Source organism: Coturnix japonica, chromosome 30 (assembly GCF_054131305.1).
Source record: "Coturnix japonica strain WE chromosome 30, WE-NBRP24, whole genome shotgun sequence".
Lineage (NCBI taxonomy): Eukaryota > Metazoa > Chordata > Aves > Galliformes > Phasianidae > Coturnix > Coturnix japonica.
Genome location: NC_140692.1, coordinates 672,751 through 814,483, shown reverse-complemented (window position 1 = coordinate 814,483; position 141,733 = coordinate 672,751). Strand labels below are relative to the sequence as shown.

General features: G+C 43.6%; 7 protein-coding genes and 1 pseudogene across 8 annotated transcripts; 6 read left to right on the top strand and 2 right to left on the bottom strand.

The window, feature by feature from the left end:
• The first annotated feature begins 56,465 nt into the window (after nt 1-56,465).
• Nucleotides 56,466-68,671, top strand: LOC146755747 (nuclear pore complex protein Nup153-like). Its single transcript, XM_085525231.1, has 7 exons — nt 56,466-56,556; nt 57,214-57,265; nt 62,886-63,346; nt 64,873-65,241; nt 66,556-66,819; nt 67,372-67,531; nt 68,075-68,671. Exons 1-7 carry the CDS (start codon nt 56,466-56,468, stop codon nt 68,157-68,159), a joined length of 1,482 nt encoding a protein of 493 aa, XP_085381357.1. The 3' UTR covers nt 68,160-68,671.
• LOC146755746 (uncharacterized) lies at nt 68,298-72,044 on the bottom strand. Its single transcript, XM_085525294.1, has 2 exons — nt 71,907-72,044; nt 68,298-70,547 (listed from the first exon to the last, which is right to left on the bottom strand). Exon 2 carries the CDS (start codon nt 70,528-70,530, stop codon nt 68,836-68,838), a length of 1,695 nt encoding a protein of 564 aa, XP_085381420.1. The 5' UTR covers nt 70,531-70,547; nt 71,907-72,044; the 3' UTR covers nt 68,298-68,835.
• A 1,790-nt stretch (nt 72,045-73,834) lies between these two features.
• LOC146755745 (uncharacterized) lies at nt 73,835-76,219 on the bottom strand (annotated as a pseudogene). Its single transcript, XR_014937924.1, has one exon. The product of XR_014937924.1 is annotated as an uncharacterized LOC146755745 (transcript).
• A 16,425-nt stretch (nt 76,220-92,644) lies between these two features.
• Nucleotides 92,645-93,977, top strand: LOC146755744 (fibrous sheath-interacting protein 2-like). The gene is made up of 3 exons (XM_085525230.1): nt 92,645-92,982; nt 93,241-93,366; nt 93,693-93,977. Exons 1-3 carry the CDS (start codon nt 92,911-92,913, stop codon nt 93,975-93,977), a joined length of 483 nt encoding a protein of 160 aa, XP_085381356.1. The 5' UTR covers nt 92,645-92,910.
• Nucleotides 93,978-108,066: 14,089 nt separating this feature from the next.
• Nucleotides 108,067-113,459, top strand: LOC146755743 (obscurin-like). The gene is made up of 4 exons (XM_085525229.1): nt 108,067-108,085; nt 111,278-111,547; nt 112,185-112,451; nt 113,079-113,459. Exons 1-4 carry the CDS (start codon nt 108,067-108,069, stop codon nt 113,456-113,458), a joined length of 936 nt encoding a protein of 311 aa, XP_085381355.1. The 3' UTR covers nt 113,459.
• Nucleotides 113,460-116,083: 2,624 nt separating this feature from the next.
• On the top strand, nt 116,084-124,319 carry LOC146755742 (kinesin-like protein KIF20B). Its single transcript, XM_085525267.1, has 7 exons — nt 116,084-116,225; nt 117,445-117,640; nt 120,092-121,295; nt 121,736-121,874; nt 122,604-122,726; nt 123,119-123,280; nt 124,231-124,319. Exons 1-6 carry the CDS (start codon nt 116,109-116,111, stop codon nt 123,266-123,268), a joined length of 1,929 nt encoding a protein of 642 aa, XP_085381393.1. The 5' UTR covers nt 116,084-116,108; the 3' UTR covers nt 123,269-123,280; nt 124,231-124,319.
• Nucleotides 124,231-130,192, top strand: LOC146755741 (kinesin-like protein KIF20B). The gene is made up of 7 exons (XM_085525268.1): nt 124,231-124,395; nt 125,030-125,149; nt 126,664-126,864; nt 127,303-127,383; nt 128,112-128,238; nt 128,776-128,918; nt 129,933-130,192. Exons 3-7 carry the CDS (start codon nt 126,778-126,780, stop codon nt 130,011-130,013), a joined length of 519 nt encoding a protein of 172 aa, XP_085381394.1. The 5' UTR covers nt 124,231-124,395; nt 125,030-125,149; nt 126,664-126,777; the 3' UTR covers nt 130,014-130,192.
• Nucleotides 130,193-137,462: 7,270 nt separating this feature from the next.
• On the top strand, nt 137,463-141,384 carry LOC146755740 (uncharacterized). Its single transcript, XM_085525288.1, has 5 exons — nt 137,463-138,593; nt 138,685-138,786; nt 139,495-139,638; nt 140,355-140,496; nt 140,682-141,384. Exons 2-5 carry the CDS (start codon nt 138,768-138,770, stop codon nt 140,776-140,778), a joined length of 402 nt encoding a protein of 133 aa, XP_085381414.1. The 5' UTR covers nt 137,463-138,593; nt 138,685-138,767; the 3' UTR covers nt 140,779-141,384.
• Nucleotides 141,385-141,733: the final 349 nt, after the last annotated feature.

Below are 141,733 nucleotides of genomic sequence, written 5' to 3'. Positions count from 1 at the left end.
ATTTCTGCTTATATGAGCTTAATCCAATACCCAGTTGAGGAGATAAGTCTTCCTGTTGACGCATGCAGCAATTGAAGGAAAAGATACAACAAAGCTGTTTGAAAGTTTCTGGTAGTTTATTTTTGTCAAAACAGAAGTGATTTGGTGGTTTCTTTACAGCTCTTCTCTCTGGCTGTAAATATGCCTGGAGAGGGAGCCTCAGTTCTAAACCAGGAAGAGCAGCCCCGAACCACTTACCCCATGCTGCTGATGAGTGTCTGAAGTGTACAGGACCCTTTTGTATTCTCTTTTTGCTACCACGTATAAGAAAGACCTTTTATTTTCATTCTTATACAAAGTGACATTAAGTTAGGTCTGCTTTCCCAACAATCCCACTGATGCATATCTTGGACTTTCTCCTTTGGGCTGCTTCTACAGCATGGTGTGATTGCAGTGGTACAGGGGTCATCCTAGGTGGCTGAACTTCCCTTCGTGCAGAGGGCCATCACTGAGCCCAGAGGAAACGTAACTTCCACAGGAGTCCTAGTCTGAAAGTGAGCAAGGACTTTAAAGTGGCCTTTAGGGGCGAATTTATGTCAGCCTCTGCACTCTAACTTGTGTTAAGCATGCCTTCTGTCATGGAAAAATCCAGGCTTGATTATTTTCATGGATGTATTTCTCAAGCGTATTTAACTCTATTCCTTTCCTCCTTCAGGACTCCAAATAATGTCTTGTGTAATTGCCATTGCGAGCAAATTTTTGGAAAGAATATTGCATTTGAGCTGTCAGCAATGCAATAATATAATAAGCAAATACAAGGTATGGAATAGGGTTGCATTCACAATATCTAAGTGCGTGTATACATAAATGTGAAAACTTGTATGCGTCATATATGTGGAGTGTACATAGGTATAAGTATCTATGTATGTACATGTAAGGAGATTCTTTTACTGCAAGTGGTATTGGTCAGCTGAAATCTGTGAAATAATAAAGTAATCCACATATTGCATGTTGAGAATGAAAGGGAGAAATGTGCATGAGAATACATTGAAAGATCATGTAGCTGTACAGTTAAAGTAAATGTCTCAAAGTTTCAAGAGAAAGTAGGAAAAATACTCTTTACAGCTGTGCACTTTGCAGTTGCTGATCTATGCAAACTGATAAGACTGATAAGCATTTTGGAAAACAGACCGATAGGAAGGGGAAGCTTGTAAAGTCACCTCCCCACACAAAGCAAACAAACAAAAGAAGATAATTCTAGGATGCAGAAATGGGAAGTAATTGCTTTGCTGAGTACCTGAGATACTGCCAAACTCTTCACCTGGTGTGGTTTACTCAGTTTTGGATATCACGCTAAAGAAAGATGTGAACAAACTATAGAGAGCTCACAGAAGAGAATAATCAAAGTGGGAAAGACACACCTGAATGAAGCAATTTCTCAGCATAGAGGGAAGGTGACAGGGTGGGATGTGGTAATGTTTTTCAAATATCCAAGGTGGCTATGTGAGGAAGGAAATAATCTATTTTCGGTATCCAGAGAGTTGTTTGCTAATATGAGTACCGTCATCAGATGCAGAATTGAACTAGGATTTCTTATTTATTTTGTGAATCAACATATGCATGGTCATGTATGCAGCCATTGCTGAATTTGATGGATTTTGTTGGCTCTGCACTACATGCATATGTTGCAGATATCAAAAAGAAAAGTGTATTTTACCAGAATCTATTTCCTTACATTTTCTTGGTGGCTTTTTCTTGTCTTGCTCCCACTCTTGATGCAAGTTCATAATAAAATTAGGCCAACTTGATTCGTTTTTACGCTTGTGGCCTTTTCTTTCTGTAAAGCTGAACTAGATCCACAAAGAGACATCACAGAATTTGGCATCTTTATCCCATCATGTGCTAGGCTGCCTAACTCTAGGTGCAGCATTTGGGAGCTGAGCAGAGGGGCAGGATCACCACCTTTCACTTGCTGGCAGCACTTGCCCTCATGTAGCCCAGGACACCATTCACCTTAGTGGCCAGGGCTCCCTGCTGGTTCTGCCTAGTGTCCAGCAGAACTCTGACTTACTGTCCAGATGGTTGGCACCATCTATGAAAGAGCCTGGTGATTTTTCTCCTCAGTTGCAGAAATTTGCTCTTCCCTTCACTGAGACCCACGGGGATCCTGCCTGAAATGTAACAGTGGCACAGCAGCAGGAAAAAGGGGAGAAAGCATTTGGGGTAGGGAGGCAATGACCACTATGCTGTTGGCAGCACCAACACGATTCTGCATCTCTGTTTCTGCTTGATTTCCATGGTGGAAGTGGACAGCAATGACAGGAGTCCATGGGAGCTGATTTGTGTCCCAGCTGCCACACAGCCCCAGTCTTGCCAGCTCCACCACTGTTGTATTGCTGCTGCTGGTGGGGTGGAGTCTTCCTTGGTGATGGCAGATCCTAGTAGTTACTGGCCTTCCTGTGGGAGGCTCACTGGGTCCCCCCCAGATGGGCTGATGCCACAGGGCCCTGCCGTAGGCTCTGCCAGTTCCTCACCAGATGATGCATGATCCACAATGAAGGTGGAATAGATGCAGCTCTTCTGCCATGGTTGGCACCTCATCCCTGTTGAAGCTGGTTGGGCTGCTGAACTGGGCAGAAAGTATATTACAGGTGTGCTTGCTACGGTGTTTCACTTCATTGAATAATACGAGATTAATTCTCATTTTTCCTGTGTTCCCTTGAACAGCCACAGGAGCCTCGTGCTATTTGGAGTTTTTTTAAAAGCAAATTGAGGTATCACATATGAAGCTGTTCTCCATTTTAAAAAAATCGGGGGATTCAAGTAAAAAAAGATCATGATGTAACTTAAATGTTTCAAAAATCAAGGGTATCACTCAAGGCTATGTGCTGCTATTGGATTGGAGTTTGATTCTTTAGTGTTCCATGTGTTTTCCTTCCTCTGATGAGTTCCTGCATTACTCACAGTGGGATGGTTTGGGACGGGGTCTGATTTTGTGATGTCATCACACAGTGTCATCACATGCAATCATAATCGGTCCATCTTCTGCTTATTAGGGTCTTTGTCTCTTTTATTAGTAATATCAGGAGTGCTGATTTACGGTCATAAATTTCAAAGATGAAATTTAACACCCTCTATCTATAAGGACAGAAATATGGAGAAAGCAGCATGGGCAGCATGGGTAGGAACAGCAACGCCAGCAGTCTTGTCAAAAACACAGAGACTTTTTGTTCTAAGTTTTAAGGGATGTTTATTAGGTATTATAAGCAGCAGGCCGAGAGGCAGATGTTGGGCTCCCGGCCCGCCGGAGCCGTGCTGTGACGGCATTGCGGTGCCGGCCTAGTGCCGCCGCCGGGGCCGCCTCTTGCAGGGCGGCGCAGAGTCCTGGGGGCTGCTGCGGGCCTTCCTCTTCGGGGGGCGCCGGGGCCCCCCAGACGAGCGGTCGCTGCCCTGGGAAGAGGGACCCGCTGTGGCCGCCTGCCCTGGCTCCGTGCTGGGCCCTGCGGTGCTGGTGGAGCGGCCTGGGCCCGAGGCAGGAGGCTCCTGATGGGAGGTGCTGGTGATGGTGCTGGCTGCAGGACTGTCCTCCCTCCCTCCAGCAGCACGGGTGTCCTGGTGGTCCAGCTGGTGGCGGATGGTGGGGCCGTACAGGGCTGCAGCGATGCCGATGAGCCTTCTGACGAAGGGCACCACGTCACCACTGGTGGTCATCTGCAGCGCCTGCACCAAGGCCTCCTGGTCCAGCCCGTGCTGGCACAGGAAGTTCACGGTGGTGCACTGTGCCACGTAGACTTCCCACCAGTCGTCGCTGGACACCTCATGGATCTCTCCCTGCAGCCATCGGAGCAGGGGTCCGAGGTCTTCCGGATGTTGCTGGAAGAAGGCAGCCCAGACCTCGGCTGGGAAGTTGTGCTCAGCTGGGATGAGCACCGGCTCTGCAGGCCCCTGCTCGTCCTGCAGGCCGTCACCTGAGTGCGCTGCGGGCTGCGGGACAGCACACTCCAGGTAATCCTCGTCCGACCTCACCGAGTATCGGATGGTGGCGACTTTGTGCCCGCATACGGCACAACTCGGTTTCTTCTGTGCCCACCAGACGGCACAGCCGTAGCACAGCTGGTGCTGGCAGGGGGTCACGTAAGCCACATCCTCCCGTACTTGCCCACAGATGGGGCAGGTCCAGTCGGATGTTGCATCCATGGCCCGGGCTGTTCGGTGGGCTGGGGAGAGCTGAGGTCGGGAAGCTGCTCCCCTCACAGGTGCTGCAGCAGGCAGAAAGACGGTGTCACCAACTGCAAAAGACAGAGAGAGGCCACGGTCACTCACTGTCCCAGTCTCTCATCAGCAAACCCTCCCGGTCCCTGTTCCCCTCCTGCCACTGCGGGGGCCATGTCCCCACGGGCATAGGCCGGCCTGGGGAGGGGCCCTCAAGAAGCACCCCCAGCTTCTGGCGTCAGGCATTGCCACGCTGCCCACCTGCGCTGCTGCACGCTCCTCTCCTAGATGTCCCAGACGCCTGCAACCAGCAGGGTCGGGGTACAGCTCAAGAGGCTCTGGGACGGCGGCTGAGTGCTGCGCAAGCAACACCCAGATCACGTTCCAGCTCCAAAACTCGCCCTGTCCACACTCCAGTCCTCGCACACTCGCTCGGTTGGAGGCCAGGCACGAACTGCTGGGCTGGGCTGCTGCGCCCGCATTGGAGCAGTGTGGGCCAAGCAGTCACAATCCATCGCACGGAGATGTCACAGACCAGGGCTTGGCCGTGTTGCTGGGCCTCGCCTTCACTGGGGGACATCACCACCCGTCCCACAGCGACGCCGTCATCCACTGCTTGCTCATCACTATGCGCCAGCCTCACGTGCTGCACGTTTTATTATTCAATAAAATTTCCTGCTTCCCTCTGTCTCTTGAAGTTGGTGATCTTGGAGATCTTTTTCGGCCTTCATGAATCTATGATTTTGTGTTACCCAAGATCACTCTGATTTAGATGCTGAGGGAAACCTTTGTTAATGAATTTTCACTGCCAGTGTATGGAATCTGTTTTAAGATTTTTATATCAAGTAGTTTGAAGAAGGTAAAATAAGAAACAATTTTCTATCCAAGTATTTAGTTGGACATATGCTGCTGGTGTAAAGGAAAGTTACATGGTTTTTTATTATGGAAGATTAAAAATATTTTTTTTTTCTGTTTTTTAGTAAAGTGATGTTTTTATTAGTAAGTATATAAATTTTATTCCTGTACATAACACTGTGCTTTAGCCATTTTCATAAGCCATCTTGGAGTAGATTTATCTTAGAGTAAAAAAGTTACTTCTTACATCCAGTGTCTTGTTTTTCTGTTTTGGAAGAGATACAAAACAGAAGTCAAATGCACATACATCAAGTTATTAGCACTCAGTGGAGAAAATGTAGTGCATTACCAACAACAGTTCAGCTCTAGCTGATCTCCAGACAAAGGTACTTTATGATTCTTACACCTTCACTTGTATGGAGAGCATATCTACTGTCACAGAATATCGCCCAATTGAATGCTGTACTGGCACTATGTAGAAAATGGCACCCACATAAGTGAATGGATGTTTTGTTACTGCTTTCAAAGTGCTACTGAGTATCAGACTTGCCTTGTGACTTGCATAAGGACTGTCCTATTTGAGTTGTGGCTGAATTGATGCTGTCTCCCAGCAAGTGGTTTTGAGGCTTCTCTCTTTCAGCTAGCTTTGAAGGCTCAGGGGCAGCAATTCCTGGCTGAAGGTGAAAATTCTACTGCAAAAAGATGAACTGTCCCCTCGCTAGTGCTTGCTTGTATTTCTGTTCTATTTGGAGTATAATTTCATTTTGGGCCTTCTTCCTCCCGTGTCATATGAAAGTTCTATGCTTCTTTTTGGGTATTTTTTATTTAATTCCTGTCCAGAGGGGTATAAAATGCAAGATGAATTAAGCTCCTTGAAGATAGGAACATCTACCTCTTTTCATGTACCATTTTGGGTGAATGTATATAAAATGTCTAAGAAGATGTTTCATTGAGAAGTAATCTGAAACCTATGGACTGAGTGACAACAAGTTTGTTTTCTTTTGACATGAAGGACCACGTCAATTAATGTTTGAAATTTAAATGACCTTGTGAAGGAGAAAAATAAGTACTAGCTCTGTCGAAGGACCTCATGGGACTGGTATCTAAACCTTTTTCTACTAAGCACGGTCCTTTTCAGTGGGGAAAAAAATATTAAGAATATTAAGGAGAATTAGAACTGGATTTTCTTTAAGGTCCTTTCCAACCTGAGCCATTCTATGACGCACTGCTTGCTCTCTTCTGAACTAGAAGAACTTTGCCCTTAAACTGATGCAAATGCAGTAGCTGACATAGAAGAACAAGAATGCTCTCTGAGAGTTTTTGTTATGAAATACGTCAAATTTGGGTACCTTACTAAAAATACATTGTGTTTTGATCTTATTGGCTGTTGGAGCGCTTGAATAGTTAAAGAAACATTGAAAACCAGGATATTTCTGTTGTGAGGTGACTGTCGTTTGAGTTTTCTTTCGTGATGAGCCTTCTTATTTTAAAGGAGCATGATCTTTGTACTTCTTGTTTATCACCTTAATTTTTTATGAATTCAGAATGCTTTAAGAGAACTTGCTATGTCTCTTTGTTTACCTTTTTGCTTTTGTCACTATTAGTTTTGAACACATGAATGTGTGATCAGCTTTAAGAAACTGTCCGGACACAGACCAGAAGAGGAAAAGCTGCCGCAAAGACATGCCATGGTTTTTAACCTCCCAGCAGTTAGCTTGCTCATTCTGACTATGCAATTTTTTAAAAGCCTGCATGAATCCTGGTGTAATCTGAGTCTGCCACACTGTGATTTATGACACCTTAATGCAGGAATTTAGATTTTTGCTTGTCTGCCATGAGGCACCAATTGTAGTAAAGAGTTAACGAGGGGACATGAGTAACTTGAGCACAGAATAATTTTGCTGCCATAGGTAGGATTTAAGCCTTACAAACCTGAACATTGTGTTATAAATATGGTAAACACTGCCTCTTGTGTATGCCATTTGACAAGGAAAAAGTAGGTAGTGTGTTTGGAACTTGCTCCCTATAAATGATAGGACACAGAGCATTCATGCATAATTTTCTGGGGTCTGCATGTGCAGGCTGGTACCAAGTTAATATGCCACATAGGTGCAAATACAAAACATGAAAAAACCACTCACAAGTTGTTCTTGAAGTTTCCATCAAATGCCCTTTGAGTTTATACTTTATTTCTAGGAGTCCCTTATATTTCTTTTTATTCAAGATGTTTGTCATGATGCATCGGATGCAGCACAGATGGGAAATGAGATTTTTATCTGGAAATGTGTATTATCTTTTACAGAAGCATAGAGTCCAGAACAACTCTGAAAAATGAGTTTATCTGTGCAGCTGCCTGGGAGAAGTCTTTCTTAGTTTCTATAGGTACCTTGTATGCTTAGTGGGAATGCATGACCAGCCACTCTTTCTCTGATCATGCAACCTAATATATTTAATTTCGTGGGTAAGGTTCAGAAAAAAGGTGGAAGGGATTTGTCAGGGAATACAGCCAGTACGTGTTTGAAATGTTTCTTTAAACTTGGCTCCTTTAACTATAAAGCTAGAAATTTAACTTGGCTTCCTGGGCAAACTTCAGTCGTCCTGATAAACATACACAAGGATGTTTGGATAACAAAAGAGAGAGCATTACCAAGGTGATGCTTAATTGAGCTAAATCCACATATGATCATTCCTATTATAGTGAAGTGCTGTTCCTCTTAGATGAAGTAAGCCACTTAGAAAATTCTGCAAATGTTTCATTGTGTTGCTGCTGCTTCTCTGACTTACACTAATGAGGATGAGGAAATGCTCTACTGAAATCCGTGGTGCTAAGCAACTGTTAAACATCATTTGACATGCCAATATTAAGACAGACTTATGTTTTCTTTGATTTTCTTTTAGTAAATTATTCATTATTATTATAAGTGATTGGGCAAAACTTCAAAAGGAAGAAAAAAGCAGCTAAGGATTGAAACAGGAGGAACTCACGTTGAACTGTTAATACGAAACGATCCCAGGAGGGCCAGACTCACCTCACTGCTGCTGATCTGCCTGGGACCTCACATGTTTGAATGGGGCTGTTAAGTTCATTTTCTGCAGTGTGTTTCTGAAACCTGACAGAAAGACCACAAGACCCTTTCAGGCCTGAGTTACAGGGACAGTGCTCTCATCTGCCACTGAATTAGGCACAAGGGAGGATCCCAATATGTTCTGACCCAAGCTACACCTGGTTGAAGTACTCTTAATGAAGTTCGTGTAGGGTGGGAATTTCAAGAGAGTACTGAGCAAGCAAGCAGAGAAGTGATGGTTATGTAGGGGCGTCTGCTGGCAGGGCTAAATTCCTGCCCATTTCCAGAGATGCATTGATAGGCAACTCTACCTCTTTGAGTCTTGTGAGATATTCTGGGAAATGTCTTTTTAATGGTAATAGCCACAAGTTATAAGGTGTGCCTTGAGACAGGATGGCTTTTATATATTCTTACCCACATTACAAATTGTGGTACGTACTTGTGGTATGAGCTGGTGTGTGTGTTAGTCTTGATAGAGTTTAGTCATTATTTCAGCGTCAGTGCTTTTTAATCATGCTTCCCCTGTCAAACATAGCAAATATTTCCATTCTTCACTCGGGTAGTTTTTTCTTTTTCCCTGTAGCCCTTCCAAACGAGACAAAGCAATAGCATTATTTTAGTTCATCTGTATGTTTGTGCATCTCTGCTCTTAGCAAAGAGCATGCTAAAATCGATGTCCATTGAGGAACTGTTGCTATTGCCCTTGCTGCCTGATACTCCACAGTAACTGTAAACTGAAGTCCACTGGAGAGTTTGGGGTTAGAAGAACGCTTAATATCAGAAGGGAACCCATATGGTAAATTGTCTTAAGACTAGTTGCTGGAGGATTTGTAGTTTCTAGCCAAAGCAAAGCAATAGTGGATATTTTGAAGAGAAAGAGCCCAAATTTCACTAAGATCAACAATGCTCAGGCTGGGATCTAGAGAGAGTAACTGTGGAGTTCTTCTGATTTGTTCCCTGACGTGTGTTCTAATCTGGGACAACTCATTTACTGAACCTCTAGCTTTGGGTTTTCCTGGCTGTAAAATGAAGATGTGAAGGTTCACAATGATTAAGATGAGAAATGTTATGCAAGTGCTGGAGGAGAAGGGAATGAGATGCTCCTTCTCAACACCAGTCCTTAGAGGAATGTCATTGTGGCATTGTCTGAAATATCTTCGTCTTCACTGTTTTACTCTTCTTGCACTTTCTCCTTTGGGTTAACCTTTTTATTAAGTCTCCAAACTGGCTCAAATTCTCTGTAGACTTAAAGTGAAATGCTAGTAGAGGGGTTTGGTTCTTTAATTCCATGGGGACTGAAACAGAGAGGAAGAGGCCTTAGGAGAGGGCCTAATCTGCAGTGTCAGAAAGGGCTAGAGAAGAAAGAGGAGTTCCAGAGAAAGCTGATGAATTGTGTATATGTGAGAACAGAATGTAAGATATATTTCATGGAACAGTTCTTGACAGAGGCGAGGTGGAAAAGCAGTCCATTGTGCACCTGATTACCTTGATGTATTCTGTGGCAGGCTGTTGTTGGATGGCTTTCTGGCTGGATGGCTTTCTGGATACTTGTCCTGGGGTGCTGCAATATAGCCATTCCTCTTCAGCCCCCAATCTCTTACTGTTATTTTAATATTTCTTTTAGATGTCTCTCATCTCCCATGAGTAACTAACCACAGGCTATCCTGAGCTCTTCTCTATCTGAGGCAGAGATTTAATATCTTTGATATTGGAGATTCTTTCCATTACAACTCTGTAGTGTTTTTTCTTTCTGTTTATTGACATACGTGCACTAAATAAAACAATGTTAAGCCCTGTTTTGTAAAAGTTCTTTGGAGCATTATTCCATATATTGGAATTTATAGTTCCCTATATAGATTGCCTTGAAACCTCAACAATAGATTTGAAGAACTTTCTGCACACAGTTTTACTATTAGTCTGGAAGCCATTTTATGTATATATTCTTTGTGCATGGGCTCCCTCTGGAGCTTTCTCTTATTAAAAAAAGAAAGAAAACCCTTTAAAACATATTTAGAGGGAGATTTTAATAAAAAGCATCAGAAGTGCTGCTATGTCATTGCAGGGTTCAGTAGAGCACTGTTTGATATCAGTGTTAGGTACATGAACAGAGTCTTACTGTATTATGCCATCTGAGGAGAGGGGCCCTTATAATTAACATCTAGTTGGTCTTGGAGAGAGCCTTGTGTGAAAACAATGCCTCACAGTGTAAGAGTAATTAATTACAGTACTCTGAAGATGCAAAGTGCCATGTAAATCCCAGACATTCATCATAGCGTTTAGACTCTAATGGCTAATAACAGATTTGATTTCGCTTTCAATGAATCATCATAATCAAAGAAAATTTTGCTTCTCTGAATATTTTCACTATTTTCCAGATGTGTTTTATTAGAGTGTGAGCACAGAGGGAGGAGAAACATTTTAATTTACTGAAATCAAACTCTGCCAGTATTGGTGCAGACACTTCCAGTGCTTTCCCCTTGGAAATTCTGGGAAATTTTTGGAAAGAATTTTATGTGTGAAACCTATTCGGTGATGCTGAAGCGTTTACCAGCATCTAGTGGCTGGCAACCCTGCCTGCAGTGGGGCGTTGGAAGTTGGTGATCCTTGATGTCCCTTCTAACACAAGGCATTTAATGATTCTGTGCTTTCATAGTTTTCCTTATCGAGGACAAAGTAAGCAGTAACATCTACATTGGTTTTCTCTGAAGGGAAGATAGTAAAAGTCGTATTTCCTTGAATTATGTTACTACTTTTTGAAGAGCTTATAGATAGTGTTATTCTGAGGAGCATTTTCTCTTTATTTTAATAAAATTGGATATAATTGTTCTGTGACCAGCTACATGTACTTTTTAAAAGATGCAGTCTGATTGACAACAGTAACAAAAAGACGTTATGTACTTGGATTTTTATCCTGTGATCTGCTTCCCAAGAGTCTTAAACTGAGCAGGGTTGTAGTTTGCTCATGTCTCAGTGCACTGTGACAGGTGTATCAGAAATTCTGTCACCCTTCTGGCCATTACTGTTTTTATCAGAGATTTTAGTACCTTATCAGATTTGAAGGAATTTCTACCGCATAGCGGCGCGACTGGGTTTCTGTTTCTTTTTTGAAGCTATTTCAGTGTTTTCTTGGTTTGTCTTCCTTGTGTTTAACATGAATGGAGTCTTGTACAATTAGCTTACAGACAGTGATGTGATAGAGATATTTCTTGCATGGTTGTAATGAATTTATGACTCTTCTTATAAAGGCATTCTGATAACAAACAATCTTTTTCCTGTGGAACACAGGGAAGGAGGCCAGGATGTTCAGCTTCAACAAAGATTCCCCAGTCATTGTTATATATATATTTTTTTACTCTATGGTGAACCAACTTTTATTTGCTAGTATTAGAAGCTCTTTTGCACTCCAACTTTTGGCAAGAATGACCCAGTGAGCACAAACACTGTTGCCGGGTACGTAGAATCTCTCAGTTTTGGCTGGTGCTCCAGACCCCTTCACATCTGGTCAATTTTTCTCTTGAAGTACATTGGTCTGATTAATTGTCTGGGGTGAGAATATCACAGGTGTCCATACTGTTCAGAGTTTCTTCTAAACGTGGAGGTCTACACAAAGTGCATGCTCCCTTACGCTGGTATTAATCATCCTTGCCTATGCATCTTATTTTTGCAGCATTCCTTCCTGTAATGGGAGGTTGTTAGTGGTTTTGCTGGTCTTGCTGCTTATTTTTATTTATTAGCCGATGCAGGACTAATAGTATATCGGTTTTAAAAAATAATAGAGCCATTATCTTTGAGACCACTATAAGTTGAGTTACTTCTTCCATTAATAATTCACATTTTTAGTCCATTTGCAAATTAAACATCACATTTTCATTTTTAACATCTACTGCTCTTTGGAAAAATTTAATTTCCTATCATTGTCTCATAATTAAGCTCACTGTGCATACTGTGTAACTTAAAGGACTCTAATAAGTAGGACATAGAACCAACTGTTTCAAATCTCTGCCCTTTAGAGTAGACACATTGAACATAAAAGTGGTTAAAAAAATGAAAAAGCAAGGGAAGCAGCAAAATCCAATGGGATTTTGTTGTTTCACTGAGCCATGTGCCTGGTACTGTGACTGTGGTCCTACTGAAAAAATGTTTCTTGACACTGTGGTAAAATGGGAGTTACCTTTCAGGCTGAAAACTTTTAATGAAGTTCTGTTGCAGTTTGGTTTGGCACACAGCACACGCAGGTGTTTTTGCTCCATTTTCTGTCTTCTGGATCCAGCCACTCTTTTCATGTAGCGAGAAACAACAGCAAGGGCTTCAGCCTGGCAGGGACTGCATGGGACTGATGCTTTGCAGATGGAAAGCAAAGTGCCTTACCCAGGCAAACACAGAGGCACGGCAAAAGTAGGACTGCAGGGAGGTGAAAGAACCAGCTATGGGTCCAACAACATTAGTAAGTTAATTTTCTGGACATCTGTTCAGATCCCATGAATTGTAAAAGGATACATTTTCCCCTGGTGATAGGACCCCACAGTTTGCTCCCTGAGATTTCCGCCTCTCTTTGCAGAGTGAATCTCAGGTGTTTTATGAGCAAATGAAAACCAAGATTTGCCTTGGTCCTGTGCTGTTAACAAGGCTGATTTTCCTCTGTCTGCTTGAGCTGCTGCTGATGCTGCACAAAGCCCAGCTGGTTTTGCAGGAATGGAAATGATATTCCATGAATGATATGAAAGGCATAGAAAGGCAAGAAAGAGGGAAAGTAATCGTGTGGGCTCAGCTGTTTACTATTTTCAGCGTACAGGAGACTTTTTCTGGTCTTCCTAAGTGAACCTGGTGAACTGAATGTATAATGTTAGCTCAGACCATGGTTCCTCAGTTTTCTGTGGTTTGCTAAGTAAGGACAGTGATTACAATTCTTCTTTTTCCTGTAGAAGATCACTGAAAACTAAATGAAAACCGTGCGCTTGTGCTGCACTTGCTGCTATGTCTTTTTCTTCCTCTCTCCCTCCTAACTACCTCCTGACCCAATTAACTGATGGAGAGGTAGAATAATAAAAAAGAATGAGTTCACATTAGTTTCTTGAGCAGAGGTGTCTCATTGAAGAAGATGGGTCTTGTGCGTGCTCCCACAAAGCGAAAATCCTTGGAAAATGCACACAGAGTGCAGAGCTGTGCTTTGGATCAAAACTTTGTAGAAACTAAGCTTCTTAGTTTTGGCTGCTGATGGCTCTGTTAGCTTGTCATTTTAAATGCATCAAGTTCCTCTTTGTGATGGCTGAATGAGTGTTATTCCATTCATTTGCTTTATGTGAGGACATTTTCCATACAGTTGATGCATGAATGGGTTTATGGTCCAATTTAAGATGAGTCTGGGGTTCTTCTGGAATGCTCTGCTCTACCTGTAAGGCTGGTGATTCATAAGGCAGGAGGGGTTTAACATCACAGACAAACACTGATTTATAAGAATATAAAGTGTTAAAACATTCTTTTTCCTCTTATAATTGTCAGTCCTAAGTCTCTTGTGGGGAAGACATATTTCACATTAAAAAAAAAGTAAATGCCACAGTTATACTGAAGACAAGAAGGATTCTTCCCCTCCCCACCCCAGTTTGATTAACCACAGCATTGTTTTTACTCTTGAACATTACTTGTTTCCTCTTCTATCTTGTACCAATAATATCCAGAGAGTGCTTGTACAAGCTTAGAGATTTTATTCCTTAATTTATACTCCAGGGGGTACATCTCCCAGAATCTTTCTAAGGAAAGGCCAGGGAAATGAAAATTGTTGGAGTTCTTATAGCCGCACCACTGAAGTATTTTAACCTTTTTATTGCTGTGTGGGTACATGCCTACAAATATTACCACTGACCTAAGTTTGTTCCGGGTTATAAAACTGCCTCCTGTTGATAAATGGGACTTGTCTTTCCAGAGACCAGGAGGCCAAGTATTTTAGGCCTCACATGATTATGATTTCCTCTTTTATTTCTGCTTATATGAGCTTAATCCAATACCCAGTTGAGGAGATAAGTCTTCCTGTTGACGCATGCAGCAATTGAAGGAAAAGATACAACAAAGCTGTTTGAAAGTTTCTGGTAGTTTATTTTTGTCAAAACAGAAGTGATTTGGTGGTTTCTTTACAGCTCTTCTCTCTGGCTGTAAATATGCCTGGAGAGGGAGCCTCAGTTCTAAACCAGGAAGAGCAGCCCTGAACCACTTACCCCATGCTGCTGATGAGTGTCTGAAGTGTACAGGACCCTTTTGTATTCTCTTTTTGCTACCACGTATAAGAAAGACCTTTTATTTTCATTCTTATACAAAGTGACATTAAGTTAGGTCTGCTTTCCCAACAATCCCACTGATGCATATCTTGGACTTTCTCCTTTGGGCTGCTTCTACAGCATGGTGTGATTGCAGTGGTACAGGGGTCATCCTAGGTGGCTGAACTTCCCTTCGTGCAGAGGGCCATCACTGAGCCCAGAGGAAACGTAACTTCCACAGGAGTCCTAGTCTGAAAGTGAGCAAGGACTTTAAAGTGGCCTTTAGGGGCGAATTTATGTCAGCCTCTGCACTCTTCCTTGTGTTAAGCATGCCTTCTGTCATGGAAAAATCCAGGCTTGATTATTTTCATGGATGTATTTCTCAAGCGTATTTAACTCTATTCCTTTCCTCCTTCAGGACTCCAAATAATGTCTTGTGTAATTGCCATTGCGAGCAAATTTTTGGAAAGAATATTGCATTTGAGCTGTCAGCAATGCAATAATATAATAAGCAAATACAAGGTATGGAATAGGGTTGCATTCACAATATCTAAGTGCGTGTATACATAAATGTGAAAACTTGTATGCGTCATATATGTGGAGTGTACATAGGTATAAGTATCTATGTATGTACATGTAAGGAGATTCTTTTACTGCAAGTGGTATTGGTCAGCTGAAATCTGTGAAATAATAAAGTAATCCACATATTGCATGTTGAGAATGAAAGGGAGAAATGTGCATGAGAATACATTGAAAGATCATGTAGCTGTACAGTTAAAGTAAATGTCTCAAAGTTTCAAGAGAAAGTAGGAAAAATACTCTTTACAGCTGTGCACTTTGCAGTTGCTGATCTATGCAAACTGATAAGACTGATAAGCATTTTGGAAAACAGACCGATAGGAAGGGGAAGCTTGTAAAGTCACCTCCCCACACAAAGCAAACAAACAAAAGAAGATAATTCTAGGATGCAGAAATGGGAAGTAATTGCTTTGCTGAGTACCTGAGATACTGCCAAACTCTTCACCTGGTGTGGTTTACTCAGTTTTGGATATCACGCTAAAGAAAGATGTGAACAAACTATAGAGAGCTCACAGAAGAGAATAATCAAAGTGGGAAAGACACACCTGAATGAAGCAATTTCTCAGCATAGAGGGAAGGTGACAGGGTGGGATGTGGTAATGTTTTTCAAATATCCAAGGTGGCTATGTGAGGAAGGAAATAATCTATTTTCGGTATCCAGAGAGTTGTTTGCTAATATGAGTACCGTCATCAGATGCAGAATTGAACTAGGATTTCTTATTTATTTTGTGAATCAACATATGCATGGTCATGTATGCAGCCATTGCTGAATTTGATGGATTTTGTTGGCTCTGCACTACATGCATATGTTGCAGATATCAAAAAGAAAAGTGTATTTTACCAGAATCTATTTCCTTACATTTTCTTGGTGGCTTTTTCTTGTCTTGCTCCCACTCTTGATGCAAGTTCATAATAAAATTAGGCCAACTTGATTCGTTTTTACGCTTGTGGCCTTTTCTTTCTGTAAAGCTGAACTAGATCCACAAAGAGACATCACAGAATTTGGCATCTTTATCCCATCATGTGCTAGGCTGCCTAACTCTAGGTGCAGCATTTGGGAGCTGAGCAGAGGGGCAGGATCACCACCTTTCACTTGCTGGCAGCACTTGCCCTCATGTAGCCCAGGACACCATTCACCTTAGTGGCCAGGGCTCCCTGCTGGTTCTGCCTAGTGTCCAGCAGAACTCTGACTTACTGTCCAGATGGTTGGCACCATCTATGAAAGAGCCTGGTGATTTTTCTCCTCAGTTGCAGAAATTTGCTCTTCCCTTCACAGAGACCCACGGGGATCCTGCCTGAAATGTAACAGTGGCACAGCAGCAGGAAAAAGGGGAGAAAGCATTTGGGGTAGGGAGGCAATGACCACTATGCTGTTGGCAGCACCAACACGATTCTGCATCTCTGTTTCTGCTTGATTTCCATGGTGGAAGTGGACAGCAATGACAGGAGTCCATGGGAGCTGATTTGTGTCCCAGCTGCCACACAGCCCCAGTCTTGCCAGCTCCACCACTGTTGTATTGCTGCTGCTGGTGGGGTGGAGTCTTCCTTGGTGATGGCAGATCCTAGTAGTTACTGGCCTTCCTGTGGGAGGCTCACTGGGTCCCCCCCAGATGGGCTGATGCCACAGGGCCCTGCCGTAGGCTCTGCCAGTTCCTCACCAGATGATGCATGATCCACAATGAAGGTGGAATAGATGCAGCTCTTCTGCCATGGTTGGCACCTCATCCCTGTTGAAGCTGGTTGGGCTGCTGAACTGGGCAGAAAGTATATTACAGGTGTGCTTGCTACGGTGTTTCACTTCATTGAATAATACGAGATTAATTCTCATTTTTCCTGTGTTCCCTTGAACAGCCACAGGAGCCTCGTGCTATTTGGAGTTTTTTTAAAAGCAAATTGAGGTATCACATATGAAGCTGTTCTCCATTTTAAAAAAATCGGGGGATTCAAGTAAAAAAAGATCATGATGTAACTTAAATGTTTCAAAAATCAAGGGTATCACTCAAGGCTATGTGCTGCTATTGGATTGGAGTTTGATTCTTTAGTGTTCCATGTGTTTTCCTTCCTCTGATGAGTTCCTGCATTACTCACAGTGGGATGGTTTGGGACGGGGTCTGATTTTGTGATGTCATCACGCAGTGTCATCACATGCAATCATAATCGGTCCATCTTCTGCTTATTAGGGTCTTTGTCTCTTTTATTAGTAATATCAGGAGTGCTGATTTACGGTCATAAATTTCAAAGATGAAATTTAACACCCTCTATCTATAAGGACAGAAATATGGAGAAAGCAGCATGGGCAGCATGGGTAGGAACAGCAACGCCAGCAGTCTTGTCAAAAACACAGAGACTTTTTGTTCTAAGTTTTAAGGGATGTTTATTAGGTATTATAAGCAGCAGGCCGAGAGGCAGATGTTGGGCTCCCGGCCCGCCGGAGCCGTGCTGTGACGGCATTGCGGTGCCGGCCTAGTGCCGCCGCCGGGGCCGCCTCTTGCAGGGCGGCGCAGAGTCCTGGGGGCTGCTGCGGGCCTTCCTCTTCGGGGGGCGCCGGGGCCCCCCAGACGAGCGGTCGCTGCCCTGGGAAGAGGGACCCGCTGTGGCCGCCTGCCCTGGCTCCGTGCTGGGCCCTGCGGTGCTGGTGGAGCGGCCTGGGCCCGAGGCAGGAGGCTCCTGATGGGAGGTGCTGGTGATGGTGCTGGCTGCAGGACTGTCCTCCCTCCCTCCAGCAGCACGGGTGTCCTGGTGGTCCAGCTGGTGGCGGATGGTGGGGCCGTACAGGGCTGCAGCGATGCCGATGAGCCTTCTGACGAAGGGCACCACGTCACCACTGGTGGTCATCTGCAGCGCCTGCACCAAGGCCTCCTGGTCCAGCCCGTGCTGGCACAGGAAGTTCACGGTGGTGCACTGTGCCACGTAGACTTCCCACCAGTCGTCGCTGGACACCTCATGGATCTCTCCCTGCAGCCATCGGAGCAGGGGTCCGAGGTCTTCCGGATGTTGCTGGAAGAAGGCAGCCCAGACCTCGGCTGGGAAGTTGTGCTCAGCTGGGATGAGCACCGGCTCTGCAGGCCCCTGCTCGTCCTGCAGGCCGTCACCTGAGTGCGCTGCGGGCTGCGGGACAGCACACTCCAGGTAATCCTCGTCCGACCTCACCGAGTATCGGATGGTGGCGACTTTGTGCCCGCATACGGCACAACTCGGTTTCTTCTGTGCCCACCAGACGGCACAGCCGTAGCACAGCTGGTGCTGGCAGGGGGTCACGTAAGCCACATCCTCCCGTACTTGCCCACAGATGGGGCAGGTCCAGTCGGATGTTGCATCCATGGCCCGGGCTGTTCGGTGGGCTGGGGAGAGCTGAGGTCGGGAAGCTGCTCCCCTCACAGGTGCTGCAGCAGGCAGAAAGACGGTGTCACCAACTGCAAAAGACAGAGAGAGGCCACGGTCACTCACTGTCCCAGTCTCTCATCAGCAAACCCTCCCGGTCCCTGTTCCCCTCCTGCCACTGCGGAGGCCATGTCCCCACGGGCATAGGCCGGCCTGGGGAGGGGCCCTCAAGAAGCACCCCCAGCTTCTGGCGTCAGGCATTGCCACGCTGCCCACCTGCGCTGCTGCACGCTCCTCTCCTAGATGTCCCAGACGCCTGCAACCAGCAGGGTCGGGGTACAGCTCAAGAGGCTCTGGGACGGCGGCTGAGTGCTGCGCAAGCAACACCCAGATCACGTTCCAGCTCCAAAACTCGCCCTGTCCACACTCCAGTCCTCGCACACTCGCTCGGTTGGAGGCCAGGCACGAACTGCTGGGCTGGGCTGCTGCGCCCGCATTGGAGCAGTGTGGGCCAAGCAGTCACAATCCATCGCACGGAGATGTCACAGACCAGGGCTTGGCCGTGTTGCTGGGCCTCGCCTTCACTGGGGGACATCACCACCCGTCCCACAGCGACGCCGTCATCCACTGCTTGCTCATCACTATGCGCCAGCCTCACGTGCTGCACGTTTTATTATTCAATAAAATTTCCTGCTTCCCTCTGTCTCTTGAAGTTGGTGATCTTGGAGATCTTTTTCGGCCTTCATGAATCTATGATTTTGTGTTACCCAAGATCACTCTGATTTAGATGCTGAGGGAAACCTTTGTTAATGAATTTTCACTGCCAGTGTATGGAATCTGTTTTAAGATTTTTATATCAAGTAGTTTGAAGAAGGTAAAATAAGAAACAATTTTCTATCCAAGTATTTAGTTGGACATATGCTGCTGGTGTAAAGGAAAGTTACATGGTTTTTTATTATGGAAGATTAAAAATATTTTTTTTTTCTGTTTTTTAGTAAAGTGATGTTTTTATTAGTAAGTATATAAATTTTATTCCTGTACATAACACTGTGCTTTAGCCATTTTCATAAGCCATCTTGGAGTAGATTTATCTTAGAGTAAAAAAGTTACTTCTTACATCCAGTGTCTTGTTTTTCTGTTTTGGAAGAGATACAAAACAGAAGTCAAATGCACATACATCAAGTTATTAGCACTCAGTGGAGAAAATGTAGTGCATTACCAACAACAGTTCAGCTCTAGCTGATCTCCAGACAAAGGTACTTTATGATTCTTACACCTTCACTTGTATGGAGAGCATATCTACTGTCACAGAATATCGCCCAATTGAATGCTGTACTGGCACTATGTAGAAAATGGCACCCACATAAGTGAATGGATGTTTTGTTACTGCTTTCAAAGTGCTACTGAGTATCAGACTTGCCTTGTGACTTGCATAAGGACTGTCCTATTTGAGTTGTGGCTGAATTGATGCTGTCTCCCAGCAAGTGGTTTTGAGGCTTCTCTCTTTCAGCTAGCTTTGAAGGCTCAGGGGCAGCAATTCCTGGCTGAAGGTGAAAATTCTACTGCAAAAAGATGAACTGTCCCCTCGCTAGTGCTTGCTTGTATTTCTGTTCTATTTGGAGTATAATTTCATTTTGGGCCTTCTTCCTCCCGTGTCATATGAAAGTTCTATGCTTCTTTTTGGGTATTTTTTATTTAATTCCTGTCCAGAGGGGTATAAAATGCAAGATGAATTAAGCTCCTTGAAGATAGGAACATCTACCTCTTTTCATGTACCATTTTGGGTGAATGTATATAAAATGTCTAAGAAGATGTTTCATTGAGAAGTAATCTGAAACCTATGGACTGAGTGACAACAAGTTTGTTTTCTTTTGACATGAAGGACCACGTCAATTAATGTTTGAAATTTAAATGACCTTGTGAAGGAGAAAAATAAGTACTAGCTCTGTCGAAGGACCTCATGGGACTGGTATCTAAACCTTTTTCTACTAAGCACGGTCCTTTTCAGTGGGGAAAAAAATATTAAGAATATTAAGGAGAATTAGAACTGGATTTTCTTTAAGGTCCTTTCCAACCTGAGCCATTCTATGACGCACTGCTTGCTCTCTTCTGAACTAGAAGAACTTTGCCCTTAAACTGATGCAAATGCAGTAGCTGACATAGAAGAACAAGAATGCTCTCTGAGAGTTTTTGTTATGAAATACGTCAAATTTGGGTACCTTACTAAAAATACATTGTGTTTTGATCTTATTGGCTGTTGGAGCGCTTGAATAGTTAAAGAAACATTGAAAACCAGGATATTTCTGTTGTGAGGTGACTGTCGTTTGAGTTTTCTTTCGTGATGAGCCTTCTTATTTTAAAGGAGCATGATCTTTGTACTTCTTGTTTATCACCTTAATTTTTTATGAATTCAGAATGCTTTAAGAGAACTTGCTATGTCTCTTTGTTTACCTTTTTGCTTTTGTCACTATTAGTTTTGAACACATGAATGTGTGATCAGCTTTAAGAAACTGTCCGGACACAGACCAGAAGAGGAAAAGCTGCCGCAAAGACATGCCATGGTTTTTAACCTCCCAGCAGTTAGCTTGCTCATTCTGACTATGCAATTTTTTAAAAGCCTGCATGAATCCTGGTGTAATCTGAGTCTGCCACACTGTGATTTATGACACCTTAATGCAGGAATTTAGATTTTTGCTTGTCTGCCATGAGGCACCAATTGTAGTAAAGAGTTAACGAGGGGACATGAGTAACTTGAGCACAGAATAATTTTGCTGCCATAGGTAGGATTTAAGCCTTACAAACCTGAACATTGTGTTATAAATATGGTAAACACTGCCTCTTGTGTATGCCATTTGACAAGGAAAAAGTAGGCAGTGTGTTTGGAACTTGCTCCCTATAAATGATAGGACACAGAGCATTCATGCATAATTTTCTGGGGTCTGCATGTGCAGGCTGGTACCAAGTTAATATGCCACATAGGTGCAAATACAAAACATGAAAAAACCACTCACAAGTTGTTCTTGAAGTTTCCATCAAATGCCCTTTGAGTTTATACTTTATTTCTAGGAGTCCCTTATATTTCTTTTTATTCAAGATGTTTGTCATGATGCATCGGATGCAGCACAGATGGGAAATGAGATTTTTATCTGGAAATGTGTATTATCTTTTACAGAAGCATAGAGTCCAGAACAACTCTGAAAAATGAGTTTATCTGTGCAGCTGCCTGGGAGAAGTCTTTCTTAGTTTCTATAGGTACCTTGTATGCTTAGTGGGAATGCATGACCAGCCACTCTTTCTCTGATCATGCAACCTAATATATTTAATTTCGTGGGTAAGGTTCAGAAAAAAGGTGGAAGGGATTTGTCAGGGAATACAGCCAGTACGTGTTTGAAATGTTTCTTTAAACTTGGCTCCTTTAACTATAAAGCTAGAAATTTAACTTGGCTTCCTGGGCAAACTTCAGTCGTCCTGATAAACATACACAAGGATGTTTGGATAACAAAAGAGAGAGCATTACCAAGGTGATGCTTAATTGAGCTAAATCCACATATGATCATTCCTATTATAGTGAAGTGCTGTTCCTCTTAGATGAAGTAAGCCACTTAGAAAATTCTGCAAATGTTTCATTGTGTTGCTGCTGCTTCTCTGACTTACACTAATGAGGATGAGGAAATGCTCTACTGAAATCCGTGGTGCTAAGCAACTGTTAAACATCATTTGACATGCCAATATTAAGACAGACTTATGTTTTCTTTGATTTTCTTTTAGTAAATTATTCATTATTATTATAAGTGATTGGGCAAAACTTCAAAAGGAAGAAAAAAGCAGCTAAGGATTGAAACAGGAGGAACTCACGTTGAACTGTTAATACGAAACGATCCCAGGAGGGCCAGACTCACCTCACTGCTGCTGATCTGCCTGGGACCTCACATGTTTGAATGGGGCTGTTAAGTTCATTTTCTGCAGTGTGTTTCTGAAACCTGACAGAAAGACCACAAGACCCTTTCAGGCCTGAGTTACAGGGACAGTGCTCTCATCTGCCACTGAATTAGGCACAAGGGAGGATCCCAATATGTTCTGACCCAAGCTACACCTGGTTGAAGTACTCTTAATGAAGTTCGTGTAGGGTGGGAATTTCAAGAGAGTACTGAGCAAGCAAGCAGAGAAGTGATGGTTATGTAGGGGCGTCTGCTGGCAGGGCTAAATTCCTGCCCATTTCCAGAGATGCATTGATAGGCAACTCTACCTCTTTGAGTCTTGTGAGATATTCTGGGAAATGTCTTTTTAATGGTAATAGCCACAAGTTATAAGGTGTGCCTTGAGACAGGATGGCTTTTATATATTCTTACCCACATTACAAATTGTGGTACGTACTTGTGGTATGAGCTGGTGTGTGTGTTAGTCTTGATAGAGTTTAGTCATTATTTCAGCGTCAGTGCTTTTTAATCATGCTTCCCCTGTCAAACATAGCAAATATTTCCATTCTTCACTCGGGTAGTTTTTTCTTTTTCCCTGTAGCCCTTCCAAACGAGACAAAGCAATAGCATTATTTTAGTTCATCTGTATGTTTGTGCATCTCTGCTCTTAGCAAAGAGCATGCTAAAATCGATGTCCATTGAGGAACTGTTGCTATTGCCCTTGCTGCCTGATACTCCACAGTAACTGTAAACTGAAGTCCACTGGAGAGTTTGGGGTTAGAAGAACGCTTAATATCAGAAGGGAACCCATATGGTAAATTGTCTTAAGACTAGTTGCTGGAGGATTTGTAGTTTCTAGCCAAAGCAAAGCAATAGTGGATATTTTGAAGAGAAAGAGCCCAAATTTCACTAAGATCAACAATGCTCAGGCTGGGATCTAGAGAGAGTAACTGTGGAGTTCTTCTGATTTGTTCCCTGACGTGTGTTCTAATCTGGGACAACTCATTTACTGAACCTCTAGCTTTGGGTTTTCCTGGCTGTAAAATGAAGATGTGAAGGTTCACAATGATTAAGATGAGAAATGTTATGCAAGTGCTGGAGGAGAAGGGAATGAGATGCTCCTTCTCAACACCAGTCCTTAGAGGAATGTCATTGTGGCATTGTCTGAAATATCTTCGTCTTCACTGTTTTACTCTTCTTGCACTTTCTCCTTTGGGTTAACCTTTTTATTAAGTCTCCAAACTGGCTCAAATTCTCTGTAGACTTAAAGTGAAATGCTAGTAGAGGGGTTTGGTTCTTTAATTCCATGGGGACTGAAACAGAGAGGAAGAGGCCTTAGGAGAGGGCCTAATCTGCAGTGTCAGAAAGGGCTAGAGAAGAAAGAGGAGTTCCAGAGAAAGCTGATGAATTGTGTATATGTGAGAACAGAATGTAAGATATATTTCATGGAACAGTTCTTGACAGAGGCGAGGTGGAAAAGCAGTCCATTGTGCACCTGATTACCTTGATGTATTCTGTGGCAGGCTGTTGTTGGATGGCTTTCTGGCTGGATGGCTTTCTGGATACTTGTCCTGGGGTGCTGCAATATAGCCATTCCTCTTCAGCCCCCAATCTCTTACTGTTATTTTAATATTTCTTTTAGATGTCTCTCATCTCCCATGAGTAACTAACCACAGGCTATCCTGAGCTCTTCTCTATCTGAGATTTAATATCTTTGATATTAGAGATTCTTTCCATTACAACTCTGTAGTGTTTTTTCTTTCTGTTTATTGACATACGTGCACTAAATAAAACAATGTTAAGCCCTGTTTTGTAAAAGTTCTTTGGAGCATTATTCCATATATTGGAATTTATAGTTCCCTATATAGATTGCCTTGAAACCTCAACAATAGATTTGAAGAACTTTCTGCACACAGTTTTACTATTAGTCTGGAAGCCATTTTATGTATATATTCTTTGTGCATGGGCTCCCTCTGGAGCTTTCTCTTATTAAAAAAAGAAAGAAAACCCTTTAAAACATATTTAGAGGGAGATTTTAATAAAAAGCATCAGAAGTGCTGCTATGTCATTGCAGGGTTCAGTAGAGCACTGTTTGATATCAGTGTTAGGTACATGAACAGAGTCTTACTGTATTATGCCATCTGAGGAGAGGGGCCCTTATAATTAACATCTAGTTGGTCTTGGAGAGAGCCTTGTGTGAAAACAATGCCGCACAGTGTAAGAGTAATTAATTACAGTACTCTGAAGATGCAAAGTGCCATGTAAATCCCAGACATTCATCATAGCGTTTAGACTCTAATGGCTAATAACAGATTTGATTTCGCTTTCAATGAATCATCATAATCAAAGAAAATTTTGCTTCTCTGAATATTTTCACTATTTTCCAGATGTGTTTTATTAGAGTGTGAGCACAGAGGGAGGAGAAACATTTTAATTTACTGAAATCAAACTCTGCCAGTATTGGTGCAGACACTTCCAGTGCTTTCCCCTTGGAAATTCTGGGAAATTTTTGGAAAGAATTTTATGTGTGAAACCTATTCGGTGATGCTGAAGCGTTTACCAGCATCTAGTGGCTGGCAACCCTGCCTGCAGTGGGGCGTTGGAAGTTGGTGATCCTTGATGTCCCTTCTAACACAAGGCATTTAATGATTCTGTGCTTTCATAGTTTTCCTTATCGAGGACAAAGTAAGCAGTAACATCTACATTGGTTTTCTCTGAAGGGAAGATAGTAAAAGTCGTATTTCCTTGAATTATGTTACTACTTTTTGAAGAGCTTATAGATAGTGTTATTCTGAGGAGCATTTTCTCTTTATTTTAATAAAATTGGATATAATTGTTCTGTGACCAGCTACATGTACTTTTTAAAAGATGCAGTCTGATTGACAACAGTAACAAAAAGACGTTATGTACTTGGATTTTTATCCTGTGATCTGCTTCCCAAGAGTCTTAAACTGAGCAGGGTTGTAGTTTGCTCATGTCTCAGTGCACTGTGACAGGTGTATCAGAAATTCTGTCACCCTTCTGGCCATTACTGTTTTTATCAGAGATTTTAGTACCTTATCAGATTTGAAGGAATTTCTACCGCATAGCGGCGCGACTGGGTTTCTGTTTCTTTTTTGAAGCTATTTCAGTGTTTTCTTGGTTTGTCTTCCTTGTGTTTAACATGAATGGAGTCTTGTACAATTAGCTTACAGACAGTGATGTGATAGAGATATTTCTTGCATGGTTGTAATGAATTTATGACTCTTCTTATAAAGGCATTCTGATAACAAACAATCTTTTTCCTGTGGAACACAGGGAAGGAGGCCAGGATGTTCAGCTTCAACAAAGATTCCCCAGTCATTGTTATATATATATTTTTTTACTCTATGGTGAACCAACTTTTATTTGCTAGTATTAGAAGCTCTTTTGCACTCCAACTTTTGGCAAGAATGACCCAGTGAGCACAAACACTGTTGCCGGGTACGTAGAATCTCTCAGTTTTGGCTGGTGCTCCAGACCCCTTCACATCTGGTCAATTTTTCTCTTGAAGTACATTGGTCTGATTAATTGTCTGGGGTGAGAATATCACAGGTGTCCATACTGTTCAGAGTTTCTTCTAAACGTGGAGGTCTACACAAAGTGCATGCTCCCTTACGCTGGTATTAATCATCCTTGCCTATGCATCTTATTTTTGCAGCATTCCTTCCTGTAATGGGAGGTTGTTAGTGGTTTTGCTGGTCTTGCTGCTTATTTTTATTTATTAGCCAATGCAGGACTAATAGTATATCGGTTTTAAAAAATAATAGAGCCATTATCTTTGAGACCACTATAAGTTGAGTTACTTCTTCCATTAATAATTCACATTTTTAGTCCATTTGCAAATTAAACATCACATTTTCATTTTTAACATCTACTGCTCTTTGGAAAAATTTAATTTCCTATCATTGTCTCATAATTAAGCTCACTGTGCATACTGTGTAACTTAAAGGACTCTAATAAGTAGGACATAGAACCAACTGTTTCAAATCTCTGCCCTTTAGAGTAGACACATTGAACATAAAAGTGGTTAAAAAAATGAAAAAGCAAGGGAAGCAGCAAAATCCAATGGGATTTTGTTGTTTCACTGAGCCATGTGCCTGGTACTGTGACTGTGGTCCTACTGAAAAAATGTTTCTTGACACTGTGGTAAAATGGGAGTTACCTTTCAGGCTGAAAACTTTTAATGAAGTTCTGTTGCAGTTTGGTTTGGCACACAGCACACGCAGGTGTTTTTGCTCCATTTTCTGTCTTCTGGATCCAGCCACTCTTTTCATGTAGCGAGAAACAACAGCAAGGGCTTCAGCCTGGCAGGGACTGCATGGGACTGATGCTTTGCAGATGGAAAGCAAAGTGCCTTACCCAGGCAAACACAGAGGCACGGCAAAAGTAGGACTGCAGGGAGGTGAAAGAACCAGCTATGGGTCCAACAACATTAGTAAGTTAATTTTCTGGACATCTGTTCAGATCCCATGAATTGTAAAAGGATACATTTTCCCCTGGTGATAGGACCCCACAGTTTGCTCCCTGAGATTTCCGCCTCTCTTTGCAGAGTGAATCTCAGGTGTTTTATGAGCAAATGAAAACCAAGATTTGCCTTGGTCCTGTGCTGTTAACAAGGCTGATTTTCCTCTGTCTGCTTGAGCTGCTGCTGATGCTGCACAAAGCCCAGCTGGTTTTGCAGGAATGGAAATGATATTCCATGAATGATATGAAAGGCATAGAAAGGCAAGAAAGAGGGAAAGTAATCGTGTGGGCTCAGCTGTTTACTATTTTCAGCGTACAGGAGACTTTTTCTGGTCTTCCTAAGTGAACCTGGTGAACTGAATGTATAATGTTAGCTCAGACCATGGTTCCTCAGTTTTCTGTGGTTTGCTAAGTAAGGACAGTGATTACAATTCTTCTTTTTCCTGTAGAAGATCACTGAAAACTAAATGAAAACCGTGCGCTTGTGCTGCACTTGCTGCTATGTCTTTTTCTTCCTCTCTCCCTCCTAACTACCTCCTGACCCAATTAACTGATGGAGAGGTAGAATAATAAAAAAGAATGAGTTCACATTAGTTTCTTGAGCAGAGGTGTCTCATTGAAGAAGATGGGTCTTGTGCGTGCTCCCACAAAGCGAAAATCCTTGGAAAATGCACACAGAGTGCAGAGCTGTGCTTTGGATCAAAACTTTGTAGAAACTAAGCTTCTTAGTTTTGGCTGCTGATGGCTCTGTTAGCTTGTCATTTTAAATGCATCAAGTTCCTCTTTGTGATGGCTGAATGAGTGTTATTCCATTCATTTGCTTTATGTGAGGACATTTTCCATACAGTTGATGCATGAATGGGTTTATGGTCCAATTTAAGATGAGTCTGGGGTTCTTCTGGAATGCTCTGCTCTACCTGTAAGGCTGGTGATTCATAAGGCAGGAGGGGTTTAACATCACAGACAAACACTGATTTATAAGAATATAAAGTGTTAAAACATTCTTTTTCCTCTTATAATTGTCAGTCCTAAGTCTCTTGTGGGGAAGACATATTTCACATTAAAAAAAAAGTAAATGCCACAGTTATACTGAAGACAAGAAGGATTCTTCCCCTCCCCACCCCAGTTTGATTAACCACAGCATTGTTTTTACTCTTGAACATTACTTGTTTCCTCTTCTATCTTGTACCAATAATATCCAGAGAGTGCTTGTACAAGCTTAGAGATTTTATTCCTTAATTTATACTCCAGGGGGTACATCTCCCAGAATCTTTCTAAGGAAAGGCCAGGGAAATGAAAATTGTTGGAGTTCTTATAGCCGCACCACTGAAGTATTTTAACCTTTTTATTGCTGTGTGGGTACATGCCTACAAATATTACCACTGACCTAAGTTTGTTCCGGGTTATAAAACTGCCTCCTGTTGATAAATGGGACTTGTCTTTCCAGAGACCAGGAGGCCAAGTATTTTAGGCCTCACATGATTATGATTTCCTCTTTTATTTCTGCTTATATGAGCTTAATCCAATACCCAGTTGAGGAGATAAGTCTTCCTGTTGACGCATGCAGCAATTGAAGGAAAAGATACAACAAAGCTGTTTGAAAGTTTCTGGTAGTTTATTTTTGTCAAAACAGAAGTGATTTGGTGGTTTCTTTACAGCTCTTCTCTCTGGCTGTAAATATGCCTGGAGAGGGAGCCTCAGTTCTAAACCAGGAAGAGCAGCCCTGAACCACTTACCCCATGCTGCTGATGAGTGTCTGAAGTGTACAGGACCCTTTTGTATTCTCTTTTTGCTACCACGTATAAGAAAGACCTTTTATTTTCATTCTTATACAAAGTGACATTAAGTTAGGTCTGCTTTCCCAACAATCCCACTGATGCATATCTTGGACTTTCTCCTTTGGGCTGCTTCTACAGCATGGTGTGATTGCAGTGGTACAGGGGTCATCCTAGGTGGCTGAACTTCCCTTCGTGCAGAGGGCCATCACTGAGCCCAGAGGAAACGTAACTTCCACAGGAGTCCTAGTCTGAAAGTGAGCAAGGACTTTAAAGTGGCCTTTAGGGGCGAATTTATGTCAGCCTCTGCACTCTTCCTTGTGTTAAGCATGCCTTCTGTCATGGAAAAATCCAGGCTTGATTATTTTCATGGATGTATTTCTCAAGCGTATTTAACTCTATTCCTTTCCTCCTTCAGGACTCCAAATAATGTCTTGTGTAATTGCCATTGCGAGCAAATTTTTGGAAAGAATATTGCATTTGAGCTGTCAGCAATGCAATAATATAATAAGCAAATACAAGGTATGGAATAGGGTTGCATTCACAATATCTAAGTGCGTGTATACATAAATGTGAAAACTTGTATGCGTCATATATGTGGAGTGTACATAGGTATAAGTATCTATGTATGTACATGTAAGGAGATTCTTTTACTGCAAGTGGTATTGGTCAGCTGAAATCTGTGAAATAATAAAGTAATCCACATATTGCATGTTGAGAATGAAAGGGAGAAATGTGCATGAGAATACATTGAAAGATCATGTAGCTGTACAGTTAAAGTAAATGTCTCAAAGTTTCAAGAGAAAGTAGGAAAAATACTCTTTACAGCTGTGCACTTTGCAGTTGCTGATCTATGCAAACTGATAAGACTGATAAGCATTTTGGAAAACAGACCGATAGGAAGGGGAAGCTTGTAAAGTCACCTCCCCACACAAAGCAAACAAACAAAAGAAGATAATTCTAGGATGCAGAAATGGGAAGTAATTGCTTTGCTGAGTACCTGAGATACTGCCAAACTCTTCACCTGGTGTGGTTTACTCAGTTTTGGATATCACGCTAAAGAAAGATGTGAACAAACTATAGAGAGCTCACAGAAGAGAATAATCAAAGTGGGAAAGACACACCTGAATGAAGCAATTTCTCAGCATAGAGGGAAGGTGACAGGGTGGGATGTGGTAATGTTTTTCAAATATCCAAGGTGGCTATGTGAGGAAGGAAATAATCTATTTTCGGTATCCAGAGAGTTGTTTGCTAATATGAGTACCGTCATCAGATGCAGAATTGAACTAGGATTTCTTATTTATTTTGTGAATCAACATATGCATGGTCATGTATGCAGCCATTGCTGAATTTGATGGATTTTGTTGGCTCTGCACTACATGCATATGTTGCAGATATCAAAAAGAAAAGTGTATTTTACCAGAATCTATTTCCTTACATTTTCTTGGTGGCTTTTTCTTGTCTTGCTCCCACTCTTGATGCAAGTTCATAATAAAATTAGGCCAACTTGATTCGTTTTTACGCTTGTGGCCTTTTCTTTCTGTAAAGCTGAACTAGATCCACAAAGAGACATCACAGAATTTGGCATCTTTATCCCATCATGTGCTAGGCTGCCTAACTCTAGGTGCAGCATTTGGGAGCTGAGCAGAGGGGCAGGATCACCACCTTTCACTTGCTGGCAGCACTTGCCCTCATGTAGCCCAGGACACCATTCACCTTAGTGGCCAGGGCTCCCTGCTGGTTCTGCCTAGTGTCCAGCAGAACTCTGACTTACTGTCCAGATGGTTGGCACCATCTATGAAAGAGCCTGGTGATTTTTCTCCTCAGTTGCAGAAATTTGCTCTTCCCTTCACAGAGACCCACGGGGATCCTGCCTGAAATGTAACAGTGGCACAGCAGCAGGAAAAAGGGGAGAAAGCATTTGGGGTAGGGAGGCAATGACCACTATGCTGTTGGCAGCACCAACACGATTCTGCATCTCTGTTTCTGCTTGATTTCCATGGTGGAAGTGGACAGCAATGACAGGAGTCCATGGGAGCTGATTTGTGTCCCAGCTGCCACACAGCCCCAGTCTTGCCAGCTCCACCACTGTTGTATTGCTGCTGCTGGTGGGGTGGAGTCTTCCTTGGTGATGGCAGATCCTAGTAGTTACTGGCCTTCCTGTGGGAGGCTCACTGGGTCCCCCCCAGATGGGCTGATGCCACAGGGCCCTGCCGTAGGCTCTGCCAGTTCCTCACCAGATGATGCATGATCCACAATGAAGGTGGAATAGATGCAGCTCTTCTGCCATGGTTGGCACCTCATCCCTGTTGAAGCTGGTTGGGCTGCTGAACTGGGCAGAAAGTATATTACAGGTGTGCTTGCTACGGTGTTTCACTTCATTGAATAATACGAGATTAATTCTCATTTTTCCTGTGTTCCCTTGAACAGCCACAGGAGCCTCGTGCTATTTGGAGTTTTTTTAAAAGCAAATTGAGGTATCACATATGAAGCTGTTCTCCATTTTAAAAAAATCGGGGGATTCAAGTAAAAAAAGATCATGATGTAACTTAAATGTTTCAAAAATCAAGGGTATCACTCAAGGCTATGTGCTGCTATTGGATTGGAGTTTGATTCTTTAGTGTTCCATGTGTTTTCCTTCCTCTGATGAGTTCCTGCATTACTCACAGTGGGATGGTTTGGGACGGGGTCTGATTTTGTGATGTCATCACGCAGTGTCATCACATGCAATCATAATCGGTCCATCTTCTGCTTATTAGGGTCTTTGTCTCTTTTATTAGTAATATCAGGAGTGCTGATTTACGGTCATAAATTTCAAAGATGAAATTTAACACCCTCTATCTATAAGGACAGAAATATGGAGAAAGCAGCATGGGCAGCATGGGTAGGAACAGCAACGCCAGCAGTCTTGTCAAAAACACAGAGACTTTTTGTTCTAAGTTTTAAGGGATGTTTATTAGGTATTATAAGCAGCAGGCCGAGAGGCAGATGTTGGGCTCCCGGCCCGCCGGAGCCGTGCTGTGACGGCATTGCGGTGCCGGCCTAGTGCCGCCGCCGGGGCCGCCTCTTGCAGGGCGGCGCAGAGTCCTGGGGGCTGCTGCGGGCCTTCCTCTTCGGGGGGCGCCGGGGCCCCCCAGACGAGCGGTCGCTGCCCTGGGAAGAGGGACCCGCTGTGGCCGCCTGCCCTGGCTCCGTGCTGGGCCCTGCGGTGCTGGTGGAGCGGCCTGGGCCCGAGGCAGGAGGCTCCTGATGGGAGGTGCTGGTGATGGTGCTGGCTGCAGGACTGTCCTCCCTCCCTCCAGCAGCACGGGTGTCCTGGTGGTCCAGCTGGTGGCGGATGGTGGGGCCGTACAGGGCTGCAGCGATGCCGATGAGCCTTCTGACGAAGGGCACCACGTCACCACTGGTGGTCATCTGCAGCGCCTGCACCAAGGCCTCCTGGTCCAGCCCGTGCTGGCACAGGAAGTTCACGGTGGTGCACTGTGCCACGTAGACTTCCCACCAGTCGTCGCTGGACACCTCATGGATCTCTCCCTGCAGCCATCGGAGCAGGGGTCCGAGGTCTTCCGGATGTTGCTGGAAGAAGGCAGCCCAGACCTCGGCTGGGAAGTTGTGCTCAGCTGGGATGAGCACCGGCTCTGCAGGCCCCTGCTCGTCCTGCAGGCCGTCACCTGAGTGCGCTGCGGGCTGCGGGACAGCACACTCCAGGTAATCCTCGTCCGACCTCACCGAGTATCGGATGGTGGCGACTTTGTGCCCGCATACGGCACAACTCGGTTTCTTCTGTGCCCACCAGACGGCACAGCCGTAGCACAGCTGGTGCTGGCAGGGGGTCACGTAAGCCACATCCTCCCGTACTTGCCCACAGATGGGGCAGGTCCAGTCGGATGTTGCATCCATGGCCCGGGCTGTTCGGTGGGCTGGGGAGAGCTGAGGTCGGGAAGCTGCTCCCCTCACAGGTGCTGCAGCAGGCAGAAAGACGGTGTCACCAACTGCAAAAGACAGAGAGAGGCCACGGTCACTCACTGTCCCAGTCTCTCATCAGCAAACCCTCCCGGTCCCTGTTCCCCTCCTGCCACTGCGGAGGCCATGTCCCCACGGGCATAGGCCGGCCTGGGGAGGGGCCCTCAAGAAGCACCCCCAGCTTCTGGCGTCAGGCATTGCCACGCTGCCCACCTGCGCTGCTGCACGCTCCTCTCCTAGATGTCCCAGACGCCTGCAACCAGCAGGGTCGGGGTACAGCTCAAGAGGCTCTGGGACGGCGGCTGAGTGCTGCGCAAGCAACACCCAGATCACGTTCCAGCTCCAAAACTCGCCCTGTCCACACTCCAGTCCTCGCACACTCGCTCGGTTGGAGGCCAGGCACGAACTGCTGGGCTGGGCTGCTGCGCCCGCATTGGAGCAGTGTGGGCCAAGCAGTCACAATCCATCGCACGGAGATGTCACAGACCAGGGCTTGGCCGTGTTGCTGGGCCTCGCCTTCACTGGGGGACATCACCACCCGTCCCACAGCGACGCCGTCATCCACTGCTTGCTCATCACTATGCGCCAGCCTCACGTGCTGCACGTTTTATTATTCAATAAAATTTCCTGCTTCCCTCTGTCTCTTGAAGTTGGTGATCTTGGAGATCTTTTTCGGCCTTCATGAATCTATGATTTTGTGTTACCCAAGATCACTCTGATTTAGATGCTGAGGGAAACCTTTGTTAATGAATTTTCACTGCCAGTGTATGGAATCTGTTTTAAGATTTTTATATCAAGTAGTTTGAAGAAGGTAAAATAAGAAACAATTTTCTATCCAAGTATTTAGTTGGACATATGCTGCTGGTGTAAAGGAAAGTTACATGGTTTTTTATTATGGAAGATTAAAAATATTTTTTTTTTCTGTTTTTTAGTAAAGTGATGTTTTTATTAGTAAGTATATAAATTTTATTCCTGTACATAACACTGTGCTTTAGCCATTTTCATAAGCCATCTTGGAGTAGATTTATCTTAGAGTAAAAAAGTTACTTCTTACATCCAGTGTCTTGTTTTTCTGTTTTGGAAGAGATACAAAACAGAAGTCAAATGCACATACATCAAGTTATTAGCACTCAGTGGAGAAAATGTAGTGCATTACCAACAACAGTTCAGCTCTAGCTGATCTCCAGACAAAGGTACTTTATGATTCTTACACCTTCACTTGTATGGAGAGCATATCTACTGTCACAGAATATCGCCCAATTGAATGCTGTACTGGCACTATGTAGAAAATGGCACCCACATAAGTGAATGGATGTTTTGTTACTGCTTTCAAAGTGCTACTGAGTATCAGACTTGCCTTGTGACTTGCATAAGGACTGTCCTATTTGAGTTGTGGCTGAATTGATGCTGTCTCCCAGCAAGTGGTTTTGAGGCTTCTCTCTTTCAGCTAGCTTTGAAGGCTCAGGGGCAGCAATTCCTGGCTGAAGGTGAAAATTCTACTGCAAAAAGATGAACTGTCCCCTCGCTAGTGCTTGCTTGTATTTCTGTTCTATTTGGAGTATAATTTCATTTTGGGCCTTCTTCCTCCCGTGTCATATGAAAGTTCTATGCTTCTTTTTGGGTATTTTTTATTTAATTCCTGTCCAGAGGGGTATAAAATGCAAGATGAATTAAGCTCCTTGAAGATAGGAACATCTACCTCTTTTCATGTACCATTTTGGGTGAATGTATATAAAATGTCTAAGAAGATGTTTCATTGAGAAGTAATCTGAAACCTATGGACTGAGTGACAACAAGTTTGTTTTCTTTTGACATGAAGGACCACGTCAATTAATGTTTGAAATTTAAATGACCTTGTGAAGGAGAAAAATAAGTACTAGCTCTGTCGAAGGACCTCATGGGACTGGTATCTAAACCTTTTTCTACTAAGCACGGTCCTTTTCAGTGGGGAAAAAAATATTAAGAATATTAAGGAGAATTAGAACTGGATTTTCTTTAAGGTCCTTTCCAACCTGAGCCATTCTATGACGCACTGCTTGCTCTCTTCTGAACTAGAAGAACTTTGCCCTTAAACTGATGCAAATGCAGTAGCTGACATAGAAGAACAAGAATGCTCTCTGAGAGTTTTTGTTATGAAATACGTCAAATTTGGGTACCTTACTAAAAATACATTGTGTTTTGATCTTATTGGCTGTTGGAGCGCTTGAATAGTTAAAGAAACATTGAAAACCAGGATATTTCTGTTGTGAGGTGACTGTCGTTTGAGTTTTCTTTCGTGATGAGCCTTCTTATTTTAAAGGAGCATGATCTTTGTACTTCTTGTTTATCACCTTAATTTTTTATGAATTCAGAATGCTTTAAGAGAACTTGCTATGTCTCTTTGTTTACCTTTTTGCTTTTGTCACTATTAGTTTTGAACACATGAATGTGTGATCAGCTTTAAGAAACTGTCCGGACACAGACCAGAAGAGGAAAAGCTGCCGCAAAGACATGCCATGGTTTTTAACCTCCCAGCAGTTAGCTTGCTCATTCTGACTATGCAATTTTTTAAAAGCCTGCATGAATCCTGGTGTAATCTGAGTCTGCCACACTGTGATTTATGACACCTTAATGCAGGAATTTAGATTTTTGCTTGTCTGCCATGAGGCACCAATTGTAGTAAAGAGTTAACGAGGGGACATGAGTAACTTGAGCACAGAATAATTTTGCTGCCATAGGTAGGATTTAAGCCTTACAAACCTGAACATTGTGTTATAAATATGGTAAACACTGCCTCTTGTGTATGCCATTTGACAAGGAAAAAGTAGGCAGTGTGTTTGGAACTTGCTCCCTATAAATGATAGGACACAGAGCATTCATGCATAATTTTCTGGGGTCTGCATGTGCAGGCTGGTACCAAGTTAATATGCCACATAGGTGCAAATACAAAACATGAAAAAACCACTCACAAGTTGTTCTTGAAGTTTCCATCAAATGCCCTTTGAGTTTATACTTTATTTCTAGGAGTCCCTTATATTTCTTTTTATTCAAGATGTTTGTCATGATGCATCGGATGCAGCACAGATGGGAAATGAGATTTTTATCTGGAAATGTGTATTATCTTTTACAGAAGCATAGAGTCCAGAACAACTCTGAAAAATGAGTTTATCTGTGCAGCTGCCTGGGAGAAGTCTTTCTTAGTTTCTATAGGTACCTTGTATGCTTAGTGGGAATGCATGACCAGCCACTCTTTCTCTGATCATGCAACCTAATATATTTAATTTCGTGGGTAAGGTTCAGAAAAAAGGTGGAAGGGATTTGTCAGGGAATACAGCCAGTACGTGTTTGAAATGTTTCTTTAAACTTGGCTCCTTTAACTATAAAGCTAGAAATTTAACTTGGCTTCCTGGGCAAACTTCAGTCGTCCTGATAAACATACACAAGGATGTTTGGATAACAAAAGAGAGAGCATTACCAAGGTGATGCTTAATTGAGCTAAATCCACATATGATCATTCCTATTATAGTGAAGTGCTGTTCCTCTTAGATGAAGTAAGCCACTTAGAAAATTCTGCAAATGTTTCATTGTGTTGCTGCTGCTTCTCTGACTTACACTAATGAGGATGAGGAAATGCTCTACTGAAATCCGTGGTGCTAAGCAACTGTTAAACATCATTTGACATGCCAATATTAAGACAGACTTATGTTTTCTTTGATTTTCTTTTAGTAAATTATTCATTATTATTATAAGTGATTGGGCAAAACTTCAAAAGGAAGAAAAAAGCAGCTAAGGATTGAAACAGGAGGAACTCACGTTGAACTGTTAATACGAAACGATCCCAGGAGGGCCAGACTCACCTCACTGCTGCTGATCTGCCTGGGACCTCACATGTTTGAATGGGGCTGTTAAGTTCATTTTCTGCAGTGTGTTTCTGAAACCTGACAGAAAGACCACAAGACCCTTTCAGGCCTGAGTTACAGGGACAGTGCTCTCATCTGCCACTGAATTAGGCACAAGGGAGGATCCCAATATGTTCTGACCCAAGCTACACCTGGTTGAAGTACTCTTAATGAAGTTCGTGTAGGGTGGGAATTTCAAGAGAGTACTGAGCAAGCAAGCAGAGAAGTGATGGTTATGTAGGGGCGTCTGCTGGCAGGGCTAAATTCCTGCCCATTTCCAGAGATGCATTGATAGGCAACTCTACCTCTTTGAGTCTTGTGAGATATTCTGGGAAATGTCTTTTTAATGGTAATAGCCACAAGTTATAAGGTGTGCCTTGAGACAGGATGGCTTTTATATATTCTTACCCACATTACAAATTGTGGTACGTACTTGTGGTATGAGCTGGTGTGTGTGTTAGTCTTGATAGAGTTTAGTCATTATTTCAGCGTCAGTGCTTTTTAATCATGCTTCCCCTGTCAAACATAGCAAATATTTCCATTCTTCACTCGGGTAGTTTTTTCTTTTTCCCTGTAGCCCTTCCAAACGAGACAAAGCAATAGCATTATTTTAGTTCATCTGTATGTTTGTGCATCTCTGCTCTTAGCAAAGAGCATGCTAAAATCGATGTCCATTGAGGAACTGTTGCTATTGCCCTTGCTGCCTGATACTCCACAGTAACTGTAAACTGAAGTCCACTGGAGAGTTTGGGGTTAGAAGAACGCTTAATATCAGAAGGGAACCCATATGGTAAATTGTCTTAAGACTAGTTGCTGGAGGATTTGTAGTTTCTAGCCAAAGCAAAGCAATAGTGGATATTTTGAAGAGAAAGAGCCCAAATTTCACTAAGATCAACAATGCTCAGGCTGGGATCTAGAGAGAGTAACTGTGGAGTTCTTCTGATTTGTTCCCTGACGTGTGTTCTAATCTGGGACAACTCATTTACTGAACCTCTAGCTTTGGGTTTTCCTGGCTGTAAAATGAAGATGTGAAGGTTCACAATGATTAAGATGAGAAATGTTATGCAAGTGCTGGAGGAGAAGGGAATGAGATGCTCCTTCTCAACACCAGTCCTTAGAGGAATGTCATTGTGGCATTGTCTGAAATATCTTCGTCTTCACTGTTTTACTCTTCTTGCACTTTCTCCTTTGGGTTAACCTTTTTATTAAGTCTCCAAACTGGCTCAAATTCTCTGTAGACTTAAAGTGAAATGCTAGTAGAGGGGTTTGGTTCTTTAATTCCATGGGGACTGAAACAGAGAGGAAGAGGCCTTAGGAGAGGGCCTAATCTGCAGTGTCAGAAAGGGCTAGAGAAGAAAGAGGAGTTCCAGAGAAAGCTGATGAATTGTGTATATGTGAGAACAGAATGTAAGATATATTTCATGGAACAGTTCTTGACAGAGGCGAGGTGGAAAAGCAGTCCATTGTGCACCTGATTACCTTGATGTATTCTGTGGCAGGCTGTTGTTGGATGGCTTTCTGGCTGGATGGCTTTCTGGATACTTGTCCTGGGGTGCTGCAATATAGCCATTCCTCTTCAGCCCCCAATCTCTTACTGTTATTTTAATATTTCTTTTAGATGTCTCTCATCTCCCATGAGTAACTAACCACAGGCTATCCTGAGCTCTTCTCTATCTGAGATTTAATATCTTTGATATTAGAGATTCTTTCCATTACAACTCTGTAGTGTTTTTTCTTTCTGTTTATTGACATACGTGCACTAAATAAAACAATGTTAAGCCCTGTTTTGTAAAAGTTCTTTGGAGCATTATTCCATATATTGGAATTTATAGTTCCCTATATAGATTGCCTTGAAACCTCAACAATAGATTTGAAGAACTTTCTGCACACAGTTTTACTATTAGTCTGGAAGCCATTTTATGTATATATTCTTTGTGCATGGGCTCCCTCTGGAGCTTTCTCTTATTAAAAAAAGAAAGAAAACCCTTTAAAACATATTTAGAGGGAGATTTTAATAAAAAGCATCAGAAGTGCTGCTATGTCATTGCAGGGTTCAGTAGAGCACTGTTTGATATCAGTGTTAGGTACATGAACAGAGTCTTACTGTATTATGCCATCTGAGGAGAGGGGCCCTTATAATTAACATCTAGTTGGTCTTGGAGAGAGCCTTGTGTGAAAACAATGCCTCACAGTGTAAGAGTAATTAATTACAGTACTCTGAAGATGCAAAGTGCCATGTAAATCCCAGACATTCATCATAGCGTTTAGACTCTAATGGCTAATAACAGATTTGATTTCGCTTTCAATGAATCATCATAATCAAAGAAAATTTTGCTTCTCTGAATATTTTCACTATTTTCCAGATGTGTTTTATTAGAGTGTGAGCACAGAGGGAGGAGAAACATTTTAATTTACTGAAATCAAACTCTGCCAGTATTGGTGCAGACACTTCCAGTGCTTTCCCCTTGGAAATTCTGGGAAATTTTTGGAAAGAATTTTATGTGTGAAACCTATTCGGTGATGCTGAAGCGTTTACCAGCATCTAGTGGCTGGCAACCCTGCCTGCAGTGGGGCGTTGGAAGTTGGTGATCCTTGATGTCCCTTCTAACACAAGGCATTTAATGATTCTGTGCTTTCATAGTTTTCCTTATCGAGGACAAAGTAAGCAGTAACATCTACATTGGTTTTCTCTGAAGGGAAGATAGTAAAAGTCGTATTTCCTTGAATTATGTTACTACTTTTTGAAGAGCTTATAGATAGTGTTATTCTGAGGAGCATTTTCTCTTTATTTTAATAAAATTGGATATAATTGTTCTGTGACCAGCTACATGTACTTTTTAAAAGATGCAGTCTGATTGACAACAGTAACAAAAAGACGTTATGTACTTGGATTTTTATCCTGTGATCTGCTTCCCAAGCGTCTTAAACTGAGCAGGGTTGTAGTTTGCTCATGTCTCAGTGCACTGTGACAGGTGCATCAGAAATTCTGTCACCCTTCTGGCCATTACTGTTTTTATCAGAGATTTTAGTACCTTATCAGATTTGAAGGAATTTCTACCGCATAGCGGCGCGACTGGGTTTCTGTTTCTTTTTTGAAGCTATTTCAGTGTTTTCTTGGTTTGTCTTCCTTGTGTTTAACATGAATGGAGTCTTGTACAATTAGCTTACAGACAGTGATGTGATAGAGATATTTCTTGCATGGTTGTAATGAATTTATGACTCTTCTTATAAAGGCATTCTGATAACAAACAATCTTTTTCCTGTGGAACACAGGGAAGGAGGCCAGGATGTTCAGCTTCAACAAAGATTCCCCAGTCATTGTTATATATATATTTTTTTACTCTATGGTGAACCAACTTTTATTTGCTAGTATTAGAAGCTCTTTTGCACTCCAACTTTTGGCAAGAATGACCCAGTGAGCACAAACACTGTTGCTGGGTACGTAGAATCTCTCAGTTTTGGCTGGTGCTCCAGACCCCTTCACATCTGGTCAATTTTTCTCTTGAAGTACATTGGTCTGATTAATTGTCTGGGGTGAGAATATCACAGGTGTCCATACTGTTCAGAGTTTCTTCTAAACGTGGAGGTCTACACAAAGTGCATGCTCCCTTACGCTGGTATTAATCATCCTTGCCTATGCATCTTATTTTTGCAGCATTCCTTCCTGTAATGGGAGGTTGTTAGTGGTTTTGCTGGTCTTGCTGCTTATTTTTATTTATTAGCCAATGCAGGACTAATAGTATATCGGTTTTAAAAAATAATAGAGCCATTATCTTTGAGACCACTATAAGTTGAGTTACTTCTTCCATTAATAATTCACATTTTTAGTCCACTTGCAAATTAAACATCACATTTTCATTTTTAACATCTACTGCTCTTTGGAAAAATTTAATTTCCTATCATTGTCTCATAATTAAGCTCACTGTGCATACTGTGTAACTTAAAGGACTCTAATAAGTAGGACATAGAACCAACTGTTTCAAATCTCTGCCCTTTAGAGTAGACACATTGAACATAAAAGTGGTTAAAAAAATGAAAAAGCAAGGGAAGCAGCAAAATCCAATGGGATTTTGTTGTTTCACTGAGCCATGTGCCTGGTACTGTGACTGTGGTCCTACTGAAAAAATGTTTCTTGACACTGTGGTAAAATGGGAGTTACCTTTCAGGCTGAAAACTTTTAATGAAGTTCTGTTGCAGTTTGGTTTGGCACACAGCACACGCAGGTGTTTTTGCTCCATTTTCTGTCTTCTGGATCCAGCCACTCTTTTCATGTAGCGAGAAACAACAGCAAGGGCTTCAGCCTGGCAGGGACTGCATGGGACTGATGCTTTGCAGATGGAAAGCAAAGTGCCTTACCCAGGCAAACACAGAGGCACGGCAAAAGTAGGACTGCAGGGAGGTGAAAGAACCAGCTATGGGTCCAACAACATTAGTAAGTTAATTTTCTGGACATCTGTTCAGATCCCATGAATTGTAAAAGGATACATTTTCCCCTGGTGATAGGACCCCACAGTTTGCTCCCTGAGATTTCCGCCTCTCTTTGCAGAGTGAATCTCAGGTGTTTTATGAGCAAATGAAAACCAAGATTTGCCTTGGTCCTGTGCTGTTAACAAGGCTGATTTTCCTCTGTCTGCTTGAGCTGCTGCTGATGCTGCACAAAGCCCAGCTGGTTTTGCAGGAATGGAAATGATATTCCATGAATGATATGAAAGGCATAGAAAGGCAAGAAAGAGGGAAAGTAATCGTGTGGGCTCAGCTGTTTACTATTTTCAGCATACAGGAGACTTTTTCTGGTCTTCCTAAGTGAACCTGGTGAACTGAATGTATAATGTTAGCTCAGACCATGGTTCCTCAGTTTTCTGTGGTTTGCTAAGTAAGGACAGTGATTACAATTCTTCTTTTTCCTGTAGAAGATCACTGAAAACTAAATGAAAACCGTGCGCTTGTGCTGCACTTGCTGCTATGTCTTTTTCTTCCTCTCTCCCTCCTAACTACCTCCTGACCCAATTAACTGATGGAGAGGTAGAATAATAAAAAAGAATGAGTTCACATTAGTTTCTTGAGCAGAGGTGTCTCATTGAAGAAGATGGGTCTTGTGCGTGCTCCCACAAAGCGAAAATCCTTGGAAAATGCACACAGAGTGCAGAGCTGTGCTTTGGATCAAAACTTTGTAGAAACTAAGCTTCTTAGTTTTGGCTGCTGATGGCTCTGTTAGCTTGTCATTTTAAATGCATCAAGTTCCTCTTTGTGATGGCTGAATGAGTGTTATTCCATTCATTTGCTTTATGTGAGGACATTTTCCATACAGTTGATGCATGAATGGGTTTATGGTCCAATTTAAGATGAGTCTGGGGTTCTTCTGGAATGCTCTGCTCTACCTGTAAGGCTGGTGATTCATAAGGCAGGAGGGGTTTAACATCACAGACAAACACTGATTTATAAGAATATAAAGTGTTAAAACATTCTTTTTCCTCTTATAATTGTCAGTCCTAAGTCTCTTGTGGGGAAGACATATTTCACATTAAAAAAAAAGTAAATGCCACAGTTATACTGAAGACAAGAAGGATTCTTCCCCTCCCCACCCCAGTTTGATTAACCACAGCATTGTTTTTACTCTTGAACATTACTTGTTTCCTCTTCTATCTTGTACCAATAATATCCAGAGAGTGCTTGTACAAGCTTAGAGATTTTATTCCTTAATTTATACTCCAGGGGGTACATCTCCCAGAATCTTTCTAAGGAAAGGCCAGGGAAATGAAAATTGTTGGAGTTCTTATAGCCGCACCACTGAAGTATTTTAACCTTTTTATTGCTGTGTGGGTACATGCCTACAAATATTACCACTGACCTAAGTTTGTTCCGGGTTATAAAACTGCCTCCTGTTGATAAATGGGACTTGTCTTTCCAGAGACCAGGAGGCCAAGTATTTTAGGCCTCACATGATTATGATTTCCTCTTTTATTTCTGCTTATATGAGCTTAATCCAATACCCAGTTGAGGAGATAAGTCTTCCTGTTGACGCATGCAGCAATTGAAGGAAAAGATACAACAAAGCTGTTTGAAAGTTTCTGGTAGTTTATTTTTGTCAAAACAGAAGTGATTTGGTGGTTTCTTTACAGCTCTTCTCTCTGGCTGTAAATATGCCTGGAGAGGGAGCCTCAGTTCTAAACCAGGAAGAGCAGCCCTGAACCACTTACCCCATGCTGCTGATGAGTGTCTGAAGTGTACAGGACCCTTTTGTATTCTCTTTTTGCTACCACGTATAAGAAAGACCTTTTATTTTCATTCTTATACAAAGTGACATTAAGTTAGGTCTGCTTTCCCAACAATCCCACTGATGCATATCTTGGACTTTCTCCTTTGGGCTGCTTCTACAGCATGGTGTGATTGCAGTGGTACAGGGGTCATCCTAGGTGGCTGAACTTCCCTTCGTGCAGAGGGCCATCACTGAGCCCAGAGGAAACGTAACTTCCACAGGAGTCCTAGTCTGAAAGTGAGCAAGGACTTTAAAGTGGCCTTTAGGGGCGAATTTATGTCAGCCTCTGCACTCTAACTTGTGTTAAGCATGCCTTCTGTCATGGAAAAATCCAGGCTTGATTATTTTCATGGATGTATTTCTCAAGCGTATTTAACTCTATTCCTTTCCTCCTTCAGGACTCCAAATAATGTCTTGTGTAATTGCCATTGCGAGCAAATTTTTGGAAAGAATATTGCATTTGAGCTGTCAGCAATGCAATAATATAATAAGCAAATACAAGGTATGGAATAGGGTTGCATTCACAATATCTAAGTGCGTGTATACATAAATGTGAAAACTTGTATGCGTCATATATGTGGAGTGTACATAGGTATAAGTATCTATGTATGTACATGTAAGGAGATTCTTTTACTGCAAGTGGTATTGGTCAGCTGAAATCTGTGAAATAATAAAGTAATCCACATATTGCATGTTGAGAATGAAAGGGAGAAATGTGCATGAGAATACATTGAAAGATCATGTAGCTGTACAGTTAAAGTAAATGTCTCAAAGTTTCAAGAGAAAGTAGGAAAAATACTCTTTACAGCTGTGCACTTTGCAGTTGCTGATCTATGCAAACTGATAAGACTGATAAGCATTTTGGAAAACAGACCCATAGGAAGGGGAAGCTTGTAAAGTCACCTCCCCACACAAAGCAAACAAACAAAAGAAGATAATTCTAGGATGCAGAAATGGGAAGTAATTGCTTTGCTGAGTACCTGAGATACTGCCAAACTCTTCACCTGGTGTGGTTTACTCAGTTTTGGATATCACGCTAAAGAAAGATGTGAACAAACTATAGAGAGCTCACAGAAGAGAATAATCAAAGTGGGAAAGACACACCTGAATGAAGCAATTTCTCAGCATAGAGGGAAGGTGACAGGGTGGGATGTGGTAATGTTTTTCAAATATCCAAGGTGGCTATGTGAGGAAGGAAATAATCTATTTTCGGTATCCAGAGAGTTGTTTGCTAATATGAGTACCGTCATCAGATGCAGAATTGAACTAGGATTTCTTATTTATTTTGTGAATCAACATATGCATGGTCATGTATGCAGCCATTGCTGAATTTGATGGATTTTGTTGGCTCTGCACTACATGCATATGTTGCAGATATCAAAAAGAAAAGTGTATTTTACCAGAATCTATTTCCTTACATTTTCTTGGTGGCTTTTTCTTGTCTTGCTCCCACTCTTGATGCAAGTTCATAATAAAATTAGGCCAACTTGATTCGTTTTTACGCTTGTGGCCTTTTCTTTCTGTAAAGCTGAACTAGATCCACAAAGAGACATCACAGAATTTGGCATCTTTATCCCATCATGTGCTAGGCTGCCTAACTCTAGGTGCAGCATTTGGGAGCTGAGCAGAGGGGCAGGATCACCACCTTTCACTTGCTGGCAGCACTTGCCCTCATGTAGCCCAGGACACCATTCACCTTAGTGGCCAGGGCTCCCTGCTGGTTCTGCCTAGTGTCCAGCAGAACTCTGACTTACTGTCCAGATGGTTGGCACCATCTATGAAAGAGCCTGGTGATTTTTCTCCTCAGTTGCAGAAATTTGCTCTTCCCTTCACTGAGACCCACGGGGATCCTGCCTGAAATGTAACAGTGGCACAGCAGCAGGAAAAAGGGGAGAAAGCATTTGGGGTAGGGAGGCAATGACCACTATGCTGTTGGCAGCACCAACACGATTCTGCATCTCTGTTTCTGCTTGATTTCCATGGTGGAAGTGGACAGCAATGACAGGAGTCCATGGGAGCTGATTTGTGTCCCAGCTGCCACACAGCCCCAGTCTTGCCAGCTCCACCACTGTTGTATTGCTGCTGCTGGTGGGGTGGAGTCTTCCTTGGTGATGGCAGATCCTAGTAGTTACTGGCCTTCCTGTGGGAGGCTCACTGGGTCCCCCCCAGATGGGCTGATGCCACAGGGCCCTGCCGTAGGCTCTGCCAGTTCCTCACCAGATGATGCATGATCCACAATGAAGGTGGAATAGATGCAGCTCTTCTGCCATGGTTGGCACCTCATCCCTGTTGAAGCTGGTTGGGCTGCTGAACTGGGCAGAAAGTATATTACAGGTGTGCTTGCTACGGTGTTTCACTTCATTGAATAATACGAGATTAATTCTCATTTTTCCTGTGTTCCCTTGAACAGCCACAGGAGCCTCGTGCTATTTGGAGTTTTTTTAAAAGCAAATTGAGGTATCACATATGAAGCTGTTCTCCATTTTAAAAAAATCGGGGGATTCAAGTAAAAAAAGATCATGATGTAACTTAAATGTTTCAAAAATCAAGGGTATCACTCAAGGCTATGTGCTGCTATTGGATTGGAGTTTGATTCTTTAGTGTTCCATGTGTTTTCCTTCCTCTGATGAGTTCCTGCATTACTCACAGTGGGATGGTTTGGGACGGGGTCTGATTTTGTGATGTCATCACGCAGTGTCATCACATGCAATCATAATCGGTCCATCTTCTGCTTATTAGGGTCTTTGTCTCTTTTATTAGTAATATCAGGAGTGCTGATTTACGGTCATAAATTTCAAAGATGAAATTTAACACCCTCTATCTATAAGGACAGAAATATGGAGAAAGCAGCATGGGCAGCATGGGTAGGAACAGCAACGCCAGCAGTCTTGTCAAAAACACAGAGACTTTTTGTTCTAAGTTTTAAGGGATGTTTATTAGGTATTATAAGCAGCAGGCCGAGAGGCAGATGTTGGGCTCCCGGCCCGCCGGAGCCGTGCTGTGACGGCATTGCGGTGCCGGCCTAGTGCCGCCGCCGGGGCCGCCTCTTGCAGGGCGGCGCAGAGTCCTGGGGGCTGCTGCGGGCCTTCCTCTTCGGGGGGCGCCGGGGCCCCCCAGACGAGCGGTCGCTGCCCTGGGAAGAGGGACCCGCTGTGGCCGCCTGCCCTGGCTCCGTGCTGGGCCCTGCGGTGCTGGTGGAGCGGCCTGGGCCCGAGGCAGGAGGCTCCTGATGGGAGGTGCTGGTGATGGTGCTGGCTGCAGGACTGTCCTCCCTCCCTCCAGCAGCACGGGTGTCCTGGTGGTCCAGCTGGTGGCGGATGGTGGGGCCGTGCAGGGCTGCAGCGATGCCGATGAGCCTTCTGACGAAGGGCACCACGTCACCACTGGTGGTCATCTGCAGCGCCTGCACCAAGGCCTCCTGGTCCAGCCCGTGCTGGCACAGGAAGTTCACGGTGGTGCACTGTGCCACGTAGACTTCCCACCAGTCGTCGCTGGACACCTCATGGATCTCTCCCTGCAGCCATCGGAGCAGGGGTCCGAGGTCTTCCGGATGTTGCTGGAAGAAGGCAGCCCAGACCTCGGCTGGGAAGTTGTGCTCAGCTGGGATGAGCACCGGCTCTGCAGGCCCCTGCTCGTCCTGCAGGCCGTCACCTGAGTGCGCTGCGGGCTGCGGGACAGCACACTCCAGGTAATCCTCGTCCGACCTCACCGAGTATCGGATGGTGGCGACTTTGTGCCCGCATACGGCACAACTCGGTTTCTTCTGTGCCCACCAGACGGCACAGCCGTAGCACAGCTGGTGCTGGCAGGGGGTCACGTAAGCCACATCCTCCCGTACTTGCCCACAGATGGGGCAGGTCCAGTCGGATGTTGCATCCATGGCCCGGGCTGTTCGGTGGGCTGGGGAGAGCTGAGGTCGGGAAGCTGCTCCCCTCACAGGTGCTGCAGCAGGCAGAAAGACGGTGTCACCAACTGCAAAAGACAGAGAGAGGCCACGGTCACTCACTGTCCCAGTCTCTCATCAGCAAACCCTCCCGGTCCCTGTTCCCCTCCTGCCACTGCGGAGGCCATGTCCCCACGGGCATAGGCCGGCCTGGGGAGGGGCCCTCAAGAAGCACCCCCAGCTTCTGGCGTCAGGCATTGCCACGCTGCCCACCTGCGCTGCTGCACGCTCCTCTCCTAGATGTCCCAGACGCCTGCAACCAGCAGGGTCGGGGTACAGCTCAAGAGGCTCTGGGACGGCGGCTGAGTGCTGCGCAAGCAACACCCAGATCACGTTCCAGCTCCAAAACTCGCCCTGTCCACACTCCAGTCCTCGCACACTCGCTCGGTTGGAGGCCAGGCACGAACTGCTGGGCTGGGCTGCTGCGCCCGCATTGGAGCAGCGTGGGCCAAGCAGTCACAATCCATCGCACGGAGATGTCACAGACCAGGGCTTGGCCGTGTTGCTGGGCCTCGCCTTCACTGGGGGACATCACCACCCGTCCCACAGCGACGCCGTCATCCACTGCTTGCTCATCACTATGCGCCAGCCTCACGTGCTGCACGTTTTATTATTCAATAAAATTTCCTGCTTCCCTCTGTCTCTTGAAGTTGGTGATCTTGGAGATCTTTTTCGGCCTTCATGAATCTATGATTTTGTGTTACCCACGATCACTCTGATTTAGATGCTGAGGGAAACCTTTGTTAATGAATTTTCACTGCCAGTGTATGGAATCTGTTTTAAGATTTGTTTATCAAGTAGTTTGAAGAAGGTAAAATAAGAAACAATTTTCTATCCAAGTATTTAGTTGGACATATGCTGCTGGTGTAAAGGAAAGTTACATGGTTTTTTATTATGGAAGATTAAAAATATTTTTTTTTTCTGTTTTTTAGTAAAGTGATGTTTTTATTAGTAAGTATATAAATTTTATTCCTGTACATAACACTGTGCTTTAGCCATTTTCATAAGCCATCTTGGAGTAGATTTATCTTAGAGTAAAAAAGTTACTTCTTACATCCAGTGTCTTGTTTTTCTGTTTTGGAAGAGATACAAAACAGAAGTCAAATGCACATACATCAAGTTATTAGCACTCAGTGGAGAAAATGTAGTGCATTACCAACAACAGTTCAGCTCTAGCTGATCTCCAGACAAAGGTACTTTATGATTCTTACACCTTCACTTGTATGGAGAGCATATCTACTGTCACAGAATATCGCCCAATTGAATGCTGTACTGGCACTATGTAGAAAATGGCACCCACATAAGTGAATGGATGTTTTGTTACTGCTTTCAAAGTGCTACTGAGTATCAGACTTGCCTTGTGACTTGCATAAGGACTGTCCTATTTGAGTTGTGGCTGAATTGATGCTGTCTCCCAGCAAGTGGTTTTGAGGCTTCTCTCTTTCAGCTAGCTTTGAAGGCTCAGGGGCAGCAATTCCTGGCTGAAGGTGAAAATTCTACTGCAAAAAGATGAACTGTCCCCTCGCTAGTGCTTGCTTGTATTTCTGTTCTATTTGGAGTATAATTTCATTTTGGGCCTTCTTCCTCCCGTGTCATATGAAAGTTCTATGCTTCTTTTTGGGTATTTTTTATTTAATTCCTGTCCAGAGGGGTATAAAATGCAAGATGAATTAAGCTCCTTGAAGATAGGAACATCTACCTCTTTTCATGTACCATTTTGGGTGAATGTATATAAAATGTCTAAGAAGATGTTTCATTGAGAAGTAATCTGAAACCTATGGACTGAGTGACAACAAGTTTGTTTTCTTTTGACATGAAGGACCACGTCAATTAATGTTTGAAATTTAAATGACCTTGTGAAGGAGAAAAATAAGTACTAGCACTGTCGAAGGACCTCATGGGACTGGTATCTAAACCTTTTTCTACTAAGCACGGTCCTTTTCAGTGGGGAAAAAAATATTAAGAATATTAAGGAGAATTAGAACTGGATTTTCTTTAAGGTCCTTTCCAACCTGAGCCATTCTATGACGCACTGCTTGCTCTCTTCTGAACTAGAAGAACTTTGCCCTTAAACTGATGCAAATGCAGTAGCTGACATAGAAGAACAAGAATGCTCTCTGAGAGTTTTTGTTATGAAATACGTCAAATTTGGGTACCTTACTAAAAATACATTGTGTTTTGATCTTATTGGCTGTTGGAGCGCTTGAATAGTTAAAGAAACATTGAAAACCAGGATATTTCTGTTGTGAGGTGACTGTCGTTTGAGTTTTCTTTCGTGATGAGCCTTCTTATTTTAAAGGAGCATGATCTTTGTACTTCTTGTTTATCACCTTAATTTTTTATGAATTCAGAATGCTTTAAGAGAACTTGCTATGTCTCTTTGTTTATCTTTTTGCTTTTGTCACTATTAGTTTTGAACACATGAATGTGTGATCAGCTTTAAGAAACTGTCCGGACACAGACCAGAAGAGGAAAAGCTGCCGCAAAGACATGCCATGGTTTTTAACCTCCCAGCAGTTAGCTTGCTCATTCTGACTATGCAATTTTTTAAAAGCCTGCATGAATCCTGGTGTAATCTGAGTCTGCCACACTGTGATTTATGACACCTTAATGCAGGAATTTAGATTTTTGCTTGTCTGCCATGAGGCACCAATTGTAGTAAAGAGTTAACGAGGGGACATGAGTAACTTGAGCACAGAATAATTTTGCTGCCATAGGTAGGATTTAAGCCTTACAAACCTGAACATTGTGTTATAAATATGGTAAACATTGCCTCTTGTGTATGCCATTTGACAAGGAAAAAGTAGGCAGTGTGTTTGGAACTTGCTCCCTATAAATGATAGGACACAGAGCATTCATGCATAATTTTCTGGGGTCTGCATGTGCAGGCTGGTACCAAGTTAATATGCCACATAGGTGCAAATACAAAACATGAAAAAACCACTCACAAGTTGTTCTTGAAGTTTCCATCAAATGCCCTTTGAGTTTATACTTTATTTCTAGGAGTCCCTTATATTTCTTTTTATTCAAGATGTTTGTCATGATGCATCGGATGCAGCACAGATGGGAAATGAGATTTTTATCTGGAAATGTGTATTATCTTTTACAGAAGCATAGAGTCCAGAACAACTCTGAAAAATGAGTTTATCTGTGCAGCTGCCTGGGAGAAGTCTTTCTTAGTTTCTATAGGTACCTTGTATGCTTAGTGGGAATGCATGACCAGCCACTCTTTCTCTGATCATGCAACCTAATATATTTAATTTCGTGGGTAAGGTTCAGAAAAAAGGTGGAAGGGATTTGTCAGGGAATACAGCCAGTACGTGTTTGAAATGTTTCTTTAAACTTGGCTCCTTTAACTATAAAGCTAGAAATTTAACTTGGCTTCCTGGGCAAACTTCAGTCGTCCTGATAAACATACACAAGGATGTTTGGATAACAAAAGAGAGAGCATTACCAAGGTGATGCTTAATTGAGCTAAATCCACATATAATCATTCCTATTATAGTGAGTGCTGTTCCTCTTAGATGAAGTAAGCCACTTAGAAAATTCTGCAAATGTTTCATTGTGTTGCTGCTGCTTCTCTGACTTACACTAATGAGGATGAGGAAATGCTCTACTGAAATCCGTGGTGCTAAGCAACTGTTAAACATCATTTGACATGCCAATATTAAGACAGACTTATGTTTTCTTTGATTTTCTTTTAGTAAATTATTCATTATTATTATAAGTGATTGGGCAAAACTTCAAAAGGAAGAAAAAAGCAGCTAAGGATTGAAACAGGAGGAACTCACGTTGAACTGTTAATACCCACAAGGAAAGTGTTTTGGAACAACAGTAACAAAAAAGGCATAGCCTTTGTCCCAAATCATTTTTCCTCTTGAGTCACTTATCTAAGGACTGTTTGACAGATTCTGGCTCCATTTAATAACAGTTTTATGCACTCTGCACTCTCATTTTCTGTGGCATAAGGAGAACCTGTTGCTATTCAGGTGCCTATTTGGCTAACATAGATAAGTTCACGGGAAATTGGTAGCAACCAGTACATCTGGGAAGAGAGAGATCAACTCAGTATGTTCATTCCGATGCTTTAACTTCTCTTGCTTTTTAAAATTAATTTAATTTATCAGAAGTTGGTAAAAGATTGAAGTAAGGGGAGGAAATGGCATAGGCTGTGGTTATTTCACGCTTGTATTTTGAGGTTGTTTTCTGGGCATGATCTGCATTCCTTGGTCTTGCTTCACTCTATGTAGTGGATGGAGATGGAGGGCTTAGCTCTGGTGTAAAGCCAGCTGTTTCTGCTAGGAATCATGATATTCATTCACAGGTTTTTCCTTCAGGTGATTTTTACTGAAATTAAATGGTCTGGGAGTTACTTGAGTAGCTTATGATGCTTTTCTACAAGCATAAGTGAAGTATTCCTGGTCTTTTAGAGCACAGCTTTTCTTTAAATTAAGCCATTTTCTGTGTGCTTTTATATAACCATTTCTTTATCCTTCTTAAAAAAAAATAAAAATAAAAAAAGCAAGTTTATATAGGAGGGAATACAGGAAAGTAGAGAACGATATTTGGCATGTTTTCTGAAAAGGGCAGATTGGGTTCTTGGCATCTGTTTGTTCCATATTTCTGAATATTGGGTTGGCCACAGTTTTTCGCAGTCTTCTTTCTGAAAGCTTTGGTCAGCTTGAATTCTAGAACAGCTGGATCTTCTGTGAAAAGTAGGCGTCAAGAAGACTCTGAGGGTCCTGGATTAGCAATTTCTTTCCCCCAGTCTTTCAGGCTTTCAGTCGATTGTGGCTGACAGTGCTGTACTTAATACATTTTCTTTCCAGTTGTTTCTGACAAATGTAAAGAAATCAATTCTGATATTGCTTTAGAGGAGCACCTTGTTCTCTGGTTTCTTGCTGAAAGCTCACTAAGATCTTATTATTCAGAACTCAGCAATTCCTTAGAGGAATAACTGCTGTAATTTGGACTGGGAATTTAGGTAATGGAACAGTATTTATGTGAGTCCACTTACAGTGGAAAAGAAGGAGAAGAAAAATGTGAATAAAGGAAGGAGAAATATGTCAAGTATTAGTTCAGAAAAAATTAGCATTCAGTAGTTTTGTTCATATTTTATATTAGAATGGCAGATTGTTTAAAATTTAGTCCTAAAGTCCCACAGTAGTGCTAGTAGTTAGATAGACCTCATTTTATCTTTAGGATAGCAAGAAGAATTCCCTTTTTTTTTTTTTTTCTTTCCTCCAAAATATGAATTTAATATTGTGACTTGTTAGATATGAATCCGTTTTGCTTTCCTAAGGGCTTGTGCATCGCTGGAGATATTAAAGATGGAATAGCCTTATTCAGTCATCAACAAGGCTGTTACAGGTTTTATTCTCTGTACTATGGTTTCTAGTATTGTGCTCTCCTGGTTTGATATGCTCTCAACAATAAGGCTGCCTTATCTTTTCTCAGGAGGATGTTCTACTGCCTAATACGAATCACTATCAAGAAATACTTAAGATATCAAGTGTACTGTTTCTAAGAGATCTGATGCAGCAGTGTATGAAATTGCTCTGTATGGAACTCGTGCTGATCCATCGACACAGGGAAGCTCAGTCTGAGCTTCATGCTTCTGGAGTTCACAGGAAGGTTCTCATCAGAGGAAAAGGTTTCTTATTTTGCTGCATATATTCCACCTAAAATTAATTTTGAACAAAACTAATGATAATTCATCCACATTGGTGAAATATGAGGTCTGCTTCAAAAATAATGCTTCCTACTTTGTTGGCCTACAACATTAGAGGCAGATGGTGGTGGTACGGCAGTAGAGAATGAAAATTCCCACCAATATTCCATTGCATTTTGTTGCTGTGTGACAGATAGAAGCAGAAGGGCAGACTAACAAAGTGGTTTCTGGCATGGAAGTGCAGATGAAGCAAAAGTGTGTCATCCAGTGGTTTGGACAGGTTATGGAGGCTCTTAATTCTCCCTTATAGATGAGTTCCTTTACTTCATGTGTCTTACTTGTCTTAAAACTCTGTCCATTTTATTAACATAAAGCAAAATTTGCTATCTACTAACTAGAACTGAAGGCAGTTCAGCATGCGAAGTCACTCTGAAGCCAAAGAAGCATGGATTTTTACCTCCCCGATTGCTAAGCAGCAGATGTAATAAAGCTGAAATATTTGTATCACTTATACTGGAAGTATGCTCAGTTATGTCACTATTTTCAGCTCATCTCTGAAGTCAGTTATGTCTATGCCTGCAGAATACCAGGAAAGCTTGTTATGAGTATTATCTACTTCATTACCTACTTCATCCAAACCAACTAAACTAGTGAAGAAATTTCTCCTCTGTAGCACCTCCCCATGACATGCCTGTAATCTTCATAGATGTTTGCAGAATTTTTGCCATCTCACGTGGTTGGACGTTTGCTGAGGTGCCTTACTGCTGGCTTAAAGAGGAAAGCAACTGAGAGAAGGACCTTTGTGACAGCAAGAGCAGAGTAACTGGTAAAGCCCATTTAGAAATCTGCAGCTTTTCTTGGCCAAGGGCTCCCCAGGGAGCTCTCTGGAAGTAGTTCTGTCCATCTGCTGAAAGTAAGGATACGTGCTGCTGCTTAGCTTTGCGCCCAAGCCTTCTTGGTAAGCTAGTGTCAAGGTTTTATCAGTGTTCAGTTGTTACTGCATCACCTGCTGAATAGACTGCAAAATGTGACTGCATGAGCAGTGGGAAGAGCAAGGGGCATTTTATGTATGTGCACTAATGTGAAGGCAATATTAACTGCAGAACCTCCAATTTGCTTTGGTCAGAAGCTGCTAAGTTTGCTTTTTGTTGTGAGGAGCAAGATTGAAAAATAAGTAAATCAAGAAGTTTTCTACTGCTTTCATAAGTATGAGTGTGAATTTAGGCCACAGAATAAAACAGAGATTCTGAATTAATACTAGGGAGTACAGCATCTGAACCTTTACCTGAACAGGCTTTTCTACTGTACCAGCTCTAAATTTCCGTTGTTCCTAACACCAACCATACATGTAAATCTTTTGAGATGTGTCTCTTTTGAGAAAATGTATCGAGAGGTGACCTTCAGTGTGCTGCTCATTGTCACCTTCTAACCAAAGCCACTATGCTCAACTTAGTAGGCAGCTCTGCTCAAAGTGCTTGACTTATGTTTGAGATGCTCTGCACTGCTCCTTCCAACGTGTGAGATATTCTCAATAGCATTTAGACTGTCAGGAATTGACAGATGCATCTGTTTTGGCTGTTCCATGTTCATAGTCTCAGTCTGCACCAGCTGTTTTCTCCCAGTCCCATTCAGGCAAGAGGGCAGACTGAGTGCCACGTATATCCTTTCTTTGTGTGTTTGTGAGAATAAGTTGTCTACTCCTTCATAAAATGCGTCTGTGATGACAATCTCATATAAATGAGGGCAACCTCTTGAGACACTATCTCTTTTTACAACCATTGTTTCTCTTTATTGAGATACACAGAACTATTTTCATGAAATAGGATAGTTTCTAAGGCTTCTAATTGTATTATTTTTTGTTTTTCTCTGTCTGTTGCTTTATAAATCAGCAAATCTCTAATGTGTTTGACACTGGGTTTCAACAGCGTAGGCAGGCATTCTGGTTTTCAATTTTCTGTTGAACACAGTGTCGGAGGGTGACAACCCACACTTAAATGGTATTGTTCCTTAATTAAATAGTACGGAATATGGATAGGAAACTGATTCCAAGGTCTTTCAAATAAGCAATTTATTTTGATACTGTTTTCCAATACCTATTTAAATGAAGGATAATGGTGACTAGTGGTTGCTTGTCTCCAGGTGCTCTTTAAATTCATCTCCATTAAACTCTGGTCCACTTTCAGACATACCTCTGGGCAGGTAGAACATGCAAGAAAAATGCATTTGATATAAGCAGTTGTTAATTCAATTGTGCTATCTTCTAGTGAGACTGTTTCAGAGAAATGCAAGTAGAAATCTAAGGGAAGTTTGTTTTAATACACGGAATGAAAATGGATTGGGAATATGCCACTCCAGCCGTGCTCTATCATCTAAATTACTTTTGGTGACCTAATCCTTGCCAATAGCTGTTGTTAGTAACCATAAATGCAAACTGACACGTGAAACCTGTTTTGTTCAACTTCAGGCAAAGACTGCTGAATTTGCCTGTTCATCAAATTGTTATGCGCCTCATATGTTTTAAAGTACTTCTATTTTCTCTCTTCGATGGTGTGTGATGCCACAGTAAGTAGTTACTAGTTAATGCTGTTTAATTTCCACCCCTATGAAGGGAGACAGGTCATTTTTACACTTTCTGTATATGAGCATGTGGACGTTCAACCTTTGAACTAAACCTTCAGTTTAGTGTTACAAAAGCAACACTAATCCCCATTGCTGGGACATCCATCAAGAAGTCCATTTGTTTAACTGTTCCACACCATAGACATGAATCCTTTGGTTTCTATGTCTATTTTTGCCACAGCATCCTCGTGTTGTCCTCTGTGCTGCCTTGACTTTTTTTCTTTGGTAGCAGACTGCTTGATAGACTTCATCACAGCATATTTGAACTGAAGAGGTCAATTGCGTAGCCTGAGCTGAACTCTGTTCCTAGCATCAGTTGTCTTGAGTGGTGTAGCTCTGCAATCCATCTTTAGTTTAAAGCATCTGTCGTGGTTTTCAACTCCTTCTCCATAACTGAAGAACCAAGTTATAACATTCAGAACAGGGCAATACAGTGAAGCACTGACATGTTTTGGTAGTTTAAAGAAGCTCCAAGTTTATTGTAGTAAAACAGGGACAGGCAGTTTGCATTTGCTTCTGCAACTCTAATCTCATCAGAGTTAAGACAGCCAAGATAAACCTAAGGCAACTTCACACTTAACATATCTTTTTAATGCAGTCATGCTTAACGGTGCTGCTGCTGTATATTCCTAGGGTAACTATGGCCTGTTTCTCAGTGTGTGCTGAAGTGTTTCTGTTTTTAATATAAGGATCTGACTTGAAGAGGAGAAAAACATCCCTTTTCCAAGTTTTTCATGCTGAGAACTACAATTAAAAGTAATTGCTTCTATTTCCAAAGTAAAACATGACTTTTAAAAGCTGTAATATTCAGCAGTACCAGGAGGACGCTTATGTCATGTTGAGACAGTTTCGATATTTCACTTTATAGGTGCTCCCATCTGCCTCTCTTAAAGCAGTTCTTCCTGAGAGATGAATGAAGCAGGTTTCTCAAAAAGGCAATATAAAGGGAAGAGGAACACAAAATACCAGAAGTAGAAAAATGAAATAAATATAAATGCCGCATCAATCTGAAGGCATTTGTGCAAATTGCCTCATAAATATAAACAGTGTAGACTGCTGTGATAAGTAGAGGCATTTTAGGGCTGAGATGTTTTGTATACAACTCCGATGCTAATTGTAAACGAAAAAGATTATATTGATAAATGAACCTTGTCTTACTTCTTTTCTTCTTCTTCTTCTTCTTCTTCTTCTTTTTTTTTTTTTTCCCCTCATAAAATAGAGGTACAAATTGCATGAGTTAAATTTGTTTTACCTATAAGCCATTATAAATAAGAGAATCAAGAGAATGTCTGAACTTTGAGAGGAAACAGAACAACGTAAAATGGGTTTAGAAACCTATCTTGATTGGGCAATGAATTGTGCTGAAACAGCTCAACATAGAAGGACATGATCAGAATATCCCAGATTGGGAAATTTAAGTTTTATGCCTGGGAAGGAGAATAGACTGAATTAAAACAAAATACAAGTTCAGATGACATTGGAAGGGGAGATATGGCTTTCTGCAGAGTTTGCGCCTGCCTGGGAAAATCTGCTGTGATCTGACACATCCAGAACAACTGGACAAGTATTGGTTTTGCTGGCTTCCTTAATGTGTTGTTCCCTGGAGTGCACACTGTGGACAGAGTAAAAGCCAGATGCTTGCCAAATACAACAGAAAGGAATTACAGAATTAGAACCCTTAGCAGCCTCTTAAAACGCTATGAAACTTGTGAGATTTACACATGGCATCACTGCTTTCCGGCTTAATGAATTGGCCAAGTCCATTTTCCACTGCCCTTTGGACCTCCTCTGTAGGTCATCTCCCTGCAGAGACAGGCCAGCCTTTTAGGAGACCCAAGCTTTCAAATAGAAAAGCCATTTTTTTAAAGGCCATGCTCCTGTATCCATAGATGTAGGAAGTACTTTTAGCAGTAAGGATGGGGTAGGTTGGAGCATGTGTAGGAAGGCTGGGAAACCTGATGCCCTGACATCCTGCTCTCCATACATTTCCTGCAGGATTTGGGGCAAATTACTTTGCCTCTTTGCCTGGCAGTTACACAGTTGTGAAATGGGGACAGCTGTCCTCCTCTATTTCTCAGAGGACTTGTGAAAATAAAGGCATTAAAGATTGTGAAGCCATCTGTTGCTATGGTGATGAGGCTCATTTAGGCACTGAAGCAGCAAGATTAGAAACTAATATGTTTCCTGCACAACTTATTTAGAAATATGGATAGGCGGCACTGACGTGTCGGGTCTGGCTCTGCCTCCAGTAACAGGGTTACTGATTTTCATTGGGAACAGAATCTGTAGATTGTAGCAGGCACTCTTTGCTAAGCCTTGGTATGTTAAATGCCTCAAATTGGGTCAGTTGCATAATGCCTCATGGTTGCTTGTTACACCAGGTAAAAACAACGTGCAGGATTTTAACACCTATTATGATTGCTAGATGCTTTTGCATTTCTTGTTAGGCATTCGGAGCTCAGGTGAACGCAGTGGGAATGTGAAAATTTTGCTGGGGAGGTACTGGAGGAAAGAGCAGAGAAAGGGTATAGGGAAATGGATTTTCTTACTTCAGCCCTGCCATAAAGAGCATGCTATGGATGAGTCAGAGGCTGGGGAGAAGGATCAGTGGGATACCTGTGATACTGCTGTTGGTGGGGAAGGATGATGAAACTTACTTCCATTGTTGCTTTGCCCTGCAAGTGTAAGTTTGATATCTTGAGGCTGACAGATTTTGCAAATCTTACCTGCCTGTCTTTTCCCAATGCTCTGCATCAGTACAGCTAGTGCCGTTTAGCTGTATTGAATAATTCAGGTTGGAAGGGACCTTTGGGTCCTCTGGTCCAATGCCTTGCTCAAAGGAGGGTACGCTTCAAAGCTAAACCAGGTTACTGGAATTCTTGTCTAATCAAGTTTTAAAAATCTCCAAGGATGAGTATTCCATACCCTTTATGGGCCCCAGTTTCAGTTCTGATCCACATTTTTCACTATTATTTAACTAGAATTTTCTTTGATGCTGCTTATCCCTGATGGGTCTTTATTGGACTCTGAGGAAAAACTGCAGTACCTTGAAGCCACGAGACTGTGCTTACAGGACATTTGCTTATTAGCAAATGCTGCATGACCAGAAATCTTCCTGCTTGCAAGGCCTGAGCTTCACCCCACGTGGGACAGCCCTCTGCCACACTGCTGCTCATTCTCAGCCTGAGTCCTTCCTGCATTATGCTGCTGTGCACCATCTGTGTTTGCCCTTGGAAATAAAAAGACTGGAAAACAAAAACCTACTTATGATGAGGAGCTTTAATAAGCACTTGATACAAATAGAGAAAGCATCTGGGGTCGGCTGTAAGATGTTTGCTTTTAAATGGCCTATCAAAGTATGAGATGCTTTCTCTAAATCTGATCTTGAGAGAAATCTGAGTTCTATATCCCATTTCCAGATGGCATAACTTAATATCATGGTGAATTATTTGGCACACTTTAAACAAATTCTTCTTCTCTCTGCACCTGAGACAGAAGCATCATCAAATTATGTCTGGAAGGTTTGGTGAATTATTGTTTCTTATACTTAAAAACATAATACAGCTTTTCAGACTTTTCTGGGACCTGGTTAGTATTCTCTCTTTTTAAACCTAACATGACTTTTCTCCTATGTGTTTGTGTTTGGGAGTTATTCTAGCACACCATTCTCAACCATCTGTTTTTGTTCAGTGTTTTGAATCTTCTTCCAGCTTCCCTATAGCTCAGAAGTCTCCAATGCAGAGGGAGAATAGGCTCCAGTAAAACACTAGAGTGGTTAAGTGGTTCCAGCATGACCAGCGTGAGTTTGCTCTGTTTTTAAACAATGTGAATATGAACTAAATGAAAATGCTCTGAAGGAGAAGGACAAGGCAGGAAAACTTCTTATTTTCTGTATCTTGCTGAGACATTGTATCAGAAGTAACAGGAAAATTGATCATTTTCTCACATCCAGGTGATGGCGCACATGGCCTCTATTAGCTGACAACAAATTTAGATTATGTTTATGTTGTAGCCAGCTTTGTCAGTATTTTTCTTTTGAAGTAGTAAATAATATTAATTGTGTAGAACAGAAGCATAAATACTCTTCTTTACCACTCTCTGCTGTTTAGAACATTATTTTGAGAAGGATTTGTATTTCCTACAGTTTTTAATATTAATTTGTTAAGTCATTCATGGCGTGTTCAAGTGATTAAGACTCAAGGTCTGCTTTCCTGTACCTCTAGGTCATTGCAATGAATTTCAGTTTTTATTTGCTTCTGTTGCCTGAAGTACAAGCCAACAATCACATGTAAATGCACTTCAGAAATTCCACAGGTGTTCCATGAACACTGGCTTATAAATTGAGTTGAGACAGAATAGGATGCAGCTGAAACATAAAAGTAAAAGGTTGCAGAACTGTATTCCTGCAGCTGGGACCATGCCTTGGGGGGCATTTATCAGTTCAGACAGCCTCCTGATTAGGACTCAAAGAAACACAGGAAAGCACAGTGAGGGTGGATGTAGGAATAGGGCATTGCAGAACATACAAGCCAAAATCAAACATCTGAGGAGTCAAAATGTCAGATATGGAGTGGCCGAAAAACAATTGGAAGTCAGTCAAAGGATCCCAAAGCCATCACAACCAAAGCAAAATGTGGTCAGAAACAGGGATAAGGCAGGAATGAGTGGTGCTGACCCTTAGAGCAATCTCAGGATGAGGTGTAAGAGCCCCACGTAGCACAGTGGTGCTGTCCCCATGTCCTCCATGCCTGCCTGGGTGCTGCCACCATGCCTTAGGCTGACTGTGAACACTCTCCAACACCTCTGCAAGCTGTCCTGCTCAGTTGCATTTGCAAATTCTTAAACACTTTCTCCTTGGCAATGCCTCTGCAAGGAAACGAGTGACACTTAGGTCTCTTTCCTTTCACTGTCGGCCTTGTTCTTTGGCTTGTCAGGGTTATTATCATTAAGGGGTTGCAAAGCTCTCTTCAGCCTGTTAGCAATTAGCAGACTGTGGCCTGGGATTTCTGAGACAGAAGATGTGGCCTTGCAAAAGCAGTTACAGCTGAGAGTGGTGTCTTTGCTGTGCTCTCTTAATGCGTAATTGACTGCTCCAGGGCAGAGAGGGAATGAGCAGACAAGAAGTATCGGGGAAAAGTGTATCGTTCTGCTTTTTCTTGATCTGATCCAAGCACTTGGTTGAATCTACAGTGAGCAAGGCGTGCTTGTAATTGGCCTGACTTTTCTTTGCTGGGTTTTGTTATTCCCCGAACTATTTGGAGCTCTCCAAAGTTTTGGTGTTAAGTCTAAAGGAAGGATTTCTGTATGTTATACTCAAAATGGAGTAAAAGGTCTTCAGGGCCAAAAGCCTTTGGACCTTTGTGGTGCTACCATACTGGAAACCCAAGTTAAACACTCTATCACCACTGCAAGCTTTGTCTCTGCCTTAGAAACTGGACTAGTATTTTGTGGACTAACCTTTGTGTCTGTGAAAGCAGACTTGCACTGTGGTTCAGACCTGGTAGAAGCGAAGTTCTGCTGATCTGGAAGAAATGGTTCTTTGTTCCTATTTTCTTCCACTGTTTGGATAGAGAATGTTTTATGAAAAATGACTGTGTTCCAGGTAGCTTTGTTGCAGCTGATAGCTATAGCACTGCCATGTAGCTGTATCATCTCAGTGACTGCAATAAAAGATTCAGTGGGCTTGATTCTGCTCTCCATCTGATGTGTTTATGCCAGCAGGCTTCTGTGGCTGTATTATTGTTTGTTTCTAACAGTGTCAGAACAAGAACAGAGCTTCTGGGGACAAATATAGGTAAATGGAATATTTCTTTGGAATTCAACTCATTCGTTGCTCTCCCTCACCTGTCTAAGAGCAGACTACCCTGGCAAGGCTCTGAACCAACTTCCCATATTGGTCCTGTTCCAAGAAGGTCATCTGAAAAGTTGTACCACTTGGCAGCGATTTAAAAACAAATAATCAAACCTACTTGTCTCATTTCTTCAGAAGAGAGAGAAAGGGCACCAGTCTTAAAGAGAAATTTTTGAGCTGTGAATTCCAAGGAGACAGTGGCATCAACTACGGCCATGACAAAGTTGGAGGAGAATGCAGATTTAAGAATTACTCTATCCTTACTGAATAGTTGTTAGATAAGGGTGGAGGAGAGTGGATTTTACATGGTCCCTTGGTTAGTGAGCTTGAGTGCATTATATACTGCTATTATGCATTAAATGCACCATGTACTAGACAAGATGTCTCAGTAGAGTTGAGGTCTCTAAAGTCAGATATAGTAGTGGCTGTCTTCAGCTCTGTCTTTAGTGTGAACATCTTTGCCAAAGGAGGGAACTTGTTTTAATTGACTTTTTTTTCTCTGCCAACATTTTGCTTTGGTAAAATAAGTGAAAAATCCTATTAGACAGGGGAAGGAAAAAAGAGAGGGACTTTTTGTCCCTCAGTGTGTTCTGAATATTTGAAGGATGTGATGTTTAGAAATCAGTGAAAGCTAGATGGGATTTAAATATTAAGGGGCAGGAATTTGCCTTCAGGTAAAGGATGATATTTGCATGACTCATGTTGTTAGGTGAACATTCCTGTGTATTGGTGACCTTTTACCTTGGTAGCAATGGGAAATATGTTAAGTAGGGGGCCCAGTTCTTCATCATGTTCCACCATAGGAAATGATTAGAGGGAACTCAAAAATAGTGTGTAGCATAACAAGATGCTGAACTAAATATTTTCACTGCTCAACTAAATCTCCCATTGCTTTTAATAACACACTATTTATTTTTTTTTCTTTCTTTCTTTTTCCCATGAATACCATACAAGAAGAGGAAATCTTGTAACAACTGCTATGGAAGCCATGAATTTCACTGCAATTTCATTTCTATAGTTTAAATTATATGAAAGAATATGCTGATTTATCTGCTTAACCACGTCTCTCCTCTGCCTGGTATTACAATTTTCAAGGTATCCAAAGAGTAGGAATGTTTTGGTGGAGGTTTGTATGGTTTCTATAATGCAGCGATACTTGAAACAAGTGTCAAGTATGTAAACAAAGTTTATTGAATTTATTCTTTCCTGTTTAAGTCTTGTACGGGCCAGGAGTCCAAAAGAGAATTAGAAAATGGTGTTCTGCATGTCTGCTAATGATGACTTAGGATTGCTGATACTTACTGAACTTGTAGTGAAAGTTTTTTTTTCCTGTTTTAAGGGGAAAAGATCTATTTTATCAAACTGTAGCCACAAATATTCAAGATTATTTTTCTGATTGGATGTTATCTGAGCTGCCTATGACTGTATCTTTAGTGTCAGTCTTTATGTTGGTCTTTTAGCTGATGCAATATAAAGAAATCATAAACAATGGAGTATGTTTATGTAATTCAAATAAAATAGTGATGCAGATAAAAATAGCTAAGTTCCATTAACTTTTCAGACCATAATAGTGAAACACTTGTAAGTCGTAGGATACGCTTGAATGTCTGTAGTACCAATTTATCCCTCTGCTTAGTCATTCATTTCTATTTAGATCTTGGTGCTTCTGTGCAGCCTGTGATTAGATTGGCAGTTCTCATTTAAACCCTAACTCATGCAGTCTTGGTTATCAAATAGCTTAAAAGGCAAGAACAAACGCTGTTGTTTTTAAGATGTACTGATATATGATTTGCATCCTTACATGTGGTATAGGCTGGATTTACCAGAGTAAATGTTCTTTCATCTGTAGTTTTCTTTGTAGGTATTTTGTGTTTTGTTGTGTGGGTTCAGTACACAATACTTTAAATGTTATATTTGTTCCAAATTCGCTGTTGTAGCGAATCAGAGCGGAGCAGGATGAGAAAGTAGCATGTTTTGTAAAAGAGAAAAATTTTACTTTACAACTCTAGGAAGTGGAGGAACCGGTACTCCCAAAAATATCCCTACCCATCAGTACTGCATCTCTGGCACCATTCAACTTTAGTTTTCTGACTAGCAGTACTGTGTCATCGTCACCAAGCACTGTTTCAACATCAGTGATGAACAAGGTGAATCTATGTTGTATGCTATAAATGCTTTCCTGTATGAGTCTGTATCTGCTCTTTTGCAAGTTAACTTCTGTGGTGCTCATGAAATTAACTGGTGTTAGTTCATACTGAGTTGAGTAAGTCAGAGTTGTATTGCAGTTTGGAGAGAAAAATGCAGTTTTTTGATTGTCAGTCTTAGACTTGCAAATGTCTGGTTTGGTTTTGGAACTGTGGCAGAAAATGAAGTTGCATCAGCTTCTTTTGCATTTAAGAAATCAGATGAGAAAAAGGACGAAACTCCTGCATCAAAGAGAGGCTTCTCTTTTGGTAACGTGGAGTCGGCTCCTGCCTCGCAGTTTGTTTTGGGAAGGACAGAAGAGAAACAGGATTCTGTCAGTTCTGCTCCTCCGTTACTGTTTGGGAAGAAAGTTGAGAATGAAGAGTCAAAGGCACAACCTGTCTTTTCCGTTGGGCAGCCTGAATGTACCAAAGAAGAAAGCACAGCAAAACCTATGTTCAACTTCAGCTTTGTTAAACCATCGGAGAAAGAAACTGAGCAGGCAAAGCCAACTTTTTCATTTGGGGCCCAAGCCAATACTTCAGGTAAGCAGAATATCTTTTGTCTTCAGTTGTCTAAGTCCCTCAGATGGTACCTCTGAAGTCATAAGTTACAGAATCTGTAGGAGTTGCTGGGTTTATGTACTGGAGCTTTAGAAAAAGCTTAATTACTCTGTGCAGTGTGATTTGTGTTCCAGTTGTTGACGTATAGACAATTAGTAGAATTCCTGTTTTGATTTCAGTGAGTTTTAAGACTAGGTTTAGACAAAAAATATATACATATTGTCACACATTAAAGAACCTGTATTGCATCCCACATGAGCATGGATGGTTTGTATGGTTTCTGTGCTAGCAGCATAGTTGGTGGTACAGTCTTTAGCGTGGTGACAGAGGCCTCATGCGATGGTTTTCATAGTGAAAGGGGATGTGAGGAGGTGTCTCATTCATGTGTTCTTGCAGCTGTGCTGCTGCAATTTACTGCCATGAAGGTGTGGAAATTGCTTAATAGGTACTACACAGTTTTGTGCATCTTTAACCTTCTGAAAGAGCGGGCTGAAAGATTTTAGTAACAATTGCCATGTGGAAGAATTCTGATTCTGATTTCATGACTTATCAGCCATGGTTTGCAGAACAGCGTTCATTACTCACTTCTACTAACTTTGGAAGTTATAAGGGAAGGAACAGAGAGAATAAAAGCAACGCATGGGGTTATGGTTCTTATGATTGAGTTGAAGTTCTGGAGTTTGATTTAACCATGGAAATTTGATGAAACACCTTGTGTAAAAATGAGATTTTAACGAGCCTTCTTCAGCACAGTAGAGAGTCCCTTAAAAGTGGCATAGATGAAAAGGGTCCGTAACTTCTGGAAAAACAGCAGTGGGAAATCAAGAACAGGGTCAGGTGTAATAATGAGAGAGCAGAAGCTTAGGGAAAGCTGAAGAACTGCATACTTTAAAAGATAACTTTAAATGTAAAATTGCACTCAGTACTTTGTGACAGTTCTGTAACAGGGGGCTGTTCTCCGTGGCTCCCAAAAGCAGGTCTTGAAAGTACTGAATTACAGTGAGCTTAAGCCAAAAGAGTGAGGCTGCAGGATGATGGGCTTAGCCAGCTTTAGGGCTGTAGGCACAGGGCTGTAATTTCAGGAGAGGCTACAAAAGCAGCTGTACCACTGTGGGGTTTTTTTTTTTTGCTGTGTTATTTAGCAAACTACAGAAGTGTTGCAGGTAATGCATGTTGTTCTTCTCAGAGCATCTGAAGAATAGTTTTGTTTGAGGAGCTGAGATGTACTGGTTCATTCTGGTTCCAGTTGTTATAGCCAGTGCTTGGTGTCCGTAACTACTAAAGCCTAGAACTGTGGTGGTGTCATCATTCTTCACAATTCTCCCATTCCTTTAATTGCACATGGCAGCGTTCAGTGTATTAAACCTGGATTTTATGTAATCCACAGTAGCTGGATAATAGTTGAGACATCGTCCAGCATTTCTCCTTGTACAGTGGCTGGAACAGGGTCTCTCTGTTGCGCTTGGTTTGCCGTCTTGCAGTGTTTTATGTTCTGTTCTCCCTCTCAGATCAAGGAGCAGCAAAGCCATCCTTCAGCTTCTTGAGCTCTAGTTCCTCCAGCGCAGCCGTACCTGCCACTTCAGCCAACAGCAGCAGCCTGTTTGGCAGCGTCACTTCTTCCTCCAACCCTGCACCAGTTCCCACTCCCTTTGTGTTTGGGCAAGCCAGCAACACTGTGAGCAGCACCGCTTTTGGCAATTCTGCAGAATCTACAGCATCTCAGTCATTTGGCTTCTCTCAAGAAAACAAACCCACCACCACATCTTCCACCACTGGTGCAGCAGTTAATCCATTTGTCTTTGGTTCAGGAGCCAACAGTAGCAATGCAGCAAGTTCTGGCTTTACCTTTGGAGCCACGGCCACATCGAGTTCAACAGGTACATTTAAGCAGGTGCTTTTGTTTTTGCTCTTAGATCACAAAAGTGGAGCAGGGAAAGAGTGTTTCCTGGAGAACAGGTAGGGAAAATGCGTGGAAATTGAGAAAAGTAGTGAATATTTACATCCAACAATATATAAACAGTGCTAATGCTTGGGGCTCAGGTCAAGTTTTGAGGCAGTCTGGGAAATACAGTTTAGGGATCAACTGGCTGTGGTGATATTTTGTGCATTGGATAATCCTTTACTGGCTTTCATTTGCATAGGAACTTGTCATTGTGAGAATGAATTTCCCTCTTCTCAGTATCAATCCAGTGCTGAAGGTTAAAAGTTAGTTTTAACTTGAATTTTTCTCTCCCATACCTAAAACTCTTCGAGCGTTGTAAATAACATCAAGATTTGTACTATCCACCCTTCACAAGTGTATATTACAAACACAGTATTGATATATGCAGCTGCTGCTTTGTAAAGCGTGACTTCTAATGAGCACGATAGCCAGTCCTTCATTTTCTTGGTCTTCATAATCTTCAAATCTTCATAAAAGTACTGGAATGCCTTTTAGTCCGTCTTAACTTCTGTTTTCCTTCCTGGAAAAACAATCAGCCATTCCAAGTTACATTGCAGCAGTTGGTATTTTTATGTTGCGTGACGTCTGCTTAAATTGCATTTAGATTAATAGCGCTATTTAGAAGGTCTCTTTTTGCTCAGCAGAAGTGTGTATGTTTGAAGTCACAGCTCAGTCCTGTATTTTTTTCTCATTATTTCTGCTTGCCATGCAGAACCAAAGCAGCTAATTGAATGAGCTTGTTTGCTATTATATGGAGAGACAGAATTATTCTGGTAGCTCAGTTAGGTCCCTGCAAGCCTGATGTGGTCTCCAGAAATTGATAATTGTAAACATTTGGATGAGGAAGGGGAGCAGTTGCTTATGAGAGGAAAGATTGGCGTTCTCCTCATTCTAATAGATCAGGAGCTGTGTTTTGAACGCTTAAAATAATACAAATAAGTGAGTGAGTGTTCTTTACCCGTGGTATAAATAAGTCTTAGTAATACAAATCAGCTTGTGCTCTTTGTGGGAGCCTGCTTCTAGAGCATGAATGGCTAACAGTAATTTGAGTCTAGACAACCCGTGTTTGAGGTGTGCGTTGTCTGACTCCTTTAAGTATGCTGTTTTTCATGTAACTTACAAGAAAAGGTAGGATTCCTATCATGAATGAGGTGCTGTTTGTTGTTTTACCTACTTGGCTTCAAACATAAAGCTCTGTAACAAACAAAACAACTCAGCACATACTGAAATTTCTCTTCTTTTCCTTTAGGGTCATCCTCTACATTTGTCTTTGGGTCTGGGTCTTCAGCGCCTGCTGCTGGACCAGCATTTGGTGCCAGTCAGCTACCAGCATTTGGCCAGAGCCAGGGCCCTGGCCAGCCAAATGCTCCCAGCTTTGGATCTTTGTCGACATCACTGTTTTCATCTGGCTCTCAGCCTGCGCCTCCTGCCTTCGGCTCTGTGACAAGCAGTACTGTGTTTGGACAGCAATTGAGCCAACAGCCAGGTTTTGGCTCTGGTGCCTCCAATGCTGGTGAGTGTTGACCATCCTTTTCGTTTCAGGTCTCAAAGAGAGCTTGGTTAGTCAGTGAGTTGGTTTCCATGAAGTGCAGCTGAAGTTTAGTGAATGAAATTACTTCTGCCTTTTGTACATACTCTACTGTAAGAATTGCCCTCCATAGAGGGAGTAGACACAGGGTTAAGTATTTTGCATCTGATTCCTTACTGCCGGAGAGGTACACTACCTTCACCAATAGGTTGTACATTGTTGTATATTGTGGTGCATGCAGCCATAGACTAATGGCAGTACAGGTAGCAGCAGACAGTTCCTTAGCAATTTGCCAGCAGTCTAAAAATCTCTTTATGATGCTCTACTGAAACAAATGACGTTGTCTATGTGTTGTTCCTGTTGTAACTTAGCATTTCTGGTAAACCTCCCTCCCACCCCAAGCTGTGCCGCCTTGAGCAAGGTCTAAGCAATGTATGTTAGAGGTGGTGGGAGGAAGGAGGGGAGGACTTTCCTGGAAAGAACAAACTCAAATTTCAACTTTCTTATTCCCTTCTCCTTCTACCCCGTCTTTCTCAGGTCCCGTATTCCAGTTTGGGAGTAGTACTTCTAATTTCAACTTCACGAGTAACCCAGAAGTATTTACTTTTGGTGCAAATCCTCCTGCACCGGCAGCATCGGTACTACCTTCCGGCTCTTCAGGATTTTCATTCAGCCAACCTGCAACGTTTACAGTGGGGTAAGAGACCAAATCAGATTTTCACTTGAGCTTTTGGTACTATCTGTGGAGCGCAGGCAGCCTCTACTGATGTTAAATTGCGAGGTGCTCAGATGTACTTCGGAATTTATGTCTAAGGACAGCATCTCTCCTCGCTCTGTTAGTGTGACTGGCTAAGTAGGCAACGATGGCTTTATAGCAGCACAGCTCTCAGAAATATCATGCAGCCATGAGAAGTGTTCTTGAAAAATAAGATCTGAATTGAGCTGTTACGCTGCTGCTTACCTGCTGAATGAGAGAGATTTCATTGCTTTTGGTTTCTGGAACTCTCTTCCCATTCATCATACGTTGTCTGTTGCCAGCTGCTGAGTAGTGAGCAGCCAGATGATAAAACAGTTGTTCTGGAATATCTGCTCAGTGCTGCTACTGAACTGTCAGCTAACAGTAGGGAACGTCAGCTGGGTTTAGACCGTCGTGAGACAGGTTAGTTTTACCCTACTGATGATGTGTCGTTGCGCTAACTCTGCGTTGTCCTAACTCTGTGCTACCGGTTTCTATTCATAGGACTAATGGAAAAAATATTTTCTCTGCCTCCGGATCTTCAGTTCCCAGTCGGAAGATAAAGACTGCAATTAGACGTAAAAAGTAATCGGCAGATTGGTAAAGCAACTTTCAAAGCAGCTGCTGCCCTGCATTGTTCAGTTGTTGGGATCGTACCTCGTGCTGGGTTAGCTGAAGTCAGATCTGCCTAAAGTGTTGCAGAAAGGAACCAGGTCGAGACTCGAACTCGTGGGTACTCCAGGGTTGATTTTATTAACAAGCTCAGTGCTCAGGTGAAACATGCATACAGAGCTTGGGTCACTCCTAGTGAATGACCCTTAAGCTTTACAAACGTCCTATATTTATATGATTAGGTAAACATTACATCATTTATGTTATTCATTTCTCGTGATTAATCAATACATCTTCAGTCCTTCTTTCTCGTGTTTCATCCTAGGCCCAGGCTTCATGCTTCACGTGTTACTCTTCTTTTGAACTTGTCCAGAAATTCATTATCTTCTTTCATCCGAGCCATCCGGGCTAGACCAGTCCATTCCATCTGTCTTATGGTTAAACTATACATTTTAACTGATTAACTACTAAATAGCAATGTCAGCACTATTATTGTCTACCTCTGCTGTTTCATAACTTCACAATACTCTAACACCCCTACATGGGTCATGGTTCAGGGCTATACAGGGGATACTTGAGTAGCATATTGGTTGAGAAATTTACCATTTTTCCTAACAGTCCCCCCTTTTCTAATAGCTACTTTCCCAAGTATTCTACTGATATCCACCAAAAACTATCTTAGGTGGCGGTGGTGCCTTTACAGTTAAAGCAGACCCCATTCGCATACAGCATTGTATTAGTACATAAACAATAACAATCAGAACAATCACAACAATTATAATCAAGATAATTTTCTTAGCAATAGCAGAAAGATTTGGCAACCAGGATGTCAGCCAATGCCATGTTTCAGAAAAACCCCATCGAGTATCATCCTTCTGTATTTCTTGCATTGTCTTACTTACTTCCCATATTTTCCCAACATCAGTTAATAATTCTCCAGTTTGATCAACATACATACAGCAACTAGCATTCAATACAGTACACACTCCCCCTTGCGAAGCTAAAAGCATATCTAGTGCCATTCTATTTTGCAAAACTACTTTAGATAAGTTTGTAAGCTCGCCTTGTATAGTTAATAAGCCATAAGCCGTTGCATTAGCTAACTTCTCCACCTCCCCTGACACATTCAGTATTGCTTTTTCCAATTCACTAACACCTAAACCAGGTATAAACCAACGCACAAATGCATGGAATCCTGTTGGTCGTTCAATTAAAGGATTTAAAATAGTTCTTTTAGTACGTCCATAGAAAGACCTATGCCATAACGTTCCATTTATTTCTCTGGGAATGATCTCCATATCGGGTACAACTAGGCCTAAAGTGCATCTTCCTCGCCACTTTTTGGGTAAAATTTTGTACGCATGTTCTCCACACAGCCAATAGGCTCCTGGGAGACTCAAAATCAATTGATTTCTGTTTTTAATAGCAGTGAGATTATCACATCGTAAAGTCCAATTTCCCAAATAGGTTCCAGTAGAATCACGATTTTCAACACAATGAATATAAGTATTGTTCTCCAATCGTGTATGAGCCAATGATAAAGCATGAGTGGTAAAATTACTTCTTAATATTGTTGTATTCCAAATATGACCAATAGTAGTATTAACATGAATAGGGATACCAATCAAATGTACTCCATGTGCTACTGATCTAGGTAAGGCTGAACAAATCCAACAATCACTGACATTTAGATTCTGGGCAAACGATTGCATTATTGATACATGAGAATTATCTGTCCAATAACGATAGTGGCCTAATTCATAAGAGACATGTGGCTGTAAAGACCTTCGGTGTCTCATCTGCTGAGTATGGCTACTTGTGTCATGCCAGGACATAGGTCCCCATTTTACCTCTTGCCAATGTGTATGAACTAATTTAAACCCGTCCCGAGGGTACGCAATGGAGAATTTATGACAGCACGAATTGTTGAAGCCGGGGAGCATACCCACACACCAGATTCCAGTACCACTGCTTGGTTCTCTAAAATTAATATTATGGTTAACCCATACCGCTCGGAGCCGAGGAGGAGGTACTCTGGGGTATGAAGGATAAGAAAATCGTGCTCTAATGCAAAAACTAAAATTAGCTCGAGTACTACCGGGGATATACCATCGAAATGTGCCAAAAGGGGTTCGGACATTGTTGAGTTGTAATAAGTCAGTATTTCTTTCTCCTTCTATGATGAATTCACGCTGAGTCGTAGAAACCTCTTTCGTTTTCAAAGTTACCTGATGTCCAGTCAAAATGTCCCGATAGGAGAATTCATACTGGTACCGATGTCCTGAAGCTATGCAGACGAGGAAGAAAAGGATGCAGAGACCTTTTTCACATGAGTATGATGGATCCATGCCTCTTTACCCTTGACCTTGATAGCATAAAGAGAAGTTAACAACACACAATAGGGCCCTTCCCATTTGGGCTCCATTTTATGTTTCCGTTTAAACACTTTCACCATTACCATATCTCCTGGAATAATATCATGTACTTTAACATCTCTTGGTAATCCTTGATAACAATAAGCATATTGCTGAATTCTCTTAAAAGAATCTTGTAAATACAACAAATATTGAGTAATATTCTCTTCCCCTTCCAAAAGTGCAGTTTTTGCTGAGACATATGTTCCTGGTACTGCCACTACTCTCCCAAATAAAACCTCAGCTGGACTAATTTTTAAAGGCTCCCTAGGGGATGTTCTCAAATCCCATAAGACTAAAGGTAATGCATCTGGCCATTTGAGTCCTGTTTGTGACATTACTTTGCCTAATCTATCTTTAATAGTCCTATTCATTCTCTCTACCTTTCCGGATGACTGTGGATGATACGGTGTATGTGCCGCCATAGTAATTCCCAGTGTCTTTGACAATTCGGCCATCATTGAGGAAACAAAATGTGTTCCCCTGTCTGAGTCTATTTCTTCTGGGACTCCGTACCTTGGAATTAAGTCTCGTAACAGAATTTTAATCACAGTTTTTGTATCATTCTTTCGTGTAGGAAATGCTTCCACCCAGCCAGACAAATGATCCACAATAACTAACATATATTTAAATCCCAATACTGGTGGCATTTCAGCAAAGTCAATTTGAAGTTTCTGAAAAGGATATTCAGCTGGAGGTCTCTTCCCTTCTTCCATCCTGGGTCTGGTTATCCCGTACTTTTGACATATTTCACATCCTGCAGCAATTCGTCTAGCTGCTGCATATACTCCCGGTGCTATCCACAAACGATCAATCTGATTTGCAATATTTCCTGGACCGCCATGGCTTCTATCATGATACCACCTTACTAAAGTTAGCAAATATTTATGTGGTAACATAGGTTTATCACCAATCATCCAAATCCCATCCTTTTGAACAGCTCCCATACGCATCCACACCTCCAGTTCCTCTTTATTCATTTCTGTATAAAGTGTCTTAGGGTCCGATAGCAGTGGTATAGTTTGTACAGTCATAATAGGAACACTATAATTAGGGTGCACAGCAGCTGCTCTAGCTGCCGCATCTGCAAGTTGGTTTCCTTTTGCTAACGCATGTTTTTTAGAGCTGTGTGCAGGTATGTAAACTACAGCAATCTCTCGTGGTTCTTGTATAGCCAGTAATAGGTCATTTATTAGCTCACCGTGAGCTATTGTTCTCCCTGCAGAGGTCAGAAAGCCTCGCTCTCTCCAGAGCATGCCGATAGCATGGCAAATTCCAAAAGCATACTTTGAGTCCGTGTATATATTTACCTTCTTGCCGCGTGCTAATCGTGCCGCTCTACAGAGCGCAATAAGTTCTGCTCCTTGTGCTCCCAACCCGCTTGGGAGAGATTCTGCTAGTAGAACAGTTGTCTCAGTTGTCACAGCAAATCCGGTGTATCGCTTTCCTGCAATGTAATAACTAGAACCGTCAGTAAACAAGTTTAACTCAGGCTCTGTTAATGGCTCATCCTTTAAGTCTTCCCTCGGTCGTGAGACTGAGTGAATCACCTGCACACAATCGTGTTTATTTTGTTCTCCAGTTGAATCAGGGAGTAAGGTGGCTGGATTCAAAGGTTTTGATCGCTCTAAGGTGATATTATCAGCTAGGAGCAAAATGACTTCGTAGCGGTGAGCGTGCTGTGGAGAAAGGGATTTTTCTGCATACCTTTTAAGCAAGATTTCTACTTCATGCGGAACCTTTACAACCAGGGGATGTCCCAAGACAATGGTCCGGACTTTCTCGGTGAGTTCTGCCGCTGCAGCCACAGCTCGAATGCAATAGGGAGTTCCCCTCACAACAGGATCTAATGACTGTGAGTAATAGGCGACAGGCCGCTCGTAAGGTCCAAATTTTTGAACTAAAACTCCTTTTGCAATTCCTCTTGATTCGGTAACATATAAGGTAAACGGCTTACCATAGTCGGGCAGTCCCAAAGCCGGTGCGGATACCAGCGCCTGTTTAATAGCCTGGAAAGCTTGCTGCATTTCATCAGTCCATGGTATCGGTTCGATGGCCTGGTCCTTAGTAGCTTCTTGTAAAGGTTTAACAATTTCACTATACCCTATAATCCATGGTCGGCAAAATCCAGCCTGTCCTAAAAATGCCCTCATCTGTTTCTTTGTGATTGGCCTAGGTACTGCTTGTACAGCATTAATTCGTTCTGGATCAATTTTCCTTACCCCTGAAGCTAATACATACCCTAAATACTTTACCTCAGGCTTACAAAACTGCAATTTGGAAAGGGAGACTTTATGTCCTTTTTCATACAATTTATTACATAAATACTTTGTGTCTTCTATGCAAGCTTCTTTTGTTGCACTAGCAATAAGTAAATCATCAACATATTGAACCAACACCGATTTTTGAGGTAAAATAACATCCTTTAAATCATTTTTCAAAATCTGTGAGAACAAAGTTGGTGAACTCGTAAACCCCTGAGGTAACCGAGTCCACGTTAACTGTTTCCCTTCCCATGTGAAAGCAAAGATCTCTTGGCTTTCCTCAGCAATAGGTATACTAAAGAAAGCTCCCGTCAGATCCATTACAGTATACCACCTGGACCATTCTGGTATTTCAGTTAATATTAGTGAAGGGTCAGGAACTACAGGGTGCAGGGCTTCAACATGTTCATTAATTGCTCTTAAATCTTGTACAAAACGATATTCAGGGTTCCCGTCCTCATCCTTTCTATTTTTAGAAACAGGCAGAATAGGAGTATTATATGGACTAATAATGGGTCTCAATATCCCTTCATCAATAAAATACTGAATTTGTTTCTTTAAACTAGGTAATGCTTCTGTCGCAATCGGGTACTGTTTAATTGAGGGCGGTGGTCCAGCTTTTGTCTTGATTACCACTGGTTTTGCAGATTTCAAAAATCCTATATCCTTACTACTATGACTCCACAAACCGGAGGGTATGTCTTTTAAGTCATCTGGAATTTCAATTTTCTGTTTCTGTTCTCTTTCTACAGCTAGTACATTCCCCAAAAAAGTAAAGTTTCATCCCTTTTGAATTCAAATCTAATTTAGTGCCTAGTTCTCGGAGGACATCTCTTCCTAATAGGGATATTGGAGAAGTGGGTGAAATAACAAACTGTGCCCATGTCATCCGTCCTGACAAGGTTACAGGCAGTGGTTTACTCAAGTATTTCTCTTCTACCCCTAAAACTCCCTTGACAGTAACAGTTTCTAGTGATTTTTCAGGCAAATCAAAATTTAACAAACTTAAAGTTGCTCCTGTATCTACTAAGAATGTAACTTCTAGCCCATCTACTTCTGCGATTACATGACCTTCTGGACTCAGAGTAACAGCCATCCTCCTGTTATTGCGAGTGAGTTCGTCGCAAGCCTCCCACTCCTGAATCTATATGAGGCCCAGATGCGTCTGTCACCGGATAACCCTGGGGGGTTAGAAAAGGTCGAGGTCTGAGGGGGCATTCTCGCTGCATATGTCCAAAATCTCCACACCAATAACATACAATTTCTCCACCAATCTGGGGTGGAAATCCTCGTCTCCTTCCCCGATTTCCTCTACCTCTGCCTCTAGCATTTTGCCACCTATTCTGTTGAGCTGACTGAGTAATCGCAGCTGCCAAAAAAGCCATATCTTCTCGTTTTTCCTGCCTCTCACGTTTCCTCTCGGTCTCTCTCTCTCATTCCTGTCGCTTTCGCTCCTCATCCTTCTCTTTTTGCATTTTCTCCTGTCTCTCCTGATCTCGCCCATTGTATACAAACGTAGCAACAGATAATATTTTTTGCAACCCCTCTGCCTGCCATCCCGGCATATGTTTCTTAAAATACTTATTAATATCGGGTGCAGCCTGATTTACAAACACACTAATTGCAAGCGGCTCTTGAAAAGTCTGCTCTGTCATACCCCCATACTTAAGTAAAACAGAACGAAGTCTATGCCAATAATCACTGGGATGTTCATCCAACCGTTGCTGACATTCCTGTACTTTGGACCAATTAGTAACCCGCTCGACACACTGGCGTACAGCCTCTAGCAAACCCTGTGTAGCCGTTCTCCAAGCCTGAAGCTCATCCTGTCTAACAATATTCCATTTCGGATCAGCTATGGGCCATACAGGTCTTCCTGGATTAGTATTTGATAACTCTCTATCCTTAGCCATGATCTTCTCTCTCTCTTCTACAGTAAATAATTCCTGTAACAGAGTCTGTATGTCCTCCCAATTAGGTTTATAATCTCTGAAAATACTAGACAACATCTTAGCACATTTTTCCGCATCCTCCCATAAACGCGGCATTTTCTCTTGCCATAGCATCAAATCTCCCGGTTTCCAAGGCTGATGTACTGCTGCTGCTAATAGAGGTGGTACATCAGGGCCGGTATCAGGACCAACCCTCGGATTAGAATGAAATTCAATAGTCATCGGATACTGCCCCACTTCTTTATTATTTCCATCTTTTTCCCGATCAGAATTATACCCACCCTGATGTAATTCATCAAAATATGCTAATAATTCAGTTTTGCTAGTAGCCTTCCCCAACTTAATTTGATTTCTTTTATCAGCCCAATTTATCCACACATATAAATAATCCATTTGATAAGGATTTCTATCTTGGAGTATTCGCCGCATGGTAGCAAGACGTTTATCATCAAACGTCCCCTCAGGTGGCCATACTTCGTCGGGACCAGCCCCACGAACCCGGGTTAAGAATGGCCAGTCATCCTGACACAGAGTGATCACTCGCTTCTTTTTTAACCCCACAACACCTTCAATCTTACTCCAGTTACACAAAATTTCCTCTAAGGGTGAACCCTTAATTATAGACGGCGATCCCCCCATAACTATTCTCCAAATAGAAATCCAAGGTCCAGTGAGAATTGCAGCCACTCTGTAATGAGGAAAATAAACCTCAGAAAAATAGAACCCCAAACCCCCCAAAAATAAGAAGCCTCGGGGACTCGAACCCCAAAAATAGGACTCGAACCCTTAAAAGAGTGGATGCACTTCCCCCTGGATATAATAAAAAATTTAGGCACTTACCCCAATCAACGCCTAGAGTCCCATCTGGGGTGCCAAACTGTTGCAGAAAGGAACCAGGTCGAGACTCGAACTCGTGGGTACTCCAGGGTTGATTTTATTAACAAGCTCAGTGCTCAGGTGAAACATGCATACAGAGCTTGGGTCACTCCTAGTGAATGACCCTTAAGCTTTACAAACGTCCTATATTTATATGATTAGGTAAACATTACATCATTTATGTTATTCATTTCTCGTGATTAATCAATACATCTTCAGTCCTTCTTTCTCGTGTTTCATCCTAGGCCCAGGCTTCATGCTTCACGTGTTACTCTTCTTTTGAACTTGTCCAGAAATTCATTATCTTCTTTCATCCGAGCCATCCGGGCTAGACCAGTCCATTCCATCTGTCTTATGGTTAAACTATACATTTTAACTGATTAACTACTAAATAGCAATGTCAGCACTATTATTGTCTACCTCTGCTGTTTCATAACTTCACAATACTCTAACACCCCTACATGGGTCATGGTTCAGGGCTATACAGGGGATACTTGAGTAGCATATTGGTTGAGAAATTTACCATTTTTCCTAACATAAAGAAATATAAAACTTTGCTGCCCTTTCCTTCTCTCTCTGGTGTAGTTCATTTTGTAACAAGTAGAGTTGGCAACAGCGCCGTTCTCAAGCAAAACTATTTTAGAATCCAGCAAGTTACTTCTTTCACTGACTTGGCATGGTTCGGCTATAGAGATGAATATAGCCCGCACAGTGAATGGCTTGTACAATACCTCTTCATCTGCACCACTATGTGAGCTCATCCTGTGCAGCAGGAGAAGAACAGCTGGAAGCTGGAGGTGCTGCAGGCCCAGCTGGAGGGCGAGCGGCTCCACTGCCAGGAGCTGCAGCGCCGCTGGGCTGCCGAGAGATGTGAACTGCAGAAGGCGGCAGAGCGGGAGCGGCAGCTGCTGACCGACCAACTGCGCTGTGCCTGGGAGAAGCAGCAGGCCCAGGAAGAGCAGCAGCTGAAGGAGTGGGAGCAGCGGCAGCGGGTGACGGGGACCCGGCAGCTGCTGCTCTGGAAGGAGGCCGAGCTGCGCGCGACAAAGGAGCTGCTGCAGCGTGATTGCGATGCAGCCCTGCGCCAGGCTCGGGAGCTGCAGCAGCAGCTGGCCAAGGTGCTGAGGAACCCCCCCAGCAGCGAGGCAGCCCATGCCCAGCTGCAGGACGTCCTCAGCAAGCTGCGCTGGGAGACGAATGGTGAGCAGCCCGCCTGCATCCGCCACCTCCAGCATCAGCTGGAGCTGGAGAGGAGGCTCTTCACCTATTACATCGTGGGGAGCTGGGCAGATGTGCTCCGTAACGCAATGTCCTGCTCCCAAGAAAAGGAGGGAGCTCTGCACTGCCACCGTGCAGAGCAGGGCTCCAGTCGACTTGCCGTGAAGGACGCTCACGTCCAGGTAAGATGACACACTGAGAGAGTGGGGATTGTTCAGCCTGGGGAGGGGAGGCTCTGGAGAAACCACAGAGCGGCCCTCCAGTGCCTGAAGGAGAACTGGGGAAAGCTGGAGATGTACTGGTTGTAAGGGAGGGTAGTGATACAACAAAGGACAGTGCCCTGAAAGTAGAAGAGGGGAGATCTGGATGAGATATAAGAAGACAGGACACCATGAGGGGGCAGAGGCGCTGGCACAGGCTGCCCAGAGAGGCTGTGGTTGCCACACGCCTGGCAATGCCCCAGGCCAGGCTGGACGCACCTTTGGGCAACCTGACCTAGTGGAAGTTGTCCCTGCCCTTGGCATGGGCTTGGAACGGGAGAGTCTTGAAGGCCCCTTCCTACACAAACCATTCTGTTATTCTATGATTTTCTGGTTCTAGGTGCCAGACACAGCCAAGGAAGACCTGGGGCTCCCGGGCAGCCGGCCGTCTCCCCGCCGGGTTCCGGCACAGCCCCCCGCCTGCCCTGCGCAGCGGGAGGAGAAGAGGCAGGAGCTGAAGGCACTGCAGGCCCAGCTGGAGGGCGAGCGGCTCCGCTCCCAGGAGCTGCAGCGCCGCTGCGCTGCTGAGAGACGTGAGCGGCAGGAGGCGGCAGAGCGGGAGCGGGAGCTGCTGGCCGACAAACTGCGCTCCAAGTGGGAGCGGGTGCGGGTGTCAAAGCTGCAGCGCCTGCGGGAGCAGAGCCTGAGGCAGTGGCAAGCAGAGATCTGCCAACTGCTGCTGGAAAAGGAGGCCCAGCTGCACCAGATGCAGGAGCTGCTGCAGAAGCGGCGCAACGACACCATCCGCCAGGCATGGCAACTGTAGCGGCAGCTGGCGGAGGCGCTGCTGAGGAGCGACAGCAGCAGAGCAGACCACAGAATGCAGCAGGAAGTCCAGCGGCAGCTCTGCTGGAAGTCCCGTGCAGAGCAGGCCGTGGAGAGCAAGCGCCTCCAGTGTGAGCTGCAGGAGCAGAGAAGACGCTTCCTGCAGTACATCCTGGAGCACGTGGAGGGGCAGCCACGCGTCTTCTTCAACAGGGCCAGGGCCTGCCATCGGGCTGTAGCAGAGGTGGGTGTTCAGGCTACAGAACAACAAGAGGCCTGCCCACCTGAGCGCAGGGAGCAGCAGGAGCAGAACACCCATCTGCTGAGTAAGCTGAAGGAGCTGCAGAGACGGTGCAGCCTCCTTGAAGAGAAGAGCAGAAGCTCTCAGCAGATATGGGAGGAGGTGGAGTGGCTCAAGGACAAGACGCGTACGCTCTGCCTCCGTACCCAGCAGCTGCTGGAAATAGTCTGGCAGCTCAAGGAGGCCTCTTCCGCATCCAAAGACACCACAGAGAAGGCAGAGGACATCAACCAGCTGCAGGGACAGCATCTGGAAAAGGAGGCTGCAGAGCAACAAGAGGCCTGCCCACCTGAGCACAGAGAGCAGCAGGAGCAGAACACCCACCTGCTGAGGAAGCTAAAGGAGCTGCATAGACAGTGCAGCCTCCTTGGAGAGAAGTGCTGCCTGCTGAGGAGCAGAAGCTCTCAGCAGATGTGGGAGGAGGTCGAGCGGCTCAAGGACAAGATGCGTACGCTCTGCCTCCGTACCCAGCAGCTGCTGGAAATAGTCCAGCACCTCAAGGAGGCCTCTTCCACATCCAAAGAGGCCACAGAGAAGGCAGAGGACATCAACCAGCTGCAGGGACAGCATCTGGAAAAGGAGAATGAGACGGCCAAGGAAGACCCGGGGTTCCCAGGCAGCACAAGCAGCAAGCTGCTGGAGCAGTGCAGCTACCTCCAACAAGCCCTGAGCAACCTGGAGAGTCACTGCCAGGCCCTGAAGGCCCAGAACCACCTGCTGAGAGACCTCCAGCAGGCTGACATCAAGCTTGGAGTGCTCAGCAAGAGTCTGGAGGAAAAATGCACACAGCTCCAGGAGATGGGGAAAAAGCTGAGGCCACACAGAAATCCCAAACAGGAATGCCCCAATCCCCAGGAAAAGCCGGGGGAGTCAAAAGAGTGGCCAGTGGCAGTCTGCATCTACATTTTCGCAGACCATCACCACCAAAACGAAGATTCTTAGCTTGTCACAGCTACAAAATCCTTATGAGGGCCCTAATGAGGACCCAGAAAACGAGCTTCCACTGACACCTGGACAATACGTTTACATCTGTGGAGACATGGATGAGGATGGCTGGTTTCTGGGAGAGCTGACGGATGGCACAAGAGGACTGGTCCCTTCCAATCTGGTGGAAGAAGTTTCAGACGATGACCTGGATATCACCGTGCCTCCAGGGCTTCGTGATCTCCTGCTGGATACCGATGATGAAGAGAGACCAGGCAGCAGGAGCAGGGGCAGAAAGCGATGGTCACCATCCAGAAATCTGTGTCCGTGTGTTGGCTCAGCCTGGGGGACGCCGAGATTCCTCTCCATAAGACAGCAACATCCCATCAAGATTCCACCTTTCTGGATGAAGGCTACCTCATGCTCCACTTGATGTTCAAGTGGAGTGTGGTCCATCAGCAGGAAGGCCTTAAAAATTCATCCCTTGTAAGACTGAGAATTTATTACACTGGACTGGAATAAAACAACAAAAAACAACAAAAACGCCAAAACAACTTTAAAAAATTTGTATATTGTATATTATTTATATATATTATATATTATAATATATGATTATATAATATATATATTATAATATACATAATATACATTATATACATAATATATATAATATAATAAACACAATAATAAATTATATAATATATATTATATATATTATAATATTAAAAAAATTCTAATAAAAATAACCAAACCCAAAAAGTGTGTCCAGTCTTCTTGTTTTTAGACAGTCTGCTTTTGTAAACGTACAAGGAAAGGTAGAGGCTGAGGAAAGCCTCCAAAGTCTTTCTCAAGCGCTCTACCTACAAGTATTAGAATCAAGAGAGAAAGGAATCATCACTGCTTGCCTCTGTTCTTTGGGACACCTGAAGTACCTTGGAAGGCCACACTTCCTGAGCCCTACAGACAGTCTGTCCCAAAGCAGCTGTTTGATCATTTCCATTGGGTGACAATGCATAGTGCTTGCATCGTCTGCAGGCACAGACTCAGATGCAAATCCACATCCTTAACTGTAGGTCCGTACATCCTTTATATACATGCTGTAGCTCCTACTTGAAATTTTCTGTCTGTCCCTATATGTCAGCAGGGCAATTAGCAAGTCTCCTTCACGTCTAGACACCAACTGCCCATACAAGTGCGTGTGATAATGCACGCGGCTGCCGCCAGCACTCTGTGTAAAGAGAAACTGTCAGAGAGCTGCACATCAGGGAGGGGTTCCTTGGTCTCAGCCTCTGCTTGCTTTTCTGGCTGGCTGTGAGGGATGCTCACAACCAGGTGAGACAGTGGAGATCTCTGGGAGATAGGACAGTTACATTCCTTGGAGCCAGATGTGAGTTCTTCATTCTTGAGAGTTGAATTCTCTTCTGGTGACACAGCCGGTGAGACACAGACAGAGGGACGCCAGTGGACTGTTTGTTCTTGCCCACTTGTGTGTATGCACATGGCTGTGAGCAAGGCTGTGCACATCTTCATGCACAAATGAGCGTGCACGGAGCCGTGGACAGTGCTGGGGTTGCACACATGTGAGTGTGCATGGGTGAGTCCATTAGTGCACGCATGTGGGAGGGTGTGCAAGGATGAGGTGGTACGTGTGTGTGTGTGTGTGCAAGGATGGGGTGGTACGTGTGTGTGTGTGTGTGTGTATGTGTGCAGGGATGGGGTGGTACGTGTGTGTGTGTGTGTGTGTGTGTGTGCAGGGATGGGGTGGTACATGTGTGTGTGTGTGTGTGTGAGTGCAGGGATGGGGTGGTATGTGTGTGTGTGTGTGTGTGTGCAGGGATGGGGTGGTACGTGTGTGTGTGTGTGTGTGTGTGTGTGTGCAGGGATGGGGTGGTACGTGTGTGTGTGTGTGTGTGTGTGTGTGCAGGGATGGGGTGGTACGTGTGTGTGTATGTGTGTGTGTGTGCAGGGATGGGGTGGTACGTGTGTGTGTGTGTGTGTGTGTGTGTGTGCAAGGAAGGGGTGGTACATGTGTGTGTGTGTGTGTGTGCAGGGATGGGGTGGTACGTGTGTGTGTGTGTGTGTGTGAGTGCAGGGAGAGAGTGGTATGTGTGTGTGTGTGTGTGTGTGTGTGTGTGAGTGCAGGGAGAGGGTGGTATGTGTGTGTGTGTGTGTGTGTGTGTGTGTGTGCGCGCAGGGATGGGTTGATACGTGTGTGTGTGTGTGTGTGTGCAGGGATGGGGTGATACATGTGTGTGTGTGTGTGTGCAGGGATGGGGTGGAATGTGTGTGTGTGTGTGTGCAAGGATGGGGTGGTACGTGTGTGTGTGTGAGTGCAGGGATGGGGTGGTACGTGTGTATGTGTGTGTGTGTGTGTGTGTGTGCAAGGATGGGGTGGTATGTGTGTGTGTGTGTGTATGTGTGCAGGGATGGGGTGGTACGTGTGTGTGTGTGTGTGTGTGTGTGTGTGCAGGGATGGTGTGGAACGTGTGTGTGTGTGTGTGTGTGTGCAGGGATGGGGTGGTACGTGTGTGTGTGTGTGTGTGTGTGCAGGGATGGGGTGGTACGTGTGTGTGTGTGTGTGTGTGTGCAGGGATGGGGTGGTACGTGTGTGTGTGTGTGTGTGTGTGTGTGTGTGTGTGTGCAGGGATGGGGTGGTACGTGTGTGTGTGTGTGTGTGTGTGCAGGGATGGGGTGGTACGTGTGTGTGTGTGTGTGTGTGTGTGTGTGTGTGCAGGGATGGGGTGGTACGTGTGTGTGTGTGTGTGTGTGTGCAGGGATGGGGTGGTACATGTGTGTGTGTGTGTGTGTGTGTGTGCAGGGATGGGGTGGTACATGTGTGTGTGTGTGTGTGTGTGTGTGCAGGGATGGGGTGGTACATGTGTGTGTGTGTGTGTGTGTGTGTGTGTGTGTGCAGGGATGGGGTGGTGGCCATTTGCACGAGCACAGAGGTGTGCAAAGCGGTGGGCGATTGCTCCGTTGAAGCAAGAAGCAAGCGTGACAGTGCTCCAGTTGTAAGGAAGTGCATTGCTGGAACAGGGCAGAGCTGAGCCTGCAACTGCAGCCTCCTTTGCACAGCCCAGCTCTCAGAGGGTGAGACAGTTGTGCTTCTTGAGCAGCTCAGGGACGTTGTGGACAGAAGCAGCCGAGTCCAAAGTTCCTGGTGTGAAGTGCTCCGAACATCGGGCTCTCTGGGCGAGCTCCCGGCTGACAGCACTGCTCCCCTCTGCCCTCGCCCGGGCCTGCTGGGAGCTGCAGGGCCTGCTGGGAGCTGCAGGCCCCGCAGGAACTACCACTCCCAGGATGCTGTGCGGCAGCACCGGGCGCCGCCATGACAGTGCTGTGTGCAGTGCTGTGCAGGACTGGGCCTGTGGGCTCAGGGCACCGGGTGCTCCTTCCCTGAGCCTGCCAGGAGGTAAGGCACCGTGAGGGTGGTTTGGGGGAGACCAAAAGACGTAGAGAGGACGTAGGTGGGACATGGAGGTGAGATAGATGGGGCATGAACTGGATCTCGAGAGAGGGGTGAGAAGGCAAGGTGGATATCCGACAGGTGGGGACAGGGGCCTGTACAGGTCAAGGGCCAAGTCCAGCTCTGCAAGCACAGCAACATGTCGGGGACGCCGGGCTGCGGCTGGGGATGGAGCAGAGCAAGATGGAGAAAGGGGGGAACATTCAGGGAGCGAAGAAATCTCCAAGTGGGGCTTTCTCCATAGCTCAGCCTGCAGCGCAGCCACACGACCTAGGCAGGCCTCAGACTGGGATCCTGCTGCTGGGTGCTGCAGGGTGCAGCCTGGCTCAGTCCTCTCTGCACCTGGGGACTGATGGCTGTGTCTGGGATGGCAGTGAGCCTCCTCCACTCCAGGCTGAGCCACTCAGCTCTCCCAGAATTCCCGTCCATCCCCCTTTCTCATCCCTCCATTCCCACGCAGAACTGACTGAGGAGGGGAGGGATGGGTCCAATGGTGGTGGCAGATCTGGGACACTGCCCTTTCTGCTGCCCTTTCACATTGCCCTGAAGGTGGGCCCGGGGGCCTGGGGAGGTGGGCTTTGTAACTGAAGGAACGGCCGCAGGCAGGCAGAAATATGGCAAAGACATGTAATCATTGAACGTAGCAAACAGTCAAGAAATGACAGTATTCCCAACCATTTCCCATCCTAACAATCCGTTCTGATCCCACCCCCTCGAACTCCCACCCCCAATCAACTTCCCTCCCTCTGCCAAAAACCTCCCAGCCCCCTGTTGTAATCCAAGAAGAATGGCAGCAGCCATGGATCAAGAGAAGGACTTGACAGAGCAGCAGCTGTGGAGCAGGATAAAGAGCAAACCGTGTTGGTGGTGGATGCGGCAGGCAGTGCCAGCAGGGCGTCCCCTGCTTCAAAGTGCACCTTTCCTCTCTCACCCACCACACATTCTCTCCTGCATTCAGGGTCTGAGGGATTTCTTCCAGTTGTACTCCATATCCGCATGGCCAGTGCGTGATACAGAGCCCAAGTGGAACACCTGCTTGGAAAATGAAATCAACTCCCCCATTCAGTTCTATGAGCGTGTGCCTATCTCTCAAGTGATGCGTGGTCATATTTGAAAAATCCAAATTAGTTGGATATAAGAGAGGTAATAGCATCATAACCGAGCATTACTAATACATTCAATGATTATTGCCACAGATTCCAGCACCATTTGTAACATCAGACCCCATTGGATTCACATCCAATCTATTAACATAGTAGAAGCACAAGATAACCTGGATAATGCCTAATAACTCTGGTTCCTGAGACAGTAGTTGGCGAACCTGAAGGCAAAAGGTCAGCCCGCTAGGACAAACAGCCAGACAGCAGTATGGTTAAATATGGCTGCGTCCATCGACTGCCCGAAAAGCCATGCTTTTATAGCAGACAGACGAGGGCATTTAAAAACCACAGACACCAATTGGAGGAAAGCTACCGCAATAACAACCCTAAAACCCCCGTTGAAAGCCCCGAGCTACTCATTCTTTTCCTAGAGGTGTCCTTGGTTCTCATGCTGTTTCTCCCTCCACAGCTGCTGCTGTGTGAAGCCCTTCTCTTGATGCATGGCTGCTGCTCTGTAAAATTCTTCTGGTATTACAACGGCCCCCCAGATTCCCACCCCAATAATTCCTTCCTCCAAATTGCAACACTGAATTTCAGAGTGTAACATTATCAGAGTACAATTTCTCCCCCAGAATTGCCACCCCACCAAGTTCCCTCCTCATCTCCCTTTCTGCTCTTCTCGTCTGCATGTCTTCCTTACTTTCAACCTGTCCTTTTTCTTCTGGTGATGGAGATCTTCAGACTGGAGGAGCTCTTGTCTTGCTGCAGCCACCCCAGCATCCCTTGCCAGCTCTGCTGTGCCCAAACTCATCCTCGCTGATCCATGCCAGCCGATCATCAATGTCAGCCATGTCCTCCGGGCTGCCTGCGCTTGTTGTCACTGCTGGAACAGCAGTCTGGAAAAGGCAATCTGGAAAAGTAAGTTCTTTGTACTTGAAAACTTCTCAGTTCCTTCTGATCTCGATATACAAAGTAGTTCCAAGTCCCTGTAGCTTTTGTGTTTTCTTTTGCAGAAGGATTCTGTGATTCTGTGTGATTCTGTGATCTTTGAGATCCTTTTCAACCCAGGCCATTCTATGACTGTACAGTTCCATACTGGAACAAATATAAAATGCTAACTATGTAAAACATGGAGTAAAACCTGTGTGATTTGTCCACACCAGGAGGTGATTAGAAAACAATTTGTAAGCTACAAAGATGCTTGCTGGAAAGGAAGAGAAAAGAAAACTACAAGAAACAGGGAAAACATTTCTTCCTGAAAATAGGAAGAATAATGGACCTGCCATGAAATTTGGGTGAAGCTGCCTGATTTTATGAAGCTATTCACATTATTTTCTTGGTGCTGTGTTTCCCAAATGAGTGGTTTCTGGCTCTGCTGCAGCACCAGTCTGCATGTGAACATCAACTCTATTCACCATCTGGGAAGATTAGGACTTCTCCCACCAGCACCACTGAATTACAGTTACTCAGTGGTTAAACAAAGGAATCCTTAAAGAAGGGTTTACAGCTGTCCTGTTATCTGAAGTGCTTGGGGCATTCTGATGCTATTAAGCTCTATGTATTAACAAGTTAAAAAAGAAAAGGTAGGCATCTGATTGTTGTGACAGTTTCTAAGTTATTTGGAAAGCTGTACCACCCAACCACTCCTTCTATTTGATGGAGGTGACAAAGCTCAGTTTAATTTCTGACTGCTGTTTAAATTCTGAAGCTCGAGCTGTTTCCTGGAGCAGAAAAAGCTCGGAAGCTGTCCCTCCTACAAGCAGGCACCTCTGAGCAAAATATGACATCTCAATTTCTGATGGTAAGGTCAGGAGATCTGATACCAGCGTCTAGCTTTCGGCTTCATGCTATGTTAGTGGGACCTTTGGCATCTAGCACTTAATGATCTTGAAGGTTTCTTCCAACCCAAGCCCTCCCATGATCCTATGATTCTGTGATTTCACTCAGGTTTATTAAGATGAGATGAGTTCTCCTAAATGCACTGTTCTCCATATGATTATATTTGGAGTCTTAAATTATAATTGGGTGACTTAAACCAGACACCAAACTTTCTGATGGCCAAAATGAAATGAAATCAATCCTTGACTGTGTCAGTAGTCTGAAACTAGAGCCCATCAGGTAATTCCCAGCCTCCTGCCTGTATCAGTGGCTGCACACAGTGAAAAAGTCTGATGGGATTTTAACCTCTAAAATGTTCCAAAGCAACCAGAGGGTGAATATATTCACTATGCAAATACCTGCAGGAATAAGCTTGTCATGTATGTCCTCAGGTAGCACAGTAGTTAATGGTGGGACTCAGTAGGTCATGCTGAAAGTTGAGTCTGCTGATCTTGAAGGTCTTTTCCAGCCTACATGACCTTATGCTAATATTTCTGTATTTATTTCTGTTCAGCTCCCAGAAAACCTCCCACCCAGCCCCCAGCTGACCCCGTGGTGGAAAATAAAACAGAAACCTCAGTGATGCTGGCATGGACCCCTCCGAAGATGCACCGCCCCATTCCAATCAATGGCTACGTCGTGGAATGCAAGAAACTAACTGGCTTCACCTGGGTGAGGTGCCACGAGTCTCATGTCCCCGTCCCAGAGTTCACGGTGAGCAATCTGTCTGAAGAGGCTGATGATCAGTTCCGAGTGTCTGCAGTCAATGCGCATGGACAGAGCCCGTCTCTGGAATTCCCAGGGAGCGTGCACCTTGGTAAGCACAAAAACCCCAATGGAAATGGGTCAGTGTGTGCTGAGCAGCTGTGTTGGTTCCCTAAAGATGCTTCCTTTGACTTTAAGGATAGCAGTGCATTAACACACCAAAGGCTTTCCCTTATTCCTAGTTCTCCTATCTCCTATCAACCTCCAGCTACCACTAAAGTGATACAAGTTATGTTTCTGTGACAGGGACATGAATATCCTTATCTTTTGATATCTCATATGTGCAAGATCTGTAACAGATCTTAAGCATAGAAGTGCTTCTTCCAGCACTCATGCAAAGGGAGAAGTAGAAATGTCCCTATGATTTAATCTTCCATCTCTAAATGAGATACCAGACTTGCATCTAAAGAGCATTAAGACATACATGTTGTTCTTCCTCAGAACCAGTCCTGGTTGTGAAATCCCCCCTAACAACTGGTGAAGCTGTACCTGGAGGGGATGCCATGTTTACTATTGACCTTACAACAACGTGTTGCGGCACTTGGTACCTCAGTGGTAAAGTCTTACAGGAAAGCGAGACCTGGATCATCAAGAGAACCCAAACTACTCACAGCCTAATCATAAAGAACGTCACCAAGAACGAGGATGGAGCAGAAGTGAAATTTGTTGCCAAAAATGTTGATGTCAGCAGCAAGATGAGAGTGAGAGGTATTTGCTTTGATCCTTCTCCTTTCCTCTTACAGTCAAGGCATAGTTGCTGTGATCTGATGATTAGAACTGGGGCTGCAGGCATTCACTGACTGTACCAAATACCTGAAATTGCACCCCATGGACTGACGTGAGTCCTGGTAATGACCTAAACATGATAGCACTGAGTGTAGGGTAAGCCAATCTACCCAGCTGTTTGGTATCTGAACCAGATTGCTCCATGCCAGCTGATGAATGTCTGCAGTTCACAGCTACTGGCCAGTGCATTCAGTCACCAGGTTTACCACTGCATCACCATAGAGCAGTACTTTCAGCTCCAGGTTCAGACAGCCTTTCTGATTGCACTGGAATAGTTTAGAAGTAGGGGAGCAATCATTCCAATAATATCTCTATCAATCAGCTTTGCATGACAAAATAAAACAAATAAAGATTCATTATGGGAGGAGCTGTTTGTCATTGGGTGGAAACCTCCGCAGAAGCATGTTTAGAGCATTATTAATCAGTAGAAGGAGATGTTTGGTTGATTTTTACTTAGTAAATCCGGCAAGAAGAACAAATTAAATATCTTGAATTGCTCAGCACTGACCCAGTTATGAGTGCAGGAACAGAAGGTGATACTTTTTCAGAGATCTTGCAGCAAACATTGACCACGTTAGCCTGATATAAATTGAAATAACGAGGCCTTTGCTCCTGACAGGTGCTGCAGTGAGATTTACCAATAAGAGCAAAGATGTAGAAAAGATCTCCGCTCGGCTGCGTGAGGAAGCCAAACTGCAGGCTGAGCTTTCAGACACAGGTGCTACTGTGGAGTGGATGAAGGATGGGAAGGAGCTCAAGGCCAGTGAAAAATAGGAACTGCACATTGTGGGGAAGAAACACACCCTGAAAATTCACAGCGTCTCCATGGATGATGCTGCAAGTTATCAGTGCATCTGTGAGGGGGATAAAATGCTCTATCAGCTTTCAGTGAAAGGTATGTGACAGTCTGGGCTGTCCTCTTCCTGCCCAGGGCCAGCAGACTGCATTCACCTGACTGCCCGACAGTCCAGCTGTTGTCAGACAGCATCTGGGGTGTTTTCAGTGGCTGTTTTGACTTGAACTGGCCAATCTGCTTTGTAGAGCCATTTGATTTCTGTGTTCTGTGCTGTGATTCGTCCCTAAGATATAGAGGAAATCAAGGGAAAGATAGGAAAAAGAGCATCCCAGTCTTCCTGTTCTTCTCCCATGGTGGCCACGAGAGATGATGTAAACAGCTCTTTTTGTAGCAGTGATCCAAAATGTAGAAGAGACCTGTGAAGAGTCACAGGGATGTTTACTTAGCTGTCATTCCATGGTGGGCTTTTTCTTGCACAGATGTAGAGAGAAACTTAACTTTCCCACGCAGGTCTCTGTTTTGCTGCAGGGTGTAGGTCTGATCTCTGAGATCCACACGCTGGGCCTTGATTGCAATAAATGAGAGCCCTTTGTTTTCTCCAGTGGAAGACTTTCCATTTCTGCAGTACCCTCTGCAGATGACACAAATGCAAATGCACCTTCTTCCCAGCAACAATTGCCTTTTTTTTTTCACACTGAGTATGCATGAGGCTCTTCATCATATTCTGCTGACTTGTCACCCTTGTTGATCCATGGAGAAACAACAAAGCCCTAGAGTAGTGTATGCACTTTGGCATTGGAGAGCTTACTTAATTGCTTCTTCTCAAAGAACAAACTCCAAAGAGACATGGAGACAGCTCCAAACAGAACTGAATAATGGGACTAAATTGATGGAGAGCAGAACTTCCTGCCAAGGCTTGTCAGCTAGTCTTAATTTTGCTTTTCTTCTCTCAGTCATGTTAGCATAATATTTCATACTGGCAGGTCTGCCCCCAGAATTAACTGAATTAGCTGATGGACGTTTCCATGTGCTTTGCACTGTAATGTGACTATCAAATGAGTAATCAATGCTGTTATTTTAAAACCTGTGTTGGCAAGCTGTAAGACAAACAACTGCTGTTGGTAGCTTGGTTACTGCAGAATCAGCTTTCGTGTATCTCATAGATAGGGAAGAGACCCTTAAGGGTCAGCTAGTTGGACTACCTGGCAATGAACAGGGGCACCGCAGCTCCATCAGGTGCTCTGAGCCCTGTCCAGCCTGACTTTGAACATCCTCAGGCTCACCAATCTTATACCCATGCCACACACTCGCAGTATTTCACCATTCAGCATCGCCACTTGTATCTTCTCTTGCTGTAAACCAGAGCTAGCTGGTAAATCATCTGCTGTGCGGGTCAGTTGTGTCTCTCCCATGGGCATCACGTGGCTGCTGGGAGGCTCTGAAGAGCTGCAGCCAGAGGTGTGTCACCCGCTGGGCCTCGTGCCCAAAGGAGCCCACAGGAAAGTGTTGTTGCAGTTTGTCATGCACTGCACTGCCATGAGACTTGACGTGCCAGACATCCTCTGACACGTGACCTCCTGCATCCAGGCAGGACATCTGAGACGTCTCCTTCAGCCTGACGTGGCTGCAGTTTCACACTGGTTTTACTAAGGAAGGAGAAGGCACGTGGATGAAACTCTTTTCCTGCTCTTCCTGGCATTAGCTCATAGTACAAGTAAAGCTCTGTCAGGTCAAGCCTGGAGGAGTAATGCTTGTCACTGACATGTTCATGTTCAGGGTGGAGCTGGAGGGTAAAATAACACAAGAAATGGTCATTGAAATTCAATATCTGTGAAATTCAGCTGGCTGCATTCACAGAACCTGGCGTTAAGATCTGTTTTCTGGTTTCTATCTTGAGCCTATTTTCCATAACCCAGTCCTCATTTATGAACTGAAGCTCTACTGAAAGCCTTTCGCTGTGTATGCTCATGCTGCAGCGCAGCGCTTGTGACCTTTAACAGCACATTCACATTCCTCTGATCACAGGATCCTTAAGGTTGATTAAGACCCTCTAGTCCGACTGCTCACCCATCACTACCATGATGCTCACCATCAGCTAGCTAAAAACTCAGCAGAGATGATAGATCAAGCACAACACTGGATTTGGGATGGCTAGAGATTCCTAAGATACTGAAGGATTGCTTGCAGGTGGTGTTGGCTCAGGTATTCACCCTGCATCCCACCTCCCGTTCTGTTTGGTTGAGAATCATGCATTCTGCAATTTCACTTTGAAATTCAAAGACCCTGGCTTTATCTGTTGAAAAACTGATCTAAAACAAGCCAAGAAGACTCCGTTGGAACTGGTTGATGCAGAACAAAGGACATCCCCAAAGGACAAGTTTCACTGTTTGATGAACATTATTGGATGAGAGCTAAGCTAAGATTTAAAAAGTTCTGGGGCTGTCTCTGAGCATCAGATACAGAGGAAGCCTGCATGATTCCCTGAGAATGGATACCTCCTACTTTGGTGTAGGTTTAAGGGAACACTAGCAGTAACTCCTATCACAAAATGTCACATGGCTCAGACAAAATGCCATCAAGAGGGCTTAATTAGGAGCACCAAATGGTCACAAGATGGTCTTAGGGCAGGGAAGTAATCTATCTATGTGATATTGATTGATGCTGTTAGTTCTTAACAGCTTGACTCTAGAGGGACTGTTCTTCTTTGGTCACCTAGTTTTAAAAGAATAGATGGCTCCTGTCTATTACAATTTTTAAGGCATTATTTGTTCACTGATGCCATAAATGTGCCTGGCATAGCAATTGGCCTTGGTATATTCAGCTCGGCGTCCAGTCGGATCTTGAATATCTCCACAGAAGGAGACTCCACCACCTCCCTGGGCAGCCTGTTCCAGTGCTACGTCACCCTCACCGTAAAGAAGTTCTTCCGCATCTTCGTGCAGAACTTCCAATGCTGAAGTTTCATCCCATTACCCCTAGTCCTGTCCCTACACATTACTGAAAAGAGACCAGCCACGCCACTATGGCACCCACACCTCAGGTATTTATAAACCTGGATCAAATCCCCTCTCAGCCTTCCCTTCTCAAGGCTAAACAGACCCAGCTCACTAAATCTCTCCTCATAGGGGAAATGCTCCAGGCCCTTCACCATCTTAGTGGCCCTCCGCTGGACTCTTTCCAAGAGATCCCTGTCTTTTTTGTACTGGGGAGCCCAGAACTGGACACAGCACTCCAGAGGAGGCCTCACCGGGGCAGAGTAGAGGAGGAGGATCACCTCCCTCGACCCGCTGGCCATGCTCTTTTTAATACACCCCAGGATGCCATTGGCCTTTTTGGCCACAAGGGCACACTGCTGGCTCATGGTCAATCTGTCGTCCACCAGGACGCCCAGGTCCCACTCAGCAGAGCCCCTCTCCAGCAGCTCTTCCCCCAGCCTGTACTGGTGCATGCAATTATTTCTCCCTAGGTGCAAGACTCTACACTTGCTTTTGTTAAACCTCATCCGGTTTCTTACTGCTCAGCTCTCCAGCCTGTCCAGGTCTCTCTGAATGGCAGCACAGCCTTCAGGTGTGTCAGCCAATCCTCACAACTTCGTGGCATCAGCAAACTTGCTGAGGGTGGTCACTATCCCCTCATCAAGGTCGTTGATGAAGATGTTGAACAAGACTGGACCCAGCACAGACCCCTGGGGGACGCCGCTAGTTACAGGCCTCCAGCCAGATTCCGCACCACCAACGACAACCCTCTGCACTCGGCCAGTCAGCCAATTCTCGACCCACTTCACCGTCCACTCATCTATCCCATACTTCCTCAGCTTTGTTATAAGGATGTCAAGGGGGACAGCATCAAAAGCCTTACAGAAATCAAGGTAGACTACATCTACCGCTCTCCCCCTGTCCACCCAGCTAGTGACATCTTCATAAAAGGCCTACAGGTTGGTCGAGCACGACCTCCCCTTGGTGAACCCATGCTGAGTACTCCTGATAACCTCCTTTTCTCCCAGTTGTCTGGAGATGGCATCCAGCACAAGCTGTTCCATCACCTTCCCTGGGACAGAGGTGAGGCTGACCGGCCTATAATTACCCGGGTCCTCCTTCTTGCCATTTTGAAGACAGGAGTGACACTGGCCGTCCTCCAGTCTTCAGGCACCTCCCCAGTTCTCCAAGACCTCTGATAGATTACAGAGAGCGGCTCAGCAACGACCTCCAGCAGCTCCCTCAGCACCTGTGGATGCACCCCATCAGGTCCCAAGGATTTATGGACCTTAATGTTTCCTAGGCACTCACAGACCACCTCTTCCCTGACTAAAGGGAAATCTCCCATTCCCCACACTCTCTCATTAACCTCCAGGGCCTGGGATTCCGGAGGGAGAGCCCTTTCACTAAAGACAGAAGCAAAAAAGGCGTTCACTATTTCCACCTCCTCAGCATCCCTCCTCTCCCTGGAAGCACTCAAGGCCAGGCTGGATGTGTTGTGAGCAACCTGGTCTACAGCGAGGTGTCCCTGTCTATAGCAGGTTGGAACGAGGTGATCTTAAGGGTCCCTTCCAACACAAACCATTCTATGATTCTAGGACAGAAAAACAGGCCAGCTCTCCCACATTGTTTCAGTGTCATTTACTTATAAAACAAGCTCTGGGACAACCCGAGAAGGTATTTGTTCCACGTGCAGCATCACCTGTGATAGAAACCAAGGAAGCCTACAGCAGGCCTCAGGACTCAGCAAGCCTTTTTGGCTCAAAGCAGGGCCAGCTGGAGCAGCTTACCACGAGTGCACCCAGAAGGGCCTCCATGCAGCTGCAGGCTTGCCGCATGTCATTGCATGTCATTGTGATGCAACAGTGGGTGAGCGTGACATAAAGCTGCAGGCTGGAACTCCGGCTGGGGTGGCCTCAGTTCGCTGCTGCTGGAGCGAGAGGTGGTAGCGGAGGGTTGCAGCTCTCAGAGAGTTCCTACCAGGAGCCATGGAGTGCTGTTGCAGTGCTGGATTCCGAAATCCAGATGAATTTCTGAGCAGAGCGGGGAAGAGCGGAAAGGTGAGAGCTGCTACATCAAGAGAGGGCTGAGTGCAGTAGCCTGGGGTATGCAGGGCTGCTCTGGGGCTGTAGATGTCCCAGAGGCTGAGGGACACTTCTCCTCATGCTGGTGCTGGAGAAGGCTTGCAGGGAATCGCACCTCTCTGCACATCCCAGCATCGGTTACAGAAGTGGGGAGGGAGCTGCCAAAGGGAGCGGAGGTGGGCTGGAGAGGGGAATGGAGTGTCTGAGTGTCCAAGCGTGTCTTTGTCTTTCTAGCTCCGACCCAGAGGACAGGAAGTTGGAGCAGGAGGTAGCTGGCTGTTGGACCTTCCACTCGGGGTTAAAATCCCTGTGCAGCCCGGCACCAAGCTCCTTTTCGCCAGGAGAAAGCTGGGGGAAAAGGTGAGAGGAGTAAGGAAGCGTCAAAAAGGGCTCTTGTTTCCTGGGGTTGCCGCCATGCCAAGGAGGCCTTGTGTTGGGATGCCAATCCCATGTGTTGGGATGCTGGGGCCAGGCACCCATCAGGCACAGAAATGTGGAGACCGGGTCGTTCCTGGAGGAGGGTGCAACCCTCTGCTCTCCCTCTTGGAGGACTTAGGAAAACCCAGACATGACTGTTTGGGAAAGAGGCAAGAGGCCAGCCTGTGGGTGTGAGCAGCTTGGAAGTGTCTCTGTTTCTTTGCTGCTCTCTCCTTCCCCATTCACACTCTACAACACATCTCTTCCAGCTCCACCAGCCTTCTCCTCAGTTTGACCTGAGAGATCCGTACAGTCGCAATCTGTGCACAGAGTACAACAGCCTGCATGACCCGCATCTGCGGGAGTTCCACAACCGCAAAAACAACCTGCGGAACCTGAAGAAACGGGGCTTGGTCACCGAGGATGGCGACGTAAGTTTGGCTGTTGGGCTGACCAACATGGGTCTCCTCAGGAGGGCTTTCCAGTCTGCCAGGCAGGGGCCTGACACTACAGCCATCTGTCATTGTCTCTTCTGTAGGTTGTCTGCACTCTGAAGGAGTTCAACGAGTACAGGCAGTACCTGACCAGGCTGAAGCTGGAGAAAAAGCAAGCAAAGAGGCGAGAAGAGGTAGGCAAAGCCCAGTATTGGTAGGCACGTGTCAGCAGCATGGCACTGAGGGCACGGGCTTTACTTGATGGATCTGAGGGAGATGGGGAAAGCAGAAAAGGTGAGGGGCGGGCTGGTGGTCTAGGCATTGAGGCATGGAAAGGACAGCTCAGCTCAGAGCTGAGCTAGCACAGCGTGCTGGTGTGAAGGCAGCCTGGAAAGTTGCTTGCTTACAAGCAGAGCACTGTGGCAGCCGTTCTCTTCTGCCCTCATTGCAAGGCTGAAGCAGTGTGCTTGCCCTCTTCTGCGTAAAGCAGCAGTACTTAGGGTGGGAAGCACTCTCTAAGACAAGACCAAGCATAAACCCTCTGTTCCCTTCCAGGATGAGCTTCTTCAGGAGATTTCCAATTTGAAGAAATCGATCCACAGACTACAGATGGCCAGGGACAAGTTCCAGCCCGGTCCCGTGGATTACATTGCGGGTTCGAAAATCAGACCCACAATGCTTCATAAACCAGCTGGCCCCTCTCCTTCATGCTATAATCTTCTGTCTGGACAATGCAGAAGGAATGTGGCTTTGATGGAGCGTGGCCTTCAGGGAGACTCATGGAGCACAGGGCGTGCAATGAAGCTGCCTGAGAAGTCACCCAAACCTGCGTTGGGCAGGGAAGGCTCCAAACTCCCCAGAATCATCCAGACTACTTCTGCGTCAACAACAAACTCCAAACTCCCCAGAAGCATTCGTACTGCTTCTGACCCAACAGCAAACTCCAAACTCCCCAGAATCATCCAGACTACTTCTGCGTCAACAACAAACTCCAAACTCCCCAGAAGCATTCGTACTGCTTCTGACCCAAAAACAAACTCCAGAGTCCCTAGAAGCATCCAGGCCCCAGTGAAGGGAAAAGGAAAAAAAGGGGAAAACAAGTAGAGAGATTGGCCAAAAACCAAAACAGTGGCAACAAATTAGTTTTAATTGGCTTAATTAATTTTAATTTGTTTAATTCGTTTTAATTTGTTTAATTAATTGACCAAAGATGATACCAGAATGCAAGATAACACACTACAGTACAATATATCATAATTAGTATCAGAATTAGAATTAAAACCAATAAAAAAAATTAAAAAAATAACATTACAAAGTGTGTCCGAAAACTGAAGTCCTTATTCTAAAGCCGAGGTGAGACAACCCAGGGAGTTCTCGTGCTGCTGGGATCAAAAAGGAAAGGGGAGATCAAGTGATATACGGATGGCTTTTATCTTTTGCACTGAACATAAAGGGTGACAGAGCAGCAAGCAATCCTCTGGGGGATGTAGTTGTTCTCTGCTGGGGGTACATGCAGTGTTACAGGCTTGGGACAGAATGGCTGGATGACTGTGAAGAGGAAAGGGACCTGGGGCTGTTGGTCGATGCTCTGCTCAACATGAGCCCACAGTGTGCCCAGGTGGACAAGAAGGCCAAGGGCATCCTGGCCTGTATAAGAAACAGTGTGGCCAGCAGGAGCAGAGAGGTGATCATCCCTCTGTACTCAGCTCTGGTGAGGCCGCATCTCAAGTACTGTGTTCAGTTTTGGGCTCCTCACTACAAGAAGGACATGGAGGATGAGGTCCTCACAGGGGACTTCAACCACCCTGATATCTGTGGGAGGGACAACACAGCATTGCACCAGAAATCAAAGAGGTTTCTGGAATGTGCTGATGATAACTTCCTCTTCCAAGTAGTATGGGAACCTCAAAGATCAGGTTAGGAAAGCTAAAACCCAGGCAGAACTAAATCTAGCGGGGGACAGAAAGGGGAACAGGTATATCAGTGATTAAAAAGAAGGTAAGCGAGGATGTGGGCCCTCTCTGGAAGGCAACTAGAGGCCTGGTCATGAGGAATACAGAGAGAGCTGAGGTGCTCAATGACTTCTTTGCTTCAGGCCTCACTGGCAAGTGCTCTAGGCCCAGAGCCCAAACTGCAGAAAGCAACAGTAAAACTTGGAGAAGGTGGATCTGTAAGTGCTGTAAGTGAAGATGAGGTTCTAGACCATCGAAAGAATCTGAAGCTGCACAAGTCCAAGGGATCCATCCGCAGGTTCTGAGGGAACTGGTGGATGAACTTGCCAAGCCGCTGTGCATCGTATTTGAAAGGTCATGGCAGTCTGGTGAAGTTCCCACTGATCAGAAAAGGGGAAACATAACCCCCCTATTCCGGATCGGGAAAAAAGAAGATCCAGGGAACTACAGGCCAGTCAGTCTCACCTCTGTGCTTGGTAAGATCGCGGGGTAGATCCAACTGAAGGCCCTACTGCACCACACGGAAAAATAAAGACAAGGTGGCTGGTGGTAATCAAAATGGTTTCACCATGGGCAAGTCAGACGTGACAAACTTGGTGGCCCATGTCAACTTCATGAAGTTCAACAAGGACAAGTGCCCTGAGTTGGGGAAATCTCAAGCACAGATAAAGGTTGGGTGGAGAATGGCTTGAGAGCAGCACCGAGGAGAAGGATTTGGGGGTCTCAGATGATTCAGCACGAGGTGGCAGTGTACGCTTGCGGCCTGGAAGGCCAAATATATCCCAGGTTTCATCAAGAGAAGTGTGACCAGCGAGTCGAGGAGGCGACTCTGCCCCTCCGCGCTGCTCCCGTAAGACCCCACATGGAGTACTGCGTCCAGCTCTGGGGACCCCAACACAAGGACACTGTGCTGTTGGAGCAGGTCCAGATGAGGGAAATGGAGATGATCAGAGGGCTGGAGCACCTCCCCTAGAAGGACAGGCTGAGAGAGCTGGGGCTCTTCAGCCTGGAGAAGAGAAGGCTCCAGGGGGACCTTATAGCAACCTCCCAGTATCTGAAGGGAGTGCATAGGAAAGCTTGGGAGGGACTTTTTATAAATGCATGTAGTGACAGGATGAAGGGAAATGGTTTTAAACTGGAAGAGGGTAGATTTAGAATACATACCAGGAAGAACTTTACTGTGAGGGTGGTGAAACACTGGAACAGTCTTCCCAGTGAGGCTGTGGTTGCCTCACAGAATCACAGAATTGCAGGGGTTGGAAGGGACCTCTAGAGATCATCGAGTCCAACCCTCCTGGAAAGCAGGCTCCCTACACCACGTCGCACAGCTCGGTGTCCAGTCGGATCTTGAATATCTCCACAGAAGGAGACTCCACCACCTCCCTGGGCAGCCCGTTCCAGTGCTACGTCACCCTCACCGTAAAGAAGTTCTTCCGCATCTTCGTGCAGAACTTCCAATGCTGAAGTTTCATCCCATTACCCCTAGTCCTGTCCCTACACATTACTGAAAAGAGACCAGCCACGCCACTATGGCACCCACACCTCAGGTATTTATAAACCTGGATCAAATCCCCTCTCAGCCTTCCTTTCTCAAGGCTAAACAGACCCAGTTTGCTAAATCTCTCCTCACAGGGGAAATGCTCCAGGCCCTTCACCATCTTAGTGGCCCTCCGCTGGACTCTTTCCAAGAGATCCCTGTCTTTTTTGTACTGGGGAGCCCAGAACTGGACACAGTACTCCAGAGGAGGCCCCACCGGGGCAGAGTAGAGGAGGAGGATCACCTCCCTCGACCCGCTGGCCATGCTCTTTTTAATACACCCCAGGATGCCATTGGCCTTCTTGGCCACAAGGGCACACTGCTGGCTCATGGTCAATCTGTCGTCCACCAGGACGCCCAGGTCCCACTCAGCAGAGCCCCTCTCCAGCAGCTCTTCCCCCAGCCTGTACTGGTGCATGCAATTATTTCTCCCTAGGTGCAAGACTCTACACTTGCTTTTGTTAAACCTCATCTGGTTTCTTACTGCTCAGCTCTCCAGCCTGTCCAGGTCTCTCTGAATGGCAGCACAGCCTTCAGGCGTGTCAGCCAATCCTCCCAACTTCGTGGCATCAGCAAACTTGCTGAGGGTGGTCACTATCCCCTCATCAAGGTCGCTGATGAAGATGTTGAACAAGACCGGACCCAGCACAGACCCCTGGGGGACGCCGCTAGTTACAGGCCTCCAGCCAGATTCCGCACCACCAACGACAACCCTCTGCACTCGGCCAGTCAGCCAATTCTCGACCCACTTCACCGTCCACTCATCTATCCCATACTTCCTCAGCTTTGTTATAAGGATGTCAAGGGGGACAGCATCAAAAGCCTTACAGAAATCAAGGTAGACTACATCTACCGCTCTCCCCCTGTCCACCCAGCTAGTGACATCTTCATAAAAGGCCACCAGGTTGGTCGAGCACGACCTCCCCTTGGTGAACCCATGCTGAATACTCCTGATAACCTCCTTTTCTCCCAGTTGTCTGGAGATGGCATCCAGCACAAGCTGTTCCATCACCTTCCCTGGGACAGAGGTGAGGCTGACCGGCCTATAATTACCCGGGTCTTCCTTCTTGCCATTTTGAAGACAGGAGTGACACTGGCCGTCCTCCAGTCTTCAGGCACCTCCCCAGTTCTCCAAGACCTCTGACAGATTACTGGGAGCGGCTCAGCAATGACCTCCAGCAGCTCCCTCAGCACCTATGGATGCACCTCATCAGGTCCCAAGGATTCATATTCAGTGACTGAAAGCAACAGTTGTTGCTCTAAGAAATGCAATACTAAGCTAGGTCTGCCTGTAGCTGACAGCCATCAGCTTGCTCCTCAGGCAGGTTCTGTCTGGATGGAATGAAGGGCATGAAATACTGATGTGCTCATCAAACGCTGCTTGTTAGCTTAGAGACAAGGTGTTAAATAGGTTTGTTCATGTATTGCAAACATGTTACTTAGCTGCCTTCATTCTAGCTTCAGAAGAACATGTGCAGAATACAGAATTGATTAAAAGAAATAAGAACTGTCTGCATAGAACTTACTCTTTCCTTACACAGGAGAATCAAGCACACGTTTGTATGTGAGTACCTCCAGAGGTGAAACTCGATCACCCAAATGTAATGAGCAGAGACATTACAATCAGTTCTAACTGTATCTTCATGCTGTGCTGAATAAGCCTGAGTCAGGATGTAAACCACTTTCTCTTTTTTTCTTCAGATGAAGCCATTAATTTTGTCAACAAGCCCAAAACAACTCCAGAAATATCAGTCAGTCCTTCTGAAGACCTGGAGCTGGTGTGTGAGGTGTCAGCTGCAAGCGGAGCTTTCATATGGAAGAAAGATCAAACAGAGGTGAAGCAGGACCAGAGGACAACCATCATCTCCCAGGGGACGCACCGCAAGCTCATGGTCAAAAATGTGACCCTGAAAGACCAAGGGAGCTACAGCTGTGAAACAAAAGATGACAAAGCAACATTCCAAGTGAAAGTCAGAGGTGAGAAAATGCTTGGAATCCCAGAGATAAAGGAACGCTTCATTTTGTGTGTCTTGCATTTGGAGGATCAACTGACAGCCTCTCTGGTGCAAAACATTTTGGCTATAGGGCTTTCTTTGTCATCTAGTGTCATAGCAACACTATTCTACATGTGCTTTTCCATCCAGGAATGAATTACTGCAACAAACCATAGGCAAGGAGGGTAACTTGTGCAGCTCTTGTAGTCATCTGGTGTCTGCAGGGTTACAGTGCAAGAGCACACCAGGCATGCAAGGAGTGAGAAAAGGGGAGGTGTTTGAAGAGATCTGGTTACAAAATTTGAATGACACAATGAGGTGGAAAATGCAAATAATCAGACTCATAAATGGCCTGGGTTGCAAAGCCCCACAGTGCTCATCCAGTTCCAAACCCCTTCTTCCTATGTGCAGGGTTGCCAACCAGCAGCCCAGGCTGCCCAGAACCACATCCAGCCTGGCCTTGAATGCCTGCAGGGATGGAGCATCCACAGTCTCCTTGGGCAACCTGTTCTAGAGGGCCGTTCCCTTCTGATTTTCTGGAAATGTAGAGAGACATCAGAAGAAAAAAAGAGAAGGGAGGAGGTTCAGCAGTGCATGCAGGTGTTCTAAATCTCATGTCCAAATCTGCTATCAGACTGCGAAATGTTTAGCTTTGTGATATGATGTGATATGATATGAAATTAAATGATATGCTTATCATTTCCCAAGGCAAAATAGAGGGGAAAGTATTTTCCTGTCTTAATGAGGTATCACAATGCTCCCTGTGAAGGGCAAGTATAGTGAAAACGGGGAACTGGAGTAAGCTCTGCAGCAGACTACAGCAAAACGGTGTGACTGTTGTGATGTCCCTGCAGAGAAAGAAGACGTGTTTACAAACAAGGACAAGGTACAAAAAGAGGTGAAGGCTGTACTGACTCAAAATGCCACGCTGAGCTGCGAGGTGGCCCAGGAGAAGACAGAGGTGAAGTGGTACAAGGAGGGGAAACTGATCACCTCGAGCAAGAAGTTCAAGGTGCAGTCAGAGGGCAAACAGCGTCGGCTGGTGGTGAGCCAGGTGGAGAAGAAAGGTGCAGGGGAGTACAGCTGCGAGGCTGCTGGCCAGAAACTCACCTTCAAGATTCATGTAACTGGTAGGAAACACATTTTGGTTGATATTCTTTGATTATTCCATAGTCTGGCTGTGGAAACGTCTGTGTGAATGTGTCCTCTTGATTCTGCCATGAAACTGTTTTGGGGAGGATGAAAAGAAATGCTTACAAACGTGCAGCTAAAATGATTATTTGTTTTTAACAGTGTTTCATCCAGCTCTTCCCCTACAACTACTTTATCATCAGCTGTCCATAGATGTCCAACTGTGATTTGTACAATGTGCAACACTGCTCTTCCAGTTGATATTTCAACAGTAGTAGTTACAGATCTCTACTGTGGCTGCGCTGAGAAGGTTTGGTTGTCGGTGTCCTAAGAACTTTTAGTCAGAGGCATTGCACTTGCCTTTGGTTTGTTGAATCCCACGTTGACAACCATTCGTTCCATGTTCTGTAAATGTAATGACCAGTCATGAATCCATTGATACCTTTCTAATTGTACGTTTCTCATTAGTCTGAGGGTTTAGAACAGAGGCAGATCTCTCACTCCAGCTGCAGTAGAGATTGCTCTGGTGTCAGTATATTTTACACAAGATCCGGTAAATTTTAACTTAGACTCCAGATAGCCTTGAGCACATCAGCTGCATTCTGAGTGACCATTAGTGAGCTGGCTGATGACGAGGGTTTGTCTTCGGTTTTATTTGTAGCTGCACTTTACTGGTTTTTGCTCATAAGTCATCTTGTTCTCTGTTAACTTTACAGTTCTCGTCTTGTATTCTGAGCTGATCAGGACAGGGAATCTGTTTTCTCCTCTTCTTTCTTATGGCAGTGAACACATTGGAGCTTAATCCTGGTCAAGGTTTGGCATTTGGTCAGCTATGTGGAGGAGCAACTGTACTGGGAGTCTACTGCCTTTCTGCTCACACAGACCTGGTGTCCTTGCAGGGCATAGCTTGCGTTCTGTTCCCTTGTAAAGGTTGCAGTCTTTGCTCTCTCCATCTTGGGGCATTCTGCTCCTTCAGTCCCTGGTGTGCAATATATCTCTGCTCCTGTAGTAGACAGTTTTGCTGCTGCCTGTGGTGTAGACTCTAAACTATCAGCTTTTACGTTTCCCACACCACGTGGATGTGATTCTGGGGCCTTTGGATCTGTTCCGTGAGTTGTGTAGCTCATGCTTTTGGCTCAGGAAACTGGCAGTTTCAGCAAAGAGTGGATTACAGAAAGGGTAGATTTGGGAGGTATCTGTCAGAAAAAATGAAATATGAACGATTACAGAAAGACTATGGCAACAGCTGGAATCAACCAAGTTAATCCTCAGCAGCCAAAGCCAGCCCACATCTTATTGCAGAGGCGTAGGGAGAAAACCCAGCAATGTAGTGCTTTTACACTTGAATTTTGCTAGCTGAGGGCTATTATTAGCTGTTTGCCTCAGAAACCAAAGGTTTTCTGTTCTCTTTCAGACCGGATGAGCTCATGGCTGCACAGGGTAATGTAATACCTCCTCCTCTGCCATATGTGGAGAGTGCTTGCCTAGCTACCGTTGCTGTATTTCTCATGTTTACCACTGTAACATGACGTGCAAGTCCAGCCCTCACTGCAAAATGATGTGGTGTGAAAGTCAGGAGGGATTATGAGTACTCTTGAAGTGGTTGGCTCTTTCACTACAGAAATCCTCATCTTACTAGCTTCTCCCAAAGTGCAATGGCTTCCTGAGTCTTAATTTGTCCTCTTACCATTGCACTCAGAAAGATTTTCAGGGTTCCTCTACCCCAGGGTTCCACTGGTAGCACAGAACAATCCCATTTTAAGGACATGTTGAATGTTAGGTGCTCAGTGTTGAGCGTTATGGGATGCAGATTAGACCTTCTTGCTTAAAAGAAACAAGTGCTGCACACCTTGGAAACCTATAGAAAACTAGAGTAAAAAGGGCTGATTCTGCCATCTCATTATCTCAGTATTTGTGGTGCACGCTGAAATCCTTATTTGAAGTGGGCCAAAGCTCCATTGCATTTGTGAGAAGTTTTGCATCACCTGGTTGGTCTAGGCCATGTTTGTTGTCTTGCTAATAAGCAAGCCTTCTGATCTTCATCAAATCATTGTGGTTGGAAAAGACCACAAAGATCCCCACATCCAGCCTCAACCCATCCCACCATGCACACTGCCCACGTCCCTCAGTGCCACATCTCCATGGTTATTGAACACTCCCAGGGATGGTGACCCCACCACCTCCCTGCAAAGCTGTGCCACCACATCACCACTCCTCTTCAGAAGAAGTTTTTCTTAACATCCAACTTGAACCTTCCCTGAAAATCAGCAGTCAGAACAGGGGCTGTTGAAGATGGGCGGAGAGAATGATGCTTCTGCAGTCAATACAAGCAGGGAGGTCAAATGTAGAGTGTATCAACTGCATTCTTGCATTGGCTTGCTGCCCTGCTCCCTCGCCTTCAGTGGACTGCAGTGCTGGTGGTAGAGCTGTGGTGTGAATCCTGGGATTGCACGTACTGCAACGGTCAGCAGCACAGGAACTTGAGCTGAACTTACCCTCCTGGGCAGCTGCTGCCACTCAGAATTCAGACAGCATGCAGAGGAGAAAGTCATGAAGGAAGGGAAAGGGATGGCAGCAGAAGGCTTCACAGAGTGACAGCGGGGAGGAAGGAGATAGGGGACAGGTCATGGAAGGGTTTGCCATGACTGCTGGGGAGCAGGAGCCTTCCCGGTCACCTGAGCTGGGTATGCCTGAATATGCTTGCATGAATGATCTGAATGAGTGGTCTTCCATGTCTCCACTGCAAATAAAAGGCAATGTCAATCCCCCTCACACCTGCTAGTCCTGCATTCATGCTTGGAGCCTCTGTCTTGGTATCAATATCAGGACCCTGGGATCTTTCCTGGGACCCAAACAAGCATAGGAAGCTTATTCAAAATTGCTCTGCTGTTAGAAGCTGGCTAGCACTAGAGAAGTCCATGATGTAAGTGCATCATAAATATTCTGCACTTCTACAGCCTTTTGTAGGGCAAACCATGGAATAGAAATGGAAGCCCATTTATTTAGGGTTTATCTGTTCTCCCACGCCTCAAATAGGAGCTAGCATGAACGCTCTCAGCGACCAGTTGTTGGTAAAAGGAGAATCAGATAAAACAGTCATTAAAGTAATCAATAAAAGATTCAATGTATCAATCGATCCCACTTAGCAAAGTGATTAACTGAATCCCCTTAACTGAAGTGTGTATGCCTAACTAATTATACTTGCTATCTTTCTGATGCTAACTCCATTTGTTGACACAAAGGGTAAGGTGGGCTTTAAACACTTTATTCTATATGTGTTAGGTATTAAGAGGAGATGACCTCAGCCAGTTCTCTGAAGAATCAGGGGTTGCTGAGAGTACAAAACCATGATTTATGCATAAAACTGAGCTACAAAACCTAATGTAGGCCAAGTATTCACAATATTAAGGGCTATATCACTGCCATATGGTAGAGTCAAAAGATGGTTTTCTGCTCTTAAATTTCTATGGTTTCCTGATTTTGAGGTCTTCATAATTGAGCTGTATTTGGCTGCTCTCCAGCGTAGAGTGGAGCAATATCAAAAAGACACACAGATGAAGATCTGTCATTGTCTTCATTAAAAGAAATCTGAAAATTAGGAGTCCTAGCTGATAGTAAAGACTACCCAGAGGGATGGGATGACCATAGGGACTGTGCTGAGATGCATTATAATGTGTGATAAACACTGTGAAGCAGTGTTGCTCCAGGAAATGGTCCAATACAACATAGAAGCAACTTTTAATGTCTTCCAGTCACAAGTTGTTCATATGTAATGTATATTTTACCCAGTGTTTTCCAGTTCCAGAAGCAGAGGATGCCTTTATCAACAAGCAGAAGGTGCAGAAGGAGGTGAACGCTGTACCGACTCAAAATGCCACGCTGAGCTGCGAGGTGGCCCAGGAGAAGATGGAGGTGAAGTGGTACAAGGAGGGGAAACTGATCACCTGGAGCAAGAAGTTCAAGGTGGAGTCAGAGGGCAAACAGCGTCGGCTGGTGGTGAGCCAGGTGGAGAAGAAAGATGCAGGGGAGTACAGCTGCGAGGCTGCTGGCCAGAAACTCACCTTCAAGATTGATGTCACAGGTGAGAGAAATTGTTTTGACTGTATTGAACCCCCCAACAAAGAAGGAGGGGAAAGTTAAGTGGTTTGACACATTCAACCCCAGCATTCAGTGATGTAGACTGTGCTTAAATTCTGTTTAATTTGTGTACATTCCTGTTTGCCTTCTGAAGCTATGAACACAGAGGACTTGGGTAGTCTCAGCTTAAGACAGGCTGGACATAATTCGGGAATTTCCCTGGGGATCTCAAGTAGATGCAATGATAGCAAAATTAGAAGTCAATAATTACAGGGGAAATTAAAGAATATTAAAGGTATCTTCAGGGTAGACTCAGTTTGGACATGAGAAAAGTTCTTTATGATGAGGGTGGTGATACACTGGAACAGATTGTCCGGTGAAGGTTGTGGGTGACTCATCATTGGAGTGTCCAAGGGCAGGCTGGATGGGGACCCTGGGCAGCCTCATTTAGTGAATGATGTCCCTGACCACGGCAAGAGGTTGGACTGGATGATCTTTAAAGCTTCCTTCTATACCCAAACCGTTCTATGATTCCATAGGGGAAACCATTTTATTACTGCCTCTGAAAACTCAGGAGATATTAGAATTGTTTTCAGAAATATGTAGGTGAGAAAAATACATTTCCTCACTATGCATCTGGATAGGTGAGTCTGCTACTCACAGTAAGAGACCTGGTAGAGCTGACTATTGCCAGAGCTCAAAGTAAGATAGATATCTGCAGATCACACACAAAGAACAAAGGACTGCGTTGGTGAGCATATTTCCTTTGTGCCTTTGACAGTCACAGTTGTGGCAGTGGTAGAGGCCATGAGGAGTCTGTTCAGGAAGCCAGGAGTACTGCAGCCTCATGAACTTGAGTGTGGCCAAGTACAAGGCCCTGCACCTGGGTCAGGGCAATCCCAAGCACAGGCACAGGCTTAGAGGAGAATGATTTGAGAGAAGCCTTGACCCTGAGGAGAAGAGTTGGTCTGGAGGGAGTTGTCCCTGCCTATAGCAGGGGGACTGGAACTAAATGACCTTAAAGATTCATTCAGTTCTATTGTTTTTCTACCCTTAATTTTGCTTGAAAGGTTTTAGAATAAATGAGATTCTGGTTTCCATGAAAACTGTTTGCAGGGAGCTCCATTGTAGCTAGTAAGTCTATCTTTTAGTTCAATGGCAATAATGCATTGACTGTGTTGAAGAGAGAAATGACTCAGGAATGGATGATGGTTTAGAATAAAACATAATCCTACTTATTTTCTATGAAAATATGTGTAAGGAAAAGATGCTGCACTCAGTTCTGGAAATACCCTGACAAATATATCTCTACTGTTTCACAGCTGGAGATATCAAGATTGTTAAAGCACTGGAAGATGTGGAAGTGAATGAATATGGGAGTGCATCTTTTGTCTGTGAGATTTCACACGATGAGGTTCAGAGCCAGTGGTACAAAGATGACAACAAGCTGAAGGCTGATGACAACATCAGTATGCGGCAAGATGGTAGGGTGTAAGAGGGGGATCTTTCTCCTGAGTGGGGGGTGGGTTGGAGATCAAGCATATAAGACATCTGAAATGAAGAAGGTTCAGAAGGGAGTTCCCCTTTTGTTTTGGGACTGAGGTTAGGGTGGAACAAGTGACATGGTGGGATGCTTAGTGTGGGAAGTGTGATGCTATCCCACCATCCCACACTGCCGGGAGCAGGTAGGAAATGAGTGCAGTTATTTCGAAAGTGGGGGTGAACAGGGCAGTCAGTTCACCTCTCCAAAGAGGTTTTGTCTGACAGTGAGTGTGATCCTTCTGTATCAGGTACTTTGAAGGTGACGGTGGCCACATTTGGTCAGTCCTTGTAGAAGCCATGTTTAGATTACGCTTTGGTGGGGATGTGGACGTGGAGGAATGTGTGGTTTCATTGACATGAGAGAACAGGCAGTGATGCTGTGAAACCAGATGGATGATGCTCAGCCTGGCCACGTGCCTCAGAGCTCTTTGCTCAAGGAAGCCAAGTGTAGTTGTGGGTTTGCTCTCAAGAGCACAGTTCGGTAGGGATGAGCTGGCGGTTGGACTAGATGACCTTAGTGGTCTTTTCCAGCCTTAGTGACTCTGTGGTTCTCTGCTTCAGGAAAGAGCTACTCGCTGACTTACACACGTGTCCAAGTCAAGGATGCAGCAGAAATAAAATCTCTAGCAGAAAAGGCAGAATCTCGTGCCCATCTTTCAGTTAAAGGTAATTATGCTTCTCATGACAATTTTGATTAAATTATGTTATAAATGAGCTAACATCCTTTGCTTTAATTTCAAGGAAGTTAAACACCACCAGGACCTTTCACAGAAATAAAAACTTCTACCTACCTACCTTTCTGCCCACAAAATATCCAGCTTCTCTTTTGCAATTTACTTTCGCTAAGTAAAACAGATTATTTTCTTAGGAGGTTGATTTTCTACGTTTAGACTTCAGATTTGTGTTTGAACGTTGAGGGATAAAAAACATAGCTTGACTTTTTCTTCATTTTCTCTTGCTGTTTGAAAAGAGCACAGGGTTGTTTTTTTTTTTTTTAATATATACAATGTTAGGGTATATATATGATGTTAAGTGTGATAAAGAAAACGGAGACATTTGAGTTAGCACACTACTCAAGAGTTCAGTCCCCACCTTTGCCACTGTTAACATTATAAGGGCAAGAACTTCCTGGAAAATGAATTTCTCCTAAGTAGAGTCATTACATTTGAGCTACAGAGACCTTTACTAGGTGAAAACTTGTTGTTCAGAGCTAAGTTGCTGTATTTAACCAAAGTAATTATCAATGTCCGTGTTTCATTGAACCTCTTTTCCATTTCGTAATGCGAGGAGTTTGATATCGGGATGGGAAGGTCATGGTTTGATTTGGATGTTGGACTGGGAATCAGAAGATCTGGGCTCTTTTCAGGTTGTCAGTCTTATTCTCTGACTTCTTAACAACATTCTTTTCTTTCTATTATTTTTTAATGATGTTTTAAGGCATTCTGAGCTGATAGGTGTAGTGTTCATGTGCAGTAATGCTGACGTGAGTAAGTGGGGTGATAATGTAAGGGTTTTTTACATTCCTTCTAAATCTCTGCTTTCTCTTGTTCCATCCTTCTTAAAGAGCAATCAGTTAATATTGTAAAGGAGCTGTGTGATGAGGATGTGACTGAGCCTGAAGAAGCCAAATTTGAATGCGAGATATCCATTCCTTCTGTGAAACCTCCCAAGTGGTATTCCTACGTGGGGAAGTCTTACAGGCTGGCAGAAACTTGATTATGCAGCAAGAAGGCACCATCCACCAGCTGACCATACCGAAAACCACCACTGATATGACAAGCACCATTCAGTTCTCAATTGGCAAATCAAAATCCACAGCCAATCTGCTTGTCAGAGGTAACATATCCTGGCTTGGTTTACATCATGAAGATGAAGAATTAATTAACGTACAGCCTTCCTTCACTGGGGTCTTTGAAATATTGTGTGTGTGTCTGGAGGGTCTGCTCCATTTCCAGTTCAAAGCCGTTGGACAATCAATGAGACAGCTGCATCTCAGTAAAAGATCTGTTTGAATAGCTGTGATGTGCTTACTATTCAGATCTACAGAGCTGAGGTTTTGTCCTTGGCTATACCAAAGAAGTCAGATCAGGTGAAATTAATTGTATTTCTGAACTAGACAAGTTTAAGTTTGGTAGCACCTAAATTTGAAGCAGTTTGTCATTGATTTCATCTGAAAGAAACTTGCAGGCTTTTTATCTGCTGTTGTCCCCAGCGTAAGAGTCTCCATTCACATCCTAAAGTACTTGTTATATTTTCAACTCACTCTTATTCAACTCAACTCACTCTTATTTGAATAAAAGCCTCAACAATTGGGAGCAATTTGCTTTGTGGGAGCACAGAACAAGAGCTGGACCTTGCATTTGGTAGATAATATACAGTATTACTTTATAGAAATGTAGTCAATGGCATTCCCTATAGACAATCGTTTGTTTTATCTTTAGAGTGGTTCAAAGAACCATTGTGAACATGACATTAATTGGAATGGAATACACGCAAGAGACTTTCCTCTTCTTCCAATTGTCCTCATCCTTTCTTCTCTTCCACCCCTGCTTTGCAGATTACCATATAGAAATCACCAGGAAGTTGGAGGACAAGACAGCTTTGGAACGTCATTCTGTCATCCTGTCCTGTGACTTCAGGCCTTCTCCAAAAATTGTGAAATGGTTCAAGGGCCACACACTCATCAAGCCCTCTGAGAAGTACAAGATCAAGAGGGATAAGCATTCAGCAGAGCTCAAGATTCTGAAGCTGAAGCCCGATGATGCTGGTGTGTACAAGTGCAAGGCAGGAATTGCAGAGACTGAGGCCACGCTGACAGCTGAAGGTATGAGCAGGGAGGGTGACCTCTTCCATGTCCTATTTCACCTCAGATTTCTCTTCTTGGGGTTGATTTCTGCCATTCTCTCCTGCTAAATTTATAAACGTATAATGTTCACTGAGAAGATTACACAAAGATCATCTAGTCCAACCATTCTACCACATCCCAGTATGATTTATAGTAACAGTGGTAACAGTTCACCTTGTTTCCCCACAGCCTGCAATGTAGAAGTAACGAAGCACCTGCAGGATGTGGAAATTGAAGAAGAGAGCTCTGCTGTCTTCTCCTGCGAGCTGTCCCATGGTGACGAGGACGTGGAATGGTTCCTGAATGGCAACCTCCTTTACACCAACAATTACAATGACATCAAGAACGTTGGCAATTGCTGTACACTGACAATGAAGCAGGTTAAGCCTGAGGATGCTGGCACAGTGACAGTGAAGTCAGACAAGGTGTCAGAAAGCGCACCTGAAGGTGATAGGTGGGTCTGATCACACCCCTCCTGGATGTAAGAGATGCTAAGGAGCTCCAGTTCATTCTATTGTGCAGCAGTCCTGCTTCTAAAGCTGACCTCTCTGGGGTGACAAGAGGCTTTCTTCCAGTGGAAGGTTCCATTGCAGCAGATATCAAGGAAGGAGGATGGTTTTGGTGTCCTGCCAAAGCATTCCATTGCTTTTTATCATCATTTTATTTAGCACAAGGAGAGTTACAAGAGCAATTTCTTTTACTGCTTCAGTAACATGCAGTGTCAATGCTGTTGTCTCCAAGGATTTATGACTGAAGGAGAGATCATTCAATGTGTGTTTTGCCTCTGGGATGACTAATGACCAGGCTGTGAGCAACCTGATCTAGCTGTGAATGTCCCTTTTTATTGCAGGGGATCTGGGCTAGATGGCCTTTAAGGGTCTCCTCCAATTCTAAGGGTACTGTGATTCTAATCTGCTCTCCCCAGCAATTAAGCTCTTTTACTCTATGCGCTCAGAGTTTGAAGGATTTCCTCTTTCTCCTTTCTTTTGCATTTGGTGGAAGTTTTTTCCCCAGTATAAACATCTGATGTGTGAAATAGAAGATAGATAAAAGGAGTCAATAAAACAGGAAAATCAAAATTGTTCAGCAGCTAATCCTCTTAATCCTGTGGCCTGCTGTATGAGCTCTGCTCCATGTGAGGGCAATGCCAGCTCTCCAGCTTTAGAAGAGCTGCATCCCAATTACTTCATATGATATCAGTCCCACCCACCGGCAATGCAGGCTGTCCCTCCTGTTCCCTGTATTCTCCTACTGATTAGTTCAGAATTCCATAAAGTGCATTCAGTCAACAGACATGAAACCACTTTAGGTTCTATATTGATGTCATCAGTACTGGTAAAGATTTATTTATCCCTCTTTAAAAATCTGAAAGCAACTGGAAATGTCTCAACTTCTGTATCACATTGTTCTGTTTTGCCTTTTTAATTGCAGAGAAGCCTGCTGTCTTCATGAAGTCCTTGGATGATGTTTTTGGTGAGGAGCGGGGTGTGATTAAATTGGAATGCGAAGTCTCTAAAGAGAAGGTCAAACCAGTGTGGAAGAAGGACGGTGTTGTGCTCACTTCTGGCAACAAGTATGAGCTGGTACAGTCTGGGAAGACCCTATGTCCCCTTATCCATGACCTTGAGAAGTCAGATGCAGGTTTCTATACCTGTGATATTGGCAGTGATGTTGCCAAATCAAAGGTCAGCATTCAGGGTAAGTACTGTGGAAAGTAAAGGAGTGCTAAAAGCACATTCAGTATGGTCACTATGTCTTACACCTGTTCCCCCACGAGCCTTACTAGTTTCTACAATAGAAGTGTATTACTGCAATTTAGCACAGTGATGTCTGGAAAATTCCCATTGCTTTTGATGTAAATGTATCTCATTTTGCCATGAAAATCACCAAACATGTCAAGAATGTCCTGGAAATATTTCCTTTCTAAACATCCCTAAAATGGAGAAATCGTTTGAACACCAGTAGGGGTAGGATGGTAACAAATTAGCTAATAGAAACAGTTAATTTCTTGTCATAGGCAAAACCCTTTTTCTCACGCAGCATCCTAGAGTTGTCCTCTCTGTTAGGTTGTTCCCTCTGTAGCTCATTGAATCTTCATTCTGCTCCATGGACTGAGCTGCTCTAATTGTAGTTCTTCCAGAGCAAAGACAAGAGATTCACGTCTCTTTTTTTTTATAGCTTTCTGGTAATTCTGAGTGGAGAATGTCTTAGAGAATACATCAGTAAGGAACACAGCCATGTTCTGCAAATCCCGAGTTAAAACACCAGTACTGCTACTCATGTCAGTCACAAATGCCTTTTCTCCATATAAACCTCATACTAACATATCTCTTACCTTCCAGAGCTGAATAGTGGCATTACCAAATGGCTGAAAAACACTGAAATCCAGGAGGGAGAAGATTGTACTTTTGAATGCATTCTGTCCCATGAAAGCATTGATGAGTTCAAGTGGACACTGACTGGAAGCAGAGTGGAAAGTGGTGGGCGATTTAAAGCTTCTAACGTGAGTCGGAAATATACTCTCATTATCAAAAGTGTGACTCCTACGGACACTGAGGAAGTCGTTTTTACTGCCCGTGGTCTAACCTCCAAAGCCTCTCTGTCTGTGAAAGGTAATGAGATGGGAGAGATTCTGGGGCCTGATTCCTTCAACTGTCTTCTGATAAGATTGTCGTGAGAGCTAACTCATAATATGGTTAAAGTGAATAGCAACCTTCTACTTGAACCTCGAAGCACTGAGAATTTCTCTTAAAAATAAGTAAAAGGAGGAAACATTTTACACAAATGTGAGAACTACCCAAAGCACTGGGGTAGTGTTGGAAATGGGCATCTCACTACAGCTTGTTCCATTAACAGTAAATCAGGAATGATCTGTTGAGGGAACTGTGGGAGCAAATATCCTCTAAGTATAAGCTGAAGGGATGGCCTTCACATCATCTAGCTGTACAACAAATTCCTATCTAGAGCATGTGCATCTGAGAGCATCATCCGAGGCTCCCAGTGTGATGAGTGGAGAGAAGAAAGAGGCAGTTTTCAGACATGGTTCATCATCCTCAATTGGGTAGATTTAAGAGAGAATAAATGCTGCCTGGAATTCTATTGTCTGTACTTTGCAGATTACTGCTGGCTGTAGGATGGCGTCTGTTGCAAGTGCCTCTCTAACTTATCTCCAGCATGTAGATGTATGTATTTTGAGAGAGGCATCCTACCCTAAGTGTATGTTACTCAAAAAGCAATGTTTTCTTCCAGGAAAACCTACTGAGGTTTCAAAACAGCTGGAGGATAAGACAGCAGCAGCAGGGCAGGACATCAGCCTGAGCTGTGAGCTGTCAAAACCGGATTTGAACATCAGGTGGTACAAGGATGGCAAAGCAATCAGAAAAAGCCAGAAGTACGACTTGCAGCAGGAGGGAACTGGGGCCATTCTGATCATCCATGACTCTACTACCAAGGACAGTGGGGAGTACCCCTGTGAGACAGAGGACTCCATAACAAAAGCCAGGGTCACTGTGCAAGGTGAGTTGAAAAGCACATGGGGATGGCATGTAGAGAAGTCGAGGTAAATATCTGCAGCCTGTGGGTGATGTTTTTCTCTTCTGTTTCCTTGAGCAGGATCAATTCTTAGTTTTCAGAAAATATGATGGATTAAAATCTTTTCCTTAAAATAATCTGGAAACTGAATGATTCTCCAGTGTGATGTGGATCTGGGCAGCCTGGTCTGGTGGTTGGTGACCCCTTGGAGGGGGTTTGAAACTAGATGATCTTTGAGGTCCTTTTCTTCTCAGGCCACTATATGATTCTGTGATCATTCTATGATTCTATGATCTTGGGTGTTAGTGAGCCAAGAAAAGATGGCAATCTGAATTAGTCTATATTGAATATGTGTAATCAAAACTATATGCAGTTTATCAGATGAGATCCTAACAGCGCATGTATAATGGTATTGAACTTTCCAGATATCTACTGGAATTATCAAACCTATGTAAATGGGTGGACTCTGTGGTCTTCTTAGACTCTTTGCATCTCTATGTGATATTCTGAAATGAGGGCAAAGGAGATTCAGGACACCTCTGTATGCTTGGGACTTGTTGGGGTAACAAATCCCTTTGTCCTACACCCTCATCCTTTTTTTTTTCCTTCCAGAAAAACCTAATTACTTTATCAAGGAACTTTCAGATGTGAAAACTGAAGAAAGTGGAAGTGCACTTTTTACATGTCAGAGCGAGAAAGCTGCATCCTTCGTCATATGGAGGAAAGGCATTGCTGAGCTCAGGCCTGGCAGGAAATACGAGATGGCACAGAAAGGACGAGACCTGCAGCTGAGCATAAAAAATCTGGAGAAAAGTGACAGTGACGTGTACACCTGTGACATTGGTGATGCCCAGTCCAGAGCCAAGCTGGTTGTACAAGGTATGTGTGAGAGCCATATGACTGCGCATCCTGTTTCTCCACTCCCAAGACATTATCCTGGTAGAATTTGTACATTTATGGCAGGTCTTTGGGGCTGCAGCTGTCTGGCCTGAATAGCGGTTCACAAGCCATGCACAGAGCAAGCTGCACAGAAAGGCAGCTACCGACCAGAGCAGTGCCATTGAGAACTTTATGTATCATTTAAAAACCAAAAATGCTGATGTACGGTGAGGCTGGTGACCCAGAAATCAGTGTGAACTTTCTATCTCTGACCTTTCTGAGTTAAAAATAGTCCTCCAGAGTTCTAGGCAAAAATTCCCTTATGCTGCATTCTGGGTAGTTGTCACAGTTTAAACAAAAATCTACCTGTGTCCGTGACAGGGGGGCCACAGGCAAGCGAGGTGCTAGAAGGAGCTGAACCTCTGTCCCAACTACTTCAGAAGCAGCCCAAACCCCCTCGTACATGTCTAAGATCTCCTTCTCAGTTGGAGTGTAGCACTCCTCAGACCCTTTATATGCTCGACTCCAAAGTCCCGGGGGTTGGCCTTGGGTTTCTCCTAAAGCTCTTTGCCACAAACTCCAAGTGGGACCTTTCTCTCCAGCAGCAGTGTAGAGGATGTTCTTTACATCCTGTCCCGTCCGTACTGGCCCCAAGGCCACGGCACGGGCTATCTCTTGTTTTCTTTGCTCAAAAGCCTGCTGCTGCTCAGGACCCCATGAGAAATTATTCTTCTTCCGTGTTACCTGATAGAGGGGGCTCACTATGTGGCTGTAGTTTGGGACATGCATTCTCCAGAAGCCCACTACTCCCAGAAAAGATTGGGTCTCTGTCTTGTTGGTGGGCGGAGACATAGCAGTGATTTTGTCAATCACATCTGCTGGGATGTGTCGATGCCCATCTTGCCATTTTACACCTAAGAACTGGATTTCCTGGGCAGACCCCTTCACCTTGCTGCGCTTAATGGCAAAACCAGCTTGCAAAAGAATTAGGATTATCTGTTTTCTTTTCTTGAAAATCTCTGCTGCTGTATGGCCCCACACGACAATATCATCAATATACTGCAAGTGTTCGGGAGCAGTAAAATTATTCATATATGATGTTATGATGTGGAATACTGATAGCAAAATTACAAAATTATTAAACCATGACACCCTGGTATTTTTCTTTTTTTTTTTCTTAAATATTTTCCTTTTTACTATTTAAATGTTATGGGCACATCTTATAGAAACACAAGGCTGTTTACAAAGAAGTGCATGCTGTGTTGCTGTATGATGAGCAAGATACATCTATTCTTCATCTAGCAGGAATAGTTGCTGAGCCTTAAGAACAGTTTCAGAAAGCTTTGGGAATTTGGGCGTTTTCCTTGTTTCTGCAACACAAAATGAAAATTTACGCTGTATACAAAGAAAAGGGGAGTCCGAACTTGTACGTTAAATTTGAAGGAGAACAATCTGGGGTAATATTTAAAAAAAAAAAAAAAAAAAAAAAAAAAGGGAGCGTGGTCATCAAATACTATAAAATATATTAGCTGTTACTAGAATGCCACTTATCTTCCCCCCATACGAATCACTGTCATGTTGTATGTGAATTTGTGAGGTGGGTTTTGAAGCTGAAATTAAAAACTTCTTGTATGGCTGTCTTCATAGTGGCTATCCAGACTATCTGAAGAAATAACAGCTATTATGTAGTCAGCTATTCACCAGTTTTAACTGATTATAAATTACGTTTCAGGGTGGAGAACATAGCATAGTGCCTGACACCTGTGTTGATCCTGAGGGCATTCTTGATTCTGTGCATTATGATGTCATGGATATTAAAGAGCAAGCTGAGGCAGCACATAGTTCCATTGTATCCCTGGGGGACCCGAAGGAAGATACTGGCTGGTTTGAAAAGCAGCTGGAGAAAACTAACTTTGAACTGATGGAGACCAAAGAAGAGCTAACAGAGAAAAACACCAAACTACTTAAAACTGAAGAAGAGCTGATGCAGAAGAACAAAGGTGAGTTATGCGATGTGAAAGGTAGAAGACAGAAATAGTTCATTAATCTAAAAGAGAAATAACCAGTTTGAGTAGGAATTAGAGGAGATGTTCTACCTTTGGAACCATAGCCTGTAGATAAGTGATAGTTTGTTCCTTGTGTATATTCAGGTTCAGCAATTCCACGGTTTTTGGTTATTTCTTTTCTTTTTTCCTCCCTCTCCTTTAAAATGCAACTAGCAGCTTTACGCTTTCGTAAGTATGGGGTTAAATGTCTATATCTTGATTTTTACTTTTATATTGTAATCTCTACTCTTCTTTATGTCTTGTTGATGCAATGTTTTCGTTCCAAGAAATATAGAAAACTTTTGAATCACTCCCAATAAGTGAAGACCACATGCAAATTAATTAATCTGTTCAAAAGCTACCTAAACATTAGAATATCTGGAAAAATTGATTACTTAATAAACTATCTATTGGCTACTTATGTAATACAACCTTTTCTGTGTGTTACAGACTTTGAAATGCAGATGATTAAATTGGATGAGTCTGTTGAGCAACTTAAAGAAGCAACTGAGGTAACTTTATCAAGAAGATGTTGTGTAAAATTGTTTTAATACCAACTTGTGGTAGCTTAAAATGCTATTCCAGTAGGCTCCATTAATAGATTTCTTACCGAGCTTAGCTTAACTGAATTTCCCTTTAATGCATTGTGTAATTCAGCTACTTAACACTCCATTAGAATCTGATGACTGAATTTTTTTTATTTTTTATTTCTAAGAAAATGAATGCACAAAATGAAAGGATTCGAGAGCTAATGGACATCGTGGTGCAGAAAGATGACATTATTACAGAGCTACAAGACTTAAAATCTCATTTAGAGGAAAAAGTAAAAGATTATGTGAGTTTTACACATCTCCATATCCTTATACAAAAAAAGAAAAACACTAATTCTATGCTTGTAATCAACACATTTTTGGAAAACTGATTTTCTGTATGTAGCTGGTACTCGCTTGAAATTGTAAACAATTCAAATTTATCTGAAGGTAGTTGTTGTTAACACAAACAACAAAAATATCAGTGTGTTCCACTAACTCCTGCCTCACACTCCTACATCAGAGGAAGAGCAACAGTAAAAGTATGTTGAGTAGAGTTGGAAGTACGAGTAGGAATGGTCAGGATATCTCCACGTTCTATGCAGTCCATAAAACTTTATCCTGACTAATGTACTGCGAGCTACTGAATATGTGAAGACTAGCTTGATTAAGTATGTGTGCATACCACTTCTGGTGGTTTTTGTTCATTTTTTGATGTTTGGTAGCCTGAAGTAGCTCTGAAAACATTTATAGTTAATTCTGTCACTCAGATCTCTAACCTTGTAAGCTTAGCAACTTGACCCTTCTTAGTCTTTGACTGTCTGCATCACTGCAACTTAGTATTTCCATGGTATTAAAGCTGACTGTGATGAGTAGTCATGTCCTCACCTATTACTTCTTCCAAGAACAAGGCTCCAACTCTATCTGTGAGATTGTGTGGCCTGAACACTTCTGAGGCTTTTCTTTTCATAAGTTACTAAAGATGAATAATCAGTCCTTGGCAGTGCCAGCATGGCTTAACAATCGTCATCTTGTAAGTAAGGAAGCTTCACTTGTGGTCAAGGACACAATCTAAAATATGCGTGACAGAGCTGACTAAGCTTTAAGGTTGGATTATATCTGTCACGATGAAAGTGATTTTAGCAGCTTAGCAGAAGTGTGATGTGATGAACTTGTATGAGAGCTGACCATTTGCTCTTTGACCATGTTTGTAATTTTGTTGACTTCTTGGAAACAGGAAATTCTTTGATAAACTGGTAAACTCTTGATTGTGTGCAAGTCTTTTACTTTGTAACCTGCTAGGCTCTTGCTTTCCCTTGTATACTCTACCGAGTATTGCACTTGTCATTATCTGAAGGTGTACTTGTTCTGTCTGCTATTGAGATTTGTAACTGATGTCTATAGAGTCACCGGGTAAATATTTTAGCTGTATGGTTTTGTGTAAATATTTGCCTACAGAAGATTACTGAGACTTAAGTGCTCCTTTTGTTAAGCTTCAATGTAACTGATCTTATATCAATACAGGAAAAGACTACCTACCATTTAACTACCATTAAAGCAGAACCGGCAGAAGAGAACACTAATAAAGGAACTGAAAGCAGCCGATTTTCAGTGCTTTCAGTTAAAGCACTGAAACAAGATAAAACTGAGTTGGAAGTGGGAAGAAAGCGCAGTACTGATGAAGATAAGCCTACTGTGGAAGAGCCACCTTCAAAGAAAGGTACAGTTTCTTCCATCGTTGAACAGGGTGTCTTCCAAAACAATAAATTGCTTCCTATTCCGGATAGGAAGCAAAAGGCTGTGAAGCACGTTACCTTATGGTATAAGGAGAAAAGCCACTGTGTTAAACTGTAAATAGAAGTAACTGTTATGTAAATATCCCTTTTTCAGAAGGTCCTATGCTGTTCATTTTTGAATGCTTAAGAATAAAAGTTTTTGCACTATTTTTTTCCTTTTTGCTGCTTTTTCCTCATCTGTTGATGCACTTGCAGATTTGGTAATAGTTTTAAAGCAGTTTCTTTAGGATTGTTTCAACTGCTGTTGCTGATCTTCTGAGTAGCATCAGCTGCTCAAGTGCTTTTTTTTGTTTGTTTGTTTTGTTTTTCCTGAAGCAACTATCAAAATTGTTGACGACCTGCTAATTGCTCGCTCATGGGCAATATTTGAGCAAAATGGTTTGGATAAGCTCTGATGCATTTAACTTCACTTCTGGGCACAGCTGAGCATCAGTGTTCCTAGAATTACGGAAGGCATATACAATGTAGAAGGGAAAATCTAAAACTTAGCTGTAGTCCCTTCCTTTCTTGTATTCCTCTTGCAAAATATGTGCAAGGGAGAAAGTCAAGGCCTTCTTTGGATGAGATGCTGTTCTTGGATGATTTGTCCCTGCTGCCTTTATTTGGCATAAATATTGAATCCTAATGTGACCACTGAATGGCATCACATATAAGCATCTTACCAGAGACTGAGGGAGGGATGTGGACTCCTCCATACTCCAAATAGTAGTGGGTTTGTTCTAATCATATGACCAAAGCTCTCATTTAAAAATTAATGACAGCAATGCTCCACATAGGAATTAAAATGGGTAGCTGATAGTCACAATGTCAGCATGAAGTTTTCGGTTAAGAAGTACTGAGTATTCAATCATTTTAAAATTTTCTTCTATTTGTGAGTATTAATAGCGTCCAATTTCAAAAAACTCTATTAATATATATTCTTTAGCTATGTTAAATATACACAGTAGAACAATGAGTACAGGTATGTTGTGCTGGTTCTTTTGTAGAATTAGTTATATAAGTAGCACGAGCAAAAGTGTTTTAGGAGATGCTAGGTTATCTCAGCTTAAAGTTCAGGGTATTTACACCATTCTCTGAGCTTTTAGGTCTTGTTTCCTATGCTCTGTAATAATGCTTTTTCCCTACTTCCTGTGTAAGGAGCTTCTAGACTGAACATTACACATCTTCTCCCTAGTCTTATTTATCTTGCTTTAGTGCTTGCTTGTTGTTTTCAGCATAAAGTGTTTAGATTACTTATAAATCATATTCCCCTCACTAGTGTTGCTGGGAGCAGCAGTCAAAACCCAAAACCTGGTTTGGGGTGGAATATGCCACTGCTGTTTCTTCAGTATGACTTTTAAATCAGTTGAGGGCTGTATATAAAACTCCTTAGATGAGTTAAGAGGCTGTTTCCATGCAGTACATGTGAATCTGTATGTAATGCAGGCTGCACGTGGGCGCTATAAAATTCTGCATTTCTGTAGTTGTAGTAATAAAAGGACTGTACAAGAATCACCATTGAATATATTGTTGTGGTGACCCAATCCCTAGTAAGTCTTGACTTATATTTATTTTTTTTAATACTTAAAGTATGCATATTATGGAATGGACATAACTGGATTCTAAAGCAATGATGAAATACAGCAGAAGTCGCTTTTGATAGAAAGAAAATGCATGTGATTTTAGCTAATTGCTCACCAGTTAAAGAAAAAAACAGCCCCAAGCTAATGGAATATTTATGGAAACTTGAATCTGTAAATTTGTACAACTTTATGAGTGAACTTTATATGCAAAAGAGTAAGTGTGGACAGAAGTAGGAATCCTCATATTTTGTTTAGAGATGAACTGAATAAGAGAGACAGATATCAACACTTAAGTGATCAACTTGTCCAGGGTTTTATCTTTCTTTTGAAAGTAAGAGGACTGTGAGTTGGAATGAAATTTCTTAGAGAACTGTTTATCTACCATTTAGATGTAGATGGAGTGATTCCTGGCTGCCTTATAGGGATTGCTGAAGCACGGAAGATAGAAAGAATATAGCTGTGAATTATCTATCTCGTTCCCATGTTTCTTAAATCTAATTAGATTTTCTACTGGTGTGGAGTTGAAGGTTTGAGTAGTGCCATGGTAAACGTGTTCTTCCAGCCTGAAAACCTTTTGCTCTTAATTCTGTATAGAAATCTGAGGCACCTGATTACGTGTTCAGAGGACTTTAATTCCTTCACTAGTATCAAATACTATGTGATGTGAGGGTATGGCTTGCATATTACGACAGTGTTTCACTTAGAAGTTGCTACTTGGTGTTGTGAACTGCTATGTAATAATGATTTTAATCAATCTGAGCTACATTCCTTTTCCCCTTTTTTTTTTGGTTTGTTTGTTTGTTTGTTTTACAGTAGTTGTAAATGAGAGAAAGAAAAAGAACACTGTAGAGCAAAAGAAAATTGAACACATGAAACAAAAGTGCTCCGCGTACCGAAAGGAAGTACTAGCACTGAGGGAAAGAACTGAAATCTTGGAACATCATTTAACTGTGCTTGAAGAACAATGCAGAAGAGAAAAAAATAAAAAAGAAGATTTCAGTAAGCAGGTAACAAGCCTGCGTATTGAGCTTTCTTTGTCTGAAGAAACAGCTGATGCCCTCCGTGAACAAATTCTGCAGGGTCAAGCTGACTATCGGGGAATTGCTTCTGAACTGGATGAACAGAAATCTATAAATATGACACTTGAAAACAAAAATGCCCAACTAACTAACAACATAGAAGTTGCCAAAGAATATGTAATTGATAAAGTGTCACAAGTAAAAGAAATGCGGACCAAATTAGATGAATTATACAAATGTCACTTAGAGTTTCACGCCATCGGTACTGACTTTGTCAGTGTAAAGGATTCCTCAGACTGTGAAAAAGATGAGCCAGGGACATCTCAAATTAGTTCTGCATGCATTCAGTCACAGACTTCTTCCATCTCAGATCTTGTGCAGGACCTCTCCTTTAACTATAGTCTTGAAAGGATTTGGGAAGTATGCAGAAGTATTGTTGATGTTTCCTCACAAAAAAGTCAGCACATCAAAGCACTGCTTCAAGACAATGAAAACCTAAAGGCGGGACTGAATAATGCTGAAAATCATAATCGTCAACTTGTAATGAAGCTATGTGAGATTACAACTCACACTAGTCAGGAAGATGATCTTGTGAATCAGTTACATGAGCAAATAGAAAAGAAAACTCTGGAGTTTGAAGAAAAGACTGCAGAAGATCAGAGAGTGATTGCACAATTTCAGGAGGAAGTTGCCAACTGTGAGGTAAAAATAAGAGAGCTTGAATATCGCCTGGAGGCTTCCAAGACAATGGAAGACAATGTGTCAAAACTCAATGAATTACTTAAAGAAAAAGAATCTATTATTGTTAATCTGGAGACAGTTACAGCAACTCTGCAGGAGAAGTCTGCAAATGCAGACAAAAAGGTTGAAGAGTTAAGTAGCAAAGAAGCAAATCTGATTCAAGAAGTTATGCAGCTTAAAAACAGCTTGGAGCAGATGAAACACTCTCTTCGGGAAAAGGAAAAGAGTGAATTGGAGAAAGTGCAACGTATAGAATCGTAAGTAACCACTGAGTTAACTTAGAGCCCTTTGAGAATGAACTAGAGTTAAAAATAGTTAATGGGAACATCCCTTCGACTTAATGCATTTGCATGCTTATCAATGGCCAAACTACTACTTTAGGATGCTTTGGTATGCTACTTGAGTTCCAAGGGAAAACAGGAGTGTGCAAGGAAATAAAGAATAATATGGGGATTTCTGGTGGTTTTGTTGTACATCCCTCAGAATAGCATCTGAATAATTTATTGCTTCAGAATCTGATTATGAGAAGCAAGCTGAAATTCAAAAGTAATTGTTTAAATCTTGTCACTGGTCTAGATAGATTTAAGAGTCTATTTACAAATAGAAACCAACAGGCAGGGCATGGATTAAGCTGTAATTGCTGTTTCCATGAGATGTGTAACAGTAATGTTCTTTGTCTCTTTATTTTTATCATAAGGCTAGAAAATATTCTTTCTGAGAGTTCTGCCCTTGTACTGAATTTGAAAAAAGATTTGCAGAGGAAAGAAGAAGAGTATGCAGATCTAAAAGACAAACATTCTGATGCCGAGAAACAAATTCAGCAAGTACAAAGCGAGGTTTGTAGTCAACTGAGCTATTTTTTTCTGTAAGATTATGCTTGGTTTTCTGCTGTTAAAACTTCTCAAACTTTAACTATGAAGCTGGAAATTTCACACTAGTGTGACTAGCAGCAAATCTTAGGTAAAGTTGCCATTGAAGCTCTAGAGGGGACCACAAGTTAAAACATGGTTTCGCATAGATAATGAACAGAGGAAAGTAAAGTTGGTTGGTAGTCTGGAATAAGGTTTGTGAAGAGAATAGCTAATCTGCCTCTGGAGGGGACTTGTTATTATCTCTAAGTTACTGGTGACTTGCCATTGGTATCCGTGGTAACTCCAAAGCCTAAAACCTAAGTCTTGTGAAAAAACGCTGATAACTGGGAAGAAGAATGCTATTTACTTGAAGAGAAATAGACTAATTTCCAGAGGCTCTTTAATATAAGCATGTATATTTTTTTTCTTCAATTTCAGCTTCAGTGATGTTAATAGTTAAAATTTAATTATTAAACAAGAAGATATCTTAAAACCCATTTTGCAGGATCTTAGTCTGAAAGTTTATTGGGTGTGCTTGGGGTGGAAAATTGAAGCTTAAAAATGAATTCATGTCTTCCTTGGTAACCTTGCACTTGCTGTCGTTTTCCTACTCAGCACTTGTTTGTGAATTCCTCTTTATTTAGCAAAGAAGTATTTGGCCAGGTTGGATTACAGAAGTCTTTTAATGAACCGTGAGCTGTGCTTACATTACAGGTGTCCACGGTGCGTTCTGTGGAGGAATCCCTCAGGAACAAGATGGAAGAACTTGAAAGGATTAATAACCAGTTTAAGGATGAGCTGGATTATAAAGACTATACTATCCAACAACTTAAACAGGTATTTTTCTTGCATCATTCATTTAATAAAAATTAAGAGCACCTTTTCCAAGCAACAGGAAAAAGGTGAAAAAAAAAATTGGAGCAAAATGAAAGTGGCCAACTGAAATTAGCGGTAGACCATGAAAGATATTCAAATAATTAGTCACTACAGAGCACTGGCAGATTGCTTTAAATACAATAATCTGCATAGTAAATACATATATAATACATGCATATAACCTGATCTTGTTGAGTGACATCACGATATGTTAATTGAAATGTCTTACCATAAACTCTTTTTATCAGCTTGAATCCTTATTTACGCTATATGAAAAACTTATTAATTCTAGTCTGTCTTAAAGATTCTGCTTGTTTCTACTGTGTATGCTTTTCTTTCAACATGAAATATAGGAGCTGGAGGAAAAGGACCATAATCTTCAAAAGTGGCGTGAGGAGAGAGATCAGTTAGTAGAAGATTTGGAAGAACAGCTCAAAACTTTGGCTTCTAATGCCATACAAAAAGAGACAGAAATAGCAGAACTGAGACAATCTGCCTTATAGGATTCAAGCAAGGTCAGCTCTCCTTTCCTCCTACCTGATTAGCTACCCATAAATTCTGTAAGACTCCTGTACCTGCTCTTTGTATTCTGGGTGTGCTTCTGTTCTTGAACACTGTCGTATTGACATCATGTGCAACTAACCAAAAAAAGCACCAGCTTTTATTTTTGTTCTTCAGAAACAGAATTTCTGTTAATTACTAAAATTTCAATTTTTTCAGTAGTTCAGATAAGCAGATGTCAGTTTGATGCTTATGATCCTACAATCATACTGGACATCTGTAGCTTTTTCTGATAATTCACAGCATTTCCGGATCCCAAGCTAGGCTCAATACTCAGACAGTAGTTCTGTCTCAGGTTTCTTACTTTCTTTGCTTTCTCTGAGGTAGTATCTACAATGGCATGAAAAGACAGAAGGGGACGTGGAGAGAGATTAAGGGAAGCATCAAAAAGCAGAGGGGGGATGATCTCTGGAAGTTGCATTTCTTATTTCAACATCCAGCTTTTAATCAGGATAGCCAATCTAAGCCGTAGCATAGAATTTCAGAAGCTAAACAGAAGACTAAATGAGTTGTGCTCTTTTGAGAATGTTTGGATTCACTTTCTCTGAGAAGAAAGATGTTCTCATAGCAAAACTTCCCCTACAACTGCCGACTTTCTCACAGTACTGAAGATTTGGGAACAAATAAATGCTCGGGTTATTATATCTTAAGGGAGATGAAGGCTGAAGCACATAAGTAAAATAGAAGAATCAAAATATATTGTATTACAACTTCCCAGGCAATTCTGTGACTACTGCACTTGTAACAGTGACCGTACAAATCCGTGAAATGTTACTGTTCTTGAATAGTTAAGTGTTCTAGCCTGCAATTCTAAAACTGATGCTACTAAGTAATTGCAATACTGCTTGTGTGTGTTAATTCCTTTTGCCAATCCCACAACTCAGCAGTTTTTACTGTTTATTAGGATAATGCAACTGTGATAGAAGTGTTAAGAAAAGAACTGGCTGACAAAGATGAGTTTATAAAGGAATTAAAACAACGCATTAACCACAGTAGCCCTCAGTGTTTGCCAGAAATACCTTTACTTGAAGAAAGACAAAGTAGAAGGAATGACTCTGTAAATGAAAAGGTACGATTATATTTATAGAAAGTAAGTACTTAACATCTTGTTAACCCCTTTTTGTTCTTCTGTTTTCCTAGGAGATACTGGAGCTGGAATCATTTTTCTTAGCATATAGTCCTTTAACTACATATTCAGTGATGAGTACTTGTTGGTTCTTTTTGTCTTCCACTCAAACATGAGCTCTCATCTTCTCAAAAATATTTTATTTACTAGAACACCATCTCTCTGTGTACATTATGGAACTTTTCCATGCAGTTTTCCATGTATTCGTATGTGGATGCTGAAGATTAGGCAGAGGTTTAGCCTTTGGTGTTCTAACATAGCAGCTGTGAGCGTGCAGAGTATGGGGGGAATGGATGACAAAACGACCAGCGTTACAGATTTTGTCCCTAAATAATGTCTCGCTTTCTCTCTTTTGGAGGCAGAATACTGCCTGAGACTGTTAGTGAGACCCAGTAGGGTGTATCTGAAGATCACACAATGAATAGATGTTACTACCTTCCCACACTTGTGCTGTGTTTCAGCTTACGTGTTCATGTGGCGTCTGAGCTTGAGGTTTTACACTGTAACTTTAGAAAACTCGAGATATTTTGGAGGTCTAATGCATAGCCTAATCTTTACTCCTTTAAAATATTTACAGCCTAGGAAACAACAAAGCAAAACTAAAACTGGAGAAAGTATTCCATTAAGATGCAAAGCTGAAGGCAATTATTTGTCACGTCGATGTACTAGGAGCCTCACTTCATTAAATGAATCTGAGGTTAGTATGAAACTTCAGATCTGAAAATGTTGTGATTGTATTGCTTTTGATAAGGAATGAGTAGGAAAAGATCTCATGTTCTCTAAACAATTCCCAAGTTTTAATTTATTTATCCCTTTCAAGGTGATCAGATCATCTGTTTTTATAGCCTTTGATAGGAATAAAAGCTGTTGAAACAATTGTGTGATGAATTTTTGTCAGGTGCTGTTGAAAACTCTCCTCATGTTAATGCTTATGAAGTGGCTCATGATTAGATAAGTTACTTGGAAAAAATTCATGGAGCCACTGAAACGGGCACAGCAAATTGAACTTATTTTCTTCCTCTGCAGGATTTCTGGATATTGTTTTGTTAGCAGATGATGTTAATCATTCCTATATAAGTTTTTAATTGCTAACTTTCATAAAATAGCAGTTACATATATTTTAAAAACAAAGTATTTATTAACCAACTTAATTCTTGGAAATACAGTGGGTGGTGATACTCCATTCAGATTCTTAGCAGAGCCTGATAAAGTGGCTCTGACTACTTTTTGTCTTTCTACAATCTTTGGTAACTTTTTGAGAGGAAGAAGACTCCCCTCAGGGGGTCGGAACAGTGTAAGTAGTAAAAGCTGCTAGTCTGTGTTTGGGACACTGGAGTTTGCTAGTTACTAGCAGCAGTAGAAGCAGCCATCTACCATTTTCTGATGTCCCCAGCAGCCTGTCTTCCATGTGTTCAACCAGCATCTGAACTCATTTTTGATATGCTAGCTGAATTCCTGCCATAGAGAAGGAGGAGTCCAGGTGATCTCAGTTCTGACTTTGTTGTTCCTGTTGAAAAAAACAGGATTGGGTGGATTGTGGACAGTAAGTGCTGCTGGGGAAATGCATACTGACATTTCCCTGTCACTTAGCTGTGCATTTGCTGCCATTTGACCATGAGCAGGTACATGATAGCCTTCAGCTTAAGTACGGTGTCATTGCTTGAATGCCTGTATTCTCTCCAGGGAAAAGATAGCAATGGAGTTCTTTAATGACTTGTACTGGGCTTGCACCTTGCCAGCTGGACCTTACTTATGTAAATAACATCTCTAGTGTAGAAGAGGAAGGGCAAATTCCCTAAGATTAAGCTGGAAGTTAATTGAACACTTGAATCAAATGCTCCTTTTCCTGCCCAGTTCTGACACAGCAGAGTTGAGATGAAGAAAATCGTGTCAGTTCTACCACCATTCTCTATTAAAAAAAGTGTAGTTGTCTGTGCCCTTGAGAAAAAATGACTTGTAAAGTATCAGGCTTAGTTTAACATGGAGAACTTTTTTTGTGATCATAGATTGGAAATAATTTTAAATGTAACAAGTTCTAGGAAAGAGGGGTAAAACTCTGCTGTAACTGAAATAGACTCCTTCTGTGTCTTCCTACAAGTGTTCTTACAGCAGGAAAATCAAATGCTTACATATCCTTTTCCAGATGCTTTATAACTTTTTAATCTCATGGCTACCTTAACACTTGCACTTAAAATTCTTCTGTGCTATCAGGAGCATTTGGAAACTGTCCTCGACTCTTCTGGAGTGTCCGCAGAAAATGGCAAAACTAGTCGGTTCCCAAAGCCGGAGCTGGAAATCCCACTGACACCTCTGCAACCTGATAAGATGGAGATAAAGCAGCACGGCAGCATGATACCTTTAGGAGTGAAAATGCCTAAGGCAAAAAAGAAAAGAAGTGATGACATGGATGAGGTATGACCTAGACCCAACAGAAAACAAAATATCTGATGCCTTTTTACCATTCTCATTTAAGCATTAAAAAAATGCTATTTCTACCTCAGTAAAGTAGTTGAAGAATTTAATCAATGAACTGCTTTAATGAACAAAACTAATAGCCAAGCTCAGTGATAATGGTTTAAGAGAAGGGAATTTCTCTTAACTCCATTGTGTATTTTCTTTGAAACCTGTAGACATAAATCAGCTTTTTAGACATTGTGAGATGTCTAATACTGATATCTTAATGTCCTGTTTTTATAATTGAATGCTTATTTATTATTTGATTTACAGTGGAATAGTTACCACTAGCAGATACTTCCCTACTATTAGCAAAAGTTTTTAAAGTGTTCACTTTTGTGACATCAATTGTTCTTTCCAAAAGAATCATGGCTGAAACTTGTCTTATTTTCCCAGGATTTTGTGAAAAATGAGAACACGAAAAATACAAAATCTGTCATGGCTTTTAATTCACCCTCTGCAAGTGACGAGAAAATGGTTGTTTTTTGTTCTAGTTTTGAAGCTAGCTTGGGACTTCCTGTAATTGTGTGGTCACACGAAAGAAGCAGTGTCTTATCCTTATGTGTATACCTGAATGGGAATCTTACATGCTTATGAGCTCTTCCTATTAAATTCCATAAGCTAACCAAAGGGCAAGTCAGTCTGTCCCCAGAGCGTGTCATGGCTGTACTGTGTAATGATTTGGAGGGAAGGATATTGCACACTGAATAGTTGGGAAGAGAAGCTTTAGTGTATTATCGTGTGCTTTTGTAAGTGAAGCCCTTGTATTAAACTAAGGTTCATATCATTAATATGCATGGCAGTTATTAAAAACAGATGTTCACATGTGATAGCAGTATCCTTGGCATGGTCAGAGTATGAGTAGTAGATTTTTCCCATCTGTTGTCTTCTGTTTTGTATGTTTGTTTATTTTATGTAATTAGAACAGCTTATGTAAGAAACAACTCCACAGCTTGGGAGCTACTTTTAAAGAAACTACTGCCTTATTAAGAAACTGTAAGAAACGTATGCCTTGAAATAGCTGAGATTTTGACAACTCCCTAAAGGGTATAAAATTGTCTACATTACTTGCCGTTGTGGTATCATCAGCATAATGAACAGAGGTGTCAGTAGTAAAGCTCAAAATGTCAACTTAAAATAACGTTGAACTAAAATGAAGTTTAAACAATGCTCTTGTTTCACATGTTCACATCTCTGTTGAACAGAAATCCGGAAAAGACTACTTCCTGAGAAAGCGAGTACATGCTTCAAGACTGACTAAAAAGAAGGATGAAACACTGCAAAAAGTTGGAGATTTTATTCAAAGCTCTCCTTCTATTATACACTCTAAAGGTTGGTGTAGAATAAGTTTTATTCCATGTTTTCTAGACATTGTAGAATGGCTTGTTTCTGCTGTAGGCTATTAATGTATGTGTTCTTAGACTTGTCTGCCATGTTAAGTTGTCCTTTGATTTATGAAGTAAATGCATTTATTCGTCTCTTCAAAGATTCATTATTACATTTGTGAAAACCTACAAGTATACAGAGAAAGTTGGTTCTGTTTTGTGCTTCTGTCAGCACGAAAGTTAGGCCTGTTGTTTAACTCCTGCTGAAGTTTCTGACTTCCAGCGACTTCTGAGCCATGATTGTCTTTCATACTCCATTTTAATGCGTGCTTTAATCTGCCGTACCTGAACCTATAAACAGTTTCAGCTATAGAAGCAATAAAGAACCTCGATGAACAAATACAATTTCTGAGTATTTTCACTTAAATTTTACGTGTCATTTATAAACCAAGTTTGTTACGAAGCTTTTTTTGCATTCAGCGATTTAAAGACTCACAAAACCAGTAAGTTGATTGGTTTACGTATCAAAAAAAATTTCTTCTAGCCAAGAAGCTGATGTCAGCAGTAAGTTCTCCTAAATCAAACGAACCTGAAAGTCTCGAAGAAGGAGAGACCAAGCCAAAACGATCCAAAAGGAAGCTGTATTCCACTGTCGTTTCTGGCCCTCTAGATATACCTGCTTCTTCGGTAAGCGATTATACTGTAGTCTTGGCTTAAAATAAACTACTAAGGAGTCCAAACAGACTGGAGGTTTCATCTATTTGCAGGGGGAGGTTGAAAGTACTGAGGTATTTCTTTATTCTACCAAGTCATTCTTGTTGGTCTTCCTGCTGTTCTGTTTTATTTTGTCCTCAAAGATCTCTGTGTTTGGCTGGCTTACAGTTTACTAAGTAGGTGATGTAGCAATCATGGAGATGTCTTCTAATTTGGAATCATAGATAATTTCAGTGTGTCGGAGTGGGATTATTCTACTACACGCTTTTCTAGAGCACAACTTAGACAGCTTTTTAGGTATGCTTAAACTATGATCTCCTGTCTAAGCCAACTTGCAAAGGATCTGATGTGCCAGTTTCATGACTCTGTCGGCAGCTATTGTGCTAAGAACATTCTTGCTCTGTTGGAACTGCATCTTTTAATTATATTAGAGTCCTTTTTCTGTTCAGCATAGTGATCATTTGCCCATACTGTAATATCCTTCTGAATTCTTTGACGATTTGACGAATGATAGGGGCAGAAACCAAAATGTTATATTTTTTTTGTTAGAGGATGAAGAAGATGAGACAATTTCTTTTCTCACTGTAGTTCTGAGAACATGGAACTGAACCGAGAACTGAAATTCTGGGCAAGTCATAGCTACAGGGATTGAGGCTAAAAATGTTTTCTGAACGCTTCATGTTTCACAAAACAAGTATTATAATACTCTTTTGAAAACAAGTATTTCAAAATGAAAGCTGCCTTCAGGCTTTCCTCAGATGTGTGTGCTTTTTTAAGATAAACAGGATTTTGTACATTCTCCATATTTGTTCCTTGTGATTAAGCTGCATTAAAATGATCTCGGTATCCCATAGTTTTCTGAATAAAATATAATAAGCAAATGCCATTCTGAAATCCATTTAGGGGAAGAAATATGTTTGCGTGGGTCAAGAAGAGCTTGTCAGTCTTGTGTGAAAAGATGAGTAACTTTTGAAATGTTTTCTTCAGGAATCTGAGGAACAAAAGAAGGAAAGTGATCATCTGATCATCAAGCGACGGCTGAGATCCAGAACAGCTAAAAAACCTTGAAGAAGCATGTTTGTTCCCCTTTCTCAGGACATACTTTTATCGTATTATTAAAACTGGTTGTTAATAAACAGTAACAGTTACTCCGTTGTGTTCTTAAATTTGTATATAGGTGTACAGTGTCTCTCTGACAGTTTCAAACTGACTCCACTGAGGCTGAAATAAATACAAGCTTTCTTAAACTGGGTTTGGATTTTATTGTGGTTAAGGGTTTATTTATTTTTGTCTTGCCTCCCCTGTATAGGAACAGTATCTCTAGGACTGATTGCTATTTACCCATTGTGCAGTAATAACTGTACTTGTTCAGGATGGCCTGGCTTGCTTTTTTCACGTGACTGGTGTACTTAGCAGAACTCTGGCAGAGAGAAGAGCATGAATACACATTAATATTTATGTATACTTAATTTTGGGGCCTTTTTAAAGAATTTTCTTTGGAGAGAAGATGGTGCCAATTCCTCAGTGTGGAAGAAAGGTGCTTTCCCTCACTTGTGCAAGTTCAGCTTTAAATTAATAAACTTAGAAAAATAAACCCAATACATTTGGGGGGAATTCTAATATCCCAAATACTGTTCTCCCCCTCAGTGAGCTTCGAACCTTTAGATGCTGTTGGATGAATTAGCTGAAAGGTTCTCAGCTGGCAGTATGTCCTTGTGTTGTCTCCAAGTCCAATAGTTCCTATAGATTCAATTGCTCAGGAGGTAAAAACATGGATGAAAGCCGACTTGGGTGAATATTTGAGAGTTTGATGGGAGTGAATTGCCTTAAAAGCAGCTGGTGATAGAACAATATACTGATTGTATTTAAAAAAACCCACAATCGTACTATTTGTTGCTGTGCCGATAAGCTTTCTCCTTGCTTGTAGGCTTGTGAGATCCAGGTTTGCAGAAAACAATCTGTGAAAAATCATGGGAATCATGTGGTTTTATGCTCAGCAATCTCATTAAAAACTTGAACTGACTTTTAGAAGCTTTTCTCCATGGTGTTATCTGGACAAATCTGCATGTGGATGTCAACATGGAGGCTTTTATTGACCTGGAGTAGAAAACAGCATTCGTACCTACCAGGTGAGATGGGCAGCTACTGCACAGGTACACAGAAGAAACTGATGGAAGCATAAGTACTTGAAATCACCCTCCCTCCTATTTATTGACCTATGTATGTGAATGCCGTGCATGAATGCCTCATAGCCAGATGTCAAAATGGAACAATGCTGCCTGAAGTGGTTGGTGACAATATGGAAGACGGTTCTGATTAGCTGCAGTTTGCAAATTACTTGCAAATATTTCATATCCAGAAGACTGCAATTTATCAGCCATGCGATATTGGAGGCAAAGTCATTGCAGGGGATGGGAGTGATCTACTTGTTCCAGAAGCTGTTAACAGAGCTCTCGTTGCTACTGGGTACATCATGATATACACTTAATTACACTACTTTTCAAATGGTATTTTTATTATGAGAACAGCCTCATTGCTGCCTGCTGCTGCATGGGAAAAGTAGTTGCACACTTGGTATAATTATATGTGGTTCTCTGCTGCAAAACTGACCTTTTACAAAACGTCACATGTGGTGTTTGGTGAGTCTCAGGCTTGCCTAATTCCTGTGCATTTTCGTAAGGCACAGCAAGTGCAGAAAACAGGTTGCTTTGTTTAGGGAAAAGAAAAACCAACCACAAATGTTTAGCTGACTTGCGGAATCAAACTCTATAATCCAGAGATGGGTTGTAAAGCAGGTATGTTTATTCCAGCGTTGTGCAGCGCCGGGTGCAAGGGGGAGAGCTCCTCCAAACCTGCACACCGACTTGTAAAGCCGTGATACAGAAAGCAGGCAGAAGAAACATCCTTCAAATCCAGAAGGTAAACTCCACCTATTCATTCCTTAACTGGGTTAATAAAGTGCATGGATTTGCCACCACTGAGTGTATGCATTCAACAATTCTATTACTTGCCTTCAAGTGTTGTACCAAACTGCAGCACTTGCTATCAAAAATTTTTGCAAAATTGGAGTCCAAACTCCAGAAAGTCTTCTATCCTTCTACAGTTCTGTATCCTTATAGGGTACCACTTTACCCTGACTGGGCAATCTCTTGCTTTTAACTTCTATTCAGGGCTTCATGTTTGGCCCTGATGCCCACACCCCTAAGTGCATCATGTTTGATATTGCTGTGACTCCTGGGGTACAACATTGTTTTTCCCCATTTGTGCTAATGCCAGACTTACAGTTTTTAAACAGTCAATATTGTTGGACCCTTAGCTCCAGTTTTATTAAATTTCTTGCCAGAGCAACCTGGCAGGTACAAGAATTTCTGTATTCCTACTTAGTTTATATTTAATTAATCCAAAAAAAACCGTAAACCTTTTCTTGTTGGGCAGTAGCTTCTATTACTGTTACAAAACCATCTATGAGTAGTAAGAAGCACCCATATCCACCAGAAAATAAATCTCTTTATCCTGCTTCCCTAGATGCAATTTCCCGTTGCAGTTTGCACACTGCTTTCCTTTCAGTGGGGCGGAGCCCTCCCTGGGCACTTCAAGCCCCCACTCCCCCCACCTCTCCCTGAGGGGATCTCTGGGTCCTACGGCCCTATTCTGGCACCACAACAGTAACAGCTGTTATTATCACCAATTGCCTTACTATCTGTTTGTCAGTCAGTTTTGTTTTGTTTTCATATCGTTCACCTCTTTTCAGTCCTGACATCCCTGTTATACCTTGCCAGTCCTTACTCCTCCAGCCTGTGTCTGTCCCAAACTTTCTCACTTTCCAAACTCTCATCATTACAAAAACTACTAACATCCTATTTCAGTTTCACCTCCTTCTCTCCAGGTGTCCAGTGCTAACACTGGGATTTCAGGTTTCCTACATCTCTGCACATGAAGGCTATTCTCACTTCCATTGCCCCCTCCTCCCCACCTCCCCCCTTTGCTGCTTACAGCAACAGTCTCTGTACCCGGCTCTCTCTCACTCCAAGAGTTCTTGCAAGGGGGGGGGGGGGAAACAATACAGGGGGTTGCTCTCATACCAGCACACATAAACTCACTTTCTCTTTAACCCTTTTTCCTTTGTACACAATTTCACTATTTGTACCTTCAGTTACACTTTGACACACCCTCAATTATACTTTCTGTATACCAATAGCAATTACACTTTCTTATACCATCAAAGCAGTTTGTCCCATTCCCTTCAAAACCCACAGATCAAACAGTACAATTTTTCAGTTTCCACAAACACCCTTAATACCATATAACTTTCCCTTAGCAATCCATATCATTCAGTTCCTTGGGCTGTTCCACCCTTATCTTTATGGCCTTATTTCATGTTTTTCTTGATTCCCAATTTCATCTTTATCCCCTAGTTTTAATACAGTATTCTCAAAAAGTGGTACTGTCATCCCAGTTCTCTCTACCCCTGTTATCTTTAAGGCCTCATTTGTTAATTTGAGTCCTGACACCTTACGGGCCAGTGATGAACGAGCTGTCCCAGTATCAACTAAAACCACAACTTCTTCCCCCTCAGGTCCCACTTTTATATTTACCAGGGGGTCCTGATGGGACCAAAGTTTTGAAAGCCCCAGAAATTGATCTAATTGTTCTGCTACTCTTATAGAATCTTCAATTAAAGATTTCATTTCCTTCTTAAAATTTCTAATTTCTCCACTAGTGAGTGGGGAGTTTACATAGCATATTTGTCCTTGTCCCAATGGGACCTCCCATAAGGGGTACACTGAGGTGCTGGTACAGCTAGTGTCTGGGAAAGGAGAAATTTTTATGTCCCTTTTACATTGTTTTAATTCTCTCCTGAGCCCAGCATGCCCCTCTTTTCTGTGAAATGTCCCTGTGTGCTTTACCATTTCCTCTTACTGGGGCAGTGCCTGTCTCCCTTTGTGCTACATTGGGGTTATATGGGGGGGAGATTCTCAGGAGGGTCCCATTGATTAGTTCCTTTTTCTAATTCCTCTCCTTCCTGGTCCGGGCCTTTTTCTTTTTACTAATAACAGGCTGATTTCTTGTATCCAACAGGCAGCATATTCTGATTCCTCCTTTGAAAAGGGGTTTTGTTCTTTACATATAAATTCGAGATCTGACAAACCCAACCTTCATCAGATCCATATTTTGGCCAAATATTGATTTTCCCTGTAGTGGATCTCTAGGCCATATCTAACACAATATTTAAACATCTTTTCTCTATCCTTTTTCCTGGTTTTGGGATCATTTTAACCCGTCCTCCAACTTATATACTAACCACCAATGATTACATTATTAGATGAGGGTGTTCTTGCTTAGAGTCCCTCCCGGTTCCCCAGCAATATCCCTCTGATATGCCAATGTACATCCTAAGAGATTTTCTTAGGTATCTCTTTCCCTTATGTTCCTACACACACGAGGAGGGGGAGCAAATGTTCAAAAACAAATTTTGTAAAGTTAACATGTTAAAGCGGAGGTAACACAACCCTATTGTTTCTCTAATCTGGATCATTATCACATTTAAACCGCTGTATTTTCTACAACAAAAGCAACAGGGTCACGGTACTAATTGTGGTTTGCCTTTTGTGGGCTTTTACCCCGCAGGGTCATCTGCTTCTGTCTTTAGTGAAAGGACTCTCCCTCAGCAATCCCAGACCCTGGAGGTTGATGAGAGAGTCCGGGGAATGGGAGATTTCCCTTTAGTCGGGGAAGAGGTGGTCTGTGAGTGCCTAGGAAACATTAAGGTCCATAAATCCATGGGACCTGATGGGGTGCATCCACAGGTGCTGAGAGAGCTGGCGGAGGTCGTTGCTGAGCCGCTCTCTGTAATCTATCAGAGGTCTTGGAGAACTGGGGAGGTGCCTGAAGACTGGAGGATGGCCAGTGTCAGTCCAGTCTTCAAAAAGGGCAAGAAGGAAGACCCGGGTAATTATAGGCCGGTCAGCCTCACCTCTGTCCCAGGGAAGGTGATGGAACAGCTTGTTCTGGATGCCATCTCCAGACAACTGGGTGATAAGGAGGTTATCAGCAGTCCTCAGCATGGGTTCACCAAGGGGAGGTCATGCTCGACCAACCTGGTGGCCTTTTATGAAGATGTCACTAGCTGGGTGGACAGGGGGCGGGGCGGTAGATGTAGTCTACCTTGATTTCAGTAAGGCTTTTGATACTGTCCCCCATGACATCCTTATAACAAAGCTGAGGAAGTATGGGATAGATGAGTGGACGGTGAAGTGGGTCGAGAATTGGCTGACTGGCAGAGTGCAGAGGGTTGTCGTTGGCGGTGCGGTGTCTGGCTGGAGGCCTGTAACTAGCGGCGTCCCCCAGGGGTCTGTGCTGGGTCCGGTCTTGTTCAACATCTTCATCAACGACCTTGATGAGGGGATAGTGACCACCCTCAGCAAGTTTGCTGATGACACGAAGTTGGGAGGATTGGCTGATACACCTGAAGGCTGTGATGCCATTCAGCGAGACCTGGACAGGCTGGAGAGCTGGGCAGTAAGAAACCGGATGAGGTTTAACAAAAGCAAGTGTAGAGTCTTGCACCTGGGTAGAAATAATTGCATGCACCGGTACAGGCTGGGGGAAGACCTGCTGGAGAGGAGCTCTGCAGAGAGGGACCTGAGCGTCCTGGTGGACGACAGATTAACCATGAGCCAGCAGTGTGCCCTTGTAGCCAAAAAAGCCAATGGCATCCTGGGGTGCATTAAAAAGAGCGTGTCCAGCAGGTCAAAGGAGGTGATCCTCCCCCTCTACTCTGCCCTGGTGAGGCCTCATCTGGAATATTGTGTCCAGTTCTGGGCTCCCCAGTACAAAAAAGACAGGGATCTCTTGGAAAGAGTCCGGCGGAGGGCCACTAAGATGGTGAAGGGCCTGGAGCATCTCCCCTATGAGGAGAGACTTAGGGAACTGGGTCTGTTTAGCCTTGAAAAAAGAAGGCTGAGAGGGGACTTGATCCAGGTCTATAAATATTTGAGGTGTGGGAGCCATAGTGGTGAGGCTGGTCTCTTTTCAGTAGTGCGTGGGGATAGGACTAGGGGTAATGGGATGAAAGTACAGCATAGGAAGTTCCACACGAATGTGTACAAGAACTTCTTTACAGTGAGGGTGACGGAGCACTGGAACAGGCTGCCCAGGGAGGTGGTGGAGTCTCCTTCTCTGGAGATATTCAAGACCCGCCTGGATGCCGAGCTGTGCAACGTGGTGTAGGGAGCCTGCTTTGGCAGGGGGGTTGGACTCGATGATCTCTAGAGGTCCCTTCCAACCCCTACAATTCTGTGATTCTGTGATTCTGTGAAGTCACCTCACCACCCAGGCAGGACCGCTGAAATCAGTGGGGTGCACCTCTCCTGTCCAGGAACCCGAAAGAGGTGATAATAATCCCAGGCCAGCAATTGTAGTATTGATATGATGATTTTATTCAAAGTCTTTGTTAAACAAAGAGGGAAGGAAGGGAGGGGTGCGCTGGGGGGGGGAATGGGAGGGGTGGAGGAGGGTTGATGTCAGACTGTGAAATCAATTTTTTTAATCTTAATTCTGCTCCAGAAACAACATCTGATTCCCATGCTCTCTGCTTGGTATTTTGTCTTTTGATGCAAACACGTAAGCCCCATTGGTGCCTGGTTCAGCAGTTCAGCTTCCTTTGCGCCCTTTGCCTGGTTGTAGGGAAGGTGGCAGGCTCTGATTCAATGAGGGTGTTGTATGGACGCAGTATTTATCGCCATGTATCCAAAGGTGCAACAGTTTCTGGAAACCCAGGTGGGATCCTATAGGTGATGGTTCTCTCGCCACCAAGCATCCAGTTGCCAGCAGTGGGTGAGTTCACTGGGACTTTGGGGATGGGAGGTGCCAACTAGCAAGCCTTCAATATCTGCTACTAAAATCAGACTTGGAAGCACGTTACACGTGGGAAATACACTTGGTGCAGGAAAGGGGATTTCCTTAGCCATCAAAAAAAGATGAAACTGCAGATCTATCAACAAAAATGTAAGCACGTGACACTTGACTTGGCGGGTCTGTGGGAAGGTCAGCTTCTCCGTGTTTGTATTTCAGCCATCATCCTCCACACTGGAGAGGATTTATCCGCTTGGCTTGCTTAATTGCAGCACGTTTCACACGCGTGGATAACCTGTGCATATTGCGTCACTACCTCTGTGGCCTGAGGTGGTGCACCAGGCTGGAAATAATGCCTTCTTGGGGTTGTTGAAGCTCTGCAAAAGTTTGCCAAGCAAAGTTGTGGATGCTCCATCCCTGGAGGTGTTCAAGGCCAGGCTGGATGGAGCTCTGGGCAGCAAGACTCTGTGGGTGGCATCTCTGCCCGAGGCAGTGGGGCTGGGGTTCTGAGTTCTTCACTGTCCCTTGCAAGCCAAGCCATTCTATGATTCTGCATTTCTATGATGTAAGCACCAGCCCCACACAGCCCTGGTGCAGTGCATCACAAGAGCAGCAGCCTGCGGGGTGCCGCCACCTGGAATCACAGAGATGTGAGGTCACAATGCCCCATCCTATGACTGTGCTGAGCTGCGTCATGAGCTCACAAGGCCTGGCCGCAGGCTTGGCTCAGTGCGACACTCACTGTGGCTGCAGCGGTGGTGTTGGAAGCGTGGTGCAAGTGTGGGGGCGGCCATGGACCCTGCCCGCCTTGTCCTCTTCCTCCTATTGGTGGCCATGAGTTTTCAGGAGAGCTGTGCTGCTCCGTGGCGAGCACGGGGAGCAGGTGAGTGGGTAGAGATGGGACCCAAACTGAGCAGCACTGGGAGCAAGAAGTCAGGCTGTGTCCCCACGGCCCTGTAGTACACTTGCCTGGGGCCTGCCTTCCATGGGGGTGTTGCTGGGTAGGGGGTGATGGGCATCTTCTTCCACGTAATCTGTGAGAGATGTGGCACGTGGCCCGGAGATACGCTGCCAGGTGCCAGCCTACGGGTCATCCCGTCCACCCTGCAACTTTGGAAATCATGACCTGAGTTATTCTCCACATCCAGTTACTGAGGGAGAAGGAGATCACACCATATAGTGCATATAAGTGGGAACTTCTCTAATCTGTTCTTGATTCTAGATGATGAGCTTCGTGCTCCCTTTCCGGATGCTCCTTTGGATCCGGACTTCATGCCTGTGCCTGGGGGACAACCCAGGGGTAAGTTGTGAGTGTCTGTTTCCTTGGAGGCTGAAACGTTCATGCTCTCATGGTTTACCTGGGTGCAATTTTACTGGAGATCCTCTCCAGGTCTTCCAAGCCTGTTTGTGCCCGGAAGGGTTTGCACAGATGAGCCATGAGTATTTTTTCTCTCGGAGAGCTGCCACGTTTCAGTGGGAAGGTTACCGCTGCCCCTCTGCAGCTGAGGGAGCCCAGACCTTTGTATTTGGGCTGTGGCATTCCCCAACCACCGCCAGACCCTACAGGTCACTCAGGGAAAAGGAGGCCCCCACATGTGCCGGAAGCTCTCCTCACCTGTGTCTGATCACACTTGTGTCTGCAGGCCCTGTCCCCTGTATGCTCTGCTACTCAGTTGATGCTGTAGTGTGTGACTAAAACTTTTCATGGGTCTTTGGTTGCAGAAGTGCCCCCAGTGTGGGCCTTGCCCGGTCATCGGTTTCCTCCTGTGCTGGAGCCCAGCTGGAATCCCAGCAGTGAGTACTCTGTCTTCACTGACTTGGCTGACTCGCCGCTGATCTTCAGATCTTCATGCACATGATATTTAACTTCATACATTCTGTTAAGGTCCGGAAAGAGAAGAGGATGAATCCAATCGAGGAAAATACTCTCAGGGCTCATCCCGTCTCCTGAAGCGACTGCTGAAGGAAATGGAGAAGGCAGAGCGTGGTGGGTATACTTCAGTCTGTTCACTGTGGGACCTGGGAAGCTGAGGTGTGATATAGAGGTGTGGGCAGGCTGTAGCCTGCACAGCAGGAAGGGATGGGTCAGAGCCGTGCTGCAGCCGTGTTCCATGTATCACCTTGCAGGTGCTGTCAAGCACCAGAGCTGGTCTGCTGCCAGATGGTCTGCATCCAGCCAAGACCCAGAGGCAGCTGCTCCCCCAGCACAACCATTACTTGTCAGAGCTGCTTTGTGCAGTCATTGGCACCCAGATGGCAGCAAGTGGCAAAGTGGCAAGCGCTGTGCTTCTGTTCATCCAAAGCCCTCCGTGCAGCTGAGCAAGTTCAAGGCAGGAGGAGCGTCCTAAGCAGGGTTGGCTGCCTTTGCTAATGCTGGAAATGAGGTGGAGATGCTAATTCTGAAGGCTTGGACTGTGTGTTAGATCTTGGATTTCAGCCTGCAGCTACCTGGCTGTGACGGGCTGGTGACAGCACAGTATGTGAGGGCCTTGCACAGGAGCTGATTTCTCAAGAGGTGTGAGGGAGTCAGCATTGTCCAATAGCTGGGAGGGCCCAAATGCCCTTGGGTAACAGAGGGGCTCACAGTGTACTTGGGGGGGGGCCTGGACTTTACCTGAGCTCGGGATTGGAGAAGCTCAGTTTTCGATGAGGGCACGTGACATCCCAATCCTACTGCCCTGCTTTCTTTCTAAAGGAACGGACCAACAAAGTGAGAGGGATGCACTCCAGGAAGGCGGATATCCTACACTGCCGGTCCCGGATGCGCGGCAGGAAGGCGGATATCCCACACTGCCCGTCCCAGACAGAGGAATGCAGGCAGCACCAACCGGCATGCCAGGTAATTTCTGTCCTATGATCATACGGTGTCACGAACCAGAGTCACTGCGTGCCTGCAGGCTCTTGCTGCCAGCTCTTGCACACCAGGTCAGCAGCCAGACCTGAGCATGTGAGCATAGAGCACATGTAAAAGAAGCCAGGGGTGGCTCTCTGAAAATGGCTGGCCTTCGTGGGGTGTGGAGAGTTGTTCCAGCAATGTGCCAGGGAAGGTACTTGCAGACCTCTGTGACCCTGCTCAGTTCCCACCGCTCCCAGATCGCAGAGTTTGCCCTTTTGGAACGAAGCCACCTGAGGGTGATGAGCAGGGTCTTGTGTGGTAGGAGCCTGCAGGAGTGTTTCTCCCCTGGGATGGCTCTGGATGTGCCCTGTGCTGGCTGAAGCCTGACCTTCAGCCTGGGGGGCGTCCCACAGGGGGAGCTCAGGACACACATGCCGGGAAAAGTGTGAGGGATTCTGCTCTGTAGCTCTCCCCACGGACCAAGCCCAGACCCCAGAGTACAGCCCCAGCTCTCGGCCCAGAGGAGGACACGGGTAGTGCCTGTGCAGCCTCTCCATACCCAACGAGAGGTGGAAGCAATCCTTCTTGTCCTCCGGTGCTTCGGCACCAGAGACGGAGGCACCCACTGACAAAATGACCTCTTGGGTCCATGAAGCACACTGAGAGATTATCTGTAGCGCAGCTGAAGGTAACGTGGGACATTGTCTCATTTCTTCCAGGGATGAACACAGGCAAAAGCACAGAGGATGCTGCTCACACATCTGTGCGGAAGCGCCGCATTCCGATGACGGTCTCAGTGATGCTGCTGCCTGCGCTGGTGCTGGCTGTTGGTACTGTGATATGGGTGCTCAAAAACTACCTGTGAGTTGGCCTTTCCCCAGAACACCTTATTGCTGCATTTGGCAATGAAGCATTTGTGGTGCCAGGATCCTGGACGGCCAAATCAGCCGCTGGCAGTACACTGCCAGGACTTAGGTTGCAAAGTCTTTCAAGTTTCCCCTTATTTCCTGTCAGTGAGTAGTGCTTTCTGAAACTCATTCTCACAGAGCACGCAAGAGGGAAAAGAGAGCAGCAAAAGCAGCAGATGGAGCTGGGGAAGGCAACGAGACAGACTCTGACCCAGTCAAACAAGAATCTCCGTAATAGCTCCAGTCCGTTCCATTCTGCCATTGAAGAGGCCCGAAGTCTTCAAGGTCATCTGGAAGACCAGGAGCTTGAACTCAAAGCCATGAAAGAGATCCTTGGGAACAGTCCTGAGTGCTGCCTTCTGTCAGAGGACGGCCCTGAATGTGAGAGCAGAGCATTTGTCCTTCATCCTGCATACTCCAGGACAGGTATCACCAGCAGTTTGAAGATTCTTAGCTCGACACAGCTACATTCCTGTTGAGGGTCCTAATGAGGACCCAGAAAACGAGCTTCCTCTGACTGCCGGACAATGCGTAATGTCTTTGGAGATGTGGGTGAGAATGGCTGGTTTCAGGGAGAGCTGACAGATGGCACAAGAGGACTGGTCCCTTCCAATTTGATTGCGGAGCTTTCAGATGATGAACTGGATACACCTGGAGATCCTGTCAGAATTCCTGCATTGCTCCATCTGCAAGACTACCATTGCTCCACTCAATGGAACAACTCGATGTTGAGCAGAATGTGGTTGAGCTCCTTCGGGAACTCTCTGAGGCGACTGACAGCAGAACTGCATAACTTTATTGTATATTAAAAACAACCAAACAACTGTCCCCTCCCTCTCCCTTCCCCTTGCACCCCTCCCTCCCCCCCCCCCCCCCCCCCAAAAAAAAAAAAGACAAAAAAACCAAAAATAAACCCTAAAAAACCAACAAAAAACAACCCACCCCCAATAAAACAAAAAACCAAAACCAATTAAAATCTCAACGCTGTTCTTTTTCTGGGATACACTGAGGTGAAGCTTCTTCTAGCTTAGACTTTGCAATGAGTTTGTGTCACGGAGTTCTCTCTAGAGCTCACTCGGTGACAGTGGGAACAAACCCAGGGAGAGAAGGAACAAAGAACCTCCCCTCTCTAACAGCGCGGTGCGGTGCGGCTGAGAGGGGAAGGGAAGTAAGATTGCGAGTGGGTCTAG

Bases quoted from the DNA above. Each gene is read 5' to 3' on its own strand.
- LOC146755747 (XM_085525231.1), top strand. From the start codon at position 56,466: ATGAAACTTGTGAGATTTACACATGGCATCACTGCTTTCCGGCTTAAT. The intron at 57,266-62,885 runs GTACTGGAGGAA...GAGTTGAGTAAG, and splicing joins GTGAAAATTTTGCTGGGGAG to TCAGAGTTGTATTGCAGTTT. The intron at 67,532-68,074 runs GTAAGAGACCAA...TTCTATTCATAG, and splicing joins CCTGCAACGTTTACAGTGGG to GACTAATGGAAAAAATATTT.
- LOC146755746 (XM_085525294.1), bottom strand. From the start codon at position 70,530: ATGGATCCATCATACTCATGTGAAAAAGGTCTCTGCATCCTTTTCTTC.
- LOC146755744 (XM_085525230.1), top strand. From the start codon at position 92,911: ATGGAGTGCTGTTGCAGTGCTGGATTCCGAAATCCAGATGAATTTCTG. The intron at 92,983-93,240 runs GTGAGAGCTGCT...TTGTCTTTCTAG, and splicing joins GAGCGGGGAAGAGCGGAAAG to CTCCGACCCAGAGGACAGGA. The intron at 93,367-93,692 runs GTGAGAGGAGTA...CATCTCTTCCAG, and splicing joins GGAGAAAGCTGGGGGAAAAG to CTCCACCAGCCTTCTCCTCA.
- LOC146755743 (XM_085525229.1), top strand. The intron at 111,548-112,184 runs GTAATGAGATGG...GTTTTCTTCCAG, and splicing joins AGCCTCTCTGTCTGTGAAAG to GAAAACCTACTGAGGTTTCA. The intron at 112,452-113,078 runs GTGAGTTGAAAA...TTTTCCTTCCAG, and splicing joins AGCCAGGGTCACTGTGCAAG to AAAAACCTAATTACTTTATC.
- LOC146755742 (XM_085525267.1), top strand. From the start codon at position 116,109: ATGAATGCACAAAATGAAAGGATTCGAGAGCTAATGGACATCGTGGTG. The intron at 117,641-120,091 runs GTACAGTTTCTT...TTTGTTTTACAG, and splicing joins AGAGCCACCTTCAAAGAAAG to TAGTTGTAAATGAGAGAAAG. The intron at 121,875-122,603 runs GTTTGTAGTCAA...CTTACATTACAG, and splicing joins TTCAGCAAGTACAAAGCGAG to GTGTCCACGGTGCGTTCTGT.
- LOC146755741 (XM_085525268.1), top strand. From the start codon at position 126,778: ATGGAGATAAAGCAGCACGGCAGCATGATACCTTTAGGAGTGAAAATG. The intron at 128,239-128,775 runs GTTGGTGTAGAA...AATTTCTTCTAG, and splicing joins TTCTATTATACACTCTAAAG to CCAAGAAGCTGATGTCAGCA. The intron at 128,919-129,932 runs GTAAGCGATTAT...TGTTTTCTTCAG, and splicing joins TAGATATACCTGCTTCTTCG to GAATCTGAGGAACAAAAGAA.
- LOC146755740 (XM_085525288.1), top strand. The intron at 139,639-140,354 runs GTAATTTCTGTC...CATTTCTTCCAG, and splicing joins AGCACCAACCGGCATGCCAG to GGATGAACACAGGCAAAAGC. The intron at 140,497-140,681 runs GTGAGTTGGCCT...TCATTCTCACAG, and splicing joins TGGGTGCTCAAAAACTACCT to AGCACGCAAGAGGGAAAAGA.